Genomic DNA, 103,164 nt, shown 5'->3' on the forward strand with positions numbered 1-103,164 from the left:
ACTACTTTTAGCATTACAAAGAACTCTTCCAAGTCTGGTGTGCATGGTATCTGTAACAGCTGTATCTGGTTTTCTGTTTGTTGTTGAATTTCCTTGTTCACATGTCCCTGGGGGCAATGATGCTGAGAGCAGCTCCAGCTCACTCCAGAGTGAAAAACATAATGCACATCTCCCAGCTGTAAGTGACAAAATACAATGCAAATCTCTGAGCTGTTAGTGATAAGATGCCAAAGTGCAGCTGCAAGGCAAAACCCAGCAGTAATGGCACAGTGCTGTAGTACATGAGCAGGAAGTCAAGGTAACTGAGTAAGATTCACTCAGCCACAGAGTAAGGCCTGGGACAAAGAGCTGATGTGTGAAAGGATGGGCTGAATCTACCTCTGAAAGGGTTTCATCCCTTCTCAGGGGTACTGTAAGTCTTCCATCTGACCTAGACACTGAAAATGAGTTCTCTGTCATGCAGTGTTGTAGTGGAGACTAGTTAACTTAAAAATGTGGTACCAAATTATATCTATGGGAAGTGCAAAAATAAGGGGCAGGCCCCTCTGACTTCTCCTTTTGTGATGCCTCAAGCTATCTTCAGTATCCATAAATAGGCCTCTCATTTGAACTTTTCCTCCCTCGCATAGGCTCAGCAGAAGAGTCAAAATATGTTCCTGCTGCCTTTCAGCTGGTGTGCAGTCTCCCTGCTGTGCCAGCAGGCACAGTGGTTCCATGACCTGGGCCAGGCACTTGCACGTGCCCAGACTTGCCTCGCTTCCTCCTGTTGCACTCCAGCAGCCTCCTGCTCTGTATTTTCATGAAGCTGCCAGCAATGAGTGAAGGAGCTGTAGTCAAATCCCACAGTGTCCTTGTCTTCTCCATACCCATGCTTCCTGGGAGCACATCAGTGCTCTCAGTTACAGGGTTTGATTTTTGGGTGGTCCTGGGTGGAGCCAGGAGTTGGGACTCAATTCTTGTTGGGTCCCTTCCAACTTGGGATATTCTATGAACTTTGGGTCTAGCCTCAGGCCCCTCTGCTTTCCCTGAGCAAAGCAGCCACGTTGCAGAGCTGACTGTGCTCCAACGACTCTATCAATCACAGTGTCCAGGGCAGTGCCCCTGCTGCAGCAATCAAACTTACAGTTTTTGGTGTTTGTCCAGTTGGCCTCTTCCAGCTGCCCTGAAGCTCTCCACACATTCCACCATTCTTAAAATTCAGCTGTGAAAGGGCTTCGAGGGCCCAGAGCAGCGGTGCACTTGGGAGAGCCCCAGTCTGATGTGTGCTGCCACCACCTGAACTGTGTCCCTACCAGGAGAGCACAGTGCCCTACCACTGGGGAAAAGGCTGCTCCACCTCAGAGTCCCAAGCCTGGCTCAAGCAAAAAGCTTCAGAAGCTCAGGTGGTTTCAGGGAAAAGGACCTAAAATGTAGCAGACTCTGGCAGTGCCACTGTTAGGGGAAGGGGCAGGATGTGGAGGAGCCCTGGGGCTGAAATTCAGGCTAAATTGAGGCTCCTCCCAGCAATTGGCACACTCCTGGCAATGAGGAACAGCTGTGAGCAAGCACTGTTTTTCTGAGGCTGAACCTGCAAAAAATGAGGTAACGACACGCAGGGCATGAGAAGAAACAGAGAGCAGCTCCTGCGTGCACAACAACCTTTGGTTTTGATAGCATTTGTAGATAAAAACATCACAGGAAGGAAAACCATCTACTTCCTTACTGAATCTACTAAGGCAAATCTGACAGGAGCAAAACCTGCTTAGCTGATTACAAAGCGTTTAGAAGTTGTAAAACCCTACCTTGGCACGAATGCGCCGCTCTGGGCTCAGAAAGCAGATTTGGGTTCTGGCTTTCTGCCACCAGCTCGTAATTGCAAAGTGTCAGCCAAACTAAAAATGTCTCTTGGATGGAAAGAAACCCAAAACAAAGTCAAACAAAGCCCTTTGTAAGTATTGCTGCCCGGATCCTGGCAAGATCGTATTTCCTTGAGTCCTAATGGCATTCTGGGCTCCTGTAAGCTTACTAATGGCTGTAGGGTACTTAAATAGGAAAAAAATGTAAAGCAAGAACTAAGCTAGAACACTGAGAATGATACTGAGGAAACCAGAAGTTGATTCTACTGAACACGTTTTATTAATTATATCCCCTCCTCCCCTCCACAGCTTGAGCACATGCACTAATTGAAACGAGCTACCAGGTGATTCCTATGAAGGAGATGAAATCCAACCTGAGTGTAAGGTGAAGTCACTGAGCTGAGCTTCCGAAGCCCCTGCAGGCTCTGAGAAATGAGCCTGGCTGGAGGCTGTGAGGAGCTGGGTGCACTACCAAATGCCTTCCCAAAAAGGCAAAAGGAGAAAGCAAACTTGGAGTGAACACTGAGCTCCAGCCTCGCTGCCTCGGCTGGGGCTGCCCCTCACCAGGTCAAGCTGCCCAGGGCCCCATCCAGCCTGGCCTTTTGCACCCCAGGAATGCTCGTGGCATCTCAGTAGTTCGTGGTGGCTCTGTGATGTCCCAGCGAGGCTGCTCAGCTGTCACCAACCTCTCCTACACTGCAGATGACATTTTGGCATATGGGCCCTAAGCCTAGCTCTGCCGGTCGGCCTTGAGGGCCATTAACAACCAGCCTCGATCGGGGTTATTTATTCATTAATTTGCTGCAAATGCAGCCCTACATGGTGGAAATCTCCGTACTAATAGATGCTCTGGAAGAGATTTTCAGCCAGGCACGGGTCTTATCTCTAATTATGTGTCTGGCTGAGCTGCATCTGGCTCCGGGGATGTCTGGTTGTATTTGGCTCCTGGAGCTTCTCTTGAAACCCACTGGGACCCCAGGCTGAGAGCAGTGCCAATTAATACCCACCACAGGGAGAGGCAGCCGCACGCCGTCTGGCTGTGAGCTGCAGGAGAGGGGGAGCAGTCCCGTGGGGAGCAGCAGCCTCAGGCATCCACACAGTGCCACTAGGGTACAGAAATGGGGTCGATGGGGCTGGGAAGTAGGCAGCTCCGTGAGAACAGTGGGAGAAAATTGAAAGAAATGGGGAAAATACACAAGCAGGCTAGATTTTGAAAGTGTCTCCTTTACAAAATGTCATACCCATGTTGTTGCAATATTTCCTGAGCATCCTTTTTTTTTTTTTTTTGTCTGAAAGAGCTTTTTGCATTTAAAGCTGACTGGAAGAGTGGGGGGTTGGAACACAAAGGCCATATGAAATGAGCAGAGTAACAGTTTTTAAATGCAAATACAGCCCTTGCATCACCCCCCCAACCCCCCCCAGTCCGCCAGTTCTCTGTGGCAACCTGGGTTCATTGGGTGAAGGCAGCTGGGTGAAATCACTCCTGATTTGCTCTAATTTTCTCTTCTGCTGACACGTATTTTGCTTCTGTTTTAAGACCTGGGAAACACTGGTTCACCCCATCCCACAGGGGTGCTCCCCTGGGCCAGGGGTGCAAGGAAGGCAACTTGTGGGCTGGGGACCAGCTGGGGTCACTGCGTGGCTGAGTGCCACCTGTCATCATCGTCCCACACTGTCATCCCGAGCAGGGTGTCCCCATCATGGGGGCATTGCTCCCCTCTGCCATCTCCATCACTCTGCATCTCTGCATCCCGCTCTCCTGTTGCTGAGAGATGTGGAGGCAGTTGCTAAGAGACACCGAAACGTCAGTATCTGGCCCTCAAGGAAAAAAAAAAAAACAGAGAAAGAGAGAGACAAGGGAGGACGAGGAGGAGGAGGGGAGGAAGGAGGTGGGGAAAGACTTGCTCTCATTGCCAGGCTCGGCAGCAGCCTTGGCTGCAGGAGCCTCTCGCCCAACTTGACGGACCCCCATCACACCGCCTGAGCCCAGTGGCTGCTGAGCTGAGCCCCGCTTGTCTGCAGGCAGCGTGAGTACCCAGGGACCCCGCTGTCCCCCGGCACTGTTGGAGGGGTTGGTGGCCGTGGCAGGGAAGGGGGGCAGCAGGGGCGGTGGTTTCCCCGACACAATGGATGAGATGGGGAAAGGATAGAGCTGGGGAAGGCAGGGACGTGCTGGGTGAGGGAGGAAGGAGCTAAGATGGCCAGGCAGCGAGGGCAGAGAAAACCAGGAGTGGGTCCACTGGGGCGAGGGATGCTGTGCACTGAGAGGGGACTTTCCTGCAGGGGCCGTCGAAAAAGTCATCCCTGGCAGCAGGCAGAGTGTTGACGTTGGGGATCCCCCTAGCTCTGCCCGGACAAGCCAAGCTGGGTCGGTGGGGCTGGGCCCTCCATTTGGCTGAAAGCATGGGGGTTGGGCAAGGAGGGGCATGGGTTCGTGCGGATGGTGTGTACACCCTGTGAGCCACACAGCTCCCAGCAGGGCTTGCTGCTAGCTTGGGTTTCTCTCACCCCTCTTTTCTGCAGGCAGCTGCAAGCAGCCCACAGTGGCCCTGTGGGGAGGCTCAGTGGGCCCCAAACGTCCGTGGGATGCCCCGAGCATTACTTTGCTAGCTCAGAGCCTAGGTCTGGTCCCAAGTGCTTCCTCCAGCACTGCCATTAGACTTCGTTGGGTCACGCTTTCCCCGACCGGCATGGCCACTGTGCTGTGACAGGCAGAGGATGCTGTTGCGGTGTAGTTGGCGGGCTGTCCCCACCCTGAGGCCCGCTGGCATGGCACACTCCAGGCTCTGAGATGGGCCCAGGGGCAGGCCACCGGCCCGCCATGCTGCTGGGCCCCTGGCTGGTGGCAGCGGTGGTGACAGCAGGTGCCGGGGCAGGCTGCCCGGTGTTGTGTACGTGCCGCGGGCAGGTGGTGGACTGCAGCGGGCAGCGGCTCTTCTCAGTGCCCGCTGAGCTGCCCTTGGACACCGGCAACCTCAGCCTGGCCCACAACCGCATCGCCAGCATCCCGCTGGGCTACCTGGCCTGCTACGCCCAGCTGCGCGTGCTCGACCTGCGCAACAACTCGCTGGCCACGCTGCCCGCCCGGCTGTTCCTGGGTGCTCGCCGTCTCACCCACCTGGACCTCAGCTACAACAACTTCAGCCTGGTGACGGCTGACATGTTCCTGGAGGCCAGCGAGCTGCTGCGCCTCGACCTCAGCCACAACCCCTGGCTGTGCACGGTGCACCCCAAGGCTTTCCGCGGGCTGGCGCAGCTGCGGGAGCTGGACCTCAGCTATGGTGGGCTGTCGGCCCTCAGCCTGGACGCGCTGGAGGGGCTGTCAGGGCTGGTGACCCTCCGGATCGGTGGCAACCCCTGGGTGTGCGGTTGCGCAATGGAGCCCTTCCTCAAGTGGCTGAAGAGCCGCATCCAGCTCTGTACATCAGGTAGGTGGCCCCGGTGTCACCCCCTGCATCCCCACTGATGGTGTTGCCAGCCCCTAACGCCGCTCTCCTGGCAGATTCGCAGCTGGCCAAGTGCCAGGCCCCCCCCGAGGTGAAGGAAGTGCCCCTCTTCTCGCTGACGGAGGAGAGCTTCAAGGCGTGCCACCTCACCCTGACACTGGACGACTATCTCTTCATCGCCTTTGTGGGCTTCGTGGTCTCCATCGCGTCGGTGGCCACTAACTTCCTGCTGGGCATCACAGCCAACTGCTGTCACCGCTGGAGCAAAGCCAGTGAGGACGAGGAGGTTTAGGTACGGCTGGGGAGGCTGGGATGTGGGGCTCATTGCTCTGCCCCCAGCCTCCTGGGGCCTCCCCTGCTCCCTGCCCCAGCCCCATTGCCTGGCGGGGACACTGTGCCTTGTCCTTGTCCTCTCCTGTTGTTCCCTGTGCCTGATTGTTGTGGGGAGATGGAGGGAAAGTCCCTCTTCTTTTGCCCCAAAAATGGGGGTTTTTCACTCTGGCTGGTGCCTCCCTGGGACCACCGGCACCACCATGAAGCCAGGCTGAGCTTGGAGCCCCAGCTGCTGGGACACTGGAGGCAGCAGTGGGAGGGACGGGGGCTGTGCCCAGGCCATGACCCTGGGGATACAGAGCAGGAGCTGCAGATAGAGCAAACCCCATGTGGGAAAGGACCCCAAAAGCAGCGTGTGCCTTGGGGGATACTGGTGCCCACTGCCTGGGGAGAAAACCGTGGAAATCGACACTTTCAGCCCAAAAACAGCACTGGTGGAGCAAGAGCCCGGCAGCCTCCAGTTCCCCAAACCCAGCCTGTTCTCTGCAGCTAAGGGCCAAGCCCAGGACATGGCGCTCACTGGGGACAGCCCTGAGTGCTGGTGACACTTAGCACAACTTGGACATGCAGACAGCACCAGGACCACGTGCCTGCTGCTGGGACAAGTGCTGAAGCCCCATGAGCATCTCCTGGGCAGCTTTCACCGGCCACTTCCTGCTCCTTCCCCTTCTCCTCCCAAGTTTTGTGCAGGTTTTGCACCATACCTGGCGCCCAGCCTGGCCACCCAGCTTGGAGGCAAAAGGAACTACAAAGAAATGAAAAAGAGAAGAAAAAAACACAAAGCCACTGGCCTCTCTGTCCAAGCAGGGTGGCCACTGCTCTTCGTGTGTGTTTTATGCTGTCTTCATGGCCGTCCCTGCAACACATGAGGCTGAAGACTGACACTTCCACTCCAGCTGTAAAACCCCCACAGTCACATAGCACTTTGGTGACAAGAAACGTTTGCTCCCATCCTTGCCCCCTGGGGGACTCTGCTTGGGACAGCCCCCCAAACCCCCCTCCATACACCTTCCCTGGAGCCACTCTCCTGCCAGATGCATCCCAAGGAGAGGCCTCCCGTGAGCTGTTCAGTTTTCTCACTGTGTTTCCCATGCGTGTAGCTGCAGTGTAGATGTGCCATTTATAAACAAACCGACCAAACCCAAAACAAAACAAAACCATGAGACAAATGGGGAAAAAGAAGGTAACTTCTGGCTTGGTGACCCCACGTCCACTGCTGTGCCAGGAGCCCTGGCTGCAGCATGGAGTGAAGGCTGTGATGTGGATGCATGGTCACAGTGTACCCATGGCAAGGTTGAACCTCTGGCATTGTTGCAGCTCCAGGCTTTGCCCCACAAACCCCATGCCCATAGGAGAGAGGAGCCCACCCTTGTTTCCTGGGATGGGGGCACTTGGGATCCCTTTTTTATTTCTTTTTTTCTTTTTGGTAAGTCTTTTCCCGCCAAAACTGCCTGTGGAGACCATGGACAAAGCGTTCATTTCTTCTGGCACTTCCTGACCCCACTATTGGGTGATAGAGGAGAAAGTGTAAATTCCAAGCTCCCAACAATATCCATGAAATCAACCAGACCCATTTACTGCCTTTCTGAAGCAAAAGGGCCTTCCCTCACACTTCCCCTTCCTGCACGGGGTGGGCAGGGGACCGAGGATGTCAATTTTCTGCCACTTCTGTCCAACAGCAGCTGGTGCTGGTGCCTGGCCTCAGGTGCTGGGTCCCCCACACCACCTCCTGTGTGTCATGGCCATGTCCTGTCCTACAGCTTGGGGAGTGCAGGGCATGGGAGCAGCCACTGGCCTCCTCCTGTCCTTTCCTTCCCTCATCTTTTTCCCTTCTCTTCCCTCTTTTCCTCTCCTCTTTCTATCTCTCTCCCCCCTTCCCCTCTCCTCCCCCCTTCCCCACGCTATGCCGAGCACTGCCAGATGGGGAAGGAGAAGGGGGAAATGCCGAGTTTGACCCCCCTGGACTTTGTACAGAGCATATTTTATAAACGTGTACTTTTGTAACAGTGAGCACTTTTTCAGAGCTGAACCTCAACAATAAAGAGCACCAATGCAGCCCGAGTCAGGGCTGGGGCGGGCACATGGGCATGCGGCAGCGGGGGCACGGGCGCGCAGCAGTGGGGACACACAGGGCCAGCAGGGAAGGAGGTGGAAAACAACCTGCAGAAGGCATCAGCCTTGTTTTCCCCTCTCTGCGCTTCCTGTTATTCCTCCAGCAGCACCTCCCAGTGTGCAGGGCCCAGCTGCCAGCACTCAGGTCACCACAGTGTCACCCGGCTCCCCGGGACGGCTGGGCCCCTCAGATGGAGACCATAGGGCTGTTCCTACGTGCCGGGGCCCAAAGGTCGGGCAGCAGCTGTGCCGCATCCTGTCAGCACACATGGCCCTGGGGACAGCACTGCTGAATGGTGGCAGCCCCCGTGCTGGCATACCTCCCCCACTGCCCACCCCATGGCCGTGCATCTTGTAACGGGTGACTCTGGACAGGACCATCCTATGCAATGGGGACTGGCAGCACTCAGCTCAACCTCCACAGGGTGCTGGGTGTTCCCCTGTGGCCCAATCACTGCCCATCCACCCTTCCATACACGCCTCAAGTTCCCCTGCCCATGTACCCACCTCTCTATCCCTCCTTCCATCCCTCCACTCATCCATCCATCTCTCCAGCCATCTGTATGTCCATCCTTGCATCACTCCCTCCACTCCTCCCATCCCTCTATTCATGAATCCATCTTTCCAACTCTCCAATTCTAACCTATTTTTACTCCTTCCGACTCATCCCCTCATTACTTCTAAAATATCTCCTTCCAAAGCCCATAGGTCTTCCCAACCTTTTTTTCTCCTAGAACAGACCCCAAAGGTCTGATGCCCAAGGCAGGCACAAATTCTGAGTGGTGGCTTGAAATGTCATGCGATGGGGACAAAACAGGGAAAATGATGACCAAAATTTCCCCCTTGCTGTCTCCACTGGGGCAGAGCAGAGGAAAGCAGACATTTCTCACCTGATAATTATTTTCTTGGCTATTTCTAAGCTACAAGGTCTGATGAAACCTACTCTGCTTGGTGAGTAAGTGCACTTCTGATAAATCCACATGTTTCCAGCACAAACTGGGGCTACCTCCACCCCTCTGCAGTGCTGGGCCCCCCCACCTGGGGCTGCAGGCAAAGCAGGATGCCCTCTGTTCCACCGTTTGCCTTGGGGAGGAAAGCGTGAAAGCGTCAACAAAGAGGTGACTTCAAAGGTAAACCAGGACACCTGGGGACATCGGCCATCTTAGCACCCTGTGAGATTATTTTTGCACCCCTGGCAGGGTGTGGGGCTGAGCTTCTCAGCTGGAATGAGCTGTGAGGTTCCTGGAGCTGTTGTCCCCATCCCCTCCCATCCCTACTGCTTTATCCATCAGCCCTCTCTCGCCTCTGCAGCCTTTGCACACATTTGGCTCAATCCCATGTGGAAAACCTTTTTTCCAAAGCTTCATCCACACTGTGAGTGACTTGGGGTCAAAAAGGTCCCCATGCCAGCACCTCCACAGCCAGGAGTGGGCTGCGGCAAGTCACAGCATCGCTTTTTGGGGTGTGCATCCAAGTCAAATCCACTCCACTCCCCAGCACTTCCCAAGGACGCTCCCGGCTGCACAGGGATCCAGCAGGAGCTCCCATCCCCCTCTCTGTGGGTCCCTCCGTCCCCCTCTATCTTCCATTCTCATCTTTCCTATACTGCCTTTCCCCCGGCAGTGCTGCAGGAAGGCAACACCTTCCTTATCTCCTTCCGACGGTTGGTCTGAGCCCGCTGCCCCTTCCCCCTCTCTGGCCTTGTTTTTCTGAAGTGTCCCTGCATTTCCCCCCAGAGGCTCCTCAACCAAACATTTCCCTCCTCCAAGGGAAAGGGAAATCTCCAAAAGCCGGATAGAAAGTCTGCAGTTCCCGTCTCCGCTGGCAGGACGCCCTGCATCGATTTCCGCACCTGGACACCCTGCCAGGAGGAAGCTGCCCCTGCTGGGCTCCAAAATGGGACCCCAGGGCCCCCTTCCATGCCAGTTTATTTAGGGCTGGTGGCTGGAGCAAGGGATGGATGGATGGATGGATGGATGGATGGATGGATGGATGGATGGATGGATGGATGGATGGATGGATGGATGATTGTAGGGAGGGAGGGAGGGAGGGAGGGAGGGAGGGAGGGAGGGAGGGAGGGAGGGAGGGAGGGAGGGAGGGATGAGCAGGAGCCAGGGATCTCTTGCATTTTCCAAAAAATGAGGCTAAAAAAAATCTTGAATATAAACACACTTCTACCCAAATTTTCACTGGGGCTGTGTTTCCACCACCTCAATCCTTCTGGCTCTAAGCCCGAGAGAGAAACCAAGAGGAAACCCCAACCATCCCCAGCCAGGGTTCAAAGAGCTGCCGTAGCAGACTGCCCTCTTGGCTTGCACCCACTTTGCATCCCCCCTTTATCCAAACTACAGCTCCAAGGCCACCTCCTCTATAAACTTTGCTGAGACAAAGGACCTTTCCCAAGGGGGGGGGATATGTGTGGCTGGGCTGGAGCCCAAAATGATGCCGTGGCAATGGGAAGGTCAACACCACCCCCCCAGCCCCACGGCCAAACAATGGGAAGCTCCACAAGGAACCCAGTAATGATCCTGCATCCTTTCCAAGAGGGAACAAAAGCTGAGGAGACAGAATAGTTAATCACGAGTAAATGAAGGATGCAAATAGCAAATACAGTGAAGATTTATTTAAAGCATAAGGCTCAGGAAGTGTCTGGGGCTGGACATGGAAATGAGAGGAGAGTGTTTTGGTGGCTCATCAAAATCCTGGGCTATCGTGAGCCATTGTCCTGCCTGGCGCCATGGGAGGGTGGGGAAAAACAAGGCTGGGGATGGGGAAGGTGCAGGCCCGAGGCAGCTCCACGCCCATGCTGAGATGGGGGGCAGTGGTGGCCGGGCTGGGGCAATGTTCCCTGGTTCTGTGGGCATCATAGCCCTGGGGTGAGTCACCCAGGGTGGATCTGGCCTCAGATAAGGGCAGCCTGAAAATGGGGATTTGTTAGGAAAGGACCTGATGCAATCAGGTGCTCAATGAGCTCCCACCCTGTGAGCAGGACAATGTGGGGAGGTGGGGACTTCACCTGGTGTTCCCCTGGTTTCTGAGGTGCACAGAAATGCTACTGTGCATGCACACACACACCCCAAGCCTCCCCAGACCAATATAGCCCCCACCCCTCTCCATCACCTCCCCACACAGGGACCACACACATTCTGCTCCTTTTTGTTTTTGTTTTTTTATAACCAAAAATCATTTATTTGTCACAAATCCCGCAGCTTGGCCGTGCCCCTGCCTGAGCCCCCCACGGGATGAGGGGAGCCCACCCAGCCCGTGCCTCAGTTTCCCCCCACACCTCCCACAAGCAGAGACAGAGCTCCCCAAAGCAAGCCAGGCTCTGGGGCACCGAGAGGAGGGGAGGGGGGGTCCCTATGTATGCAGGGGCCGCCCCCAAGGAGACCAGCTCGGGGGGCTGCTGAGGAGGGGGGGCTTCAGGAGCGGAAGAGTGTCTCCTGGGTGGCAGGGTCCAGCTTGCCCCCTATGGCCAGGCCCCCCTTGCCACCAGGAGGGTGGCTGTGCCCCGAGGAGAAGCTGCCCGAGCGCTCGGCCCCGGGCCCAGGGGGGCGGCAGCAAAGCAGCGCAGCACAGGCACGGCGGAAATGGGGGTCAAAGAAGGCATAGAGGAAAGGGTTGAGGCAGCTGTTGATGTAGGCGATGCCGGTGCAGTAGGGATGGAAGTTGTTGAGGAAGGCGTGCAGGCTGCAGGACCAGGGCAGCACCTCCAGGTCCATCAGGACGTAGAGGGTCTTGACCAGGTGGAAGGGCAGCCAGCAGCCTCCGAACGCGGCCACCAGCACGGCGATGATGGTCAGCAACCGCTTGCGCTTGCGGGGCCCCTCGGCCCGCTCACGGCGGAAGTGGGTAGCCACGGTGCGGGCGATGAAGAAGTAGCAGGTCAGCATGACGGCGAAGGGGGCCACGAAGCCCAGCAGAGTGGAGGAGAGCCCCAGCCCCACCTCCCAGGCAGCCTCAGTCCCCGGCGCCGCCAGGCCCCCATAGTCCATGTAGCAGGTAACCTTGGTGTCTCCACCCAGCACAGCTGCCCGCCGCAGCACCAGGGCCGGCAGGGCCAGCAGGGCAGCCAGCACCCACAGGGCCACGGTGGCCAGCAGCCCGCTCACCCGTGAGCGCAGCTTGGCCGTGGCCAGCGGCCGCACGATGGCCAGGTAGCGGTCGAAGCTGAGCCCCGTCAGGCAGAAGACGCTGGCGTACATGTTGACGAAGACCAGGTAGCTGCTGACCTTGCAGGCGGCCGTGCCGAAGGGCCAGTGGTAGCCCAGCCAGGCGTAGGCGGCCCACAGCGGTAGCGTGGCCACAAAGGTGAGGTCGGCAGCAGCCAGGTTGGCGATGAAGGTGTCAGCTGAGCGCCGTCGCTCCCGCCCGCCCTTGAAGATGGTCCAGAGGACCAGACCGTTGCCCGCCGTGCCCAGCAGGAAGACCAGCAGGTAGATGGTGGGCAGCAGGGCCAGCGACAGGCCCCACTCCTCATACTCGCACTCGGTCTCGTTGTCCCCATCCGTGTAGGTGTACACCATCTCCTCCATGCCTCCAGCCGGGCTCGGTTCAGCTCAGCTCATCCCCAGGCTCACCGCCGACCTCCTCCAGCCCTCTGAGCCCAGCCCAGTGAATCCCACCGCGTTACCTCCCCTTCCTCCCCGCCCTCCGCCCCCCTCCTCCTCAGTAGGATGGACAGGATGGGGGAGCCCCGTGGGAAATTTCACAGCTCCCCCCCCACCTCCCATCTGGCTCTCACCCAGGTGTCAACACATCAGCCCGACAGATAACCCCGCTCCCCTCCCACACTCAGGCTCCATGCTGCAGCCCCACAGTTAGGCACGGCTCTGCTGCCCTGCAGGGACCTGGAAATTGGATTTCACATTTGGCATTTTGCGCTGGGGCTGCTGCACCTGGGATGGCCGCATTTTGCATTTGTGACTTTGCACTTGGGACCCGGCACTTGATGCTTCGCACTCAGGATCTTGCATTTTGTGTTTGAGGTTTGACATTTTGCAGTCATGCGTGGCGGCACCGAGGGGGCTGCAGGACAGCGCCGTCCCACTGAGGCTCTGCTCTCACGATCGGAGCTTTTGGTTGGGAAGCTGATGAAGGGATTCCAAACTCTGTGGCTGATAAGCTGCCAGCCTCCACTGGACTGAGAAAAGCAAAGGGCTGGAGCTCAGAGCCTGAAAAACAGAGCCACGATGTGCCTTTTGCCCTTACAACTGACGAATGAACAGAGGGATTCACATGGCCGCAGGTAGAGACAGCCATTGGGCTGCTGAAATACAGGGCAGCCCCACGGGGTCTCTGAAATTAAGGGAGGAAAGGTCCAAATTCTGACTCTGCCCTGCAAGAACAAACGGAGCATAATCAGGATGGAGAGGGAGATAATGAAATATTCCAATTACCCGGAACAGAGTCAGCTTTGGAAGCCAAAGTTAACCCTGTGAGGTAGGGAGGTCACAGCACTGCTAACACCAGCAGTGCTTGGAGGAATTAGAGGCAGAGGTGTTAAGTCAGTGCTTCTTGCACTGCTTCTGTGTGATGGCTGCTAACGCGGGTTAAAGTAATAAGGGTTGGGGTTTTTTTTTGAAGAAGAAGAAACAGAACTGCGCAAAACCCAAAGGCAGATAAAGCTGTTAGTTCAGACAGATGATACACTGAATAAAATAGCAAAATTTAAAAAAATGCTAATTAGACCCTCGGTATTGCCAGAAATTGCTACAAAGGGAGATGTTCCAGCCCAGGGAATGAGGATCACTATTAATAACGATCCCCGCTATTTTTGGCTCCTGTGGGTAGCAGGGAACAGGTAACCCTTTCCAGCCTGCTGACGGCAACGCCTGCCCCAAAAGCAGTTGGAGACGAGGGTGGGGGGTGGGTGCTGCCCCCACTGCGCTCTGACATGCTGTGTGACAGCAGGAATGCAGGGCAGGGAGGCTCAGGGGGTTGCAGCCGCCACTGGACATGGTCAGAGATAAGAGGCTGACATTCCTCTGTAGCTTCAGCGGGGGGCGAAGCATCCACCAGCCCCACCATCCCGATAAGGCTCATCAGGAGACCTCAGATCAGCTAATGGCTCGGCGCCTTCCCAGGCACACTGCAGGTACCCAGAGCTGTCCCTCTGGCTTTGGTTGGGGCACCATCCCCGGACAACGTGGGTCACACTTGTCCCAAAGTCTCCTGAATGCACGGCAGAAGGGGATGCACTCTCACAGTGCCCAAACTCCCTGTGCCAAGAAGGGCAGAGCTTAACCACCTCAACGTGGGATTTGGTGACTTCCTCTGAAGTCAGCTGGAGTTACTCATATCCTATCAGGGAAGAAACAGCCCCTTGGTTCCATCTTTCCATCTGTCTCCCCCTCTTTCCGCTGGCTCGGATGAGAATAAACAGCTTGGAGTTCCCATTAAGGTGCAGGGAAGGGGCTTGGAACAGTCAGGTGTTGGGGAAGGACCGCAGGGGCAGCCAGCACTTGGTGGGTGATGCTGCCTGGATTGTGTCAGGAAGAAAGGAGAGAAATCCTTTCAGCCCTGCAGTAGAACACAGGCTCGGCTAGCTCAGCTCCGAGGTTGGGTGGAGCCCGGCACAGGCAGGCCTGGGGTCACTCAGCTTGCCAGGAAGGTTTGGGGCCCGGAGCTGCCCCCAGTGCTCCTCAGAGTAACCCCAACACCCAGCACCAGCTTCTGCCACATTAGGGAGGTGGACAGTGAAGAGCCAGGAGGGTTTCAGGACGTGGTTTGGATAAAGAGCAAGCACAGAGACGGGAATGAGTGACTGCACATCACCAGCAGGGAAGATGAGTGCACCCTGTGCATGAACACATCCACGTTGGTCCTGTGCACAGCCCCGGTGTGCATGAGTGCTTTTGCATTCCCAGTGCATTTCTGCTCCCCAGGCAGACAGCAGGGACAGGGGGACAGCGAACAAGGTGAGGGTGGCACCAGGCATCCCACACACACAATTGCAAGCTACCCATATTCCAGCTGCAGACAGAGGGCAGAGAGCTCCTCCTGGTGGCAGACCCTACACCAGGTCCCCCAATGTTCTATGGGGACACCTCCTGTGTGGGGCAGAGGGACTGAGAACCAAGGATCTTACAGAAGAACCGAGACCCCGCCGAACCAACCAACGAAGTTTTATTGTCCTGTCAAGTGGCACCAAAATAATGACCTGCTGCTCTTTGTCTGGAGGGTGATAGGAGAGCAGGGGAAGATTGGGGAAGGGAGGGGCCTTGATGACCACCTCCCGCCCCCAGGGGACATGTGGAAGGGGGGGAACATAAAGGAAGAGATACTTTGGGGAAATGGGAGCGGGAAGGGATGGGAGTGGGGAGGGAACCCTGCGAGCATCATACAAAGTGCATAGATGTGTGTGTGTGTCCTGCTAGAGGGAAGAGGGAGCCTGATCCTGGGAATGTCAGCCATCAGCCTCCCGGGGACATGCTGGCAGAAGAGCGAGCCTGAAAGAGACATGGGAAAGGAAAAGGTATGGTGAGGGCCAGGGAGGAAGCACCAGCCCTGGGGGTGACCCAGAGCTGGAGGAACATCCCCTCCAGCCCTCATCCCAGCTGTCCCTGTGGTATCACCCTGCTGGCACTCACCCCACGGGATCAGCTCATGATTTCTTCTTTTTCAGCTTCAGCGCTTGCAGCCAGTGGGGCGGGGAGGCATCCAACCTAGGCAGATCCAAACAGGCACTGGCACCACAGTGCCAGAACCCCCAAAAACACACCTACTGCCCCAAGGGCTTCTCCTAAAGCTCTGGGGGCACAGATCAAGCCAAGACGGTCCTCCTGGAGAGGGCTGCACCTCTGAGAGGGATCACCTAGCCCAACACAGGCAAGGAGAGTGGGAAGAGAACTGGGGCTGCAGCTGAGTCAGCTGTGGCTTTAAGGGCTTCGGCCCAAGCACTATTTAGGGTGGAGCAGCCCAGCTCTCCCAGGCAACAGGGCTTGGGAATGCTGGTCCCAGTAAGCCTCACTTCCAGCTCCCAGCTCCAGCCCCAAGGTCCGGCCCAGGCTCCGGCCAACTGCCAGCACCAGAAATACCAGCCTGGAGCACTGGGCTCCTCGGAGCCAGCAGCCAGAGGACTTGAGAACAACCCCCAGTACTTCCAACTACTCCACCAACACTGTATCACTGCCCACAGTGCCTCTGAGACCTCCACCTTGCCCACTCCTTCACAACCCATAAGCAATGTCCCCAGCATGTCTGTAGTCCTACATAACACCCTACAGACACTTTGGCATATCCACCCACCATCATCACAACCGCCCCCTGACCCCAGCACTCACCCTGAAGACTTCTCTGGCTTAGGGGGCAGCGTCAGGGGTTTCCCACTCAGGCCAGGGATCTTGCAGGACTTGGAGCGCTGCACATGGGGATCCTTTGTGGGGGTTGCCTTGCTGTCCACTGACGATGCCCCTTCCTCAGCAGAGCGGTTTCGGCCCCTCAGCTTGGCCTGGGAGGTGAAGTCAGATGGGCACACAGTGCTCTCACCCCCCACCATCCTCAAATCCTTCTGCTGCATCCTCCCCCTCCTTCTCCGTGCTGCCTGCCTTTGACTGTCCTTCAAACTGCCTGTTCCTCCCCACCCTTTAGAGGTCATGTCCCTTCCACCCGTTTGTCTGGGGCCCCAGTAGGCCCTACCTTGAGGGCAGATGTGGTAAGGCCAGGGAAGAGAGGCACTTTGACACCCTTGCCCGATGGAGACGCTCGCACCCGCCGACTCTTGGGTTCTTCTGCTGCCTCCTCATCAGAGGATGCTGCTGTGTGGGCTGGACGGGGCTCTGTGGGGGACAGCACTGCTATGAGACATCTCTAAGAGCACACCACACCACACCACTACCCCACTGTTGTCACTGTCCCACAGGATCTCACCTGTGGAGTCCTGGAAGATCCAGCTGTCTCCCTCTGAAGTGGCCCCGGGGCGGAGAGCAGGTGCTCGGTGCCTCCGTTTGCGGCCCAGGTTGGCCTTGCTGCGATACATGGCACTGTCCAGAACCTCTGTGTCCTGAAAAGCCCAGGGGAAAACTCAGCGCCCAGCACAGTCCACCCAACCATCCCACTGCCCTCTATGGATCTCTCATGGTGGCTGCCTTCCTATGGCATGCGGCAGCCTTGCATCTGCAACCTACCTCTGGATCCCCCTGACCAATGGGCTCCCTTAGGGCTTTAAGAGGAGGTTAGAAGCTTCCTCTACTCCACTCACCTCGAGAAAGGTGAAATCCTGCCCAGAAAGGTCCAGAAGTCCCTCGGACTGTGAGGCACTCGCAGAGAGTCGCTTTTCCTCCCAGCTCACTGGTCTTTTCCCATCCATGTGGTCCGAAGGGGCCTCTTCACTCTCTGTTTCTAGGGTCTCACCGGCAGCCTCTGGTGGCAGAGGGGCAGCAGCCAGCTCAGGCAGGTCTCGCTGCTCCATGGGGTCTGCTCTCGGCAGCAGGGCAGCTGACTCACCCCAGAGGGGTTCAGCAGCTGCAGGCTCAGCCACAGCATCATCACTCAGTGGTGGGCTGGAGTCTGAGAGATGCATGTCCTCAGGGCTTCTGATGGGGAAGACAAGAGGACACCCACAGTTCTTCCAGCTCCAGATAAAGCAAGCCCTTCTCCTGCCCCCAGTCTCTCCCAGTTTCCCTGTCAGCCTCTTGGGGAAACTAAGGCACAGGGAGGGACAAAACACCATTCCTGTGAACGTGGGTGAGTCAGGAATCACTCCACAACATGTGAACCAGGCTGAGGCCTTCTCCGGGCCAGTGGGAGTTTTGCATCTTTCCTCCTGGCATCCTTACATTCTGGCAGCTTGTGGGAAATGATCATTTTGGAAATCCCTAGCGCAAGTATAGCCGAAATTAGAGTGTGGGGTTCCCCACATCTTGGTAAAATAAGGGCATGAGGCTCATTCTGCCAATTTCTCGGGAGGCCAAGGGAACACCAGCACCAACCAGACTCCATCCCCACCACCCATACCCTCCTTACCCATCTGCTGAACCGCCATCATCTCCCAGGCTCCGCTCCCCAGCACTGAAGTCCTGGCTCCTGGCTGCACAGCGAGCCCCATAGGCACTGGCCCACTCTCGGCGCCTGGCCTCAGCCTCATGCAGCTCCTCGCTCCAGCCAGCTTCTTCCAGGTCCTGGCTCCAGCCTGGCTTCTCTACCTTGGCCTGCTGGGGCTGGGCACAGCTGCCCATGGCTGCCAGGCCCTCATCCCAGGCCATTTGTCCTGGTTCACCCTCATCAGCTTTACCAGTAATACCTGAGGTGCTGAAGGACAGATCACTGTGCCAGTCTCCCAGGGGCTGCCGGGGCTCCTGTGAGACCTCAGACCTCATTTTGTTTGCCCAGGACATCAGGCTGTCTGCTGACACTGCGGTGCTGGAGGGATCTGATGATCGCTCTGTGCCAATGATGCCAAACTGATTGCGGTGTTCAGCTCCTCCAAGGTGCAGATCTTCAGCCCAGTCTCTGCTGCCACTTTCCCGCTGGTCCGTGCTGCCCCAGCTAGACTCCTGCGCTTGGTGACTGGGGGCACAGAAGCCGGGCAAGTCTTCTTTTCTGACACCAAAAGCCAGTTCAGTTTGGCCAATGCTGCATTCACCAGCCCAGCTCAACCTGCCAGAACTAAACTCTCCCTTTTCAGTGTTCATAGAGTCATAATCACAGGCCCAGACTGACCTGCTGGGGCCAAACTCCCTGTCCTGGCTCTCCATGTCCTTGGTGCTGTATTCATCATCCCAGGTTGGTCTGCTGGATTTGAGCTCCCTGTCTTGGGTCTCCATGTCACTGGTGCTGTACTCACTGGCTTCAGCTGGTCTGCTGGGGCTGAACTCCCTGTCCTGGCTCTCCATGTCACTGGTGCTGTATTCATCGGTGCAGGCTGGTCTGCTGGGACTGAACTCTCTGTCCTGGCTCTCCAGGTCCCTGCTGTTGTACTCACTGTGCCAGGTGGGTCTGCTGGGATTGAACTCCCTGTCCTGGCTCTCCACGTCACTGGTGCTGTATTCCTTGGTACAGGCTGGTCTGCTGGGGCTGAACTCCCTGTCCTGGTTCTCCAGGTCTCTGCTGCTGTACTCACTGTGCCAGGTAGGTCTGCTGGGGCTGAACTCCCTGTCCTGGCTCTCTGTATCACTGGTGCTGTGTTCTTCAGCACAGGCTGGCCTGCTGGGGCTGAACTCTCTGTCCTGGATCTCCATATCCCTGCTGCTGTATTCGCTGGTTTCAGCCAGTCTGCTGGGGCTGAACTCTCTGTCTTGGCTCTCCATGTCTTGGGTGCTGTATTCACCAGACCAGGCTGGTCTGCTGGGACTGAACTCCCTGTCCTGGCTCTCCATGTCTCTGGTACTGTATTTGCTGTCCCAGGCCGACCTGCTGGGGCAAAACTCCTTGTCTGGGCTCCCAGTATCCCCAGTGCTGGATCTGCCAGCCCAGCCTAGCGTAAAATCCTTGTCCTTGGTCTCGGCATCCCTGCTACTGTATTTACTGGCCCAGTCTGGGGCAACCTCCCTGTCCTTTTTGTCTGCATCACCAGTGCCATACTCACTAGACCACACAGGTGCAACATCCCCACTGTGTGTCTCCAGGTCCCCAGAGCCATACTTGCCAGCCCAGCTGGGCTGCCGGGAGCTCAGCTCCTTGTCCTGCTGCTGGCTATGTCCCACACTGTAGGGACTGCTCCATTCATCCTTCCCAGAGCTGATCTCCTCTCTGCTGCCAGCACTGTCCAAGCCATACCCAGTGCCCCATGTGGGTTTGCTGAAGTCTTGATCCTGCAGGCAGCTTTCCCCTGCACCATGAGATTTAGGCCAGTCACTGCTGCCAAGCCTCGTATCCTCCATCAGCTCTGTCCCTTTGTAACTGCTGGTCCAGTCCCTCTCGGCAGCAGCAAAGGCTCTATCCTGCTGATTCATATCACTGATGCCACAACTGTTCCTGCTTGATTTCGTCCTGAACTTTTGATCCTGCTCTGTCTCACCAGGCCAGTCCCCCTGTCTGGCCACAGCCTTACAGCTCCAGTCGAAGGCACCAGCCTGGTGAGATCTCCCAATGCCAAATTCACTGCACAGGTCCTTCCGTGACCAGCCAAGCAGGTCCTAGAGGAAGAGAGAAGACAGAGGATAATCTGAAGGGGATCAGGGGATATCCGAGGATACTCCTCTCCAAGGAGACGCCAAGTCCCACTACTCATGAGCTGCCTGTACTCACAAACACTGTGCCTGCCCAGGGCTTTTCCCATCCCGTAGCACTTTGAGTCCTCCCCAGCTCATCCCGCAGCTCCAGGTTGGCCAGCAGCCTCCGGAGGATGGCCATGGTCCCTGACTCGCCAGCCATGGTTCTCCAGTGCACACGCAGCTCCCAGCCCCACCCCAGTTCTCCCCGCAGGCGCCGCACACTCAGCCTCCACCCAACTCGTCAGACAGCTCTGCTGCACCGAAAGGAGCGCAACCGCACCGCTGCACGCAACGTGCCGTTAACCCTTGGAGCTGCAGAGCCATGCACTCCCTCACCTCCTGCTCCTCAGCCTTCGGAGGGTCACGTCCTGATGCACGGGCCCTAGGCGATGCCAGCAGCTCGGTCAGCCAGCGTGGGTCAGTGTGAGCATCCGGGCCTTTTGAGGAGCCTTCGTCCTGGCCTTGCCCACTGAGGCCCTGCAGGCTTGTAGAAGAGTCTTCCTCTGACTCCCAGGTGTCAACTTCGGTGGGGGCTGGATCTGGTGGAGCAGCCTTGACAGGGGGCTCAGGCTCAGTCGGGTCCAAGCTGGGCTCTACTATGTGGAGCTCGGTGCTGTCCAGCTCTGCCTCTCCTTCATCCTCCTCTTCCGAGCTCTCAGCCTCTCGCTGAGCCACAGGACCCCCTGGGCATGGAGACCCCTCTGCTCCCCAGCTGCCCGTCACTGCAAAGCCAGGCCCATCTGTGTCCCCACTGTCCTCACGGGATCCAGTGGCTGGACCCTCCCTGTCCGACTCATCTTCAGACAGCCCAGAGTCAGCCGCCTCCTGGATTGGGGATTTGGGTGGGGACGGCAGTCCCCTGGCCCCCCGTGTGGGGAACGTCCACTCGAAGGACTGGGAAAGGCTCCAGCTGGACTCGCTGCTGAGCAAGTGCTCTGCTGGTGGGTCCCCAGGCCGGGGCAGGGCACTCAGTGAGCCCCCCAGCAACCCCATGCCCTGCCCTTCGCTGGGAGGGGGCCGCAGCACCCCCTCTGATGAGCGCCGCAGCCCTGAGTCTCTTTTTGAGGGAGGAAGGCTGAAATCGGGACCTTCAGGAGACTGAGGGGACACAGGGGAGTCGTAGGGGCCCCCAGGGGAGCCTGGAGGGCGAGAAGCTCTAGCAGGGAGCTCAGGGGGTGGGCTCGGGGGAGGCGAGGGCTCGGTGGCAGACTCGGGAGAGCCGGGGGGGAAGGTGGCTCTAGGGGGCAGCTGAGGTGTGCCCAGCGTGGAGGGACTGGCAGGAATGGGGGATCCCTCGCTGGGGGTATGTGGGGAGCCCGGGGAACAGGAGGCACCAAGCCAGGGCTCAGCCACAGATGAGGGAGCACCTGGAGCCTGGATGGAAGTGACCAAGAACTCCTCAGTTGGAGGTTGAGCTGGAGATTCGGAGGATTCAGAAGCTGGGGTCGGGGAGCCAGGGGCCTGCAGCTCTGGGGGGGCATCGGGGGAACCAGGGGCTGAGGCAGAAGGCTTGGCAGGCTGGAAAGGAGCTCCTGGGGATGGGCAAGCAGGGGGTCTTGGGGAGCCAGGGGGTCCAAGCTGGAGAGAGGAAAGCTGCAGGAAGAACAGGGAGGGAAGCCAAGTCACTCAGGGGGAACCTCCCAGGCATCAACCAGCCACAGCTCTCAGCCACTCTCTATCAAGCACAGCTCTAATGTACCACAGACCCAGCCCCAGCCCCATCTCCCCTAAACCCCGGGTGCAAGAGATGCCCACACATCCTGCCAGCACTAGAGCTGCTTCCTGTGTGACTCAGATTTGGCAGCTCCCAGAAGCTCCCATTCCAGCTGTGTGCCCTGCAAGGCAGGGCCAAGTAGTGTCCAGAGCCCCACTCCTTTGCCTCAGCAGTCCTACTGGTGCCCACCCACCATCAGTGCACAGAGACAGACATAGAGAGAAAGAACTGAAGCAAGAAGAAGTAAAAATACCACCCCCCCAATCTTCCCTGCATGGGCCTGGGCACTCTAAAAGACACACCAGCATCACGCAGACAAGGGTGGGCCGAGCCCTGACTCGAGCTGTTAAGGGTTAATTCTCCACAGTGGTCCTGCCACCTTCGGTGTCCCTGTTACCACTCTAGGGCATGAGGAAGGGGCATGGCAGAGAGCCCGAACAGGCCCGCCTACCACATACCTGCCTGGTCACCAAATCTCAGCTGGTGACTCACAGCTGCTCCCTGTCCCCACCTTGGCACCCGGGCTGGAACTCGCTTCTTGTTCCAAGAGCCCAGCCCAGCACCTGGGCACCCTGTGAGGGAGCTGGGGCTGCAGTGGGGTCACCCGCCTTCCCCACAGCAGTTGGCACCCGAAGGAGAAAGGAGAGACACGCACCCCGCAGAGAGGGAGCCCCGGAGGAGACAGGAGAGCCCCGAAGGAGAGAGCCCAGGAACGGAGCGGCCGCGGCACAGGAGGGTGCGGCGAGAACTCACGTCAGGGGGAGATGGCGGCCTCCGGAGTCCACAGGGGTCCCCGGCACAGCTTGGGCCAGCTGGGGAGGAGCTGCTGCCAGAGAAAAATAGGCAAGGGGGTAAATATGGCGTGCACCCCACTCTTCATCCCACAAGCACACCTCCCAACCCCAAACCACCCAGCTCTGGCCACAGAAGGATGTGGACAAGGAGGATCTGGTGAACCACAACCAGCCCTTAACTCTCTGTAAGGGGCACTCGAAACATGCACTGAATTATCAGGTAAGTTTGGACTGCAAAGGCAAATCAGCTACAGCCCCTTTTCTGGAAAGTTTTTCATCCTCTGGAGTGCAAGTTTCTCACACTCTGGTTTAAAATAGCCCCTGCCCTGCTCCCAGAGGTGCCCAGCTTTTGGGAGCACAGCCAAATACTGGCTCTTGACCAGCCCACCCTGCAGCCAGGAGTCCCACAGATCTGAGGCCTCTCTGCTCTGGCACAGACTAGCAGGAAAAAAACCAGTGAGAGTGGGGAAAAGGGGGAACATTTCCCAGAGGCAGTAAGCCCCCGTTATTCCCTGCTTGGGTAGCAGAGCGCTGCCTGGCAAGGTTTCAGACCCAGATGGCTGCAAGCATGGAGGCAGTTCCTCAGCTGGGCCAGCCCGTTCCTGTGGTTTTAATAAACCACTAGAGCTGTCGCGGGTGACCAAACCTTCCCACGAAGGCAGCTCAAGGCACTGTTGGTTACGAGAAACAGCAGCCTTATGCTGGTGACCAGACCTCAGGTCCCTTCCAGCTCCACTAATTTTCATCCCTGGGACTGCCCGCTGACCCTCTCTCCGTAGTTCCCTGTCCCTGGGACCAATCCTCTGCTCCTCACCTTGTCTCGACCATCAGGCATCCGTCACCTCCCGTCCCTAGCTCTCCCTCAGCCTGCTGGGGCAGCTGGCGGGCTTCACCAGGGGAGTCTCCATCTGCCTCCCCACTAGGGTGTCTCCGGAAGGCAGTGAAGGTCTTGGAGCCAAAGCGAGAGGAAGAATCGGGGCAAAAAGGGGAGCGGCGGGCTCGGTCGGGGCTTCCTGGACCTTCCTTGCTGTCCATTTTGGCCAGAATCTCCTCCACCGTCGTGCCTGGAAATCGTTCCGGCTTGACTGCCACAGGCACTGGTGTCACCTTAAAGGGAGCTGGGCCTTTCCGGGAAGGTGTCGGTGGAGTCAGGGGCACCTCATCGGTGGGGGCTGAACACGAATCTTCAGAAGTCAGCACCGATGGGGACGGGAGCCCCTTCCCGTTGGGGGTCTCAGGTGACTTGATGGTGAAAGAGGGGCGTCTGAGGGCCGCCCCAGAGCCTCCCCCACTGTAGGGCTGGGGTCCTGCCAGGCGGTTTATCTTCTCTGCTGAGGGCAGCTCAGGGCGAGAGTAACGCGGTGCTGGTGGGGGGTGAGGCAGGCAGGGCTTGGCAGGCACGGCCGGCTTGGGCAGCACACGGGGCTTGGGCCTGACAGGAGGCTTGGGGCGAGGGCTGCCTGTGGGAGATAGATGAAGAGAAACACGGGGAGTTAGAGAAATACAACAAGCCCTGGAGATGTCTCGCTCTGGGAGTAAAAACGCATGTGAACAGCTCTAGGGGACTCTCTCACCTTTCTCAGGACTGCCAGCCGCCAGTCCGGCCCCCCCGGAGGCACAGGGCAACGGGGGGTGCAGGGACTGGGGCTGGGACGCCATGGTGAAGCTGGAGCTGATGATCAGCAGGGTCAGTGTAGAGTCAGCCCCTGCAGAAGGGAGAGGGGAGAACTGTCACACCAAGATGTTTGTCCACGCTGTCCACAGGGACCTACTGCCCCCACTCACCCTCATGCCCCCAGTCTCTGCTGTACCTGCAGCGTGTTGCACTGAGGTGCTAGCTTCCCCTCGCTCGTACCAGCACCGCACACCGTGCCAACCCACTATCTCACTGCCAAGCCTCTGTTCAGCTGTACCACCCTTTGTACACTGCCCCAGCCTGCCAGCAGCACCTGGGCACAGCACACGCTGTCGGTCCCTTGCACACCTCAGTAAACATGTGCACCCCAGCCCTGCTCACCTGGGCTGGCTTCCACGTGCCATAAGCCTCCCAAAAGGCCGTGCCAGCCCCTCGTTCACCCGCACCCTCCCCACACCCGGCACCCGAGCCAGCCCCCGCCACCAGCTGCCCATTCCCTCACGGAAGTCCTCCACACACCACGTCAGCCCTCGGCGCCCCGTCAGCCAGCGGCAGCCCGCTCCCACGCCCCAATCCCCAGCCCCATCAGGCCCTGTTACAAGGTCGTCCCCCCCTCACCTGCCCCGCAGCCGCCTCATGGCCAGGACTGGGGCTTGAGGGGCGCGGGCCGCGATCCCCAGGCCCGGTTTGGCGTCGCCGCACGGCTCCCGTGACTCACTGGCGCTGCGGGGACAGGAAAAACTCGCTCGTGCCTCCTCCTCCTCCTCTTCGCGGCCCTGCCCTGCCTTCCCCTCGCCTCCTCCCCGCTCCCTCCTTCCCACACGCGGCGCAGGGTCCCCCCTTTCGCCCCCTCCCCCCGCTCTCCGGCCCCCTCTCCCTCCGGACTCCCCGCCCCGGCCAAACAGCACCGGAGGGGGCACATCTGGAAGCCATCGCACCCCCCGCCCCCTCCTCCCCCCGCCGAGGCTGTTTCCCAACCCCTTGGCAGCCCCGGGATGCTGACGAGGCCCCGCTCGGTGACGAGGCGAAGGGAAGCGGGGAGGGAGGGGTGGAATGGGGCTGGAAGGGGGAAGGGAGAGAAGAGAGAGAGGGGTGCTCCCGCCCCACCCCCAAAACCCCCCCCGCTCCCTCCCCCGCCCCTCCCGCCCCCTCCCCCCATCCCGTCCTCTGGGGCCTGCGCGCGTTGCCACGGTAACGCAGCCCCCGCTCGAGTGGCCGGGCGGGCCTAGGCGCGCTGCCATGGCAACCGAGCCCCCCAGCTCGACTTGAGGAGGGGCCGCAGGAAGGCCGAGGCGCCCGTTGTGCCCGCCGGAACCCAAGCTTCGGCCCCGGCGAGCACAACGGCTTCGGCCGCCCCGAGGACCTTAAGGCTTCACTGCTACCCGCGTGCTACGGAACGCCCCGAATCACCCCCTCCCCCCCCCCCCCCCCTCGCTCCGGTACCGTACCCCGCGGAGCGCTCCCGCCATGACCCCGCGCCCTACCCGCGCTCACCCGCCGCTGCCTCCGCTGCATATTCATGAGCGCCGACCGCGCCCACCCCACGTGGCCGAGCCACCGCCTCCGCCGACCAGCGAGAGCGGCGAACTAGAGCGGCGCCGCGTGGCACCGCCGCCTACCATAGAGCACGGCCGTACGTGCCGCAGAGCTCGCTAGAGGGGACCCCCGCCCGTGACCCCCCCGGCCCCTATTGCCCCCGGGAGCGGCAGCCCCGCAAACGCCCGCGTCGGACTACGCGTGTCTCCCCGGAGCCCGGTCCCCTTACGGCGGTTGACCCAGGCCGCCACACCGGGGTCAAGTGGGAACACTGATGGAATGGGAATTGGGGTCCGCCTGCCCACCACCACCTGCCAACCCCTCCGGCCGCGGTACAGCTCTCCCGGGAGCAGAAAACATCCGCACGGCATTCGGGATCGACCGGTGGGCCTCCATTAGGAGGCTGATGGAGCCCTAACAGGATTAGGGAGGCCGCAGGAAGGGCTCAGGCTGCTAATGGATGGGCCGCGAGTGAGCTCAGCCCCTGGCCGCGGTTCAAGGAGGCAAAGACGATGCCGGGAGGAAGGCAGCCCTGCACCATCCGCCCCTAGGGGAGCCCAGCCCACCCCTCTGCCTCCGCACCCACACTCACTCCCGCCGCGGGTGTTTTTTATTCAATCCGAGTTGCCACGTGAATGGACCCAAAATACAAAAAAGAAAAAAGAGACCGAAACAAACCCGAGTATTTAAAAAAAATAAATTGATGAGAAATAGGGCAGAGGTGGGACCGAGGCTCCTCCTAGGCCTCCCCTCCACAGGGCCTTGGCTCTGTAGCCAGGCACTGAGGGGAAAGGGCTCAGGCAGGGAGGCTGGCACCCTCCTGCCCCACTCCGGTGCCTCCCCTCACCTGGCAGCAGGGGTAGGAGGAAGGGCAGCCAGGTGGGCTCTGGCTGGCTCTGAACCCAAAAGCCAGGCCCCTCCCGCAGGCCGGCCCAACCGGTCCTCACGCTGATCTGGGAACCAGCCTGGAGCCAGCGGGGACAGCACTAATCCGAGCCGGACGCAGAATCCTCTGAGCTTTGGGCCGGGCTGGCACCCCTCTCATCCTCTGAGTCCTGAGGAAAGAAAAGATAAGTCAGGACAGTAGAAGCAGAGCAGCTCCTGTTCACCTGCTCCTGTACCTATAACAAAAACCAAACTCAGCCTTCTGCTACAAGACTGGATATGCATACTATCAAGAGGAAAATACACCTGAAGGGATGAGGTAAAATGAGACACAGCAAAGCCCACCACCGAAGAGCACTACTACCTCCTTCTTGCTCTCTCCAGAGGAGCTCTCATCACTGGAGACAAATTCCTTGCTCTTGAAGCTCTCACTCATATTCTTGGCAGGGGACTTGGTGGAGGACGAAGACTTGGAGGCAGCACCCTTCTTCTCCACTTTCCCCTTCATCTGCTTCTCCTGCTTCTTCTTCTTCTTTTTAGACCTCTCCCTGTACATGTGTTGGGAGGGTGGAAGAGACAGAAGCATTACCTTGCTGACAGCCCTCTGGTCCCATCTCACAACCCCCCAGCCTTGGAGAGGCTCAGCCACTGCAATAGCTGGAAGACAGACAGGCTCTAGAAGAGTGAAGCCCTGCCACCTCCCTCTTGTCTGCTTAGCACACTCACATCTTGGAGCTCTCTGACTTGTTGCCCACGCTGTACTCCTTCATGGCCTTCTCATAGTCCCTCCTGGCATCTTCTGCCTTGCGATCCCACTCCTGCAGCAAAAGGAGGTTAGTGGGGCTTTGTTCCTGCACCATCCTCTGCACCACCACAGTCCAACACCATCTCCACCCATGTCCCTGACCACCCTGGAGACCACGCTCACACCAGCTCATCAACTCAGAGATGTCAGATCCCTGCTGCTACTCTCCCTTCTTGATCTGTTTATGGAGCAGCAGGATCCTGAGACCAAGCAAGAGCACCCCAGGCCTCCTGACGTCCACCTTCCCTTCCGAAACCTGGCTCAGCAATCCTCACTGGCGGAGCAACCCACCTCTTTCTTCTCCTTAGACATGGCTTTCCAGAGCTCTCCAGCCTTCTTGGACAAGTCTGTGATGCTGATACCAGGATGGTCTGACTTGATCTTCTCACGGTTGGCATTCAGCCAGAGCATGTAAGCAGACATCGGTCTCTTGGGTGCGTTGGGGTCTTTGCCTTTCTTGCTCTGGCAAGTAGGGAATGGAAAGAACCAAGACTTGAAATACATCAGTCACTAAAGACTTAGGGTTACCCCAAGATGATGCCTTCTGCATCCCACCAGTAAGTCAGCTACTTAATCAGGGAGATGGGTTGTCAGGTCATACACACAAAAGTGAAAGCACGCAGAGGGTAGGTGGAGAAGATGTGGAGGACCTGTGGGATGCAAGTCCTCCCACAGTCAGGAGGTACTACCAGGCTCAGACACCACTATATCCTTTGGAAGAGTTTCAATCTAGACTCATTTACAAGATGAAGAAAAACCTTCAGGAGGCAGAAAAGCCAGGCTTGGACAACCCACACAGGGCAAAGCAGAGTGAGGTGGTAGATCAGACTACAGCAGAAGGCTAACGGGAAGCACTTCAGTTGATGTGCTGTGACCTGGATCTCCCCTGGTGTTGCTCCAAAAAAGGGAGCAGCAATCCATGTTGCAAGGGCAGCGTGTCCTGATCTCCACAACTCTACCAGCAGCAACTTCTCACCTCCACCTGCTTCTTGCGGGGCTTGCGGTCCTTGACAATCTTGGCCTTCTTGGCTGGCTTCTTCTCACCTCGGTCACTGTCACCATCCCCACTGGAGGAGCTGGCCGAGGCATTGCTGTCAAACCTGTGTGAAGAGACCTGGTTTCAGGGAAAGCTCAAGATCTGAATTCCAGCAAAACAAAGCAGAAGGTGAGGGAATCATAGCACTGCAAGCACATAGCAAGACTTGCCCCAGAACTCTCCCATCCTCCAGCAACCAGCTCAGGAAGTCTCTGAACTGCAGAAGCCGCTCTGTTCGCACTTAATGGCCCTCGGGGGACTTTCCTTCCACGAACATGTTTGATTGTTTCGAGTTCCCGTAAACTTTAGGCATTTGCAATGCTTCACAGCTGGACTGCACCAAGATCCACCCCTCCTCTTGGGCCGAACCTGACTCCCATCAGCACACTTGATACCCCTGAACACTTGTTCAGACTGCAGTTCTCATCAAGAGAACTCGAGAGATAGACCAGAAGTGCACCTACTTACAAAGCCATTCATAACGATACTGTCTGCATCAGATGCACTCCACATTATCACAGGCCCATCCCACTCCATACAGTGCCCACAAAAGGCATCTTGCAAAAGCTGCCCATAGTTGAACTCCTGTCCAGCCCCTACTCACTCTTCAGCCACGTCGTCATCCTCTTCCCCAGGGTTGAATGACTCATCTGGAAGGACAGAGTGTCAGGTAAAGATGGACAGCCCAGGAACGCAGCAGGATTCAACCACAGAAGGAAGTAGCCTGAGCATACCAGGCAGCCCCCCAGGCAGTGGGGGCTCACACGCAGCCTCAGCACGTACCTGTCTCCTCTCCAGACCCATCGCTGCTGTCGTTGGCATTCTCTTCCCGGATCTTGCCCTCCTCCTTCATCCTCTCCAGGTAGGCATCATGCTGGTCCTCATCGGAGTCGGCATATTCGTCGTAGCTCTGCTTCATACCCTGCAGGAGGGACAGAGTGAGAGCTGCTCTCCATGCTCCCCACATGGGCACACAGTCCATCTCTAGAAACTACATGCATGCATGGCCAGGCTGGAAAACACTCTGTGTCTCATCTGTTTCCCTGTGTCCTCATCAGGGACGCAGAGAGATGGGCAGGAAAGGTTCCCCAAAGGTGTTATCTGAGTTAAGTGGGGGCACCTCTTGCAAATCATGCTGCAGTTACTGGATTTAGTCAGTGACCAACACAGCCATGCAGAGGAAACCTGCACCAGGAAGAGGAAGAGGAGAAAGAGGAAGGGGTATCGCACGGACCTTTTTCCTCTACAAGGGTAAGGAAAGAAAAGAAAGGTGAAAAAAAATAAAATAAAAGGAAAAAAAGCAGCAAAATTTTGGAGATAAGAAAAAAGGCCCCAGTCATCTCCCCACCCCAGCCTGCAGGCCAGTGATTCCAGCAGGACACAGAGAACCAGCCCTGTGCAGCAGGTACCTCCTTGAGGCCTCGGTTCTTGATGTTCAGCTTCTTGGCATTGACGAAATCAAAGAGCTTCCCGTACTCCTCCCTGCAGGAAAGACGGAGTGGTCAGGGACAGGTGAGATCCAGCTTGCTGGCACCCACTGTGCATGCTCAACACCTTGTTACATCAGTCAGGATCCACCATGTGTGACCAACGTGGAGGATGCAGGGGCAAGGGGGCTGCCTGGCAGGACAGATAATAGCCCAGCGTTACAGTAAGGGCTGGCTCTGTGCCCACCTCTCTATGCTGCTGAAGGTGTACTGTGTGCCCTGCTTGGTCTCGATCTCAAAGTCAAAGGAGCGGGTGGTGGTGGTCCCACGGGCAAAGTTGACAAAGGAGATCTCATCGAAGCGGATGTGCACTGGTGGCTTGTGAACATAGATGAAACCACGCTCCAGTGGGTAGAGAAGTCCTGAGCTGGCCTTGTAGGAGCAGGTGATGCACTGGGCTCCAGAGTGTCTGTGAGGGCAAACACTGCCATGTTACACCAGTGGGGAGCAAACACCCTCCCTCTGAACATCCCCATAGTGAGATAGCAGCCTAGATAAGTCTACCAACTACTCTGCTTACATGGCATCAAATTCTTGCAAAACCCCTACAATCTGACTACAGAAATGTGAGAAAAAGAGATGTTGGTTCTGCTGTCCAAGTCAGGAGGGCATGTCAAGCAGCTGGCCTGAGACCACAAAAACAATAATCTCCTGTCCTAGTGAGGAGAAGGCCCAATTTCCACCTCCCCCTACCCCCACGCACACCCACATTCCCTCGCCCAGCCAGAAGCAACAGCATGCCTCACCCCTGGAAGTTGCCAGGCACAGTGATCTTGCGATTCACCAGTGCCTTCATAACCCGGCTGACCATCTCATAGAGGGAGCCTGACATGTTCTTCGTGAGCCGCCCCTCAAAGCGTTTCTCCACCTCTTCCCTGTGTGGCAAAAACAGAGGATAACGACAAGAACAAGGACCAAGGAGATTCATTACCTGCACTCCCAGATCTCCCCACAGCCCCCAGATCCAGGGAGGGGATCAAGAAAGTTGCCTGGAGAGAAGAACTCACTCATTCATGTTGAGGGTCAGTGAGATGTCTTCATCCTTGGAGAAAAGCAGGATGAGGAAGTGGTAGCGGGTCTGGCCCTGCTTTATTGGGGGATCCAGGCTAATCTGAAAAGAGGAGAGGAGGTGAGGACCTGAAATCCCTGAAAACAATTTCCCAAGGTAGGGAGGACCCCTCCACCCCCTCCTCACCACGAAGAACATCTGCCGTTGGTCCTTGTGTGGGAGCAGGAAGAGGCGCAGCACGGTAGTATAGGGGATCTTGTAGTCAAAAGTCTTGCCGTGGAGGTGCAGGAAGGTGGGGTAGATGCGGATGTCGTATCGCCCACGAGGCGTCAAACACTGCAGCTCCCTGAAGATGCAGATGGCATCACCAGTTGCCTGGATCACATCTGCCTTGGAGAGGACATTCTGAGCAAAGGCCTGCAAGGAGAGGGAGTGGCGGTCAGGCACCAGGTGAGGGAACCCAGCTAGCCCCCCTCGCCTCACTCACCTCCACAGGGTCGACACCATCCTCCTGGGTAGGGGGCACATAGAAGCGAACCTCCATGAGCGAGACCTCAGCATCATCGTTCTGGTGGAACTCCAGCGTCACCTCGTTCTTGCCTGTCGTGCACTGGGAGACGTTGCTGAGGGGGATCTCGAACACCGGCTGCTCCCCAATGTCAAAGGAGAGAAGCTGCCCTACAGGAGGTGGAGAGGGCAGAGATAAGAACTTAAGGTCCACTTTACTCCAGGAACAGCATCACTATTCTCTCAAAACCCAGCAGTGCTTCCTCTCTTCCTTTCCATGTTTTCCCCAGAAATCTCCAGGCTTTCTCCCAGTTATAGCTCCAGAAAATTATATTTATCAAAAACAAAAAGGAGGAGACTGTTTACTCCCCCTTTTCTCCTCTCTGAGATCACAGAGGAGCATCCACTAGCTCTTCTGGCTCCCTCAGGAACTGGCAGGTTCCATTAGTTGCTCACAGCTCCCATGCAAACTTCTCTTTTACACTGAGCATTCTCTGTCTATAAAACACCCCCCCAAACATGCTGTGAGGCCTGCAAGTATCTCTTGCTTTTCTGGGATGGCCAACATCTATGTTGTACCCAAAAATCACCACTAAAAAGTGTGCAGTTTCCCAGAAGAGCATCTAAAGCTGTTAACAGCTGGGTGCTGGTGGGATGAGGACACTGATCCAGCCACCCAGCCCCACCACCTTGGCCTACTCACAGCTCAGATTCCCTTGCCCCAGCAGCAGCATCACTGGCCTGTTCCTATCTTATCACAACTCACCTCCAAACCTCACTGTGCCCCAGTTCCAACCCTTCACGCACAGATCCTTCTCTGCAAGCTCCAGGCGATAGTGTGCCTTGAAGAAATCTGAGAGCTTATCAAACTCCTGTGATGGGGTGGGAAGGAGCAGAGAAACAGAGAATGCTCATCAGAAACTGTCATGTATGCATTGGCACAGCCCAGAGACCATAACTGGGACACTGCCCCTGGTATGAGAAAATGGATGAGAAAAACAAGTGTCAGCTGTTGTTAAAGGGAAGGAGACCAGCTATGCAAGATCTGGCAGATCCCACAGACAGCATAGCCTGATACAGGGCAAGCAAAGAGACTGTGGCACAAACTAGCAGAAAAAAAAAGGACAGTCAGCACGGCTCAGGCATCAGTCAGAGATATCACAGACTCACCGATTCCCGAAAACCATCGTATTTGTAGACATGGCCATTCTTGGTGAGAAGCTTGAGGCCGTGACCAAGCGCCACACGCCGCCACACACCCTCTGCCAACTCTGAGGCCTGGATGTTGTCCACCTTCCCCGTCTTGCTGTTCTTGAAGATGACGCCCTGGCGGCTCAGCCGCAGCCGGCCATCGTTCTGTTGGGAGGTGGGTGTGAGGTACAGGCAACTCGCCCCATGCACATGAGGGGAGCAGCCCGAGGGTGAGAACTTCCACACAGCACAGACAGCTGCTAAGCTGTCCCAGGGGACACAAGGTGACCTCCCCTCCCCCTCCCCCACAGTTTCTGTTCTCCATGCACTCACCACCCTCCTTCGGGATTCAGGCAGCCCAAGAGAGTTGCCAGCAGCCTCTGTACCAGAGCTCCTCAGGCATTTAGGAACAATCTCCCCAATGCCACAGGGTGACCCAGAAATCCTCAACATCATTGCAGCACCACACAGCCCACCTCCTAGCACCAGAACAGACTGATTTACAGTACCCAGCTGCCCAGCAGTAGCTACTGCATAAAAGGGTGAACGCTTGCAGCTGGCATCCCTTCCCCTGGACACGATCCCAACCACAACCTTGCTAGCTCCGCAACAGGCTGCTACTAAAAGCCCCTGTTGATGCTCCGAAATGCTTCAGCTCTGGAAACAAGGCGCCTCAGCTCCCATTTCCAGTTGAGCTCAGCAAAACATGCTCTGCCAGGACGAGGCAGCGGAAGAGCTGCAGGGGTTGGGGGGGGCGGGGGGAGGCATACTGCACCCCTGGGCATACAGCTGAGACCAGGCCTCAGAGCCACAAGATGAGGTGAGCACTTCTGGCATTAGGCAGCACCTCAGCACACCCCAGATGGCTGCCCCCAGCTCTGGGTGCCGCTCACCATGGATCCTTTCACCTCCTGGTAGATCTCGTTGAACTCCAGTGTGTCAGCCATGGCGAAGGGGGCCGGGCTCGTAGGCAGGCAATAGGAGGCCGGAGTTCAGCTCCCCGCGGAGGCCGGCATGCCCTGCTGCCACCGAGCAGCGAGGTGCTGGGGGGGGGGGAGGGATGAGAGTGAGCACGGGGAGGGGATCCCCACCCCCCAAAGTGCTCCCTGAGGAACGTGATCCCACAGGAACACGTCCCCACCCCTCACCCCTCTCCCGAGGCTCCCCGGGGTCGGTGCCACGTCCCGGTGGAGAGGGGGTGCAACGAGGCCTCGGCAGCCCCCTCAGCCTCCACTCCCCACTCTCCCTAGGCCCCACGCCCCCCTAGGCCCCACTCCCCCATCCGCCATCCCCACGCTCCCCCCACCCCCCCACCATCAACCCCCCCAAACCACCCCTTCCCCGCCCCCTCCCCAGCCCCCCAAATTCGCTCCCCCCCTTCCCCCCCCGCACCGCCACCGCTTTTCCCGCCTGCGCAACACGAACCTCGCGCGAAGCCGCCTCCCCCCCCCCCCAACCGCCTCCCGCGCCGCCGCCGGAACCCGCCCCCACTTCCGCCATAGAGACGCGCCGCCGCCCGGCCTCTCTGGGCGCCATCGCGAGGGGAGGGAGGACCCGACCGCACCAGCACGGCCCACGCGATGGAGCGCCGTAGAGGACTGCGGCTTAAGGGGGAGCGGCGCCTCCGTCGGCATAGAGGCGGCGGGGTGGACGGGGAAGGGGCAGGCTAGAGCGGCCGCTCCCCGAAGCGGCGGGCTGTCTCACCTGGCACCATAGAGATGCGGGAGTCCTCCAGGCGGGGGTGGGGGGGCTGCTCCCCATTGGCCAACGCCGGGTGATCCCCATGACGTCACCGCGGCGGCGGCTCTGCCCGGCACATGGCTCCCCGGCACGGTGTGCGCCCCAAAAAAGGCGCTCCCAAGTGGGGGGCGCCCCCAAAATGCGACGCCCCTCAGAAAGAGCACCCCGGTATGGGACGCCAGCAAACACTGTAGGGTGGCAAACACGGGGTCTGCGAACACAGAGGGAGCCCGGAATGCGAGCGCTCCAAGTGTAGGGCACCCCAAAAAACGAGAGTCACACATAGAGCGGCCTCGACACAGCGGGCTTCCAAAATGGAGGCACCCCGTGGGCCCAAAGCCTTCCCACGGCACCCCAGAGACGGGGTACCTCACATGGGATGCCTACAAAGGGGTCCTCCTCGAAGTCGTCTCTCGCACTCCTCCCCCCACCCACCTCCTCCCTCCCCTCCCTCTTCCCTCCACCCATGCCTCCTCCCTCCATCTCCCCCTACGCCCCCTCCCCCTCCCTCCCTCCCTCCTGTGCCCACCCCTCTGCCTCTGCACCACCCCGCCCGCATCCCTGCCTCTATCTGCCTGCATCCCTGCCCACTGCCTCTATCCCTGCCCTGCTCCCTGCCTCTATCCCTTCCCATTGCTTGTATCCCTGCCCATACGCTTGCAGAGCTCCTGCTCGTGCCCCCGCCCGGCTGCCCATGCCCCCCCTGCGCCCCCAGCCCCGCTGCCTGGCTGATTTCTTCTCCTACGAGACCACCAAGTCCGTGGTGGTGAAGAGCTGGGTGGTGGGCGTCGTCAACCGGGTCGTGCAGCTCCTCATCCTCTCCTACTTCATCGGGTGAGAGATCCCCCCTCAACAGGACCCCTCTCCTCTGCTGGTGTCCCCCACCCTTCAGAGGACCCTGCTCCTGGTGTACACCATCTGGGAGGGTGACACCAAGGGGGGACGCTGGGTGGGTGCATGATATGGGGTCAGGAGGGTGTTGTGGGAATGGCAGCTTCCTGGTGGTGTGGGGGTGGGAAACGGTCTGGGTGAAGTGATGACAGCCATAAGCAGGGGGGACAGGTGACAGCGAGGAGATGGCAGCGTGTCTGCGAGGGGGACACCGGGTGACACAGGGGACAGGTGATGGGAGAGTGGCTGTTGGCATGGATGATGGAGAGGAGAGGTAGGGATGGGTAATGAGGAGCATATTGAACTCTAGGGAGTGACAAGTGGCTGTTGGAGGACTGGTGGCAGGACTGGCTGTAGGTGGCAGGAAGCCGGCCCACTGTCCCCACAGCTGACCCCTCCACCCCCAGCTGGGTGTTCCTGCACGAGAAGGCGTACCAGGTGCGGGACACTGTCATCGAGTCCTCCGTGGTGACCAAAGTGAAGGGCATCGGGAAGTATGGCAATCGCATCCTGGACACAGCTGACTACATCACCCCCCCACAGGCAGGAGACAGCAGGGAACCCCCCCCCCGAGCCCTCCTAGCCTCATCTCAAAGAACACAGATAACCCCCAAATGGTGCGGGGCTGTGGTTGGGGCAGTGGTGACACAGTGTCCTCATCGCTGCAGGGCACCTCAGTGTTCGTGGTGGTCACCAAGCAGATCCTGACAGAGAACCAGGAGCAGGGCGTCTGCCCAGAGGTATGGGGACAAAGGGGGAGGCATGGGGGGCACCAGTGTGCCCCGACCCACAGACTCCCCTCTCTGCAGAGTGAAGCTGCATACCGGTGTGCGTCCGACCGTGACTGTCAGGGGAAGGGCCATACCACAGGCAGTGGTGAGTTTTGGAGTGGGGGAGTCCCCAGAAACCATGGGGTTTGAGCCCACCCACACTGTGGCCACAGGGGTGCTGACAGGACGCTGCATCCCCTACAACATGACCCTGCGCACCTGTGAGATCCGGGGCTGGTGCCCACCCGAGGTGGACACTGTCGACGTGTGAGTGTGCAGGGGCGGGCGGGGACAAACGCTGTCCCACCACCAGCTCAGGACCACCACCCCTCTCCCCACAGCCCTGTGATGCTGGAGGCCGAAAACTTCACCCTCTTCATCAAAAACAGCGTCCGCTTCCCACTGTTTGGCTTTGAGAAGTGAGTGGCACTGTGGGGACACAGAATGGGTTCTCACCTCTGGAGGCTCACATCTGTGTGCCCTCCCCAGGGCCAACCTGCCCCCCCACGTCAGCGCAGGAGAGCTGCAGCGCTGCCGCTTCCACCCTGAGCAGCAGCCGCTGTGCCCCATCCTGCGGCTGGGCGACGTGGCACGCTTCGCAGGGCAGGACTTCGCCTCGCTGGCTGCCACTGTGAGCTGGGCACACAGGGGATGTGGGAGCAGGGGGACACAGGGATGGGGGATGTGGGGGCAATAGGGTTGGGGATATGGCAACTTGAGGTTTAGGGCTGGGGGACCCGGAATGTGGTGTACGTGAACGTGGGAGTAGGGGACATGGGGTGTGGGAATTGGAGATGTGGGGACTTTGAGGTGTGGGAACACGGGGGCTTGCAATGTGGGGACGTGGCAATGTGGCACATGGGGATGCAGGAATGTAGGGCATGGGATTGTGAAGACTTGGGACATATCTGGAGGGACATGGGGTTACCTCCCGGCCGGTCGGGCAGGGTGGGGTGTTGGGCATCAAGATCGGCTGGGTGTGTGACTTGGACCGCGCCTGGGAGCTGTGCCTGCCCCGCTACTCCTTCACCCGCCTGGACAGCGTCACCCGGCACAGCCCCGGCTCCCCTGGCTACAACTTCAGGTAGGGCCACGTGTCACTGCCTGCCATGGGGACAGCCACAGAGCATGGGGTGCCAGGTGGCTGTGTCCCGTGCAGGCACGCACGATACTACCGCGGGCACAACGGCACTGAGCTGCGCACCCTCACCAAGGCCTTTGGCATCCGCTTTGACGTGTTGGTGTATGGCAACGTACGTACGGGCACAGCATCCCAGGAACCTATGGATGCCATAGGTGGAGGCCGTGCCGACTCAGCCCTCTGCCTTCCTGCAGGCTGGGAAATTCGGCATTGTGCCCACTCTCATCAATACAGTGGCTGCCTTCACCTCCATCGGCGTGGTGAGTTGAGGCAGTCCTCAGCCCTGGGGAAAGCAGGTAACCCACAGCTGTACAGCCAAGGGCCACGGTGACACCCAAAAGCAGTGGGAAGTGGGATGGACAGAGGGAAATTCCACTGCCACAGAGCAGGGTGATGGGAAAGGTGATGGCAGCCTGGTTCCTGGAGGTCTGTGGGGTGTCAGGGGCGCTCCACAGCCTCTTGCCCCATTTCTGCTGCCCCCTAGGGCACGGTGCTGTGCGATATCATCCTGCTCAACTTCCTGAAGGGCGCTGAGCACTACAAGGCCCGCAAGTTTGAGGAGGTCAGTTGGCTGCTGGGTACCCCAAGGAGGGGCGATCCCAGAGCCCCTAAGCACCCTGGATGCCACGGCTGTGGGACAGGAAGTGACCCTACGCCCGTCCCCTGTCCCACAGGTGCCAGAGGCCAGTATGCCCCCGGCTGCCACCAGTCCCACAGGCTGTACTCCAGGAGCCCTGGGGGACCAGAGCCGGGAGAAGCAGTCCACCGACTCGGGCACCTTCTCCCTGGGCCTCTAGCCCTGGGTGCCATGGGGCAGCCCCTGTCTGAATTTGGTTCCATGATCTCTCCTCTCCAGAGCCCCCCAGCCCTACTCCTTACCCACACTGTCACTGGGAGAGGGCAGTGGGGGTCATATGGGGTGTGAGTATAACATGTCCCTGCACCTCTATAGGGCTGCAGCATGCAAAGCCCCCAGACCCAAGGTGAGGAGCGGGGATGGGGACAGTGGGGGGACATAGCCCCAAGCTGCTGAGGTTGGCATGGAGGTGGATGAGGGCCAGGGTGTGGCAGTGGGGATGTGGGAACTGAGGGGCAGCACAGGGGTGGCAGAGAGGGGTGGTATCTTCAGGCTCACCTCAGAACCGAGGGGATGTAGAGACCCCTCACCCCAATAAAGCCTTGGTTTGCACCCCCATGCTTGTGCCCTCTGTGTGCGGGGTTAATGGGTGGGGGCTCTGAGGGGTGCAGGAGCCGTGGGGTGACCTGGGATGGCCGGAGCAGTCCCCATCACCACAATATCCTATTGCAGCCCCCAGCATCTTCCCTTTCGCAAGAACACATGCTGCAACTATGTGTCCCCTATTGCTGTGCACTGCCCCAGCTCCACCATGGCCCCAAGCCACCAACTGCCATGGGGTGAGGGGGTGGGGGACCCTGGGGCAGTTTGGCCACTTGCCCAAGGTCACTTCCTCCCTCTGTGGTCATGGGGCCCACAGCAGCCCATGGTTGCCGTTGTCCCCAGATGCCATCACCCACTGTGACAGACTTGTACTTCCATTTCTGGGTCTTGCCATGCCCTGAGCCCACAGGGAGATGTCCCTTATGTGTTCCAGACACTGCTGTAACTGGGAATGCTACCCCTCCATGCCCACCAACTTGGGCACGAGACAGCAGCATTCCCTTGCCACAATGGTAAATTGGTACCCTGGGCTGATGGGCAAATCACTGCTGCCTCTAAGGGGGCACAGCCATTTTCCTGGCCATCCCACGATGGTCCTGTGTCCCAAAGAGCAGTGGGGCTGTGGGGTAGGGTGGCACAGGGCCACCCCAAAGGATGACGGCGGTTGGGGCCAACAGCTGGCCCTGTGGCCAAGGAGAGAGGAAGTGGCCTTAGGCAAGCGAATTATCTGTCCCTGGCCCCCTCGTGTCCCTCCAGGACACCTTATGGCAGTTGGTGGCTTGGGGCCAGTGCTGGGGTGGTGCCAGGCTGCAGAGGACACGTGGCCCCAGCACCCCTATAAGGGCCAAGGCAGGCAGAGGCTCCCAGCCCCAAGGTGAGGAGTGGGGTCAGGGATAGCAGGGGGGATATTATGCTGCTAGGCTGAGGCTGGGAACAGGGGAAGGATGGCCCTGAGTCTGGTATATGTGGCTCTGCAATGCTCTAGGGATGCTGGGTGGGGGGCATGGTGGCAGTGGTGACACCAAGCCAGGGGTGGCCCCAGGGGTGGCAGGAGGCTGCAGGGCATGAAGGACGTGGGGGTGGCTGAGGGTCAGGGGGTGGCAGCAGGGATATGGGGAATGGGTGGCACCGGGGGCGGCGGGGGTCAGGAACCCAGGGGTGACGGGGCTGAAGGCTGGGGGTGAGGCTGGTGCTGGGGCGTCAGAGGAGACGAAGGACAAGGGGTGGCATGGGAGACCAGGTGCCATGAGTGTGGCACCAGGGCTGGCCAAGGGATCTTCTGAGATGATCCCAGGGACCACACCTCCCCAGGGTGAGAGGTGCTCCAGCCCCGCCGTGTCCCCACAGCTCACCACCATGCAGCCCAGCCTGCTCCTTCTTCTGACCCTGCTGGTCATGGCTTCTGCTCTCCACCCTGGTGAGTAGCTCGGGGATCTCTAAGGACACAATGGGAACACCTCAGGGACACCCCTGTTCCCATCTCAGGGCACTGGGGCTGATGGGGGGGCAGAGGGGACACTCTCCATCCTGTCCCTACCCTCAGCCCCTTGGCAAACTGTGGAGGTGCCTGTAGGCACAGAGGAGGGAAGCAGGCAGCACTTTGCTGTGGTGAAGGCACCACACACCTACCAGCGTGCCCAGGTAAGAGGGATGTAGGGGTCAGCAGGGTGCCAGGCTCCCATGGGCGCTGCTAGTGCCAGACATCAACCTGTGCCCCCCAGCGCCACTGCAAGGATGTGTACAGGGGACATCTGGCCTCGGTGCACAGCACAGCCACTAACGAACAGCTGAGGAAGCTGGCAGCCACCTACACCTACTTCAGCCTCTGGATTGGGGCTGTCACCACCTGCAAGGTAACGGGGCTCAGCTGGCATACAGTGCTCAGCCAGGGGTGGGTGCAGGATGCTGAGCCTTGCTGCCACAGAACGGGTCATGGAAGGCGTCCTGGGAGGACCTGAGCCCCTGGAACTATGCAAACTGGGCCACCGGGCAGCCCTGCCGACTGTTCAACACCTGCACCGTGCTCAGCCCCCGAGGTGAGTGCAGTCCTGTGCCATGGCACAGAAACCTGGTGCTGAAGGCAATGGGCAGGGGAGAGACGTGTGCTGGGAGTGTGGCAACAGACATGGGACGCTGAGATGCGGCACTGGAAGAGGGGAATGGGATGGTGGGATGATGGGATGGGGCGCTGGCACATTGAGAAGGAACACTGAGATATGTGGGCAGTGGAATGGGGCACTGGGACACTGGAAGGGGGCATTGGGATACTGGGATACTGAGGCAATGGGATGGGGCACTGGGGGCTTGTGGGTCTCCCTGTGTCCCTGACAATGGATCTTGCTCACAGATGGGCTCTGGAGAAGTAGAGCCTGCTTCCAGCTGCGCCCCTTCATCTGCCAGTACTGAGGGTACCCAGGGGCCCTCCCATGGCCCCCCAGTGCCCAGGGACCCACAGTGGCCCATGTCATTGTCCCAATAAATTGTTGCTGAGAACAGCCTTGAGGCCACATGTCCATGTGCTTTAGGACTGGGGGAGACTGTGGCTTCAGCCCTTGGAGGAAGAGTGTGACCCAACCCCACAGCAGATACTGGAGAAACCCCAGGGGTGCAGGGCACTGGATGGGAGCAGCACCATGAGCAGAGAGAGGCATTGGAATATTTATTCCATCCCAAAGCACACCCACCCCTCACTGTGCCCCCCCAGCAAAGTCCCATCCCTCCCCTAAAGTCCAGTAGAAAAAAGCTGGGTGGTAGTGCAGGGCTCAGTGGGCTGTCTGGGCAGGGGTCTCGGCACTTGTGGAAGCTTCCAGGGGGCTCGTGGCAGCCTCCAGCTTCTTGGCACGCCGCCGGCATTCGCGGACCACCACCACGGGGCTGACATAGGCCAGCAGCACCACGGCGATGAGCCCCACATTCATCTGTGGTGGAGTGACAGGTGTTGAAGGCACAGAGCCAGGGGCTGATCCCAATCAGACAAGGGGCCAGCCCCCTAAAGGCTGCCTGTGCTAGGGCAGCAAACCACACCCCATGGTGCCATGGAATAGCATCACATCTCAGCACAGTGTACCCCAAGCTACCATGGGGCAGGACCTCCTGCCCTTCATAGGGCAGTATCTCCACTCGAACTTACATCAGGCCCTCCATCCCCCCACAGCATGAAGCCCATCCTGCCATGGGCCAATCACTCCATCTCCTCACAGTCTGGTGTTTCTATCCCCACATGGAGGAGGAACCCATCCAAACTGGCACCAGGACCTCCATCCATCCATGGACCCTCACAACCACCCCACCGTGGAACTGTCCCCCCTGGACCCTGGGGTACCCATGGGCAGTGGGGAGCACTCACATAGAAGGGGTCCCCCTCGAGCGCTCCACGCACCAGGGCGATGCAGGGGTACTGCAGCAGGACCACCAGCCCCGACAAGGCCATGACCAGCCCGTACAGCTTCCCAAAGTGCTGTGGGGGAAACCTGCCAGGACAACCTGCATGTCACCACTGTGCCCGTCACCATGCCATCTCCACCCTCACACCATCACCCCCTCCCTTGCCACCATCCCCCGCCACCACTGTCCTGTCCCCCTCCACCCTGACCCCCAAATTGCTTCACCAATGTCCCCGCTGCTCCCTCCCCTGCCACCACCAGCGTCAGGGGGCACAGGACTCACGCTATGGCCAGGAAGGCGGCGTTGCCCCCGTAGAGGAAGGAGCGGCTGATCACCTGGAGCACGAATGTGGCAAACTGCACAGGCAGCATAGGCACGGCCGCACAGATGGAGAAGAGCACGCACAGCGTCACTGTCAACACCAGTGACGGCACGGACGCCCGTAGGTCAGCCAGTGCCCCCTGGGCTCCTGCAGGCATGGCAAGGTTAGGGCACAGTGGGGACATGTCCCCAGGTAGAGCAGGAATTGGGAGTGCTAAGGACACGTCCATGGGCACAGTGGGGTCAGGGCATCTGGGGACACTTCTTGGACATGGTGGGATAAGGACATTGCGGGGACTTGCTCGTGGGCATGGTGGGGTCAAAGGACAGTGGGGACAAACTCATGGGTATAGTGGGGTCAAGGCATTGTAGGGACACATCCTTTGGGTTTGTGGGGGTCAGGGCTTTGTGGGGACACAAGTACAGGTGTAGCAGGGTCAGAGCATGGCAGTGGCATGTCCCAGGCAGAGCAGGATCAGGGACATTTGCAGCACCAATGCACCAAGAATAGGGATGGGGACGGTTACCCTCGGCACGGTGGGCCTTGCTCCGCTTGTGACGGTCAAGGATGAGGCCATTCCAGGGAGCGCAGAGCACCCCACAGAGCTGGGTGAAGGCGAAGGCGTTGGTGTAGATGCTCACTGCAGGGAGGCAGGGTCAGTGCAGAGGGCTGATCCCCAGCCCCCTGCCCCAGGTCACTGTGTCTCCCAGCCATCATTCCCTACCCAGGTGTTCACTGCCAAAGGCCAGGTGGTCGAGCAGCGGGTTGAGGGTACCAATGAAGAGGTAGTGGCGCAGCTGCATCACTGAGAGCCACACCACGTGCCACACGAAGAGCCAGGAGAGCACGCAGGGCCAGAAGGGCTCCACAGCTGCATGGCCTGCATAGAACAAATGCATCCATCAGGGCTGGCCACACCCGTTCCCCAAATGTCCCCATCCCAGTTGACACACTCATCCATTGGGTCTTGTGGTTCCAAGTACCCCCTCCCAGCCCAAGGGCCACAGCGCAGGTGACCCTGCCACCACCCACATGGGCCACGCTCACTTCCCAGCACCCATCACACATATGGCCGCATCCATCCAAGGCCACACCTTTGCCAATGCACCCCAGCCCCAGTTCTCCCCCACCTTTTGGGGCACTGGGCTCCAGGGGCACTTCCTCCGGCCCATCATCCTCCGGCGGGCGCTTCTCCTCATAGGTGCGGTACGACTGGGAGCGCCCCGGGCACGGCAGCCTGCGTCACCGCTCACCTTGTCACCCACTGCAGCACCCCAGTGCCACCACCACCAGCAGGATGGGCACCGTGACCACCACCACCACCCAAAGGATAGGCAGCATGACCACCACCACCACCCACGGGATGGGCACCATCACCACACCCCGTGGAATGGACCCCATGGCCATCACCCACAAGATGAGCACTAAGGGTTGAATTTGGCCACCCTAGGAGCGCAGGCAGGGCCCCCCTTACCCATAGTTGTAGGCAGGCGGCAGCGGGTAGGGGATGTGCATGCGGGGCATGAGGAAGATGGTGCGCAGCAGGTGCCAGGCACTGCAGGCTGCCATGAAGAAAAACATGGCCTGCAGGGACAGTCCACGCTCGTGCAGCACCTGGGGACACGTGCAGGTTGCCACCATGCCATGCTGGCCACTGGTCACTGCCCAGGGCCACCACAGATGTCAGACCCCAGCTGAGCAGTGCTGGTGTTGTGAACAGGCAAATCTGGTGCCCCGGGCCCACCTTGATAATGAGGAAGATGGCAGACGAGGAGTCAAAGGCCCCGTTGTAGAGGGTGATGATGATGGAGCGGTACTTCCCGAAGAGGTTCCCCACCTGGCACACAGAACCCCCCCATAACGCTGTCAGTGTCCCCATTGCCAGGCAAGGTGCCCCAGGTGTGGGGTGGGAGTTCAGACACGCTTCCCACCTGCATGTTGGTGAGGATGAGGAGGATGCCACCCACCGACAGCATTGACATAGCTGGGAAGAGCAGCACCGCCAGGTCTGGGGACACAGGTGTCAGTGAGGACAAGGGACAAGGGTGGGGTGGGGGCACCCCACAACTGTGTGGGTCTCACCTGGCGTGGAGAAGGCAACGAGCAGGGTTCCACCGGTGTAGAGGGAGCTGAAACAGGAGGACAACGCTGACAAGGTGAGCACAGGATCCTCACCCCTGTGCTCCAGAACCCCAGTATCCCATCACTGGCCTCATGTGGCACCTCTGAGGTGGAGGAATGTGGGGAAAAGGCCCTATGGTTACAGTGGTGCCCTAGGGATGTCAGCAGGCAATAAGAGCATCTGGGCAGGCTGAAGGGAATGAGGGACACACTGGGGACATTTGGAGGCACCAGGAAACAGGCACTGGTGGCCCCTCCATGTGGGAGGGGCTCAACCAGCCACACCCTGCCTGGGTGCCCCGATAACTGCCTCACTCCCGATAATGCTCCCCAGCCAGCACCCAGCTAATGGGCCCTCTGACCTTGACACCCACAGGTGTCCCCCTGCCACCCCTTACAGCACTTACATGGCAATGAGGCGGGCAACAGCAGTGCCAAAGCGGTCGAAGACGTAGCCCATGGGGAGGGTCATGAAGTTGTTCATGAAGGAGCCAATGGTGAATACCAGGGAGAACTGCTCATCCTGCCTGCTGCAGTCTGCAAGGTAGCCGTTGGTGGGGCACGGGCACCAGCACAGGGGACAGGGGAAAGGAAGGAGTGGGGAAAAAGGGAAGGAATGAGGACAGGAAAAGCAGGGGCCCAGCAGACAGTGGGGATAACGGGCACTGGGACAGCAGGGATACAAGGGCGACAGCAGGAACATGGGGCACCGAAGAGCAACAGACACTGGGAAAATGGGATGCATTTGGAGCACCCTGGGACACCAGGGGCAAGAGCTCAGCACTGATGGGGATGGTGACACTGAGGCCGTACCATACAGCGTCCTGTTGGGGTTGAGGTTGTCCAAGGATTCGCACCACTGCTCAAAGTAGCCCAGGTCTTTCAGGACGTAGACAAGGGAGGCCCAGCCGAAGATGATGCCGCAGAAAGCGCCGCACTCCAGCAACCCTGAGAACAGCGTGCCCAACTTCTTGGCCCTCCCCGCGGCCCCCACCATGCTGCCGGGCACAGGGCTCTGCTGCTCCTGCAGGGGACAATTGGGGCGGTCACAGCCCTCCCTCTCCACACAGTACCTCATTTTGCATGTGGACAACCACCTGGACAGAGGCCAACACGGCCCCTGCTCCATCCCTTTTCCCTGGACAGCCCCCACGCTGGCACCCACCTGTACCCTGGTGCTGCTGCAGCAGTGGAGTTTGGACCCTGGGCTGGATGCCGGTGTGGGGTGCCTGAGGCTCACAGCTGCACCACGCACTTCTGCTCGGATCGCTGGGTGGGGCCCCAGGGCTGCCCATACCCGATAGGGACAGGACTGCTACCCCCTCCCCGGTACCACCTCTTTATCTTCCCACAGCAACCACTCCTGGGGACCTGCAACCTCCCTGAGCATGTCCCCTGGGGGCCTGGCACATGGAGCTGGTGCACTGCTGTGAGCACAGCACGAGCCACAGTGTGGTGGCACAACCCTGGGGGTGCTGGCACTGCCACTAGAGTTACAGGCACAGCACCTGGGGACAATGACACACCCTGAGGGACCTGGCATGCAAACCGGGCACCCTGCCATGCACCCCAAGGCAACTGCACACACCCCCTGGGGACAATGACATACCCCCAGGGAACCTGACATGGTGCCACGCATGCTGACACTCCCCCTGGGGACACTGGCACCTCCCTGGGAACTCAGTCATAGGAGCACAGGGACGCTGGTGGGGACCCCTGCACCTTCCACAGGCGTCACCCAAGGCACCCACAGCTGCCTGTCACGGGTGCCAAGATCACGTCCCTGCATCCCCACGCACCACCCCACAATGCCAGCACTCACCACCAGCCACTCTTGCCAGCCACACTTGCACCACGGCATCACCGTGTCACCAGGCCACCAGAGGCCCCGCAGCCAGTGTAATGGCTGCTAATGAGGCCTCACTACAGCCGGCCGGGGAGACAGGAGGCCAGCTAAAGATTAACCTGGGCAGATGGCAATGGCTCGGCCCCGAGGTCAGCAGGACTGCACTATATATAGCCCCCCCAGCGGAGGTTGTGAGCTAGGGGCATGCATCGGGGTGGCACGGGAGGGCAAGGAGGGACGCTGCCTGCCTGGTGCTGCCACCGCGTGCCACCGGGCTCTCCAGGAACGAGATGTGCTTCTCGAGGGGCTGCTACGTGGCTGGGCTTCGGGGTGCCGGGCTCCCTCCTGTCCCAGCGAGGGGACCCGGAGCCCTCCCGGCCCCACCGGCTTCCGGGAAGGGCTGCGGATGCTCGGGGCTGAGCAAAGCCGCAGCCCCATGACGCAGCGGGCGGTCCTGGCAGCCCCCGCGAGGGGAATTTCCCGCAGCCGTGCGGGCTCTCACATGGTGAGGCACGCACGTGGGAGAGCACACGTAGCCCCCCAAGTTCGGCCCCACGCAGTCCCGACACCGCCGCGAGCATCTCACGCTCCGGCCAGAGCCCCGCTGCTCCGACCGCGACCCGCAGCCTTCTCGGATCCCCGGGACCGCCCCACCACGCCGCGCCGGGTCGGGCTCGGGGCACCCGCTACCCGGCACCCCCCACCGCCCTCGCGAGCATCCCCGGCCGCCGCTCCCCTGGCCCGGCCCGGTTCGGCCCTGCTGGGCGCGGGACCGCCCTCCGGCATCCACCGGGAGCGGCGTCGCCGCGGCTCCGCCCCTGTTCGGCCCGGCGGGGCGGGGATGCGACCAGCCCGGATGAGACCGAGCCCCGCGGCCCGGCTCGGCCCGGCCCGCCTGGTACTGCACACTTACCGCCGCCTCGGCAGTGCCCGCTTCTTTGAGGCGGAGGCGGAGCGGCACGGATCGACGCGGCCTCCGGGGCGTCGGCGGGGGCGGGGCGGGCCCGGAGCCGCCTTGGGGTCACCGGGGCTGAGACCCCGGGACTTGGGGTCCGTCCTTAGCCGCGTGCCCCCTCCCGCCAGCCCGGTGTCCTTCCCTGCCCTCCCTCCCATCCGTCTGTCCATCCTCCCCCTGTTCCCCCGCCCCCGCAGCCCCATTCATCCCTTCACCCGTCCATTCATCCCTGCTGGCAGGTGCCGGCCGCCCCGCAGCCTGCCACTCAGCTGCACAGCCATCCACCCATCCATCTGCCTGCCTCCTGCCCATCTGTCCCACTCCATCCATCCATCCATCCATCCATCCATCCATCCATTCATCCATCCATCCATCCTGCCTCGCACCCCCCAGCCCTACACCTGTCCAACACCTGCCCATCCATCCCCTGCCCTGCGCTCTGTCCCTGCTGCCCTCCCCGCCCCGTGCCTTCCCCTCCACCTCCCCATCCATCATTCCATATTTCCATCCATCCATCTGTCTTCCACCACCCTTGTCCTGTCTCATCGCCCATGTCTTTCCACCACTATCTAGGTGCCATCATCCCTCCCAGGGCCCGCCAGGGTCACAGGGGTCTGTTCCACACCCCCACGCCATACCCACGGGTGGGTGGACGTGTGTGAAGAACCAGCGCTGGAGATACCCAGCGCCATAGGCCCCGACCCCTCTGTCACTTCTCCCAGACCCACAGGACACGTAGCATAGGGACGGCTCTGCCACAGTGGGACCGGGGGGACATCGCGGGGGACAGCGAGCGGATGGCGGCCCCTGAGTCAGCCCCGTGCCGCCCGCAACGCCCACCGCTCCCCGCCAGCGTCTGTCTCTCCAGCTTGTGATATTTCGCTCGCAGGGAGCCGCGCCGGAGACGGCACCGCAAACACGGCGGGTGCCAGATTGTGCCGCCGCAGCCTGGCACGGCCACGCGAGCCCCTCCCCACCCGCGCTCCGTGGGCTCCCCGCTCTGCCGCTCCCGCTGCGGGAACCCACCGCCCCCCGCCCAGCACCGCGGACAGCGCCCGCTCCGGCACCGCGGACAGCGATGCGGTCCCGCGTGGGTGTGAGGCAAGGAGTGCCTCCTCGCGGCCCTCTCGCGACCGTCCCCTCGCGTCCCTTTGTCCCGTCCCCAAGGACGAAAGCCCCTTCCGAGGTCCCCGCCACCCTCGGGACACGGCAATCCCTGCGCGGGTCCAGAGGTGCCGGGAGAGCTTCCCCCCTGCGCGCCCCCCCGCGCTCATGGCCCCACGCGCGAGTCCTCGGGTCCCCAGTGGGAACTATCAGGAGGTCCTGCGTCCCCTCCGAGACGCTCCGTGGGTCCCTGGGGACGGGCAGTGGGACGTCCCCGTGGGCACCCTCCAGTCCCCTCACGTCCCACAGGAGTGCCGCGTTTCTCCGCGGAATTCCCCCACGCGCGGAGCGGGACGGCCCGGCCCGGCCGAGGAAGGGTTAAGCGGCGGGACCGGCGGCGAGGGGCGGAGCGCGGCCGCCCCGGGATAAGGCGCGGCGCCGGGCAGGGCTCAGCCCCTCCGGGAGCCGCGGGTAGAGCCGAGCCGAGCCCACCCGTGCCATGCCCCGGGGCGGCGGCTGCCGCTCCTCCTCCCGGCGGCGCAGCGGGGGGTAAGGGGCGCGCACCCCCCCTCCCCCCTCCCGACACCGGCCATGAGCCGACGGGCAGCGGGCAGCGCCTGAGCGCCCGGCCCGGTCCCGCCATGCGGCCCCCGACGGCTCGGGACCTGCCCCGAGGTAGGCGTGGGGCGGGCCGGGGGCACGGCCCCGAGACCCCCCCGCGGCGGGGCGGGGCGGGGCGGGGGTCCCGGCACCCGCGGCTCTGCCTTCGGGGCGCAGCCGCTGCCCCGGGAGCGCACGGAGCGCCGCGGGGTTAACGGGGTGCGCTGCGGCGTGCGCGCTGCCCTCGGGGCGCAAAGGGTATGGCACCGCGGGCGGGTGCCCGGTGGGGTCGCCGCAGCGGGGCAAAGGGGAAGCGGGGACGGTGCGGGGCGCTGTGGGGTGGTTGGAGGGGGGGGGGGGGACGGGGGGTGGAGCCGGCAGCGGGACCCTGAGAGTGGGGGGGAGGCTGCGCGGGGAGAGGAGCCCGGGAGCCGGTGACTTCAGCTCCGAACTGAGTCAGCCCGCGGCGAGGGGGAGTGACAGATGGGGCGCGGGAGGGGGGCGCCGGGGGGGCGCACGCCGGCACGGGGCGCCGGGGGAGGGGGGCGGCGCCGAACAGCTGCGCCGGACGCCTCCGTGCAGCCCCCCCCCCCCATCCCCATCCCCATCCTCGCCGCCGAGCACCGGGGGGGCCGCCTCCCTCCCCCCGCTGCGGGCCGCGGAGCCCGAGCCAGGCCGGGCTGAATTATGGATGAGGCGCTCGGGTTGCAGCGCAGGGCACCGGGAAGGAGGATGAGGGGGGATGGGGGGAGAGGAGGAAGAGAGAAGGGGGGGGCGGGGGCGCGAACACCCGGAGCGGCGGCGGCGCGTGTCACCGGGGAGCGCGTCAGCCCGCGCCCACGCGCGCACCGCCCCGCACGTGGCCGCGGCACGCGCGCACGTGGAGCCGCCCCGCCCCGCTGTCGGGGGCGCGCGTGGGGGGGCTCAGACCCCCCTCCCGCCCCCTCGACGGGGTCCCATGGGAATACAGCCCCAGGGGGACGCTGGGGGATCCCAAGGGACAAAGCTGTGGAAGCAATTTGGAGTGCCCATCCCCGTGAGGCGCAGCACCCAATGGGGTGGGCAGGGTCATATAGGGTGCGTGTGGACCCCAGGAGCTCCTGTGAGATCCTGGCCCAGTAGGATAGTCATAGCCATGTTGTATGGTGCATTGCCCTACTGGCTTCTTACAGGATCCTTGACCTTATGTTGTGGCCCTAATGGTTCCTAAGAAATCATGATTACACGGGATGGATCTGGCCCTGTAGAGCACTTGGAATGCCTGACCCTAAGGAATGGCTATAGCTATGGCCATATGGGGTGGGCATGGACCTTTAGTGCTCCTGAAGCTCCTGACTGTATGGAATGGGCACAGCCACGTGGGGAGGGCATGGCTCTGGGGGGCTCCTAGGGGCGGATGGCAGCCACTAACCTGGGCCGCCCCTCGGGGTGCTCTCCATGGGGTTGCTGGGGAGGGCCCTATGCGGGGCGGTGGGTGCACGGGGCTGGGCTGGGGCTGCGGGGGCAGTGCCCCAGGTCGTGCCCCGGGCTGACGCCCCGCTGTGCCCGCAGGCGGGCGCCTGGCGGCCCTGCTGCTGGCGGCGCTGGCGTGGGTGCCCGGTGGGTCACCCACCTGCCCCGCACTCTGCACCTGCTACGTCTCGCCGCCCACCGTCAGCTGCCAGGCCAACAACTTCTCCTCGGTGCCCACGGGGCTCCCGCCTGGCGCCCGCCGCCTCTTCCTGCAGAACAACGTCATCAGGGCGCTGCGGGCGGGCACCTTCGGGCCCAGCACCGTCACCCTCTGGCTGTACTCCAACAACATCTCCTCCATCCAGCCGGGCACTTTCCGCCACCTGCCCGCCCTCGAGGAGCTCGACTTGGGTGACAACCCCCACCTCCGTGTCCTGGCGCCCGACACCTTCCACGGCCTCCGGCGCCTCCAGGCCCTGCACCTCTACCGGTGCCAGCTGGCCAGCCTGCCCAGCGCCATCTTCCGTGGCCTCCACAGCCTCCAGTACCTCTACCTGCAGGAGAATGGGCTGCTCTACCTCCAGGTCCGACAGTGCTCGCTCTGGGTCTTGGGACAGCCCTGAGGGGCAGGGCAATGGGATGTCCCCGGGGAGAGTATGGGGGATGCCACTGAGGTAGGGTGGTGGGCGATGCTTGCAGGCATGGGCATGGGACAGCTACAGGGCAGGGTGGTGGGTGATGCTCAAGGTGCAGGGATGCAGGTCAGGGTGGTGTCCGTGAGGCAGAGACATGGAAGAGAGCTCTTGGTGATACCCGTAGGACAGGGGATAGATGGTGCCTCTGGGGCAAGGACAGGAGATGGATGACACAGTGGAGCAGGACCACAGGGCAGGGAGATGGATGCTGCCCATGGAGCAGGGACACAATACCTGTTGTACAGAAGAGCTCTTGGTGATGATACTCACGAGGCCAGGACATGAGGCAGGGTGATGGGTGGCACCAGATGGACAGGGACATGGAAGAGGTGTGGCAATGGGAAATGTTGGCCATAGGGCAGAGATCTGGGTGACATCCATGAGTTTCAGAGCTGTTGCACAGTGTTGGGTGGCTATATGGAGTTGGGACAGCAATCAAGGTGCTGAGCTATCCTGCAGGGCTGGGGTCACCCACCCCGTCCATCACCTGCTCCCCACAGGACGATCTCTTTGCCGATTTGGCCAACCTGAGCCACCTCTTCCTGCACGGCAACCGGCTGCGAGCTCTGTCTGAGGGTGTTTTCCGTGGGCTTCCCAGCCTGGATCGCCTCCTGCTGCACGCCAACCGCCTGGCCACCGTGCACCACCGCGCCTTCCATGGCCTGGCCCGCCTCACCATCCTCTACCTGTTCAACAACAGCCTGGTGGCACTGCCCGGGGACCCGCTGGCCGCCCTGCCCGCCCTGCAGTTCCTCCGCCTCAACGCCAACCCCTGGGCCTGTGATTGCCGTGCACGCCCGCTCTGGGCCTGGTTCCACCGCACTCGCGTCTCCAGCTCGCCCGTGCCCTGCGCCAGCCCCCCGCACCGCCGCGGCACCGACCTGCGGCACCTGCGGCCCCGTGACTTCGATGGCTGCCCCGAGGAGGACGAGGAGGAGGACGAAGGCAAAGATGAGGATGACAGCAACGGGGTTGGTGGTGGCGGCGGCGGGGCGGTGGCTGTGGTGGGCACCCCTGGGCGCGCGCTAGGCCGCCCTGGCACCCTGCCTGCCGCACCACCTTCCGCCTTTTACCGCGACGGGCTGCCGCCCCATGACCTGCGGGGCCCCCAGCCCCGGCCGCCCCCTCCATCCCGTGACTCCCGCGGCCCCCCCGGGGACACCCCCGTGGCTGTGGCCCCCCGCCCAGCCCCCACCCTCCTGCCCCTGTTGGGCTTGCTCCTGCCCCGTCTCTGAGCCCAACCACGGGGGGGCCTCCAGACCCCTCTCAGGTCCTCCCAAGGTGCTCGGGGCAGGAGGTGTCCCCAGGACTCTGCTCCCACCCGTCCCGAGTGAAAAGAACCCACGCAGGCACCGCGCGGTTGGGAATTCTTTATTAAAAATGGTCTTATTTTGGGAGCGTGGGGCCCAGCGGCTGCGGCGCTGCCTTTCCAGGTCACGGCGCTCTCTCCTCGTGAAATATTGATGGCCCCGGCACCGCTGCTGCCGGCCGCAGGGCCCCACAGCGCACGCACCGCTCGCTGCAGCACGGATGGACGGACGCACCCGGCGACACGGTGCCACAACCCCGTTGTCACGCCAGCAGCACCTCGTACACCCGTTGTTTGCACGCCAGGCTTATGCTGGGGCGTAACGTGACCCATGGGCTGTGAAGACAGCGAGTGTGCGCACAGCCTGACCCACTTCCAGCCAGCCCCAGGGACACGCCGGCACAGGCGCACTGTGTGTGCACGGATGGACGGGAGCACGGTGCCCAACCCCAGTGTGGGGTCTCTCTGGGTGGGGGTCCCTGTCTAGGAACCCTGTGCAGGTCTTCCTTGCCTGGTGTCCTGTCCAGCTGTCCCAGCACATGTGTGCACATCGTTATGTGCGGCTCTGGGGCTGTCCCTATCCAGGTGTCTCTCCCTAGGTGTCCCTGGGTTGGATATCTCAGTCTCTGGGTCGTCCCTGCGAGGTCCCTTTCCAGGTGTGGGTGTTTCAGCACTGTCCCTCTCCAGGTGTCCATACCAGATGTCCCTGTGTGACTGTCCCAGTAACAGTCCCCATGCAGTTGCGGTGTTTTCTCACCACTCCCTTTCAGGTGTTCCTTTGTGGACACTTCTCCAGCTGTCCCCCAGTGTTCCCCCAACAAGCAAAGTGAGGCACAGCCCCATCCCAATCCTGAGGATGACGTGGGCAGGGCAGGGCAAGGTGCCCCCCTCCAATAGGTGCCCATGGCAGCAGGGCCCCGTGCCAGGCAGTCCCAGCAGCACACCCAGTGGGGGGAACACGAGCAGGTTAGCAGGGCACCGCCTGACACAGCACCACAGATGGGTTTGGGGGACTGAGGGAAGCAGACAGCCAGCCCAGAGCCTCCAGTTTATTGGTGTGGTGGAAAGGGGAGTCCGAAGGGAGGGCTCAGGCAGTGCCCGTGCCCTGCTGCATGCGCTTCAGCAGCTCCTCATCCTGCAGCGACAGCTCCGTCAGCTTCTTGCCCATCCGCTCGTGGACATCCAGGTACTTGGCCACGCAGCGATCCAGGCACACGCTCTCGCCCTTCGACAGCTCCGCCTCCTTGTAGTGGGGGGGCACGCACTTGAGGTGGCACGCCTGCGTCATCCTGCGGGACAACACCGTCACACCCCAATAGCTCTGCCCGGCACCCACACTGCCCTCCCCCACCCCCACCTCCCGCAGAGCCCCCGCCGCCCCCACTTACGATACCCCCGCGCCTCTCGCATTCCCAGCACCCCCAGCCCACTGCCACTCTCCCCAGCCCCGGCCCGGCCCCTCGCGCCGCGCACCGGTTGTACATGTCGGCCATCATGTCCACCTCCAGCTCGGCCGCCAGCTGCTGGGCCCGCAGCGGGTCCATGGCGCTCCCGCCCCGGGCTCCCGCAGGATGCACGTGGAACGCGCGCTTCCGCCCACACGCTCGGCTGCTCCGCCCCGCCGCCGGTTTCGGCCAATAGAAGATGGTTGGGGGCGGGATAACAGCGCGTTCCCGGCGCTGATAGAGCGAAAGCAGAGGGGGCGGAGCGACCGCGCGCTTCGGCCGCAATTGGCTCCAACGGGGTGGGAGCAGAGCGGCAATGGGCGGGGACAGCCGAGCTGTGAGGCAGGGCATGTAGCAGGCACCCCCCAGCCACGGCCCGGCCCACGCGTGACCTCCGCGTGTCCCCCTGGATCTGCCCGTCCCGTCTCTGCCCCCGTGTGTCTGTGTCTCTCTATGTGACCGTGTACCCTGTGTTCCCCATGTCACCCTTCTCCCCCATACCTAAGTGTTCTCCGCGTTCCCTCGTTTCCCACGCGTGTCACCCATCTCCTCCACATGCCTGTGCCTCTCGCGCCCCCCCCTCCCGTGTCACTCTATGCTCCCGTGTGGTCCTCATATCTCCCCCCTTGACCCTCCACGTCCCCTCGTGCTCCCATGTGCACGTGTCCCCCCGCGTCCTGCGTATACCCGTGATCCCCCGTCCTCAAGTGCATCTGTGGTCCCTACGTCCCCCGTGTCCCCTGTGTTCCCCCCCTGTGCCATCCTCCAGCCCTCGCCGTCCCCAGGCCCCGCCCGACCGCCCGAATCCCACCCCCCTTCCCCTGCCCTCCCCGCAGTGCCCCGCTCCGGCCCCCGGCCCGCCCCGTCGGCGCTGACTGAAGGCGGCACCTGCGGCGATCACACGGCCGCGGGTCGAGCGGAGCGGGGTGAGCCAGGCTGCCGGGCGCCGGAGGACTGGGGGGGGGTGGTCGGGTGGGAGTAGGGGGCTTGTGGTGGGGAACGAGGATCGGAGGGGATGGGGTGGGCGGGAGGGGGCTCGGGGTTGGGAGTAGGGAACGGGATGTGGAACTGGGACTGAACTGGAGGAGCCGGGAGGGGGCAGGAGGGAAAACTGAATGGGGAATGGGTTGGGGTGGGATGGGGCGTGCAGGGGGCAGGAGGGGACGGGGGAGGGGACTGGGGAATGGGGATTGGATTGGCGGGGGTGGGATGGGGGATGGCAGAGAGGGTCTAGGATGCATAGTGGGGATGGAATGGGGACTGGGGGCTGTGTTGGGACAGCTGGGGTGGGCGGGCAGGAGTTACTGAGGGGCAGAGGAAGGGCAGTGAGATTGTATGGGATGGAGGCACGGGATGAAGGCACAGTGGACATCTTGGTGACAGCCCTGCAGCCTGCAGTAGGAGCATGGAGACCCCAACCACCGGTGAAGCTCCCGACCTGGGTGACACTGCTCTGAGTGACCTTGCACAAACATCGTCAGAGCCCACAGAGGGGACAGTAGGAGGGGACAGCGGGGAAAGTGCAGCACAGGAGGGGCAGGGAGAGGCTGAGGGTGCTGGAGGAGAGGCTGGGGAGAAGGCCACAGGGGATGGGGGGAGTGAGAGCAAGGGGAAGGGAGCAGAGAATGCTGGGAGCGAGGCCAAGGTAGAAGCAGCAGAGGATTGTGGGAGTGAGGCTAAGGGGGAGGCAGCAGGGGATGCTGGGTGTGAGGCTAAGGGTGAGGCTGCAGACAGTGCAGAGAGTGAGGCTAAGGAGGAGGCTGCAAAGGATTCTGGGGGAGAAGCTAAGCAAGGGGCAGCAGAGGATGCTGGGAGCAAGGCTAAGGAGGAGGCTGCAAAGGATTCTGGGAGTGAGGCCAAGGTAGATGCAGCAGAGGATGCTGGGAGCAAGGCTAAGGAGGAGGCTGCAAAGGATTCTGGGGGAGAAGCTAAGCAAGAGGCAGCAGAGGATGCTGGGAGCAAGGCTAAGGAGGAGGCTGCAAAGGATTCTGGGGGAGAAGCTAAGCAAGAGGCAGCAGAGGACGCTGGGAGCAAGGCTAAGGAGGAGGCTGCAAAGGATTCTGGGAGTGAGGCCAATGCAGCAGGGGATGCTGAGAGTGAGACTGAGGCTGCAGAGGTTTCTGGAAAAGAGCCTGCAGCAGGGCAGGCTGCTGAGCATGAGGCCGAGGGGCAGGCCAGAGGCAGTGCGGTGCCACAGGAGGAGGCTGAACCAGGGCCCGGACCAGTAGCAGCAAGCAGCACCCAGGGGCTGCAGGTGAGATGGGGCACAAATGGGGTGGCACTGCCAGGGGATGGGTGGCTCTGGCGGGGCAGGGGTGGCATCACTGCGGGTCGAGTGGCACAGTTGGGGCTGGGGGATGGATGGCACAGGGGACAGTTGTGGCTGGGCTGGGGTGTGAGGTGGCAGCAGCGGGATGGATGGCAGCAGTGAGATGGTGGTATGGCCGTACAGCCACTATGCCTATGCCCACAGGAGCCCACCTGGCTGCAGGATGAGGACGATGAGCTGTGGCCTGAGTTTCCCCCCTGTTCACCCACGGAGGGGGCTGCCAGCCCTACCACCCCGCTCTCCCCTACCTCCCCTGTGTCTCCCACATTACCAATGTCTCCCACATCTCCCTCGTCCCCTGTGTTTCCCACATCCCCCACAGGTAAGGGCCACAATAGGTAGGGCCTTGAGGTGGGCACAGGGATCCCCTTCCAGGGCAAGGGAGGCAGGAGGAGGACTGGGATAAGGAATGCAGATGGGGTGGGCCCTCTCCCAGGGTGCCTTTCAGATCCCCATATACAGCGTAGAGTTCCTCTGTTCCCAGTCCCAGCTGCCCCATTTGGGACCCTCTGCAGTGCTCCCAGGCACTATGGCTGCCCCCAGTGCCTGCAGGGAATGGCTCTGTGCCAGCTGCCCCCTCTTGTTCTGCTGACTCCTCTGCTCTCCCCTGCAGCTGGTGGCAATGAAGGCTCAGGTGACAGTGAGAGGTGAGAACAGAAGAGCAGCCAGCACCAGAGCTGCCCCATAAACCTGCCCCACTGCTGGCATCCCTGGACCCTGTTCTCATAGGTGATATCCACAGTGGTGACCCTATTCCTGCTCACAGCCTCCACTCCTGTGTTCCCAGTGGTGCATCTACAGTGGGGCCACGAGGCCGGGTGCCCCCCAGGGTGGCATCTGTGGGGCGGCCACGAATGAGCAGCCGGGCACATGGACGCAGTGCCATCCTGGAGAAGTTTGGGGGGTGAGTGGGGCCTGGGAAGGCTAGGGTGCAGCGAGGACAGTGGGGAGGCCAGGGGACAATGGGTGGCAGTGGAGGAACACGGGCAGTGGGGTGACTGGAGTGCATGGGGCATTGGGGAGAGCCACGGGACAATGAGAGATATGGGACATTGAACAGTTGGGAGCATGGGGTAGTTGAGGGACACTGAGTGGGACATGGGGCACTGAGGGTAGCACTGACCAGTGCTGAGCCCCTGAGGGATATGCACCAATGGGGAACACTGGGTTGGCCACAGGGCAGCCACAGGCCCGGCCCCACACCTGAAGCGTGTGGGAGCCACGGGCTCAGTGAAGGCCATGCTGCTGGAGTGGTGCCGTGCCAGGACACGTGGCTACCAGGTGAGTACTGGGGAACTGGGGGCTGGCAGAGGGCAAGCAGCATCCTGACCCCCCCCCTCCCCCTTCCTGCTCACCCACCCACACAGCATGTGGACATCCAGAACTTCTCGGGGAGCTGGAGCAGTGGCCTGGCCTTCTGTGCCCTCATCCACAGCTTCTTTCCCGACGCCTTTGACTACAGCAGCCTGGAGCCTCACGACCGCCAGCGTAACTTCACCCTGGCCTTCACCACTGCAGAGTGAGTGTGTTCCTGTCCCTGTAGCCCTGCCTGCCCATGGGGCACCCGTGGTGATGCCTTTCCTGCAGGGAGCGTGTCGACTGTGCCCAGCTGCTGGAGGTGGAGGACATGCTGCGGCTGGCGGTGCCGGATGCCAAGTGCATCTACACCTACGTGCAGGAGCTGTACCGCAGCCTGGTGGCCAAGGGGCTAGTGAAGACCAAGAAGCGCTGAGGCCCCCCTGATCCCATTCCCCACTTTGTCCCCCACCCTCTAGGAGTAAAAGTTTGCAGTGCCATGCCATGGCGGCTTGTCTCTCACCCAGACAGCTTCACACCGAGGGGTCATGGGAGTGAGGGGGGAGCTTTATGTACAGAGCAGGGGGCACTGAGGTGGGGGCTCAGAGCCTGGGGGTGTCAGGACGCGGCTCAGCATAGCGTCGGGTGTGCTCCTCTGCCTGCTGCAGGAAGGCCTCGGGCCTCTCGCTCAGCTCACGGGCCAGCTCAGGGCGCAGCACCCGCTCGGTGCTGGGGTTGTCGAGCAGCAGCAGCAGGTCCTGCAGCACTGTGGGACGCAGGGGGAGCATCAGCGAGGACACTTGCTGTGGCCCCCAGCCCAGCCCCCAGCACTCACCGTGCGTGGCGCAGGTGATGGGCTCCCAGCTCTCAGGGGAAGTGAGGGGCTGGCACACAGTGCCGTCAGGACCCACACCGGGGTGGTGGATGCTGGTGAGGAGCGTGATGCGGGGGGGCACAAGGGGGTGATGCGGAGAGAAGGCCAGCTCGAAGCGAAAGGCGCCAGCGTTGTAGGGCGGATTGTTCTGCAGCAGCAGTGAGAGTGCCTCGGCTTCCAGCTGGCCCCACAGGGGGGCAGCAGCCCAGCTACCCCATGCCTTCCCATGGTGAACCCCACCACATCCCTTTGCCACCCTGCACGGTGCCTCTTAAGGAGCGCCCCAACAAACCCCCACCATGTCCCCAGGGCCCCCCTGGGACTTCCCCGTGTCCCTCCCACACCCCTTCCCCTGCAGACCCCCCTCACCCGTGTGACACTTCCATACCCCTTCTCCCACGGACATCGCAGTGCCCCCCCCCGTTCCCCAGCCCCCTCATGCCCACAGGCAGCAGCAGTCCCCTCCAGCGCAGCACGTCGCGGTCCACCAAGTGCAGGTCGCGGACCCCGCCCCAGCGCCGCACCTCCTCCAGCTCCTGTGGGCGGGGCCTGCGGTGAGCCCCGGGGCGGGACAACCCACGGTACCGTCCCCCCCCCCCCCCAAAAATGGGCGGTGTCACCCAGCCGATCTCGCCCCCAAACAGGCGGGTTCACCCGTCGGGACACGCCCCCTCGCTGAGCGGTCCCCGTCGGGGAAACGAAAGCGGAACGGCTGCACGGGTACCCCGGGTGCGCGCCCCGCTGTCGGCATCCATCCCCTCCGCACGGCGCTACCTGGCTACTGCCACCCCGCACCCCACTACCGGGCCTCCGCACCCCGACACGCGCACGGCCCCGCCGCCCCGCTCCTGCCCCACAGGGTGGGTGCCGATAGCGGGGTGTCCCCCCCCGCTGACCCCACGCACCATGGCGAGCCGCCTGCTCATGGCCGATGATGTCCGGCGCTCAGTGCCGCTGCTGGACTCTCCGGGGACACCCTCTCTGGGATGGGCGGGGTAAAAAGCTCGGTCCCACCCCGAGGGCAGAGTTGGATGGGTGGGGGCAGGTTGGGCGGCGGCACGTGGGGATGGGTGGGAGTGCAGAGCTCCGGCCGGGGGTTGCTTTGCGTAGGGGGCGTAACCCCGCTGTCCCATCCCACCCCGGGACGAGGAAGATCCCGGGTTCGGCTGCCAGCCGTGGGAAATGGAGCGGGTGGGATCACCGTAATGACTCGGGGTCAGAGAGTCGAGGGGAAGAGTGGCCAGACTCTCACCAGACCCGAGGTGCTGCGGGGCAGACAGCACCGCAGCTGTAGGGGAGGGGAATACTAAGGGCCTTCCTCGTCCCCCGCCCTGAAGGGGCTGGGTGGCCCCAGCACCAGCCTAGGCAGCGGAGAAACGTGTCCGGTATGGTCAGGCTGTCCGTCGTTACCGCAGAGATGGAGCGGTTAAAATGCCCACCGCGCCTCCCAGCCAATGCTTGCGGAAGGGGGCAGGTCCTCCAGCCCGGGGCGGGACCGTGTGATGCCGGGGGCTGCGCTACAGCTGGGTGCCCCCGCCAAGCCTGGCCCCTAAGCACCTCCCGGCTGATTTACGGGAAGCCTCTGCGGCCTCCTACCCTCCTTAATCTTTAACCACGGAGGCCTGGATCCGGCCAGTTACCCCTTGCACCCGGACGGACACTTGGGAAGCGACCCGATGGGCACCAGGTCGGCCCGGGGTGCTGCCCCTGCATCACATGAGGCGGGTGGGGGGTGTCGTGCAGGGAGCACCTGGTGCTGAGGGTGTGTGGCTTGTGGGTATGGGGAACGGGATGCTCGGTGCCAAGGGGGTATTTGGAGCGGGGAGGGGGGGCACCGGGTTTCCAGCTGATCCTTTGAGCAGTGCTTTCCCAACAGGTTGCTCACCATGAAGCTCTGCCTGCTGCTGGTATGCCTGGTGGCTGCGGTCACTGCCTCTGTCACCCCGGTAAGTGTGGTGCAGGGACATGGGCTCCCTGCAACCAGGTGCCCCCTGCCCAACCTCACTGGTGTCCCTGTGTCCAGGTGTCCGTGCTGGAGACCACTCCTCCCAGAAAGATGAACTTGATCAGAGTGCAGCCAGCACGGATGGTGTACCCACATCCCACCACAGGCCCAGCTGGGGACACAGGGACACCAACCCAGCCTGTGCCCATCTCCAATGCCAGCTCCAGGGAGGAACCCAGCCTGGATGCCGTATTGCAGGCCTTGGAGCCGCTGGGCCCTGAGGAATTTGTGGCAGCACTCGAGGAGCCTGGCACTGCTGCCAATGGGAGCATGGCTACACCTGAGCCTGGCACTGCTGCCAATGGGAGCATGGCTACACCTGAGCCTGGGACCACCACAGGCTCCCCTAGCACCCCTCCAGGCACAGTCACCCCACCGTGCCCTGGGGATGAGGAGCCAGCTGAGACATGCAGGGCACCAACAAGGGAGCAGAAGGCAGAGGTGGCCGAGGCACTGGGCACCTTTGCCCTACGCTTCTACCAGCACATGGCAGAGTCTGCCAAACCCGGCACCAACCTGCTCTTCTCCCCCCTCAACGTGGCCCTGGGGCTGTCACACCTCCTGCTGGGTGAGGGGCTCCCCGTGGTGCAGCCCACACACCTGTGTGGCCCTCCTGACTGCCGGGCCCTGCTGAGCCTCACCATTACCCTCAGGTGCCCGCGGTGAGACCCAGCAGCGCCTGGCTGCCATCCTGGGGTACCGGCCGGGGCTGACCTGTGTGCACGGCGCCCTGCGGCAGCTTGTCAACGTGTCAGGGCTGCTCTCTGCTGCAAATATCTTCTACCACTCAGGTAAGACAGGCACTGGCAGGGACAAACAGCAGGGTGGGCAAGGGGGTGACGTCACCCATGCTACCATGCAGACATGCACCTCCGACCCCGCTTCCTGAACGAGTCGTGGCACTTCTACAAGGCGCAGCCGCAGGAGCTGAGTGGCAATGAGAGCCTGGACTTGCAACGCATCAATGAGTGGGTGTGCAAGGTCACACGTGGGCTTGTGCCCCAACTGCTGTCCCAGCTGCCTGATGAGCCTCGCCTGGTGCTGCTCAGTGCCGTGTACTTCCAGGGTATGGCACAATTCCTCAGGATATAGCCATGATCTGCCTTGAAATCCACCTCGGGAGCCACCTTGGGATCTGTCAACCTCCATTCCCCCATCCCCTGGTGGGCCCTCAGCCCCATGACACCCCCACTCCATGGCCACCGTTTCTCTGCAGCACGGTGGCAAAAACCATTCAAGACCAAGCATACGGTGCTGCTGCCCTTCATGCGCCATGGGTACCAGCCAGTGGACGTGCTCACCATGACCAGCAAGAAGTACCCGGTGGCCTCCTTCACTGATCCCCGCCTGCAGGTCCAGGTACTGCATCCTTGTGCTTGTGGGGCATGATGTCACAGCATGATGTCACTGCTGTGGCATCAAAGGGACATGCCAGGTGGTGACATCACCCCTGGAGCACTTACAGGAAGCCAGGCTATGGCATCGCTCCCATGGCGCTGAATGGGGATGCCAGGCTATGATGTCACACTGCAGGTGGGGCGGCTGGAGCTGAGTGGGAGGTTGAGCCTGGTGGTGCTGGTGCCAAGGGGACCCCCAGAGGCACTGGGGGCTGTGGAGCAAACGTTGGACCCCTCCACCTTCCTGGCATTGCTGCAGCGGGCAGCCAACACCCCCATGCGCCCCACTACCGTGGCTCTGCCACGCCTGCACCTCGACCGTGCCATGGATGTGGTGGACATGGTGCATGACATGGGTAAGGCATCCCCCCACCCCTGCCTGTGCTGGATTGATGTCACCTCCTGCACAGAAGGTGACAGATGATAACCCTGCAGGAGATCTCCTGCACCTTTCTCCTGCAACCTCAGTGCCCCCAGTGTCACTGGTGCCCACCGTGTTTCTAGTTGTTTTCATATGCCTGTGTCCACTGGTTCCCTGATGAGCCCCGTGTCTCTGGTGGCCCCAGTGGCTCCAGTACCTCCATGTCCCCTATGTCCTCTTGACTCCTGTGCTGTTTGTCATTCCCTCCTTGTTCCTGGTGTTCTTTGGTTTCCCCTTGTCCCCGATGCCCCTACCCCCTGCTGCCCCCGTGCCATGGCAATGGCACTGAGGCTGGCTGCTGCAGACTTTGGGCTGTTCCTGGATGCGGAACTGTGTGGGCTGGCGCGGGGCCCGGCGGTGGCAGTGGATGCGGTGCAACACCGGGCTGTGCTGACGCTGGATGAGAAAGGTGTGGAGGCAGCGGGTGCCATGGCCACCTCGGTGGCTCGCACTGCTCTGCAGCTGGAGGCTTTGCAGCCCTTCCTCTTTGTGCTCTGGGATGAAGCCAATGCCATCCCCCTCTTCATGGGACGCCTTAGTGACCCCCAGGCCTGATGCCTGCCATCTCCTTCCTCACCTCCATTTCTTCCCTCCCTCCTTCTCTTGTTTCTACCTGCCTTCTCTTCTTCCTCCCTCCACCCCTCTCTCCCTCTTCCCGTTCCTCCCTCTCTGCTCCCCTAAATCTCTCCATCTCCTCCCTCCTTCCCTCCTCACTCCAACTCCTTCCTTCCAACCAACCCTCCAGCCACATCCTTTTGTTCTCCCTCCTCCCTCCCACACCTCCCAAATCCTCTGCCCCCCTTGGGTGCTCCTGGCACCCCAGCAGCTCCTATGCCTCTGTTTCCCCCATCTGCTCTGGGCCCCAATAAAAGCTCCGAGTCACTGACTGGCTCCTGTTGGAGGGGGCACACTATTGCTGATGGTGTGCCAGCTGCCGTCCCCCTGGCGCTCCAAGGTGACACTAGACAGCTTCCTACAAAAAGCTTTTATTCCTCTAGAAAAGCTGCCCGCAGCCTCTGTGTGCTGGTGACGAGCCCCATGCCCCCACCCTGGTGGGTGGCACAGGCTGGCATGGGGTGCCCCCACTGCACAGCAGAGTGGGGAGGGCCCATGTCAGTACTCCAGTGCCAGGTGCCTGCCAGGGGAAGGTGCTGCTGGGGTGTCCCTGCCGTGCTGCTCAGTCCCAGCCGTTCTCCTTCACCATGTGTGACATCTCAATGATAAACTTCCCCTCCTTGTACTTCTGGCTGCTCTCAAATGCCTGCTCCTGTGGGGACAGCAGCCTGAGCCCCTCTGGGGCCAGATCACGGGACACATGCCATGGATTTGGGGTGCCAAGGCACTGCCTTCATTATGGGTTTGGGGTGCTCACACAGTGTGCTGCACCAGGGGTTTGGGTAACCCAGAGGGATCTGTGGTACCATGGTCTCAGAGTGCACATATCATGTCTTTGGGGTACCCAGGCTGAGGGATTGGGGTGCCAGGGTGATGCCCACCCCCAGGTCGGGGGTGCCAGGTGCACTCACGTATTTCCAGCCCAGGGTGGTTTTGCAGCTCTCGCAGAAGATATCAGCCACAGAGTGGAGCCCAGTGAGCAGAAGGCGCTGTTCGGCTGGGCCACAGCCCACGTTAACCCTGCACCAGACAGAGTGCTCTGGGTGGGTGATAGCTTGCCCCTGCCCCCTCCCAGCATCCCATCCCCACTGCGGTACTCACACTGAGTTGAACAGGTAGGCACGGCCGTGGCTGCCCTGGAAGGACTGCAGGGACACAGCATGACTCAACCCAGCATCCCCTGTGCCACCCTCACCCCCCTCCTCCATCGCCACTGTGGGGAGACGCTCTCTGCCATGCAGACACTGTGGGGAGTATGGGCACAGGGGGACACCTGGCACTCTCAGGACACCACAGAGGGGACACCGTGGAGGAGATAGCATTGGGGGACAGCATGGAGGGATACCACAGGACACACACCACCACCCTGGGGACACCTTGAGGGAGATGCTCGCTATTTCCCTGAGACACTGCAGAAGGGAAGATGGCCTCCCCGGGGCCCCGGGGAGGTACGCGGGCGCAGAGAGGGCACCTTGGAGATGAGCTCCTCATGCCTGGCCAGGTGTGCACGGCAGTGCACGCAACTGTAGGTGCGGTGAGAGCGTGGCAGGTAGCTGTGGAAGGTCCGGGGAGGCAGATGAGTGGTGGTAGGGACCCGGTGGCGACGGGCAGGGGGCACGGCGGGTGGCAGGGCCCCGGGGGGCCGCGGGGGTGCGGGGGGCATGGTGCAGCCCCCGCACAGCCGCTCGCAGGGGAAGAAGCAGCGCAGCAGCGTGCTGAGAGCCGTTGTCCCGCCGGGACCGGGGGTGGGGCGCGGCGGCCCAGGGCCCCCCCGGGTGAGAAGCGGGCGGTAAAGGGGGGCGACCTGCGAAGGGTTAAGCGCGATGGGGTGAGGAGGGGGCAGCGCCGTGCCCCCCAGCACCGTCGTATCGCCCCCCGTGCCCCTCAGCTCACCGCCTGCCGTCGTCCCCGCTGCCGTTGTCGCCGGTGCGGGGCGGGGGCACCAGGCGGCCGCGGAGGGGGTGTGGGGGAAGGGAGGGGAGCGCCGCACGCCCGGGGACTGCATCACGGCGCCGTGACTCATTGCTCGACGTCACCGCCCTCACCCCGCGCCGAGACGTCACCGCCCGCCAGCACTACGTCACCGCTGCCCCCGGCACCGGGCTGCGCCCGCTATCCCGGCTACCGCGCACTGCGGAGAGACACCGGGGCGGCTGCAGCGAGCCCCGGGCAGGAGGGGAGCGCCGCTCCCGGCGTGCCTGTGGCACGTAGCGGGGCCGGGGGCGGTGAAGAGAGGCAGAGGCCATGGCCACAGCCCCCTAGCAGATGCTCTGCTGATGAGATGCAGACGAGCACCGCGGAGCGGCACGCCGCAGCACACTCGGACTGCATCCCCCAGGGGGCCCCGCACGGCCGCCATGGCAACACCCCACGCGCTCCGCACAGCGCTCTGACCTCATTTCCGGTTCCTCTCTGACCTCACTTCCGTCTCATATTGCGAAGTAACGGAAGCGCGACAGCGCTGCTGGAGCCCTGGCAGGCGCGCGGGGCGATACCGGGCGCTATTACGCACCGTTGCCTGGCTCCGGGCTGAGGGCTCGGCCCTACCGCAGCGGGCCGGGCCGGCGATGGCGGATGATGGCGGCGATGAGAAGAAGCAGGTGGCAAAATTCGAGCTCGAGCGGGAGACAGAGCTGCGTTTCGAGGTAGAGGCCTCGCAGACGGTGCAGATGGAGCTGCTCACCGGCATGGCTGAGGTGTTTGGTACCGAGCTCACTCGCAACAAGAAGTTTACCTTTGATGCTGGTGCAAAGGTGGCCGTCTTCACCTGGCACGGCTGCACTGTGCAGCTCAGCGGGCGCACCGAGGTGGCATATGTCTCCAAGGACACCCCTATGCTGCTCTACCTCAACACTCACACGGCCCTGGAGCAGATGCGGCGGCAGGCAGAGCGCGAGGACGAGCGGGGCCCCCGTGTCATGGTGGTGGGCCCCACCGATGTGGGCAAGTCGACTGTGTGCCGCCTGCTGCTGAACTACGCTGTGCGCCTGGGGCGCCGGCCCACTTTTGTGGAGCTGGATGTGGGGCAGGGCTCCGTCTCCATCCCTGGCACCATGGGTGCTCTCTACATCGAGCGGCCGGCTGACGTGGAGGAGGGCTTCTCCCTGCAGGCCCCGCTGGTCTACCACTTTGGCTCCACCACACCTGGCACCAACATCAAGCTCTACAACAAGGTGAGCATGTGGAGTTCCTAGCATGTCATCTCGGGGTTGGCCCTGCTTGGAGAAGGGTGGGTGCTCCAGGGAGTCCTGCCTGGCCCTGTGAGTCAGGGATTGCCCAGCTAGTCTTGTTGTTGTGTAAAACCGTAGTGCAACACTGAGGTAAGCACTGAAGTCCAACAAAAATATGAAGGGTATAAAACTGGTCTGAATCCCCAGCATCCTTCTCTGTTTGCTGTTTGGTGATGGTTAGAAGCCCCTGTTTGGCTGAAGGCTACCCTCAGCCCCATACTTGCCCTTGTCCTATCTGTGGAACATTGGGGAGTAGCTCTGCTTGTGTGGTCCAGCAGCCTTTAGTGCATATAATGTGCTTTATGGACAGCTTCAGCACTGAATGTGGCTGCTGCCCCTTTGTGGCTATTGACTGGGAGGCAGGCAAGGAAGGATTTCAGCCTAAGTGGCTGCCCATGCCCTGGGCATTGCCTCTGCATCTCAGCAGTAAATAAACCCACTGAGTGCGTTAGGAGCGTTGCCGATGATTGCTGCATCCCTAAGAATGGGGAAGGTCCTCATCACATGGCCTCCAGCTGGGTTGATGTCTTTTGGGAACAGAAACATCCGTCTCAACCCCGTGTGCTTTATCCTCATGTCCCAATATCTGCCTGCAGATCACGTCCCGCCTGGCTGATGTCTTCAACCAGCGATGTGAGGTGAACCGTCGCGCATCAGTCAGTGGCTGCGTCATCAACACATGTGGCTGGGTGAAGGGCTCGGGCTACCAGGCACTGGTGCATGCCGCCTCAGCTTTTGAGGTGGATGTGGTGGTGGTGCTGGACCAGGAGCGGCTCTACAATGAGCTTAAGAGAGACCTGCCCCACTTTGTGCGCACTGTTCTGCTCCCCAAGTCTGGTGGGGTGGTGGAGCGCTCCAAGGACTTCCGACGGGAGTGTCGAGACGATCGCATCAGGGAATATTTCTACGGCTTCCGGGGCTGCTTCTACCCCCATGCTTTTGATGTCAAGTTCTCTGATGTTAAGATCTACAAGGTGGGGGCTCCCACCATCCCTGACTCCTGCCTGCCGCTGGGCATGTCGCAGGAGGACAACCAGTTGAAGCTGGTGCCGGTGACGCCAGGGCGGGACATGGTGCACCACCTGTTGAGCGTCAGCATGGCTGACAGCCCTGATGACAACATCTCGGAGACCAGCGTGGCTGGCTTCATTGTGGTCACTGGCGTAGATCTGGAGCGCCAGGTGTTCACTGTGCTCTCGCCTGCTCCTCGCCCACTGCCCAAGAACTTCCTCCTCATCATGGACATCCGCTTCATGGACCTGAAGTAGCTCCAGCAGGGGTGGGGCAGGGAGTCCTGACCAGAGAGGATACATGGGGATGTCTGTGTGTGTACCCCAGTGCTTGCTTTTTACCCAGCAGCACTCAGGCTGCGTCAGTGCCCATGTCCCGTGGTGCAGGAGCCCACCTTTCGTTTTTATATTCTTTTGTAGCCTTTGTTATTAAATCTCATGACTCTTTGGCTCAGTGGTGCCTGCTGATTTCTGTCTCAGACACAGAATGGAGGGGTGGGCCCCTGGGTGCTGATCACCCACCCGTGTGGATGGTGAACAGGGGACCCGATACCTATCATTGGAAGACGATCGGTCAAGGTGAGGTGTGGGGGGGTTCACGCGTGGGCTGTGCTCGCGTGTCGTCTCGCGGACAGCCCCCGCGCCCCGCAGTACACAGCGCCGAATTCCCCCCCCGCAATAGTAAGCGCCGCGCATGCGCTGTGTGATGCACGTGTGTCCACCCCCTCGATGACGCATGCGCGCGGCCACCTCCCATTTCGCGCACGCGCGCCGCGCCCTTCCTCGCTCCTTCCAGGCTGTTCCCCGAGCGGCGGCCAATGAGGGGCGGCGGGCGGTGCGCGCGGCCGACGGGGCGGGGCGCGCAGGCGCAGCCGTGACGTCGTGCCCAGCCGCCGAGCGCCGCGATCGCTTCGTGCCCGGTAGCGTTGGGCGCCGCCCGGGCCGCGCCGCAGCGGGACGGTGAGTGCCGCGGGGCTTCCCCGCTCCCCCTCCCGTCGCGCCCGCTTCCTCCTCGGGACGCCCCCCCAGGTTCCGGCCGCTTCCCCGCCCCCGGTAGCCGTAGGGCCGCGGAGCTCCGGCTGCGCTCGGCCCCGGGACCGCCTCCGAGCCCCCGCCCGCAGCCTCGTAGCGCGGCCTCTCCCCGGAGCCCTGCCGGCGTGCGGCCTCCGCCCCGCCGCTCCCGGCCCTGCCCGCTGCCCGCGGCGGTGGTGCGGCACCGCGAGGCGGGAGCTGCTTCCTTCTGGGCCCGGGCAGAGCGCTGATCCGGCTCCGCACGGGATCTCCCTGGGTTCCCCGTGTCCTTCCGAGTGCGCGGAGCCGTAGCGCGGCTGGGGGAAGGGGCCTTGCGACCCATCCTGTTCTACTCCGTTCCTAGGCAAGGGCGCTCGGTATCAGCCCGGTTAGACTGCCCAGAGCCCCATCTAGCCCGGCCTTTGCCACCTCCAGGGATGGGGCATCCACAGCTTTCTGGGCAGCCCTCTGAGTAAAGAATTTTCTCTTTATACAGAATCCAAATATCCCCTCTTTTACTTTAAAACCATTATCTCTGGTTCTGTTGCTCTACATCCTTGTGCAACCCTCCCTAGCATTCCCATAGCCTCCTCAGGTACTAGAAAATCAAGTGAGGTCTCTCAGAGCCTTCTCTTCTCCAGGCTGACGGAGCCCAGGTGCTGCAGCCTCTCCTTGCAGCCCTCAGCATCCTCGTGGCTTTTCCTCTGACAGCTCCTTGCCCTTTTGGTGTTGGGAGCCCGGAGCTGCTTTGGAGGGTTGGGTGGTGCTGCCTGGGGGATTTGGGCGGGCATGGAGTCTGGATGGTGGGATAATGGAGTGCAGTCGTGCTCCTGAGCACTGTGAGGGTTGGGAGGGTTTGTGTTTGAGGAGTGGGCACCAGCACAGCAGTGGCCTGCAGCACACAGCCTTCCCACAGATGTCCATCTGGAGCTGGGGCTCTCATGCTGATAGTACTTCTGAGAGCGTCTGGATGGCTTCAGGTTTTAAAAGCTCATGTCAGCGTTTGGTTCTCGAGGTCTGTCAGTGAGCAGAAGTTAAAGTCTGCTCTCTGGCTGCAGGGCCCTGGCCCGTGTGTTGCTGCCTTGTCCAGAGTGAAATTCTTCCTCGAAACACATTTCCGCGCAATGTTCTCCAGTGTTGGTGATGTAATGGGCTGTGTTGGCAGGTGTTCAACCTGACTACTGCTAAGCAGCTCCAAATTATCAGTGTGAAATGTGTTAATCCCTAGTTATTTCATCTGAGAATTCTGTTGCATCTCCCTGCGACGAGATCAAAATCTCACAGTTCTACCCTGCTCATCTCATTGGTTTAGGAGGGGAGATTCTGCCTTCCTGGTGTCCCTTGTTGGTGGCTCCCTGGGATGTGATTTCCCCCCAGCTTCCACCTTTTGCTCTATTATGTGTCTGAATTGAGTTGTCTGTGGGATCATCATTTCTGCAGCAATCTTTTGTAGGCTATGAAATGTGACTGCAGCCTTGTCTAGTTCGAAGTGAGGAGGTTGATCAACTTAGCGGGCTTAATCTAATCATCACCTCCAACGAGGCGTTGTTCCTTAGCAGAGGACTTTGTTCTCGTCGTTCCTGAGGTCAGGCAGGAGATAACTGGGTGGAGCAGGGCCAACAGGAGACCTTTACCTCTGATTTTAGACAAGACTTTTTGGGGCGTTCACCCCTCTCCTACTGTACCCGTTGTTTCTTCCACTGACTGCTGCCTCTGAGCATCAGTGGTAGGAGTTTGTGCATCAAGGGAGGTGAGGGCGCATCAGATGAGACGCCGTTCTTCCCTGCTTTGTCCACAAAATGGGGCTAATCCCATGTAAACCTCTGAGATGGGCACGGGAGAAATGGGAGCGATGTAAGCAAGGCCAGAGATAAGCATTGAGGGGCTGCCAGCCATGCTGGCCACCTGCACTGATCGTTTTGCACTTTCCCTTGCGGCCTGCATCTCAGTGACTGCTGCCTGGGCTGTTGTCTGCGTTGCAGGAATACCTCTTGACTCCTTGCTGTATGGGGTTTGTGCAGGGGGGAGCTGGCTAGGACACGTTTCTCATCCCATGAGTGGAAGGTGCCAAGGCTCGGGACAGCAGAGCCAGCCCTGGGACGGCCTGCTCCGTACAGATCCTGGGTGCAGGCAGTGAAAACAAGGTGGGAACAGGTAGAGCACATCTTGTCTTTGTGTCGTCCCAGATCTGCCCTGAACGGGGCTTGCATCACTCAGAAGGAATTGTTTGTCTCTTTGACCCGTGCTGGGGAAACTCAGCAGGACTGGTTTGGGGCAGGGAGGTAGCTGACGCACGACTGGGAGCTCACAACTGAAAGCAAACTCTCTCCACTCTACGCCAGCTCCTTTCCCCGGGCGGTAATGAAAGGCAGTGTCAGAGGAACCTTGTCACACTGGGGTGTGCGCTTCCTTCTTCAGGGCTGGGAGTGCTTAGAGGAACTGCACTGCTTGTTGGCAGTGTTGGATCACTCACACGTGGAGCATGGTGAAGAGTGTTTTCTTGTCCCATCTGATGCTTCTGAAAGACCGAGCCCCAGAGCAACACAAACTGTTCAGGCTGCATGTGGATAGGTCTCTGCAAAATGGTGAGATGAAGCAATGGTGGGAAGGGCAGGAAGAGCGCAGACCTTCAAGGAGACAGTGCTGGCAGAAGAGGAAATCAGTCCCTTCAGGTTCTCAGCTGAAGAAAAGATGATGGGGGCTGGAAGGCAAGTGGAAGGATGGTGGCAGTGGCATTTGGAAACCTGAGGAAAGGAATGGAGGATTAGGTAAAGTCCTCAGGAACTGAGGCAAGGGGAGATTAGCCCTTCGCATATGTGGAGGGAAGCACATAAATGGGGAATGAGAATACAGGTGCAGGGAAAACGGAGTGTTGGGATGAGCTCAGTGAGCAGCTGAGCCCCTGCCAGGCAGTAAAGCCAGCTGTGGGACTGGAGTATCAGTGAAGCAGTGGCTGACTTGGGAATGCTTTGGTGAACCTAGACTCTCCCTTGGGAGTGGGAAGCCTGGGGTTGTGCTGGATAAGAGGAACCAGGAAAAAAAAAACACAACAGAGGAAGAGGTGCTAGGGTTGGGAAAACAGGCAGAAACGCCAGAGGAGAGGGAAAATGGAGTAATCAGTGTCACACAAGCCTAGTAAAGCTTGATTGGGAGGAAGAAGGAGTAGGGCAGGTCCTGAGAAGCATGGAAGGGAGGATCTGCTGGACTGGAAGTGGCAGAGAGAAGGGATCAGGATGAGAGCAGAGCACGTGTGTTCCTCAGGTGAGTTGCAGTGAGGAAAAAAGGTTTGGAAAGAAAGGAGAGATTGGGGTGGGCAGATTGTAGGACTGCAGACAAAAAGCTCTAGGTAAGAGATTGTCTGTTTGGGGAAATTGGTGTGAATGTGGTCTGAATCTATATAGTTTGTGGGAAGCCACAGTGGATCCTGCATATAGTTTGTGTTTCTCCAAGATACCAGGGTGAATGACAGGACTGGTCAAGTTTCGGTATTGTTTGGGCCCCAAGAAAAGAGAAGATACCTTAAAGTTACACAGCAGAGATCCCAGCCTGGAGTGCCACACTACACGGCGTTTCAGATGCAAACCAAATATTCCAGGCTGCAGTAGGAGTGGACCTTCAGCCTGGCAGTCGGGACACACAGGTGCCCAAGCTGTAGTTTGTGTATAAAGAGAAGATTCTTCACCAGAGAGTGTTTGGGCACTGGAGCAGGCTCCCCATGGCAGTAGTCATAGACCCAAGCTGCCAGAGCTCAAGGAGCATTTGGGCAATGCTTTGAAACACAGCGCTTGAATTTTGGAGCTAGGAGTTGGACTCAGTGATACTTTTGGGTCCCTTCCAACTCAGGATGTTCTGTGTTTCTGTCTTCACTCTTGCACTGATGTGGGTAGCTCACTCCAGCACTGCCTGATCTTTTCTACACTGAGCTGAGCTCTCACGTGGACCTTTGCAGATGCCACAGCATGCCCACTCACCCTGGGAGAGGAGTTGGAGCCCTTTAATGTATGCACCTGTCATTAGGTGGTGCCTTGGGAAGAGCTCGGGCAGAGCTGAGCAGGACCTTGAACTGGGGAAGGTCTCAAGGGGAACGTCTGTGGACAGCGTCTCATCTTGGGCAAGGAGATTGCTCCCTGTAAAGAACAGGATAGAGGGGTGAGGAGTTGCGAGCTTAAATCTGCCAGTATCTGTTTAGATTTGAGGTGTGGCTGTTCTCACGGCGGAGCCTTTCAAAGGGCTGGGGTGTCCTGTTACAGCTGAGGAGCACGTTAACAGATGGTTTCTGCTAAAGCAATTAGCAGTGATGTCATCTTTCAACTTGGGGTAGCCTATCTCCAGGGCTATTGCCCGCCCACCTGTGGAGTTGCAGTGCTGGCTGCCCGGAGGTGAGCGGAGGGCTTCCAGCCAGCAGATCTGGGGCACTGTGCTCCTGTTGTGCTGGCTTTCCTCTCTCTCGATCATGAAGCAAAAAAGTTGCTTTCAAAAAAGTTTCTGTGAAGGAAGGGCCCTCTGCAGTGGGAGCGGTGCCTTGGTTAGTCAGCCCCACTGGCTGACGCCTTGCTTTGGGACTGAGATAACTAAGCCTAATAAGTTCTTGTCATTAACTAATCGTGCCCTTAATTTCGTGCTGCAGTTCTCTCAGCCTTCTCGTGTGTTTGGTCAGCGCTCAGAATTCCTGTCTACCTCTAAGAAAAAGCTTTGTGAGCAGAAGATTGTCATTATGGCTCTGTATCTGTGATCAGTGGTGTGGTGCAGGCCTTGTGATGGAGCACTGAGGCAGTGAGTGTGTGACAAATGGCGCAGAAGCTGCTCTAGCAGTAGCAGTCAATGAAGTAGAAGCTATGCCCAGATCATCCCTGAGCTGCAAATGGGTTCATGGTCTGCTTGATGCCTCCTCCTGTTCTCAGAAAGATAGGTTCTCCCATACACTTTGCCTTGCAGCAATCTGGCGCTCCCGCCTACACCCTTGGCATCAATCAGATGATACTCTTGAAGGCACCGTAAAGCCATCAGGTCTCTCTGCTGGGAACCTGGCTCTCCAAATCCCTTCCCTGGCCAGGGCACTGGTGTTCTCCACAGGCTTCTCTGCTTTGTGACCTCAGGGGGAAGAGGATGAGATTCCAGCTGCCTCTTCTGCAGCCTCCACCCAAATATCAGCTCTGTAAACCTCTGATTAGCCCCTTCACCTCGAGGCAGCAGGCATTCTGAGCATTAGAACTTGAGTTAGGACTGTAGAAAGGTACAGGCGTTGGGCTTGCAGTCTTACAGTCCCTAATCTTATTCCAGGCTCAGCGCAGATTTCCTGTGCAGTCCTGGGCACGTTGCTTAGCTTGGGTTTCTGTGTGGTGAATGGGGTGCAGTGGGCCCCGGGGATGGGCAGTGAGGTGTCTGGCTGTGCCCTCCCTAATTACAGCCTCCTCTCACTGCAGACTCGCAGATGTGATGAGGGATGCTGAGTTTAGGTGGCAGGCTTTGGGCTACGGCATTGGGCTGTGTCAGAGCCAGGCTTGGAGGTCACCTGCAAAAGGGTTCTGCTTCTTCCTGATTCTGTTTTCTTCCTCAGACAAATGTATTCTTGCTGTTCTGGACAGCTTAGTGGTGTTTCAATATTTTTACATGATCGTTTATCTTGCTAAGTTATTTCTGTCTTCTTTTTCTAGGTGGGGTGTGGCATTCTCAATGTTCCTGAGCTTTTCAAACGAGCAGATGGATTAATGAAGAGCAACTTTACCTCCCCTCCACTCGGTAAAAATGGAGCGGTTTGGAACATACTGAGACCTGCCCCTTGCTGCTTGGGCCGTGGGCAATGCAGACTTTTTCAGCACTGCTTCCACTGTTGCTTGTCTTTTGGGGGTATAAAAGCCCTCCCTGAAAACGCTCCTCCAGATCTCTGCTCGAGCTGCTGTGCTGCTCAGGAATGGTTTCCACAGTGAAGATCTGGTGCAATTCCTGTTGATTTGCAACAACTGAGTGGCAGCGAAGCCTGAGGGAAGGCCCACGGGGTCAGGAGAAAGAACAAGCAGGAAGAGGGTGAAAACGCACAATCCACTGGACCTTCCCCTCCAGCCCCCCTCACGAAGAAAGGATTTACAGCTCAACCTTACACCAGCTGTTCCTCGGCTTTAACAGTCAAGAGAGAAATAAATAAAATTAAATGGCCACCGCCAGGCAGCCAGCCTAGATTCTGGTGAAATCAGGGAGAGTGCTTCTGTATCGCCTCCAGGGAGGAGGAGGAGGAGGAGGAGGAAGAGGAGGAGGAGGTGGCACAGCAACGCTGCGAGGAAGCTGGGCAGATCGCTTGTGAGACAGCGGCCAGAGGGGGCTGTGGATATCAGATTGAAAAGGAGAAGTGGTTTCCTTGAGTGGCTTTTTGCAAGAAGTTTACCAGTATCTCTCGTTCCCAGGGTGCTCGCACGCACTGTGCTTCTTGCCTTGCTCCTGTCCCAGCACGGAAAGCTCACCTTCGTGTCTGGTGGCCGGTGCAAGCTGCATGGGGAGCTGCTTTTTGCACGCTCACAAGGGCTCTCAGCATTCCTGCCCCAACAACTGTGTTAAATCCAAATCCAGTTCTCTGTGCTGAAATTTTTGATGGTTTTAAGTCTCCTTCCCTGCACCCCTGAACTCTCGCAGGGCGGAGAGTGGCGTGGGCTCCTCAGGGCCTCTTGCTCCAGGGGCCGCCACGGACTTCTGCAGACAGCCTGCTCCACTCAGGAGTGACCCAGGAAGCTGGGTGGTGCTTTGGTCCCTTCCCTCTCCCCTGCCCTTCTCGCCTTGCTCTGACTCCAGCTGGGCCTGGGCTATGCTGCAGGGCAGATCCCCCACCAGAGCTCCAACATGCCGGCAGCATCTGGAAAGAGGTTCAAACCCAGCAAATACGTTCCGGTCTCAGCTGCTGCCATCTTCCTAGTGGGAGCCACCACCCTCTTCTTTGCCTTCACGTGAGTCCCAATCGCTTGGCAAAAGAGCAGGGAGGCCGGGGGGAGGTGTGGGTGCACGATGCGGGGCGATAGGTGCAGGGCAGGTACTGGGCAGGGTCTGTCTGGTGGAGGAGCTGACATGGCAGGTGGGCTGACACACTGTGTAGGGTGCAAAAACACCGCAGCACCCTGTGGTCCGCTGGAGTGGTTCAGTCCCAGCTGAATTTTGCTTGGTTTTCCCATGAGGCAAACCAGAGAAATGAGCCGTGGTGACGGACAGCGAGGCACCTCAGTGCTGTTCAGCTTCAGCTCCTGGCAGGCGCTTCACGGCTGCCTTCGGATGTTTGCATAACTCGCTTGTCTCGCTGGCAGTTCTCAGCCCCATCTGGGCTGGGAATTAGCTTGTGACCTGTATGGGGAAAATGACAGAGATAATTTTCTCCTTTGGAGCTCTTCAAAGTGGTTTGTCAGACTGGGGCAGTCTCTGTTATTCTTTAGAGTTTCGTAACCAATTTGTGAGCCGCAAAAGAAAGTTGAAGGAGGAGCACTCTGACCCCTGCGTGCATCCCTTTTTGCTGTTGGTGTCAGCCTGAGGAAGTGGGGAGGGTCTGGTGTTTCTGGAGAGATCCTGGAGGAGCCGGTCTACCTATGAGCCAGCAGGACCTGAGGCCAGCACTTGGGGGAAGCCTGTGTTTGGGGCAGTGTCCTTAACCCAGTGTTGGGTCCTGGTGCCCCATGGTTTGCTGCCGCTCTCTCAAACGCAGCTCTCAGTGGCCAGAAGGTCACTGTAGCTTTAACACACGGCAGCAACTGGGCAATAAAAGAGTAATTTGAGGACCAAAGGACAGAGCTGGTGTGATTTACTTCTTCCAGGCAGCTGGTGCTGTCATTCAGCAGGGTGTACCCAAGCCAAGACCGAGGACATCCATCAGCCGGGTGTTGTGGCAGCTTTGAGGCTGTTGAAGGAGATTTTGCTACTATGGGCTGCCGTGCCCTGCAGACCTGGTCCCGGCTGCTGCCACCCTGCAGTGCCAGCTGTGAGCTATGGGGCTGCTGGGAGCTGCTTATCAGTGCGAGGAACAGCTGCGGTCAGGCAGCGCGCTGCCGAGCAGGTTTGTTCAGCCCAGGAACACCTGGGCAGAGTCGCTTTAATTGTAGGTCAGTGGATGTTATTTAACCTACTTTAAACCACCAATCTAAATCTCCAGCGGAGTGGCAAAGCATGGTGTGCTTTCACGCAGGGTTGGGGTGGGGGGGAGATCATTGCTTCGTGCTTGTAGCACTCACAAGGCTGTGCCTCTGCAGCTGCTGGAGCAGGGAAGGAAGAAATGGGAAAGAGCTTGAGCTTATGGAACTGGTGGCATTTTGTGCCCTGCTCCTGAAAGGCTCCACTTGTGTGCCTCTCTCTAGGCATTGTTTATGGTATGTCAGCCAGGTGCCTTCCTTCGGGTCCATCCTGGCCTAGGGTTGGTATCTGTGGGCCAGGAATGAACACATTAATTTCATTTGAATGCATGGCAGTTGGACTGAGGTTTGTATTGCCAAGTGAGAGCTGGCAGGGGCACAGGTGCTCCCATCTGGATGAGACTGGCTTGGTGGCTTGGACACTGCTGGTTCCAGGCTGGAATTCCCCTGGGGATCAGTTAGTCCATTCCACACTTCTCTCTTACCAGGGTCTGGTTCCTTGTGGTGCACTCTGTTTTAAAGGACTAGACCTCATGCAGCAGTCACAGGGCTGAGGATGTGTTTGCAGGGTGAGGGGCTACAGATGGGCCTGCAGAGGGGAGGAGCAGCACAGCCTGCCTCGGTTGGGCTGTGACTCAGGTTGTGGCAGGCCAGGGCTGCTGGGTTCTCCGAGTTCTCTCATGTGCTGCCAAGGACAAGTCTCAGCAGCTCGCTGAGATGGGTGTATTCCACGCTCGAGTTCTGAGAGCCAGCTCTCAGGGTTCTGTGGGATGTGCGTGGAGCAGAGGGCAGCCCTGTGCTGGGATGGGACATGCATTCCTGCTGTGTCTGTTCTGGAGAGCAGAAGGCAGGGACACAGCAGTACTGAGATGGCTGCACAGCCTGGGCCTGCTGCTTGGATGCAGAGTCGGCTGGGCACAGCTTCTTGCAGCTCATCTGCTGCACCATGGGCATCCAGTGAGGCCCAATAAGGCCTTAGGCTGTGAGCTGGTCTCAGGGTGCTCAGCACCTTCTCCAGTCACTTCCCAAAGGCTGATGCTCAATCTGCCATCGAAGGGCATCATGGAGCAGGCACATCTGCCCTTGCAGTAATGGTGCTCCTGCCTGAGAGCTTGGGGCTGCTCAAAATGGAGGCTCCTTCCCTTCCCACGTGCCCCACAGCTTGCCCTCTGCACAGACCTGTCCTGCTGGCTCTCAGGCTGCACAGCAGGGCCAGCTGCCCCAGGAGGCTGGGCTGGCAGTTGTGACTGCAGGAGCCACTCCTTGCCCCCAGGAGCTCCTTGAGGAATGGTGGCAGTGCCATCACAGATAGGCTCAGGCATGGAGGCATCGCCCAGGGTGAGGCTGCCATCACAGTGGTGTGCTCGGCAGACTCTCAGGTGGCTTGGGAGGGCAAGCAGTACCCCAGGGCTTGCCCTCCCTTCCTGCCAGCCACACCACACCACGCAGTGGGACCCACAGTCTGACTGCTTCTCCCAGGTGAGTGGCAGCACGTGCCCCCTTTGCCGCTCCCTGCTCAAGGGCTGTGCTGGATTATGGTGCTGACACCATATGTCGCCCTGCTCACACAGCACTGTGCTCTGCCCCCTCTGCACTCACCGCCTAAATCCATCTGTGTTTATCACTGCGGGGGGAAAGAGAGGGACAGATGCTGCCCTAGATCCATGGGATTAAAGTCCCAGCAGCAAAGAAGATTAGGGAATTACGCTGGCGCCTCCAAGGGGGAAGCCCTCTGCCCTCAGCCTGCACCCAGCTGGGGCAGGGTGGTGGGGATGGCTCCAAGAAGGAGCTGGGTGCCAGCAGGGGCAGTGGGCACCTCAGGCAGCAGCTCTGGGCTGGATTCGGGCTCAAGGCTGCTGGTTTTGTGTCTGCTCGTGGGGTCCCCAAGTGCTACCTGTGCTCGCTGACAAGACAAAGGAAGGGTGTCGCTAAGGGAGCAATATTCATCCTATTCATCCCCATGCCAGCACAGCTTCTCGCAGCCCACGTGGCACTGCCAGTCTGACTGGCTCTGCCTGTTCTTGCCACCACTAAGAAGGGACACGTGTTGTGCCTCAGATGATTGCTGGAGCACTTTCTGTGCACATACCCCTGGGCACGTCCACAGGGATGGCTGACACACTTGGGGTGTCCCCAAAGCTGGCAGAGTAGCCACCCCGTTCCAGCAGCCCTTCTGCAGGGGGTTCAGCCACTGCTCCTGGAGGGAAGCTGGGCCATTGTGACCAGCACCGGGTGCAGCAGGCCGGCCTGGCCCTGCAGTGCCCAAGGAACTGCTCGTAGGACAGGTGTCACAGAGCCTTTGTCTCTGCAGGTGCCCGTGGCTCAGCCTCTACGTCTCCCCAGTCATTCCCATCTACAATGCTGTCGTCTTTCTCTTTGTGCTGGCCAACTTCAGCATGGCCACCTTCATGGACCCAGGCATATTCCCACGAGGTGAGTGTGGCTCAGCTTGCGAATCATTTGGGATAGAGCTAGTTCCTTCCTCAGGGGGAAAGAGGATTCCCTGATCCCAGAGCACTTGGGGAGAGCCTTCTTTGCCCTGCCTGGCTGGGATCAGATGGTGACAGATGCTGCTGGGAGGTTGCTCTGGGTTCATGGCCCAGCTGTTTGGTAGGATCAAGTGGTGAAAGTCACATAAGTCCTGGCATCTTGTATGTGCTGCCTTGGGCTCAGATGGGTGCTGTGGTTTTGGGGCACAGCCTCTTTTACCTGTATTTAGTGGTCCCTGGGACAGTCTGGGGGATTTGCAGTGGGACAGAGGAGGGCTTTGCTGGGCATCTCCAGGTGGGGAGGGAAGAAGGCCAGCTGGGATTTGGCAGCACATCCCTCCACCCCGACATGTGGTTGTGCTTGTGTTCCCTGCTAGCTGAGGAAGATGAGGACAAGGAAGATGACTTCCGAGCTCCACTTTATAAGACGGTGGAGATCAAGGGCATTCAGGTGCGCATGAAATGGTGTGCAACCTGCCGCTTCTACCGGCCACCTCGCTGCTCCCACTGCAGCGTCTGCGACAACTGTGTGGAGGTGAGCAGCTGCTGGGGTGCCTCTGTGTTTTGCCACAGAGCTGAGCCATCAGTCCCAAAAATCCTCGTGCAGACACTGCCAGCCAAGCTCCTCACTGTCTTCTCCCCACCACCAGGAGTTTGACCATCACTGCCCCTGGGTGAACAACTGTATCGGGCGACGCAATTACCGTTACTTCTTCCTCTTCCTGCTGTCACTCACCACGCACATCATGGGGGTGTTCGGCTTTGGTTTGCTCTACGTTCTCTACCAGGCAGAGCTCTCTGGTGTCCGCATGGCCGTCACGTATCCTCTGTGCTCCCAGAAGAGTCTGGAGGGGGGACAGTGCTGTGGGGCTGGGGGGCGTATGTGGTGTAGCAGAGCTGTGATGTTCATAGAATTGTTTGAAGGGGGAGGGCCCATAAAGGTCATCTAGCCCTACTTCCCTGCAATGAACGGGGACATTTACAGCTATATGTTCCTCCAGCATATTCCTTATCTGCCTGCCTGCAGTATGGCTGTGATGTGTGTGGCCAGTTTGTTTTTCATTCCTGTCGCTGGCCTCACTGGGTTCCACGTGGTGCTTGTGGCAAGGGGCCGCACTACCAACGAGCAGGTACGTGTGCTGGCTGTTGTGGGGTGCTTAGCTGGTGTCAGACCATTGGGATGGCCTCGGGGGCTTCCTTCTACAAGTGGACATAGACGGGGTGGGTTGAGTAAGTCACTTCTGCCAGGGTAGTTGAAGGAGGAGTGCCATCAGTGTGGGAGAGGAGTTTGATCTCCCCTCATTTGTGCAGCCTGGAGAAAGGGGATCTCACTCTGCTATTTGAGGGGTGGTCATGGGTAAGAATCGCAGCAGGCCCTTAGGAGTTGACAGTGGAAGGGCAGGAGGCAATGGGTGCAGCTTGAACCAAAGCGGTTCCATTAGACATTAGAGAAAGACCTCTCTGATGGGAGTAGTCCTGGAACAGGGGCCTGGAAATGGGGGAGTCTCCATCCTTGGCACTACTCAGCAATTGTGCCGGGCACATCCTGAGCACACTGACTTGGTTGGGCTTGCTGAGGGTGGGAGCTGGATCAGAGACCTCCCTTGGCTGCCACCCACACCAATGCGATGCCCCCCATCCTGCAGGTGACGGGCAAGTTCCGAGGGGGTGTCAACCCTTTCACCAATGGTTGCTGTAAGAATGTGAGCCGGGTCCTGTGTAGCTCCCCAGCCCCCAGGTGAGTGTGGTGGTGCCTTCCCAGCCCTCCCGTACCCAACTTAAGCACCCCCAGCTGTGGGTCTTCACCACGTTGTCTGCCCCCTCTCCCTGGGTCCTGGCAGGTACCTCGGGCGCCCAAGGGCTGAGCAGACGGTGCTGGTGAGACCCCCCTTCCTGCGGCCCGAGGTGTCCGATGGCCAGATCACTGTCAAGATCATGGACAATGGTATCCAGACAGAGCTGAAGAGGACGAAGGTGAGGAAGGGGGGAGTTAGCACTCCCCACATTGGGGTCCTGTGTGGAGCCCAGGGGTGCAAGCCTGCATCCGTGAGTAAAGAACCGAGTGAGCCTTGTCGCATTCCACCTTCTCCATGTCGTCTCGTTCTGTGTCCCCTCGGGATAGAAATTACATCCCTCCCATGTGGCAGTGACTGCATGAGGCTTTGCACACTCCATTGCCCTTCCCTATCCTGTCCTTTGCCCTCGCTGCATTGTTTGGAGGTTTTCTCTTCCACGGCACTTCCCAGCACCTGGGACACATGCTGCCCTCAAGCGCTCAGGATGTTGGACAGGCCCAGGGGCACCCAGGGCCCCGTAACGCCACTGCATGCCCCCTGCCTGCTAAGGGGAGGGCTGAGGCCTCGGTGCCCTGCTGACCCTTTGCGCTTTGTCTCTGCAGTCCAAAGGAAGCCTGGAGGTGACGGAGAGCCAGTCTGCTGACGCCGAACCGCCACCCCCACCTAAGCCAGACCTCAGCCGCTACACGGGCCTGAGGACACACTTAACCCTGGCCACCAACGAGGGTAAGGAGGGCATGCAGGGTCCCAGCCAGCCGCTGGGAGGGAAGCCCAGGGCTGTGCCCGGCAGACCAGGAGCCAGGGCTGCAGGAACAGGCTGTGGGGTAGACCCGAAGCACGTCAGCACCGCTGCATTGTGGAACAGGGTGTGCCTGTGTCTCTGGGCTGCTGCACGTGCCCCTTGTGACCGGAGAAGCCTGTGGGATGCTTCCAGCCAGCTCTCCTCCATCGGAGAAGAGCAGGAAGCCAAGCTGAGAGCGCTGCTCGGCAGCGAGGTGCTTGTCCTAAGCCACTGAGATGCTGTGGGCAGGCTTGTGGGCTTTTTTGATGTAGTTGGGCACAGGAGCACAGGCAGCGTGGAGGAGGAGAAGGAATGGCAGGCTTGGCTTGGTGGCAGAGGCGGTGTTTATTGCAGCCTGTGTGACTTGCTTGCCCTGCTTCCCTGAGCTCTAGCGAAACAGTGCTCGGAGACACCTGCGTTGGCTTGGCAAGAAAGGTGGGATGTGAACAGGGCCACTACAGGGACAGGGAAGTGCCTGCCTGAAACACTGTGCTGTGGGGACCCATTTTCCATCCCACTCCATTTCATCCATCCCTGGAGTGCTCCTCTCCCCAGCCTGTTCCTCTCACCTCCACCCCCATGGTCTGTCCTCCTAAGGCTCAGAGCCGGTTCTGGGGAAGGGAGGGAGGACTCCGTGCAGCATTTGCATTAATGGCCACCCGTGTGAGTGTCTTTCTCTCTTCCCCTGCCTGCAGACAGCAGCTTGCTAGGCAAGGACAGCCCCCCGACACCCACCATGTACAAGTACCGGCCTGGATACAGCAGCAGCAGCAGCTCAGCTGCCCTGCCCCATTCCACCAGCGCCAAGGTAAAGCTGTGCACGTGGCTGGCTGGCAGGCAGCACTCATACGGGGCTGCTTTTGTGCTCCTTGCTGTGGCTTTCTGGGTGGTGGGTTTGTGGTGGGAATTTTGTGTGGCTCCTGCATTCCCGGGAGTGACTCCTGTGTTCCCATCCCACAGCTGAGCCGAGTGAACAGCCTGAAGGAGCCCAACTCCATCGGCGAGGGCGGCCGCAAGCCCAGCTACCGCTCAGAGCCGAGCCTGGAGCCTGAGAGCTTCCGCTCTCCCACCTTCGGCAAGAGCTTTCCTTTCGACCCACTGTCCAGCGGCTCCCGCTCCTCCAGCCTCAAGTCAGCCCAGGGCACGGGCTTTGAGCTGGGCCACCTGCAGTCCATCCGCTCTGAGGGCACCACCTCCACCTCCTACAAGAGCCTGGTGAACCAGACGCGCAACGGGAGCCTGTCCTATGACAGCCTGCTCACACCTTCCGACAGCCCCGACTTCGAGTCGGTGCAGGCCGGCCCCGAGCCTGACCCACCGGTGGGCTACACGTCGCCCTTCCTCTCGGCCCGCATCGCCCAGCAGCGAGAGACCGACCTGCACGGCCGCTTTGCCTCCGCCGTCTCACCCAAGCATGTGCCACCCCGCGAGCCCTCACCCGTGCGCTATGACAATCTCTCCCGCCACATCGTGGCGTCCATCCAGGAGCGGGAGAAACTGCTCCAGCAGTCGCCCGCCGCGGGCAGGGAGGACGATGTGGGGCTGGCGGACTCGGGCATCCAGTCGACGCCGGGCTCCAGCAATGCCCCCCGCACCAGCTCTTCCTCGGACGATTCGAAGCGCTCGCCTCTGGGCAAGAATCCGCTCACCCGCCCGGCCCCTCCCCGCTTCGGCAAGCCTGAGCCCTCGCACGCTTTGCGGGTGCGCTCCCTGGGCTCTCCTGAGCAGCCCGCCGCCCCCCACCTGGGCAAATCTGTGTCTTACAGCAGCCAAAAACCAGCAGCGTCTCAGGCCAGCGTCCCCGAGACCGAGGAGGTGGCCTTGCAGCCGTTACTGGCACCAAAGTGAGTTTGGCACCGTCTGCCCCACGCGGTGTGCACCTCAGCTCCTCACTGGGGGGGGGGGTGGAGGGATGGCTGGGGGAAGTCCTGCTGGCGCAGAGCTGGTGCTGTCCATGCGACCCTAGGAGACTTTGTGGGCTTCTTGGTGGGCTTGAGGGACATCTGGCTGCCTCGTGTCCCTGGGGAGGGTAGGGCTGCATCTTTGCTCCACCACGCTGGGGTCCTGCTCTCCCCTTTCCCACGCTTTGCCACGCTCCATCCCCGTGCTCACCTTCTCACCCCGTGTGCTTGCTTCCTTCACCAGAGACGAGATGCAGATGAGAACATCCTACAGCAAGTCCAACGGGCAACCCAAGAGCCTGAGCTCGGCCGCCCCCGGCTCGGGATCCGTGCCTGTCAGCAGCCCCACGCGTGGAGGAGTCAAGAAGGTCTCTGGTGTGGGGGGCACCACGTACGAGATCTCAGTATGAGGGGCAGAGCCGCTCGCCCGCTCACCTCCTGGCTGGGCACCCGCTGGCACCGGAGGGCTCCGTGGGCACAGGATGCTCTGCAGCCCCCGGCCGACTGGGGGAGGGCGAGGAAATGGGCCAGAAGCCCCAGGGCTTTTTGCCTCCCTTTTTCCAACCCCTCCCTGGGACTCAGGCGCTGACTCACAGCCCGGCAGGACTGTGTGGGGCGGGGATGCTGCCCTGGCCAAGTGGGGGGGCCGTGGGGGGGGCCGTGTCCCGCAGCCTCGCGCCCTGCTGCCGTTGGCCGGGCAGCCACTTGTGGGCCTTGTGCAATCAATCGCTCGCCTAGCGTGGTAGGAATGGATTGTTTTTAAACCAGAATAACTTTTTTTTATTATTATTGTTACGGATTCTATTTTTTTTCTCTTTCTGAGTTACCAGGTGTGTGTATATATAAATATCTATATATATAAATATAAATATTAAAAAAAAAGCAAAAAAAAAAAAGCAGAAATTATATATCTTATCCAGAGAGAGGAAGAAACCACCCCTTCCCCTTCCCTGCCTGGGCCACCACCTCGCATGGGCCAGGACCCCTGTGCTCAAGGGAGAAGAAGGGGGAAACGCTCGGGGGCTCCTGGGGGTCACAGGGTGCCGATGCCACACTGGGGCCCGTGGGATCCTGGACCCCTCCGCTGGGTCCTGTCAGGCTGTGGGCTGCCCTCCTGGGTGCTTGGATTTGGAGCCCCTTGTGCCCAGCATCTCCCCTCCCCAGTGGCTACAGGATGTGGTGCAGAGCAGGTGATGGCCGGGGGAGCTGCTGGCATGCAGGAGCAGGTGAGGGCTGCAGCCTTTCTGCACCTGCAGGTTTTGCTATTTTTCCTTTTGTTTCAATGTTTCCCCAAGCTTTGTGTTAGTTATTTTTTTTTATTGTTTTTTTTAAATGGGTGATCGGGTTTTCTGGCTGTCATGTGGTTGTTTTTTATTTCATCTGGGGAAGAAGGCCAGCGAGGCACATCCCTGTCAAGCAATATTTTCTCATCACATGCCAAAAACGCAGCCAAGGAGTCCAGTGCTGCCCTGCCACCCCCAACCCTGCTGGGGAGCCCACCCTGCACCGGGCCCACAGAACTTCACGCACTACTTGACTCTTTCTCTATGGCAATATCTCTCCTGTGGCCTCTGCAGAGCCATGCCATTGTTTTTTTATTATTATTAGCCATTTTAAAAACGAGGAATAAAAGGATATTTAATGAGCCACCTCAGCGGGCATGCGTGTGCTTTGTGTGGCGTCCAGGGATGGAGCATTCCCTGAAGGTTCCTGTCCTTCACTTCTCAGCTTTCACTCCCTCCTCTGGAGGGGAAAGGAAGGGGGCCAAGGAGAGCTGAGCCCTCAGCCTCCAGGGCCTCACAGCTGGGATGTACTTTCTCAGGGTGCTTTGGGACACAGTGCTCCCACTGCAGGTAAGTGGAGCTGTGAGGGCCCTAAGCAGGAAGATGTCCCAGGACTCAGTGAGGTTGTGGCTCTTCTGTGGGAGCACCCACAGGGGCAGTCCTGGAGGACACAGTGCTGTTCCAGGGTCACTCGTGTCCTCCTGTCCCCTTTCCTTCACAGCCCAGATAGCTTTAAGGGCTGGAGTATGATGGGGCTGAGCCAAGGCCTCTGCTCCTTGCCCTGCCCCGCTGGCCAACAGTCAAAGCCGCCACTGGCACCAGCTCCTCCTCAGAGCAGACTTTAATTAAAAGGTTAAAAAAGAGAGATCCCAATGCACCATGTTGTTTAGGTATAAGAGACCAAAGGTAGTAATCCTCATTCCAGCAGTGTCCGTGTCACCAGGTCCCCACTGGCCACACAGTGCAAGCGGGGGGGCTGCAGGGCCACACTCTCTGCAAGTGAGGGCCATGACTGTCCACACTTCCCCGTTATGCTCTGTGAGAGGGACGAGTCCACAGCAGGCAGCTGGGGCTGGGAGCTCCAGTGAGCGGCACGGCACAGCCTCACCGCAGGCTGCTGCTGCTGCTGGCCTGCGAGCTGCCCACCCCTGGGTGCTCCGGGCTGTGCCGGTTCTGCAGAAGAAGGATAGGCATGAGGCCTTGTAAAAGTGCAGTGGTGCCAAGCACTGCTGAGGCCAAAAGCATGGAGCTGCCCAAACTCCAGCCTGGCACAGGCCTGGGGCAGGCAGCACGCTGGCTCCCAACCTACCTTCTTTTTCTTTTTCTCCTTCTTCTTCCTTTTCCGTTCCGGATCCTCCTCTTTCTTCTTCTTCTTTTTCTTGTGGTCTGAATCCGAGGGGGTTTCTGCAGGAATCAGGGGTGGGGTGAGTGTGGTGCAGGGCTAGCAGCAGGGTTAGCACGGCCTGCAGGGCACAATCCTACCTGGGGGGACGGGGTCCTGCGTGCGGCTCTGCTTGTGCTTGTGCTTGTTCTTTTTCTTGGGCGGCTGGATGTGCATCAGGCGGCACTGCTCTGGCAGCTGCAGGGGCCGAGGTCAGAGGGCCCTCACTTCACCCCCACCCCCCCGGCCCTCCCCAGGCGCTCACCGGGCCAGCGTGCAGGCGGAAGCCGGTCAGCATGGTGCCGGTGAGGGGCGTGAAGGAGCTGCCGCAGATGGGCGGCTTCTCGATGAGAGAGCGCAGGCTGCTGTTGTCGTGGGAGCCGGGCAGGTCGATCATGCCGGGCAGGTCGGGGAGGAAGTTGCTGAGCTTCTCCTTCACCTTCTTGCCGCAGAACTTGTTGTAGGCGTGCTCCAGGTTGTAGTGCGTGATCAGGTTGGTGCTGCCCGTCAGCTCCGTGCTGCCTGCGGGCGGACGGGCCCCTCAGCGCCCCTAAGCGCCCCGACCCTACGCGCCCATTGGTTCCGCGCGCCGTCACTCCGCGCCTCCCGCCCGCTCCCTCTCTCCTCATTGGCTCCGCGCGCCACCCGTCACGCTTTGGCCCGCCCCCGCAGTCCGCCCCGCACCTGGCAGCTCCCGCAGCAGGTAGAACGGGCCGGCGGCGGCCTTCCGTGCTGCGTCCTCGCCCGGCGGCGGCACGGCGGCAGCGGGAGGCGGCGCGGCCCCGGATCCTGCCGCCTTAGCAGGCCCGAAGCCCAGGGCGGCGGCGGCGGTGGCGGGCGGCTGCTCGGCCCCGCCGAACAGCGCCGAGAAGTTCTCCATCTTCCCGGCCTGCCCCGCGCGGGGGCCGCCCCGCCCCCGCCGCGCGCCGATTGGCCGGGCACCGCCCCGGTTGCTAAGGGAGACGTGGGTTCAGCCTTTCGATTGGCCGCTTCTCTCTTCTCCCATCATTGGTCCGCGGCGCCGAGCGTTCTTGTCACTGCCGCTCGCGATTGGCCAGCGAGCGAGGAAGTCCTGCCCCACGCGGACGTACGGGCAGCCGGCCCAATAGGAACGCGGCGGACGGTCGGCGGAGGACAAGATGGCGGTGCTGGCCCCGTTGCTGGCGCTGCTCTACTCGGTGCCGGGCTTGTGTCGCTGGCTGGCGCGGCCCTACTATCTGCTGTCCGCGCTGCTCGCTACTGCCTTTCTGCTCGTCCGTAAGGTCCCGCCGCTGTGTCGCGGGCTGCCCTCGCAGCGGGAGGATGGCAACCCCTGCGACTTCGACTGGGTGAGCGGCTCTACGCGGGCCGCCTGCACTGCTCTGGGCTTCTCGGGCCCTGCTGCGGCAGTCCCTCTTTGCGGCCCCTACTCGGTTATCGAGGGGAGGCGGAGACTGGAGGCTGGCGCGGCTGCTTGTCCTTGTGCAGGGAACAGTCGGAGTAGGGGAGCGTTGCGGGGCTGATCGGCTGCCTCCGGGGTGGTGGTGGCTGTGGCTTTGAGGGCACCCCTGCTCATAGCTTTTCTCTCCTGTGCAGCGGGAGGTGGAGATTCTCATGTTCCTCAGCGCCATCGTGATGATGAAGAACCGGCGCTCCAGTGAGTGGGGGCTGCACTGTGCGTGGGGAGGCTGCTTATGGGGCATCTCTGTGCTGTGGAGGAGCAGAGGAAAGAGGTGGTGTCTGGGCCTGAGAGAGAAAAAGGGGATGTGATTTTATCTCTGATGTTTTCTCCTTCGCAGTCACTGTGGAGCAGCACATTGGGAACATCTTCATGTTCAGCAAAGTAGCCAATGCCATCCTCTTCTTCCGTCTTGACATCCGCATGGGCCTGCTCTACCTCACGCTTTGCATTGGTGAGTCCTGTGGGGAAGGAGGTGGGATCTGCGATACAGGGACTGCAGCAGTGCCCTTGGCAGGCCTTGTCCTTGCCCATTGTGTGTGTCGCCTGCCTGAGATGGGACTGGAGCCCTCTTGCCTTGTGCTGTTGGTGCTCTTTGTAGCCATGTAGGCTGTTCAGGGGAAGGAGGGAGCCTCCTCCAGGCTGAACCTGGGTCTTTTGGGTGTTCCAGAAGTGGAAAAAGGGGGTGGAAGTCTCTCTCCAGGTGGGCCTTGGACTCAGGGATGCTGTTGTTGCAGTGTTCCTGATGACCTGCAAGCCACCCCTCTACATGGGGCCTGAGTATATCAAGTACTTCAGTGATAAGACCATAGACGTGAGTATCTTGTGCCCAGTCTGGGCTGGCACGGTGTGCTGGGTTCCCTGCTTACTGTCTCCTTTTGACCCACATGCTCCTTTGGCAGGAGGAGCTGGATCGGGACAAGCGGGTGACCTGGATCGTTGAGTTTTTCGCCAACTGGTCCAGTGAGTGCCAGTCCTTTGCCCCCATCTTTGCTGACCTCTCTCTCAAGTGAGTGATGCCTGCTTGAGGCCTTGGTGAGTCACCCCAAGCCCAGTGGTCACTCACAGCACTCAGTGCTGTGTTATGCTTCCCAGGTACAACTGCTCAGGGCTGCACTTTGGGAAGGTGGATGTTGGCCGATACACAGATGTCAGCACCAGGTCTGTGGGGCTGAGAGGGTGGGGGAGACAGTACACCTTCCAAGTGCCTTGGTGTCATTGTCTGCTTCTTGCCTTCCTCCTGCAGGTATAAGGTGAGCACCTCACCCCTCACCAAGCAGCTGCCCACCCTCATCCTCTTCCAGGGTGGGACGGAGATCATGCGTCGCCCACAGATTGACAAGAAGGGCCGGGCCGTTTCCTGGACCTTCTCTGAGGTATGTAGGGGGCAGGGTGACGTTCCAGCCCATCCCCAGGGAATGGGATGTGCTCAGAAGCTCCTCACAGGCAGTCTTGGAAAGTGGAGGGTAAGGGGGAAGTCACTGCTGTTGCTAATGCTGTGCTCTGGCTGCAGGAGAATGTGATCCGGGAGTTCAACCTCAATGAACTCTACCAGAAAGCCAAGAAGCAGTCGAAGCCACGGGATGAGGGCTCTGAGGAGCCTCCTGAGGGACAAGCAGCAGCTGGACTTGCCAATGGGGAGACCAAGAAGGAGAAGTAGGAACTGCCTGCGTTCTTACCTGTCACCACTCCACTGTCCCCTGTGGCTGGGGACCAGGCAGCGCTGGCTGGGGGGCCCTGCACGTAACACTGAGCCCGGGGGCCGCTGCTCCCTCTGCCCGTGCTGGCCGGGACCCGCGCTAGCCCTCAGCCCCGCCGGTTCCTGGGGAGGGTAGGGCCGGGAGCCGGGCCTGCATCCTTTGGTTGACAATAAACGTTCTGTGCGCGTTCCCGTGTCCGCTCCGTGCGCGTACAGGGTAGGCCGCCAGGCGGGGGGCGGGACCGCTTCTGCCATCCCGCGCGCTGATTGGTTCCTTCAGCGGAAGTGCCGGGGTAGGGAGCTCGCGCGCAGCACTGCGGCACCGCCCCTCGCGGTGTCCGTCGCGTGGTGGCGGGAGCGGGATGGCTGCCCGCGGCAGGAAGCGCGCCGCGCGGCGCCCGGCCGAGCCCGAGGCGCGGGTGGATCCCCCCGAGAAGCGGCCCCGCGACGCGGCCGAGGGCAGCCCCGGGAACGGCGGTGGCCCCCGCGTCGTTATCGAGCACTGGTAAGTGAACCTCCCCACCCCCCGGCAGCCGGGGCCGTGTGCGGGGCTGAGGCCCCGCGGACCCGCTAACCGCCGCGTCCTATAGCCGTAGCTGACGCGTATACGGACGCAACGCGGCCGCGCTGAGCGAGGCGCTGCGCGGGGCCGTGGCCGCTCTGGAAGTAGAGATCAATCCGCAGCAGCCCCGCAGGAACAGCTTCGAGGTGTCCCTGGTGAAGGAGGACGGCAGCAGTGAGTGCCCGGGGCCGCGAGGGGGTGTGTGTGTGGGGGGTGGTGCCTTAGCTGCCCTGACCCTTGCGTCCGCTCGCAGCCGTGCAGCTGTGGAGCGGCATCGGGAAGGGGCCGCCCCGCAAGCTGAAGTTCCCCGAGCCCGCGGCCGTGGTGGAGGCTCTGCGGAGCAGCCTGGCCTAGGGGCGGCCGGCACGAAGCATGCCCGGAGCGAGCGCCCGTGAAGAGACGGCACCAAGGGGGGGCACCGCCCCCAGTATCGTCTCCGATGCCGAAGCTCCTCCGCACAAAGACCGGACCCCAGCGGCCCCCCAGCCATTACCCGGCGCCGTTTCCCCAATAAAGCTCTGCGGCTCCATTACACGACTCTAGTGCTTTATTTCAGGGACAAACTGAGCAGGGACACTGTGCACTCTTTTGGTCTAGGGGACGGGGGTTAGCAGTTCTCCTACCCGAGGACGTCCACCTCCCCATCCGACTCAGACGAGGGGGTGGGACAGGGGCACACGGTGCCGGGGGGCAGACACAGCTGTGCTGTCCCCACATCCACCTCCTCTGGGTCGTCCTCCTCCAGCCCACTGGCAGTCGGCGGGAGCCACGGCTTTGTTTCCATCCGGGCCTCCACAGCGATGGGCTCGACGGAGAACCTCCTGTCCCTCACCACCTCCCACCCGCGTCGGCCTTCCATCCTCCTCAGTTTCAGCCGCTCCACGGGGTGGGCCGGACTCGTGGTCTTTGGAGGGAGCAGCTGTTCCTGGGAGGCATCGCCTACCGGGACACCGCCGGACCTGGGGCCATGCAGACAGCTGCGGTCAAGCTGCCAGCGGGGCCCGGGCCGCACCAGGCCGTCCTCCCGAAGCTGCAGCGACTCAAGCTCAGCCACGCGGAGCTGGCGGGCGACCGCCAGCACGTCCTGCACTTCGTCCCAAGAGGCGTCCAGCTCAGCCGTGTACAGGAAGTGTATCACTTTGCGCAGCGTCGCGATCTTCAGCCCCTCGAGCTCCAGCACCACGCGGCGTCCCTGGGCGGGCAGCTGGCGGGCCAGGCACTCCGAGAAGAACGGGCTCCACACCGACAGCACACAGCAGTGCGCAACCACCACCTCCCCTGCAATGAACACGTGGCTGCGGCTGGCCAGGCCTCTCCCGAGGACGGCGAGAGAGTCCCTTCGGGCGGCCCACACAGCCGACTAGCGAGCCCGGTTACCTTCAGCCCGCAGGAGCACGTCGCAGAAGACGTCCGCCCGCTGCTGCTGCTGGTGCAGGCGCAGGAAGGCGGCGCGGAGCAAGCGGGAGCTGCGGTACTGCAGCTTGGGGGCGGCCGGCGGACAGCTCGCGGGCATCCCTGCGGGGACCGCGCCGCCGTGCGGAGCTGCCCTCGGCCGCCAGGGGGCGCTCGCCGCGCTGATTGAAGTGAAACCGAACGGCCGCGCCGCTTGCGGCTTTCTCCCTACAGGGCCTGGGGCGTCGGGCCGGCCGCCGCGCCGCCTACCTGCCTGTGCGGGTGCTGGAGGCCGCCACCGGAGTCCGGCGTCGCGCTGGGGAGAGAGGGAACGGTGCTGAGGCCTCGGGCGCGGAGCCGCGGGGTCTGGCTTGACGCATGCGCGTCCGCACGGCACGGTCGACGGCTCACACGTGCGCTTCGGCCCCGCCTCACATGCGCCTCGCGCCGTGCCGCTTCGTTCTGCTGTGTTCTGCTTAGCAACGGCTCCGCTATTGGCTCAACTCCCGACCAATCGCAGCGCGGCGGGAACTTAGGCGGGAAGGTGGCGGCGGGGCCGGGTTGGGAAGGTTGAAGGCTGGAGACAGGGAAAGCGCCTGTCCACACTGCGCCATCTTGAAGCCACCACTGCGAAAGCCCTCGACGTGGCTCCTTGTACCACTGTCACACTAGTATTGGTTACCTCAGTTAGCCTGTCCTGCCTGCCCAGGACGAGCAGAGCTTGGGTGCAGGAGCAGCAGGTCAGCAAGCAGGATGTGTGCTGGCTGCTGCTGTCCTCCTGATGCTCGAGTCCATGGACTCAGGGCTTTGTTTTGGGTGCGTGACTGAGAAACAGCACTGTCACAGCCTTATGATGCCTCTAGGGGAGGCAGGCATACAGATAAACACTGAGCTGAAAGGATTGAGGATGGGTGTTTTGGAAAGTGGCCTTTGTGCAAAGGGTGCTGCCTGCTTAGAGAATTTGAAATGCATTTTGCTGTTCTTATAAAGCATCCATTGTAAAAACATCTGCATCAATCACTCCACACACACACACTAACAGCAGCTACAACGATCCCAGCCCATAGCCTGGAGATACTGCCTGTCCTCACAAACAACCAAAGTGGGTGGAAGTTTCAAGGGCTGCAGAAGAACAAGAATCAAAACGATGCTATAGATTTTAAATCTACAAAGCTTTCTACAACTAGTTAAACATGGTATCATCCCCTGTGGCTTTACAGATGGGTTTTCCTGTGTTTCGACATGTAAGGGTGCAGAACTGGAACAAACCACAAAAGAAAGTAATTATGGGTCTAAGCCAGAGGCTCTGAGGTTGGTGGCAATCTTTCCGCTGACCTCGGGTGGCTTTGTGTCCAGCTGTACATACCAAGGGAAACAGTAAAACACGTAATTTCATATCGGAGTGCTATCATATGCTCATAAAAATAGAGAAACAAGAGAACCATGCTCCTCTGCCCCCTGCAATCTTTTGGAATTATAGTAATCGAAGCTGTAACTTGGAAAGCTTGAATTCAATGGGGACAGATGGGTATGGTTATTGATTTAGGGGCCTCTATGGATTTCAGAATATGCTCGTAGCTTTCCCTGCTGCTTTGTGATGGTTTATACTGTGCTTGGACCATGCTAGAGCCGTGGCAGCGAGAAAGCAACTCCTCAGCAGCCAAGCCTAACACGTAAGCAGAAGCTGACACTGGGAGCCTGCAAGTGGGAGGACATCAGCGGTGGAAAGTGCTTTTCAGCTGGGTGAGCTGATCAGGGCAGAGAAGTCAGAGGAAAGCCACGGCGCCAGGACAAAGCTAAATTAAAAAATTCCAAGACGCTGATATCAGAGGACTTCCTCTTGTGACCAGGCTGCTGATCAGCAGGTGAGACGAAATCCCAGTTACTGGAGAAGGCTGTATCTTCACTGCATGCTCCTTGCTGACTCAGGGTCAGGACTTGGTATCACCCGTCTCCTTTGCTGGAGGAACAAGCTGGTGGTGCTGCAGCGCTTGCTCACCCACCCTGGGGTGGTGGCCAAGGCAAAGCCAGGCTCTTCCCTTCCTTCTGTCTCACTCAGTGTGGAGCACTCTTCCTTCTCCCGAGGCCATCCCAGAGGCAGGAGTGATAAAAGGGCAAGCGATCTGAGTCTGTCCCAGTCCTGGGACACACTCAAAGCAGAAAGGTAAGAATGCATCCTGTAGGGCTGGCAGACAGCTTTGAAGGCTCTGCGGGCTCATGAGCTGATGGGGATCAGGCTGCAGGTGACACAGGATGGACAAAGGGGCATTCGGGGGCATTAGTTACAGTGTGCAAAACAGCTCTTGTGCGTCCCACTGCTGGTGCTGGCCAGGGAAGAGGAAAGCAAAGTGTTAAAGTGCAGAGTCCACTCTTACTGTGTGATCTGCCCCAGCCCACAGAAAGTACTTTTCATGCGGAGCATGGCACAAACAGCCCTCTGCCTCTTGGGCCCGCTGTGGGTGATGGGAACCCAGTGTTTTGCACAGGCGGCCCCGTTCAGACCACAGCAATCTCACAAACTGTGCTGTGTGTCTTGTGACAGTGGCTGAGACAGGGAGCCCAGCAGCAGCTCTGGGAAAGAGTGGAAATCACATTTCCTGGAAACTAGGGAGAGTATGTGAGTGATCTGGGTGGTGGAAAAGCTGATGCAGGCCCCTTTTGTCGCACTCATCATTACCCAGGTGTGTGTCTCAGAAAGGTTCTCTGCTCTGACAGACCTATGGAGCTGACAACACAAAGCCCTGGACCTGGCCCAGGTGGCAGGCCCTTTGCTTTGAGGCCTTTTTAGTGTTTTGCAGGGGCAACACCAATCCCGGTCATAAAAAAGTTCTCTCCTCATCCCCAGCAGCCCCTGGTGCTGCCTCCCCCCCTTCTCTCCCCCTCCAATGGCCTTGTCTGCCCTTAAAAAGTTACTGATATAGGATCTGGTGATACCAGCAAACACTCCCACTGTAGATAGTCTGCACACAAAAGAGGCATTTTATTAGTGCAACTTTTACTAGTACTCAAAGCCAAATAGCCTGCACTGGAAAAAGCACCAACACCCTTTTGTCCCATTGAGGGGATCCTCTCTATATGCTGGCATCCATGCTTGCTGCCAGAATTTGCTGGTTTGCAGAATTTGCAGTGTACGTCCTTCCACCGAGCCAGCAAACTACAATGGCATGGTTCTTTCCTTCTGCCTTCATGTGGTCAGAAACTGGTAGCTGGGGCTGTGCACGTGAAGAAGTGACCCTCACTACTGGCAGCAGCCACTCCAAATCTGGACTGGGATGAGGTCCAGCTGTGCACCTGCTCCTTCCTTCCTTCTCAAAGCCTTTCTCTCTGTGGACAGAGACTTGCAGGGACATGCGTGGTGTTGTGCCTCAGCCTGCCCCTTGCTTTGCCCTGTCCAGTGCTTGTCCCAGTGCACGGCACAGACCTGGAGGGGCTCAGTGAATCAGTCTGACTGGGTTCGTGTCCCTGTAGATTCACAGTGGAAGGAGGGCAAAGTCAGTCTGTGTGACACAGCCTGTATGCATGCTGGTTATCCTGGCTTGCTCTACAGTTTGTAGGAAGAGAGACCCTGCCACTGAGCCTTTCCCTTGTCCCCTAAGCTCTCGAATCAGCAGATACTGAGCTGATTTCTTACAGAGAAGGGAAATTCCTATCTCGGGTCTTACTCAGAACCACAGTCATTTTCCATTAAGGTCCCCTTTTGCTTCTGTTACTAAATTGCAGCATTGAGCTGTCTCATTTCTCCATTCTTAGGAAGTATTTTGCACACTGCGTGCATTTACCGTAGAAGGGAGGGCTGGAGAGGTGAAGGCCAGCACCCACGACTAGGAAAAGCACCAAAGGTGGAGAGAACACACTACTTAGTGCAGACATCTGACAGATGGGACGTTTCACCCCCTGGTGCCACACTTCCCCTCTTGCACGAGGAGGACAACAACCTGTTGGGATTCCCACAGGAAAGGGGCTGCGGAAGCGCCTTGTTATCCTGATTTAGAACAATGCAGGCCATCTCTGAACTGCCCACGCTGGGCCTGGAAATGGCGGCCCCCTCTTCCTCCTGCCCTGTGCTGCTGAGGAGCATTCCTCTGTCTGATAAACAAGTTGTCTTGCTCTGTTCCGGTGGTAGCCGCGTTGTTCGGGCGTTTCATCTGGAGAAGGCATCAGCAGCAGTGCTGGATGAAAGGGGATGCATAAGATGTTATTACACCCAATTACTGTAAAAGGGCAAATTTTCCCATGTTAGTAATCCATCTTCTCTTCCCAGGAAGCAGTGGGATGGGCTCATCCGCCACAGTACTTACATTTAAACAAGAGCCCTGTCTGCTGCGGGGTGAGCCCGAGCCCAGGGATCAGGGTACAGTCTTCCTTCGTTAGTGAGCACGTGTTACTGGCTGTCCTGGCTGCTGCCGGGCAGCGCTGAATCAGGAGCTGGAGCTGACAGCGTGCTATTAGCCCCTGTCCAGCTCAGTCCTGCCGCCCTGGGGACACGAGGCGCTCCCCCAGCTTCAAAGGGACACTGACTCCAGCTCCAATTCAGGGCTGGCACGGGCGTGTTCGCAGCAGCGCATTTCATCTTTGAAGAAACTCGCTAGGAGTTTAAAGGCCGTAAAACCTCTGATCGGAATACAGGAATGCAACATATCAGGCGTGCCACTGGTGATCACCTACCCACTGTCCGTGCGGTGGCAGCCGCCTGGCTGCCCCGATCCTACACAGAGGCAAAGGCTCGGTTCTTAAACCGCAGGGCTCGGGCTGACCCCAGGACTGAGAGGTGTCTGTGCTGGGGGCGGAGGAGCCTCTGGCTCACTGCAGAGGCAGCAGCTGTCGTCCAGTGCCTGCCGCGCTCCTTGCAGCCAGTGAGCCGAATGATCTGTTTTACTGACCCAGCTTCAGGGAGGCTGTGGGGGTCTGCCACCCCGTAATCTCACTAAACGCGTCCCTCTCACTCATTTAATCCCATTGCTCTTCATTATGCCTTTTTGCTCGGAGCAAACCCCACCCCCGGCCGGGGGATTGCCTTCCCAAACATCTGCAGGCGGCTGTCAGCTCCCCCACCTCTCCTTGCCCAACCGCGCCGCGCATATTTACCCCTGAAATCACCTGTCCCCACCCAAAACCGTTCGCCAATCCTTTTCCTCTTGTCATCATCTCACTTAACGCAGTTTGGCAATCGGGAGTGGGCAGATCCTCCCTCAGCGCCCCAGTCGCGGAGCAGAGGTGAGGCGAAGAGCCCCTGACCCCGGCCCCGGCTTCCCGCAGGTGAGCAGCGTTTCCTCCCGCAGCGAGGACGGGCGCTTCCCCGGCAGCAGTGGCTCAGCCGGGACGGGACCTCTGCCCGGCGGAACGCAGTCCCGGGGCCACTTGAAAGCTTTACCGGGCGGAGCGGCCCTTGGAAGCCCTCCCGCCCGGTGAGCTCACGGGGCTGTGCCGCGGACTCCCCCCTGCGAACCGCTCTTCGCGCTGCTCCGTCCCGCCTCCCCTCTCCCACCCCCCCCCCCGCACAGCCGCCATTACCGCGCCGGGCGCCGCTCCGCGCTGCCGCCATTGGTCGCGGCGCTCCGACGCCGGGGGCGGTACCGGCGGCCCGGCCCGCCCCCGCCCCGCCGGACCAACTTCCATTTTAGGTGCGGGAGCGGCGCGGGGCGCACGGAGCGGTGGCGAAGCCCAGCCCGTCCCTCTCCGGCCCCGCTCGCCTTGTGGTTCTCTCGGCCCGGGCGGCCGCTGTTCCGGGCCGCCCCTTCGCGGGGCTCCTCGCGTCTCGAACCTTTCGCCCCGCCGCTCCTCTCCCGCCGGAGCGGGCCGGGCGGCCGCGGGGCGGGACCGCCCCCTGTCCCCGAGGAGCCCGGCCACGGTGAGTCCAGCTCGCGGCGTCCCCGTCATCTTCGGGGGGAGGGGGAACCGAGGTCGGTCCCGGCCGCGCCTCGTCGGGAGCGGGGCGGGGACGGCGCCGGGTCTGGCCGCGCCGTCGGTGCCGGGAGCGCCCCGAGGTGCGCGGCGAGGGCAGTGCAAAGGTGGTGGCGGCGCGGCTTGGCGCCGCTCCCCCGCTCCCTGCCCGGGGCCGAGCCGAGCCGCGCGTGTCGCCGCTCCCGTGGCCGCGCAACAAAGGGCGCCGGCGTGCCAGCGGCGCGGGGAGCTGGCCCGACAGGCGCGGCGGGTTGGCGGCCGATGCAAACGAGATCCGCGGCCCTCGCCCTGCCTTTGTGCGGGAGAAGGGCGGGATGGGGCCGGGCAGGGCGCGGGGCCCGGGCCGCCCCCCCGCGTGCTGGCAGCGGAGTCCTCCCGTGTCCTTCTCCTCGGCTGCGCCTTTGTTCTAGCGGGAGGGGACTCCGCTGGCCGGGGAGGGTCAGGGCGCGGGGCGGGTGCGGCGGTTCCGTTCTTCCAGGCGGCTCCACTCGGCAGCGCGCTTCTGTTCTCGACGACGAGAAGCGCCGTGCGGTGGAGCCGCGGGCTGACAGGCGGCGCCGAACGGGGACGGCTCTACTGCAGCCTGCTCCGGGCACCGCGGGCCGCTCCTCGGTTCCTGTCAGCTGGCCGTCTCGTGCCTTTGTGCGAGAGGGCGCCGACCTTCCGCGGTTCTGCTGCCGCTCGCAGTGCTGCGGAGCGGAGGCTGAACTTGCGGTGACTGCGCTCAAGTTCGGGTGTCTGTGCGTGGGAGGGTTTCCGGCGGCTCCGATGTGTCCCTGAGCCTCGAGTGAGCGACTGGGGACGGCTGAGCTTCCTCCGATTGTTGGTGGGGGTGGGTCTCTGGGTGGTGCCTCTCCCTCCGGGAAGGGCTTGCTGCCCGGCTGGGATGTGTGGTGGGTGCTATGGGGGCACGTCTCTCCGTCCTGCTCAGTGGTTCCATTCCAGAGCTATGGCACCTGGCCTTCTGGAGAGCTCTTCTGCCCAGCTGCTGGGCACTGAGGAGAGCATCTGGTGTGTGGAACCAAGTACAGCTGCTGGTGGTTCCCTCCATGTCCTTTCTCACTGTGGACCTGGAAGTATGCCTGTCCTCAGCTTGGTGTGGGGAGGGAACTGAGGCTTGACACCAGCAGAGCTGAGGCATGCAAGGAGCCCAGCCCAATTGTCAGGGGCTGCAGCTTGCGTGCTGGCCTCCTTTGCCTCTGCCTTGTCCTGGACATAGTGGTATGGAATGAAGGCTGGCTTGTGTTGGCTGCAGGCCTTGCTGTTGTTCTGCTCCCATCCCTGGTACCTGCAGCACACTCCTATCTATCAGTACAAGGCTTGCTGTGGGAGCCGTCCTTCCCTATTGCCAACACTTTTTCTGAGGCAGGCTTGGTAGGGTTTACTCACACACTTCAATAGGGGAGGAAAAAAAAAAGGGAGGGGGCAGGTGTTTGGTTTTTTTTTTTTAAGCTGTTCTTAAGCTGAATTTGACTGAACCTCTGCTGTGTGCAGACAACTGTGCTGTGGTATGTAGACCTTGCTGGGATTATGCGTGGAGCCTTCCTGGAAGGGTGGGAAGATGGAGGTGCTCAGTGCTGCATGGCTTCACGTTTGCCTGGGCCACACTGGGGTCAGTACCTCTCATCCTACAAGGCCACCCTGTGTCATTGCATTCAGGAGTCCTCATGGTCCTCTCTCCCTACTAGGGATGAGCTGGGAGTTGAAGAGGCCCTGCAATGTCCCTGGGCTGCCTCACTTCTGCTCTGTTCATAATTCCTTGGTCCTTTGTATCCCCACCAGGGGTGGGTTTAGGATGCTCAGAAGGTGAGAACATGGCTTGGACCGTGCCTGGAAGGCTGTTGGATTCAGAGAGTAGTGTCTGTAGCATTACAGGACAGTGCTGTTTGAGCATTCTGGTTTCCCTCCCCAGTAGGCCTGTGGTGGTCTTGCTGCCCATGTGTCCTCCCTAGGTGACAGCTTCAAGGTGTGCACAGAGCTTCCTCCTCCTTATAGATAACAGGTCTCTGCACTGTGCTGTACTCACTGCCTCAGCTTGGCGGCTGACAAGGTTCAGAACCTGGGTATTGATTTGGGTCCATAAAAAGCAACAGGTGTTGCCTGGCTGTGGTGACAAAATCTAAACCTGTTGGGTGATTCAGGCAGCCCCCTCTGCGTGTGACACAGGGCTTGGCTGGTGGAGGAAGTTGTCCTCTGGCACAGCGTGCAGGAATGTGCCTCTATGAGGCTGCTGGGAAGGGGCTGGATCTGCAGGCTGCAGAACAAAGTGGTGGATTTCCCCGAGGTGATTTCAGCCTTCTTGCCCTTGTGCAGGGGTGTGCTGGGGATAGGAAGGACACAGCACTGTTTCTTCAGACTGGGCCCTATCCCGGGGCCTCATGGCATCAGGCTGATGAGTGTTGGGTCATGAGTGCATCTGGCTCCTGCGGGTCTCATGTCTTCTGCTGAGCTGCCTGCCCTCCAGTCAGGAGAGCTGCTGTGTCTCCCTCCCTTCCTTGTCCAGTAACTGTGGTACTGCATGGGAATGAACTGATGAGGGGTGACTGCTGGGCTTGTGTTTGTGTCACCTGGGTGTGTTGAGGTCCTCTTGCACTGAATTGTGCAGTATGTCTCCCTGCCTTATTTCCTTACAGAGGAAGCAGAGTTTTCCCAATGCATAGTATTGCTTCCTCATTGTGGCCCATATAAACCACCCATCATGGAGGTGTGAGATAGGTGGTGGGGTGCGGAGGGAAGTTGATGACTAAGCACCACAGGATGTCAGGTGCGGTGCTGGGATGTACAGCCCTTAACAGAGTACCTGTCTTTTTCCCTCTGCTTTGTGTTCCTTTAGGTAGAGGCTGGTGATGTGATGCCACATGTGCTCCTGGTGCACATGGGTGTTGGGGCCAGGGAGGTGAGGTGGTGGCAGGTTCCATGCTTCCTTTACCTTCAAAGAGACCAGCCACCCCCCCAGGGGTTGGTGACAGAGAGGCCGGCACCTGGGCAGTTGGCCCTCCTGCCCCTACCTTGTGTGCTTCAGCTCTACGGTGACCTCATGCCACAGCGCTCCAGCCTCTATCCACTGCAGAAATGTTTGTGGTTGTGTGGGCTGGGGATTCTGATTTGGGCTGAGGATTTCTATTCTCTGTACATGTGATTCTAAACAGTTGGTTGCTCAGCTGCCTGTGCTGATGAGAGCAGAATTTCTTCTGCCTGCGTGGCCTAAACAGGTTGTGAAACCACAGCCTGGCCTGTTGGTGAGGCAGAAAGAGGAGGTGGCTTTGTGGCTGTGGTGTCAGTAAGCATGTGGGTGCCCTAGCTCAGCAGCACAGGGTGGAGGTTCCTATCTGGAAGGGATCAGCTCTGCCACTCAGCAAGGAGGGTAGAAGCAGGAGGAAGCTTGGCAGGCAGGGTGGAAGAGTGAGCCCTGGGACTGGCCCTCCTGCAACCTGGCTGGGAGCTCTCCTAGAATTTAGGTGACCCCGTGGAAGGTCCCAGCCAGCACTGGATGGGCTGGTGGCAGCAGCAGCTTCTGGGCTTCTGTGCCAGGGCAGGAGCTGCTATGTCTGTTTTGGCCCTGATGGCTTCTGTTCCTATGGGCGTTGGCCCCAATTACAGTGAACGTTGCTCAAAGTTCACTGCTGTACTGCTACTGGCCTGGCCCTGCTGTGGGCAGCCTGGAAGGCATGGACCTCACCTGTGTCAGCTTCTGAGCAAGGGCTGGAGAGCAGTGGGGGATGAGCTGCTCTCCTGCCACTTTTGCAAGTGCAGGATTGCTGGTAGAGACAAATTAGTCTGTGCGAGGCAGGAGCACAGTAATCTCAGAGGAGATGAATATTGAAGAACTGATTCTACCCAGGCCAGGAGGAGGAAAGTATCTCTGTCCTCAGCTGATGAGTGTTCCTCTCACCCCCTTGTACCTGGTGCTTTGGGCCTCAGATTTGCTCTTGTATCTGTGCTGTCTCTGCAGCAGTGCTCCCAGCACTGGCCCGGCAGGCCAGGGAAGTGGTGCTGGCTCTCAGCGGGCAGCGCGTGGGTAGCTGCACCGGGTGGGAGGGAGCATGGTGAACTGCAAAGACGAGTTTTTCCGACCTAGGAGGGTGGGTCACCGTGTTTGCGTGTTCCTGGCAGGCCCCTTGCCCAGTGGAGTAACGCATTCTTCCAAGCATGTTGCTGCATGTGCAGCTGTTTGCCGTGCCTGGCTCCGGGCGGGCTGAGTTGCTTCAAGGTGTGTGTGGGGAGTGGTGGTGGGGAGATGGCCTTGTCTGATGCTCACAGGGGCTGCTGGGGGAGCAGGGGATGACCTGGATGTGCTGCAAAGCCTATTTTGCAGCCCCAGTAAGCAGGTGTCCTCCAGGGTTATAGTGCTATTGCCTTCGCAGCTCTGCAAATACTGAGCCCATCTTTATAGCCTTCTGGGCATGGTTGTGTCCCTGTGGGAGACTGCTTGGGGCTGGAATCTGGCACCTGCTGCCTTTTGCTTGTGAGGTGCTTGCTGCCCTGGGCAGGAGTATGGAGCTGCCATGCATAATGGGCCTCACATGCGGTCCCTGGTGGTAGGATGCATCCCTTGGGATCAGCTGGGCTGTGCTGGCTTTCGGGGTGACTGTGCCCCAGGCCCCTGTGTGCTGTGTTGGGGCAGTGGGGAGCAGCCCTTGGCAGGACGCGGTGTTTAGAAGCTTACGGGAAAGGGAAGCCACGATGTCATTTCCCATCTGACCAGGAAATGCAGGTTTCCTTCCCCTTGGATGGTGCAGGAGCCTGAGAAGCTGCCTCTCGGTGAGCAGGCTAAGGGGATCTGCAGCCAAATGTAGTGCTGGGGAGCAGCTTGAGCTGCGGGCTGGGGTAGGATGCTTCCCCCATGGTTTTCCTTCACCCATTCATTACTCCTCTTGGCAGGGTCCTCTAAGTTTATTCGGAGTGGATGCATACGTACAATTAGAGAGCAGGGGCATCCGATGAGGTCATGATGAATGGAGATGGGCTTTTGTTGGCTGCCTCGTCCTGCCCAGCCCTGGCTGATGGGTGCTGTGACTCAGCCCAATGCCTGCCCCGGAGCTGAGGCTGTCCGGAGTGAGGGGAGGGTGTCCTGCTGCTGATATGGGACTGTCTTGGAGATACCCTGCATGCCACTCCCACCCCAAGCATGAGCTCACCGCCTGCTTGTTTGCTCTTTGTGGGGAGAGGTGTGTGACCGGCCTGGCTGTGGATTTGTGTGTGGGATGGGCAGAGAAGAAAGGAAGCTGCCTTTGTGTCTGAGTGTTTGTTAGGGCAGACGGAGTCCGTTCATGGGGCTGGGTGGGGGATTTTGTGCTCCTGTTCTTCTCTGTCTTCTTTGTTCCCTGGTGACTTTGGGATTCCTGGTGGGGGCAGGCAGACCTTCCTGGCTGGTGCTCTTATAGACAAGCCAGGTGCCGTGCCCTCGTGGTGTGCAGTGCTGTCAGAGCAATTCCCTGTTTGTCTCAGCCCCCTGTACCTTTGTGCCCTGGTCAGCCCTCAGGCAAGAGTAAGCCCTGTGGAGGCTGCAGGTGTTGGAAGAGGAAATGATCTCAAGTGGCTTTGCTGGGAAGAGGGAAGCATGGCCGTAGACAGAGGTCTGCCTTAGGAAAGGAGTTAAATCCCCCTGTCTGATTACTGGTCTGGTGCTGAGATATGCTGTTTGTGCCCTAGGCTTAGCTAACTGTGGATGCATGAGCATGCAGCTGGCTGGAGGGAGGTTTCCTTTGGTGCTAGTGGCCTCTGTGCTGCAGCCTTCTGCTCAGAGGCAGCCAGCAGTAGATGTGAGCTCCCAGGTGGGTGCTGTGCCCTTGCCTCTCTGCTGGGGCTCGATGGGGGCAGCTCCTGCCACACTGCAACCTCAGATTTAATTGAAGGGACTTTGCTCCCTCGGCTCCGTAGTACAGCTCTTATCTCAGCAGTGCCGGGCTGGTGTTTGCTTTCCCTGTGGGAGGGAGGCGGCTGAATGTGAAAGTTCAGCCTGGCGGTGGGTGGGGGGAGAGGCAGAGAGAGAAGGCCAGGGATGTGGTGGCAGGGAGCAGGGTGGCTGGAGCTGGGGTGCAGAACCGGGGGTTCAGGAGCATCCTGCTTGCCTCGGGGCTTCTGTGTCTCTCATCCTGGTGGCTGCTGTCCCTAGAGCAAGGCATGGAGCTGGGGAGCTCCTTAGGGTAGGGAGCTGGGGACTACCCCTTCCCTGCGGGGCCCAGGAGCCTGCTGGCCGCTGGAGTGCAGCCTGCCCCAGGAATGCTCTGGCCCTGTTCCCAGAATCCGGCACTTGGTGTTTGTTTGTTGCTGTGCCCCTGAGGTCTGGTGCTACTGTGACAGGAAGCGGGAACGCCGGGGGGAGGGAGGCTGGCCGGCTGTGGATGTGCCTGTGAAATCCCTTTGTCCCTGCAGAGCGCTCAGCTGCAAATTCCCACAGAGAGGAGAGAGCTGCCTTTGTGTTACTGAAGGGCTCCCAACATGTGAAACCCTTGGGCTGGGGGGCTGGGATGGGAGCTCAGTGCAGGGGCAGCAGGCCCCTGCTGTCCTTGGGCACGTGGGGGGCATGTGGGAGCAGGGATCCTTGGGGTGATGTGCTGGTTGTTGCTGGCAGGAGGGGTAGGGGGGCAGCAACTCTCTGAACCTGCTTAGGGGTCTTGCCCTGCCTGGGTAGGACGGCACTTTTGGAGTGTGGCAGCCCCCACCCTGCAGAGCACCCTGGGACAGCTGCCCTGGGGGTGGATTGCTGACATACCAGCAGAACAAGCCTTGCTCTCTGTGGCCAGCCCTTTCTTTCTGCGGCCAGTCTCGTGCTGTTCCTTTCTTCTTCCCCGGGGGCAGCTCTGATTGCCCCGTATGGG

General features: G+C 60.3%; 18 protein-coding genes across 24 annotated transcripts; 10 read left to right on the forward strand and 8 right to left on the reverse strand.

Annotated features, from left to right (window-relative positions):
* The first annotated feature begins 4,626 nt into the window (after positions 1–4,626).
* LRRC55 (leucine rich repeat containing 55) lies at positions 4,627–5,573 on the forward strand. The gene is made up of 2 exons (XM_065755046.1): positions 4,627–5,263; positions 5,338–5,573. Exons 1-2 carry the CDS (start codon positions 4,627–4,629, stop codon positions 5,571–5,573), a joined length of 873 nt encoding a protein of 290 aa, XP_065611118.1.
* A 5,319-nt stretch (positions 5,574–10,892) lies between these two features.
* Positions 10,893–12,314, reverse strand: APLNR (apelin receptor). The gene has a single exon (XM_065755045.1). It carries the CDS (start codon positions 12,259–12,261, stop codon positions 11,149–11,151), a length of 1,113 nt encoding a protein of 370 aa, XP_065611117.1. The 5' UTR covers positions 12,262–12,314; the 3' UTR covers positions 10,893–11,148.
* Positions 12,315–14,837: 2,523 nt separating this feature from the next.
* On the reverse strand, positions 14,838–24,824 carry TNKS1BP1 (tankyrase 1 binding protein 1). Its single transcript, XM_065755048.1, has 12 exons — positions 24,644–24,824; positions 23,964–24,095; positions 23,204–23,849; positions 22,349–22,421; positions 20,218–21,474; positions 17,693–19,803; positions 16,929–17,262; positions 16,598–16,730; positions 16,367–16,506; positions 16,012–16,178; positions 15,319–15,393; positions 14,838–15,177 (listed from the first exon to the last, which is right to left on the reverse strand). The coding sequence occupies exons 2-11, from the start codon at positions 24,046–24,048 to the stop codon at positions 15,333–15,335; spliced, it is 5,007 nt and encodes a 1,668-aa protein (XP_065611120.1). The 5' UTR covers positions 24,049–24,095; positions 24,644–24,824; the 3' UTR covers positions 14,838–15,177; positions 15,319–15,332.
* A 1,329-nt stretch (positions 24,825–26,153) lies between these two features.
* SSRP1 (structure specific recognition protein 1) lies at positions 26,154–33,963 on the reverse strand. Its single transcript, XM_065755047.1, has 17 exons — positions 33,907–33,963; positions 33,375–33,524; positions 32,461–32,646; positions 32,057–32,162; positions 31,271–31,461; positions 30,970–31,200; positions 30,782–30,885; positions 30,521–30,649; positions 29,962–30,183; positions 29,697–29,769; positions 29,071–29,209; positions 28,892–28,937; positions 28,228–28,351; positions 27,543–27,713; positions 27,173–27,264; positions 26,811–26,994; positions 26,154–26,616 (listed from the first exon to the last, which is right to left on the reverse strand). Exons 2-17 carry the CDS (start codon positions 33,426–33,428, stop codon positions 26,548–26,550), a joined length of 2,121 nt encoding a protein of 706 aa, XP_065611119.1. The 5' UTR covers positions 33,429–33,524; positions 33,907–33,963; the 3' UTR covers positions 26,154–26,547.
* A 291-nt stretch (positions 33,964–34,254) lies between these two features.
* P2RX3 (purinergic receptor P2X 3) lies at positions 34,255–38,160 on the forward strand. The gene is made up of 12 exons (XM_065755049.1): positions 34,255–35,055; positions 35,520–35,655; positions 35,781–35,852; positions 35,922–35,988; positions 36,056–36,149; positions 36,224–36,301; positions 36,372–36,513; positions 36,830–36,966; positions 37,042–37,135; positions 37,218–37,283; positions 37,508–37,585; positions 37,698–38,160. The coding sequence occupies exons 1-12, from the start codon at positions 34,601–34,603 to the stop codon at positions 37,818–37,820; spliced, it is 1,542 nt and encodes a 513-aa protein (XP_065611121.1). The 5' UTR covers positions 34,255–34,600; the 3' UTR covers positions 37,821–38,160.
* A 794-nt stretch (positions 38,161–38,954) lies between these two features.
* Positions 38,955–40,743, forward strand: PRG2 (proteoglycan 2, pro eosinophil major basic protein). The gene is made up of 6 exons (XM_065755730.1): positions 38,955–39,077; positions 39,551–39,620; positions 39,747–39,844; positions 39,925–40,056; positions 40,128–40,239; positions 40,551–40,743. The coding sequence occupies exons 2-6, from the start codon at positions 39,560–39,562 to the stop codon at positions 40,607–40,609; spliced, it is 462 nt and encodes a 153-aa protein (XP_065611802.1). The 5' UTR covers positions 38,955–39,077; positions 39,551–39,559; the 3' UTR covers positions 40,610–40,743.
* A 158-nt stretch (positions 40,744–40,901) lies between these two features.
* SLC43A3 (solute carrier family 43 member 3) lies at positions 40,902–46,809 on the reverse strand. Of its 2 annotated transcripts, none has more exons than XM_065755052.1 (13): positions 46,790–46,809; positions 44,844–45,054; positions 44,438–44,567; positions 43,992–44,038; positions 43,841–43,917; positions 43,654–43,746; positions 43,384–43,523; positions 43,040–43,146; positions 42,634–42,789; positions 42,436–42,549; positions 41,870–42,056; positions 41,550–41,673; positions 40,902–41,121 (listed from the first exon to the last, which is right to left on the reverse strand). In XM_065755052.1, exons 2-13 carry the CDS (start codon positions 45,025–45,027, stop codon positions 40,966–40,968), a joined length of 1,515 nt encoding a protein of 504 aa, XP_065611124.1. In that variant the 5' UTR covers positions 45,028–45,054; positions 46,790–46,809; the 3' UTR covers positions 40,902–40,965. The 2 variants fall into 2 exon arrangements, with proteins under 2 accessions (XP_065611124.1, XP_065611123.1); XM_065755051.1 differs by lacking the exon at positions 46,790–46,809 and adding an exon at positions 45,196–45,294.
* A 1,598-nt stretch (positions 46,810–48,407) lies between these two features.
* On the forward strand, positions 48,408–52,144 carry RTN4RL2 (reticulon 4 receptor like 2). Its single transcript, XM_065755053.1, has 3 exons — positions 48,408–48,610; positions 50,087–50,571; positions 51,183–52,144. Exons 1-3 carry the CDS (start codon positions 48,577–48,579, stop codon positions 51,915–51,917), a joined length of 1,254 nt encoding a protein of 417 aa, XP_065611125.1. The 5' UTR covers positions 48,408–48,576; the 3' UTR covers positions 51,918–52,144.
* An 882-nt stretch (positions 52,145–53,026) lies between these two features.
* On the reverse strand, positions 53,027–53,595 carry TIMM10 (translocase of inner mitochondrial membrane 10). The gene is made up of 2 exons (XM_065755054.1): positions 53,465–53,595; positions 53,027–53,280 (listed from the first exon to the last, which is right to left on the reverse strand). The coding sequence occupies exons 1-2, from the start codon at positions 53,533–53,535 to the stop codon at positions 53,079–53,081; spliced, it is 273 nt and encodes a 90-aa protein (XP_065611126.1). The 5' UTR covers positions 53,536–53,595; the 3' UTR covers positions 53,027–53,078.
* Positions 53,596–54,039: 444 nt separating this feature from the next.
* On the forward strand, positions 54,040–57,560 carry SMTNL1 (smoothelin like 1). Of its 4 annotated transcripts, none has more exons than XM_065755055.1 (8): positions 54,040–54,362; positions 54,820–55,690; positions 55,910–56,087; positions 56,379–56,412; positions 56,508–56,669; positions 56,944–57,046; positions 57,133–57,284; positions 57,353–57,560. In XM_065755055.1, the coding sequence occupies exons 2-8, from the start codon at positions 54,842–54,844 to the stop codon at positions 57,495–57,497; spliced, it is 1,623 nt and encodes a 540-aa protein (XP_065611127.1). In that variant the 5' UTR covers positions 54,040–54,362; positions 54,820–54,841; the 3' UTR covers positions 57,498–57,560. The 4 variants fall into 4 exon arrangements, with proteins under 4 accessions (XP_065611127.1, XP_065611128.1, XP_065611130.1 ...); XM_065755056.1 differs by having other exon boundaries at positions 56,532–56,669; XM_065755058.1 differs by having other exon boundaries at positions 56,553–56,669.
* A 58-nt stretch (positions 57,561–57,618) lies between these two features.
* Positions 57,619–58,889, reverse strand: LOC136060488 (ubiquitin-conjugating enzyme E2 L5-like). The gene is made up of 4 exons (XM_065755060.1): positions 58,841–58,889; positions 58,382–58,471; positions 57,897–58,083; positions 57,619–57,827 (listed from the first exon to the last, which is right to left on the reverse strand). The coding sequence occupies exons 1-4, from the start codon at positions 58,859–58,861 to the stop codon at positions 57,664–57,666; spliced, it is 462 nt and encodes a 153-aa protein (XP_065611132.1). The 5' UTR covers positions 58,862–58,889; the 3' UTR covers positions 57,619–57,663.
* Positions 58,890–59,456: 567 nt separating this feature from the next.
* SERPING1 (serpin family G member 1) lies at positions 59,457–62,641 on the forward strand. Its single transcript, XM_065755061.1, has 8 exons — positions 59,457–59,622; positions 59,812–59,881; positions 59,959–60,508; positions 60,594–60,731; positions 60,803–61,006; positions 61,157–61,299; positions 61,474–61,693; positions 62,063–62,641. Exons 1-8 carry the CDS (start codon positions 59,612–59,614, stop codon positions 62,311–62,313), a joined length of 1,587 nt encoding a protein of 528 aa, XP_065611133.1. The 5' UTR covers positions 59,457–59,611; the 3' UTR covers positions 62,314–62,641.
* A 44-nt stretch (positions 62,642–62,685) lies between these two features.
* YPEL4 (yippee like 4) lies at positions 62,686–64,432 on the reverse strand. Of its 3 annotated transcripts, XM_065755062.1 has the most exons (5): positions 64,267–64,430; positions 63,845–64,177; positions 63,475–63,518; positions 63,285–63,393; positions 62,686–63,025 (listed from the first exon to the last, which is right to left on the reverse strand). In XM_065755062.1, the coding sequence occupies exons 2-5, from the start codon at positions 64,034–64,036 to the stop codon at positions 62,936–62,938; spliced, it is 435 nt and encodes a 144-aa protein (XP_065611134.1). In that variant the 5' UTR covers positions 64,037–64,177; positions 64,267–64,430; the 3' UTR covers positions 62,686–62,935. The 3 variants fall into 3 exon arrangements, with proteins under 3 accessions (XP_065611134.1, XP_065611135.1, XP_065611137.1); XM_065755063.1 differs by lacking the exon at positions 64,267–64,430 and having other exon boundaries at positions 63,845–64,222; XM_065755065.1 differs by having other exon boundaries at positions 62,937–63,393; positions 64,267–64,432.
* Positions 64,433–64,903: 471 nt separating this feature from the next.
* On the forward strand, positions 64,904–67,067 carry CLP1 (cleavage factor polyribonucleotide kinase subunit 1). Its single transcript, XM_065755066.1, has 2 exons — positions 64,904–65,546; positions 66,200–67,067. The coding sequence occupies exons 1-2, from the start codon at positions 64,941–64,943 to the stop codon at positions 66,869–66,871; spliced, it is 1,278 nt and encodes a 425-aa protein (XP_065611138.1). The 5' UTR covers positions 64,904–64,940; the 3' UTR covers positions 66,872–67,067.
* Positions 67,068–73,864: 6,797 nt separating this feature from the next.
* On the forward strand, positions 73,865–84,341 carry ZDHHC5 (zinc finger DHHC-type palmitoyltransferase 5). Its single transcript, XM_065755067.1, has 11 exons — positions 73,865–74,556; positions 78,032–78,153; positions 78,587–78,744; positions 78,860–79,029; positions 79,237–79,339; positions 79,856–79,947; positions 80,051–80,183; positions 80,608–80,731; positions 81,482–81,594; positions 81,747–82,630; positions 82,932–84,341. The coding sequence occupies exons 1-11, from the start codon at positions 74,453–74,455 to the stop codon at positions 83,095–83,097; spliced, it is 2,169 nt and encodes a 722-aa protein (XP_065611139.1). The 5' UTR covers positions 73,865–74,452; the 3' UTR covers positions 83,098–84,341.
* Positions 84,342–84,795: 454 nt separating this feature from the next.
* MED19 (mediator complex subunit 19) lies at positions 84,796–86,256 on the reverse strand. The gene is made up of 5 exons (XM_065755068.1): positions 86,036–86,256; positions 85,617–85,873; positions 85,453–85,549; positions 85,280–85,374; positions 84,796–85,143 (listed from the first exon to the last, which is right to left on the reverse strand). Exons 1-5 carry the CDS (start codon positions 86,229–86,231, stop codon positions 85,075–85,077), a joined length of 714 nt encoding a protein of 237 aa, XP_065611140.1. The 5' UTR covers positions 86,232–86,256; the 3' UTR covers positions 84,796–85,074.
* A 204-nt stretch (positions 86,257–86,460) lies between these two features.
* Positions 86,461–88,671, forward strand: TMX2 (thioredoxin related transmembrane protein 2). Its single transcript, XM_065755070.1, has 8 exons — positions 86,461–86,679; positions 86,927–86,987; positions 87,130–87,243; positions 87,527–87,603; positions 87,692–87,798; positions 87,885–87,950; positions 88,036–88,165; positions 88,303–88,671. Exons 1-8 carry the CDS (start codon positions 86,491–86,493, stop codon positions 88,447–88,449), a joined length of 891 nt encoding a protein of 296 aa, XP_065611142.1. The 5' UTR covers positions 86,461–86,490; the 3' UTR covers positions 88,450–88,671.
* Positions 88,672–88,794: 123 nt separating this feature from the next.
* SELENOH (selenoprotein H) lies at positions 88,795–89,578 on the forward strand. Its single transcript, XM_065755071.1, has 3 exons — positions 88,795–88,993; positions 89,079–89,224; positions 89,304–89,578. Exons 1-3 carry the CDS (start codon positions 88,851–88,853, stop codon positions 89,402–89,404), a joined length of 390 nt encoding a protein of 129 aa, XP_065611143.1. The 5' UTR covers positions 88,795–88,850; the 3' UTR covers positions 89,405–89,578.
* Positions 89,579–103,164: the final 13,586 nt, after the last annotated feature.

Source organism: Cyrtonyx montezumae, unplaced genomic scaffold, assembly GCF_038088225.1.
Source record: "Cyrtonyx montezumae isolate F1298 unplaced genomic scaffold, pur_monq_1.0 scaffold_10, whole genome shotgun sequence".
Lineage (NCBI taxonomy): Eukaryota > Metazoa > Chordata > Aves > Galliformes > Odontophoridae > Cyrtonyx > Cyrtonyx montezumae.

What these genes read in the sequence shown, in the direction of transcription:
- LRRC55 (XM_065755046.1), top strand. Translation starts at nt 4,627, where the DNA reads ATGGGCCCAGGGGCAGGCCACCGGCCCGCCATGCTGCTGGGCCCCTGG. An exon ending in CATCCAGCTCTGTACATCAG is followed by an intron (nt 5,264 to 5,337) that starts GTAGGTGGCCCC and finishes CTCTCCTGGCAG; the next exon opens with ATTCGCAGCTGGCCAAGTGC.
- APLNR (XM_065755045.1), bottom strand. Translation starts at nt 12,261, where the DNA reads ATGGAGGAGATGGTGTACACCTACACGGATGGGGACAACGAGACCGAG.
- TNKS1BP1 (XM_065755048.1), bottom strand. Translation starts at nt 24,048, where the DNA reads ATGGCGTCCCAGCCCCAGTCCCTGCACCCCCCGTTGCCCTGTGCCTCC. An exon ending in GGCCGCCATCTCCCCCTGAC is followed by an intron (nt 21,475 to 22,348) that starts GTGAGTTCTCGC and finishes TTCTTCCTGCAG; the next exon opens with CTTTCCTCTCTCCAGCTTGG. An exon ending in GATCTTCCAGGACTCCACAG is followed by an intron (nt 16,507 to 16,597) that starts GTGAGATCCTGT and finishes TGTCCCCCACAG; the next exon opens with AGCCCCGTCCAGCCCACACA.
- SSRP1 (XM_065755047.1), bottom strand. Translation starts at nt 33,428, where the DNA reads ATGGCTGACACACTGGAGTTCAACGAGATCTACCAGGAGGTGAAAGGA. An exon ending in GATGACGACGTGGCTGAAGA is followed by an intron (nt 28,352 to 28,891) that starts GTGAGTAGGGGC and finishes CTCTTCACACAG; the next exon opens with GTTTGACAGCAATGCCTCGG. An exon ending in TGTCTAAGGAGAAGAAAGAG is followed by an intron (nt 27,265 to 27,542) that starts GTGGGTTGCTCC and finishes CTTTTGCTGCAG; the next exon opens with GAGTGGGATCGCAAGGCAGA.
- P2RX3 (XM_065755049.1), top strand. Translation starts at nt 34,601, where the DNA reads ATGCCTACAAAGGGGTCCTCCTCGAAGTCGTCTCTCGCACTCCTCCCC. An exon ending in ACTACATCACCCCCCCACAG is followed by an intron (nt 35,656 to 35,780) that starts GCAGGAGACAGC and finishes TCATCGCTGCAG; the next exon opens with GGCACCTCAGTGTTCGTGGT. An exon ending in GAGGTGGACACTGTCGACGT is followed by an intron (nt 36,150 to 36,223) that starts GTGAGTGTGCAG and finishes CTCTCCCCACAG; the next exon opens with CCCTGTGATGCTGGAGGCCG.
- PRG2 (XM_065755730.1), top strand. Translation starts at nt 39,560, where the DNA reads ATGCAGCCCAGCCTGCTCCTTCTTCTGACCCTGCTGGTCATGGCTTCT. An exon ending in GGGCTGTCACCACCTGCAAG is followed by an intron (nt 40,057 to 40,127) that starts GTAACGGGGCTC and finishes TTGCTGCCACAG; the next exon opens with AACGGGTCATGGAAGGCGTC. An exon ending in CACCGTGCTCAGCCCCCGAG is followed by an intron (nt 40,240 to 40,550) that starts GTGAGTGCAGTC and finishes TCTTGCTCACAG; the next exon opens with ATGGGCTCTGGAGAAGTAGA.
- SLC43A3 (XM_065755052.1), bottom strand. Translation starts at nt 45,027, where the DNA reads ATGGTGGGGGCCGCGGGGAGGGCCAAGAAGTTGGGCACGCTGTTCTCA. An exon ending in CCGCCTGCCTACAACTATGG is followed by an intron (nt 43,147 to 43,383) that starts GTAAGGGGGGCC and finishes GCGGTGACGCAG; the next exon opens with GCTGCCGTGCCCGGGGCGCT. An exon ending in CAAGGCCCACCGTGCCGAGG is followed by an intron (nt 42,057 to 42,435) that starts GTAACCGTCCCC and finishes CCATGCCTGCAG; the next exon opens with GAGCCCAGGGGGCACTGGCT.
- RTN4RL2 (XM_065755053.1), top strand. Translation starts at nt 48,577, where the DNA reads ATGCGGCCCCCGACGGCTCGGGACCTGCCCCGAG. An exon ending in GGCTCGGGACCTGCCCCGAG is followed by an intron (nt 48,611 to 50,086) that starts GTAGGCGTGGGG and finishes CTGTGCCCGCAG; the next exon opens with GCGGGCGCCTGGCGGCCCTG. An exon ending in ATGGGCTGCTCTACCTCCAG is followed by an intron (nt 50,572 to 51,182) that starts GTCCGACAGTGC and finishes TGCTCCCCACAG; the next exon opens with GACGATCTCTTTGCCGATTT.
- TIMM10 (XM_065755054.1), bottom strand. Translation starts at nt 53,535, where the DNA reads ATGGACCCGCTGCGGGCCCAGCAGCTGGCGGCCGAGCTGGAGGTGGAC. An exon ending in ATGGCCGACATGTACAACCG is followed by an intron (nt 53,281 to 53,464) that starts GTGCGCGGCGCG and finishes GTTGTCCCGCAG; the next exon opens with GATGACGCAGGCGTGCCACC.
- SMTNL1 (XM_065755055.1), top strand. Translation starts at nt 54,842, where the DNA reads ATGGAGACCCCAACCACCGGTGAAGCTCCCGACCTGGGTGACACTGCT. An exon ending in GTTTCCCACATCCCCCACAG is followed by an intron (nt 56,088 to 56,378) that starts GTAAGGGCCACA and finishes TCTCCCCTGCAG; the next exon opens with CTGGTGGCAATGAAGGCTCA. An exon ending in CTGGCCTTCACCACTGCAGA is followed by an intron (nt 57,285 to 57,352) that starts GTGAGTGTGTTC and finishes CCTTTCCTGCAG; the next exon opens with GGAGCGTGTCGACTGTGCCC.
- LOC136060488 (XM_065755060.1), bottom strand. Translation starts at nt 58,861, where the DNA reads ATGAGCAGGCGGCTCGCCATG. An exon ending in TGAGCAGGCGGCTCGCCATG is followed by an intron (nt 58,472 to 58,840) that starts GTGCGTGGGGTC and finishes CCCCGCCCACAG; the next exon opens with GAGCTGGAGGAGGTGCGGCG. An exon ending in GGAGGGGACTGCTGCTGCCT is followed by an intron (nt 58,084 to 58,381) that starts GTGGGCATGAGG and finishes CTGCTGCTGCAG; the next exon opens with AACAATCCGCCCTACAACGC.
- SERPING1 (XM_065755061.1), top strand. An exon ending in TCACTGCCTCTGTCACCCCG is followed by an intron (nt 59,882 to 59,958) that starts GTAAGTGTGGTG and finishes CCCTGTGTCCAG; the next exon opens with GTGTCCGTGCTGGAGACCAC. An exon ending in CAGTGCCGTGTACTTCCAGG is followed by an intron (nt 61,007 to 61,156) that starts GTATGGCACAAT and finishes GTTTCTCTGCAG; the next exon opens with CACGGTGGCAAAAACCATTC.
- YPEL4 (XM_065755062.1), bottom strand. Translation starts at nt 64,036, where the DNA reads ATGCCCCCCGCACCCCCGCGGCCCCCCGGGGCCCTGCCACCCGCCGTG. An exon ending in ATGAGGAGCTCATCTCCAAG is followed by an intron (nt 63,519 to 63,844) that starts GTGCCCTCTCTG and finishes GTGTCCCTGCAG; the next exon opens with TCCTTCCAGGGCAGCCACGG. An exon ending in GCCTACCTGTTCAACTCAGT is followed by an intron (nt 63,394 to 63,474) that starts GTGAGTACCGCA and finishes TGTCTGGTGCAG; the next exon opens with GGTTAACGTGGGCTGTGGCC.
- CLP1 (XM_065755066.1), top strand. Translation starts at nt 64,941, where the DNA reads ATGGCGGATGATGGCGGCGATGAGAAGAAGCAGGTGGCAAAATTCGAG. An exon ending in ACATCAAGCTCTACAACAAG is followed by an intron (nt 65,547 to 66,199) that starts GTGAGCATGTGG and finishes ATCTGCCTGCAG; the next exon opens with ATCACGTCCCGCCTGGCTGA.
- ZDHHC5 (XM_065755067.1), top strand. Translation starts at nt 74,453, where the DNA reads ATGCCGGCAGCATCTGGAAAGAGGTTCAAACCCAGCAAATACGTTCCG. An exon ending in CCCAGGCATATTCCCACGAG is followed by an intron (nt 78,154 to 78,586) that starts GTGAGTGTGGCT and finishes GTTCCCTGCTAG; the next exon opens with CTGAGGAAGATGAGGACAAG. An exon ending in TCTGCGACAACTGTGTGGAG is followed by an intron (nt 78,745 to 78,859) that starts GTGAGCAGCTGC and finishes CCCCACCACCAG; the next exon opens with GAGTTTGACCATCACTGCCC.
- MED19 (XM_065755068.1), bottom strand. Translation starts at nt 86,231, where the DNA reads ATGGAGAACTTCTCGGCGCTGTTCGGCGGGGCCGAGCAGCCGCCCGCC. An exon ending in CCTGCTGCGGGAGCTGCCAG is followed by an intron (nt 85,874 to 86,035) that starts GTGCGGGGCGGA and finishes GTCCGCCCGCAG; the next exon opens with GCAGCACGGAGCTGACGGGC. An exon ending in AGGAGAAAAAGAAAAAGAAG is followed by an intron (nt 85,144 to 85,279) that starts GTAGGTTGGGAG and finishes CTTCTTCTGCAG; the next exon opens with AACCGGCACAGCCCGGAGCA.
- TMX2 (XM_065755070.1), top strand. Translation starts at nt 86,491, where the DNA reads ATGGCGGTGCTGGCCCCGTTGCTGGCGCTGCTCTACTCGGTGCCGGGC. An exon ending in TACACAGATGTCAGCACCAG is followed by an intron (nt 87,951 to 88,035) that starts GTCTGTGGGGCT and finishes TTCCTCCTGCAG; the next exon opens with GTATAAGGTGAGCACCTCAC. An exon ending in TTTCCTGGACCTTCTCTGAG is followed by an intron (nt 88,166 to 88,302) that starts GTATGTAGGGGG and finishes CTCTGGCTGCAG; the next exon opens with GAGAATGTGATCCGGGAGTT.